Raw genomic sequence first — 144,179 nt, forward strand, 5'->3', positions numbered from 1 at the left:
CTTTTCCCTGGCTCTCAGAATGGCGGGGGGAGTGGGCCTTTCAGCCTCAGCGAGGTTCTCAGGCTGTCTGGGAACTGCTCTCTTGCCTGGGGCAGGGCTGCTGGGCTCCCCTCTCCCCTGATTCTACAGGGTCTCAGGCAGGAGCTCTGACTGTCTTATTTCACTAAAGAAAAAATGATCTGCTTCTTGTGTTAGTTGCCTCTTGCCGCTGCTGGAAACTGGCACTGACTCAATGGCTTACCACCACCCCACTTTTTTTCTCTTGCAGTTCTGGAAGTCAGAAGTCCAAAATCAAGGGGTCAGCGGGTCTGCACTTCTGAAGTATTCAGTGGAGAAAGTGGTTCCTAGCCTTTTCCAGGATCTGGAGGCCAGCCATGTTCCTTGGCTTGTGGCCACTTCCTGACATCACTCCAATCCCTTGCTTCCATTTGCACAGTGCCTTCTGCCCTTCCAGCTTCCATCCTAATAAGGGCCCTATGGTTACACTGAACTTGCTAAAATAATCTTCCCATCTCACGATCCTTAAACTAATCACACCTGCAGACTCACTGCTGCCTCAGGGACATTGCACTTACTTTTCCATTGCCTGGAATACTTATTCCTCAGATAGCCATATGGCCTGTGCCTTCACCTCCTCCAAGGGTCTGCTCAAATGAGACCCCTTACCCACATCCGGGTACTCTCTTGTCCCTCTGATCCTGCTTGACTTTTTTCCATTCCACCCATCACCAACTGGTGTATCAGAGATCCATTTATTTGTTTGTTGTCTGTCTCTTCCAACTAGTATGAAAACTGCACAAAGACTAGGATTTTGTCTACCTTGTTAACTGCTATATCTTCATCACCTACAATAACAGATAAACAAAGGAGTCAACTGAGGTTCAGAGAGGTCATGTGACTTGCCTAAGGTCACATAGCTCATCAGTGGCCTAGCTAGGGATTTGAACCCAGAAGGGTCTGACTCCCTTACCTTAATGGGTTGGCTCAGTGACGCATGTCAGCCTCTTAAAATTTATTTATGTGGGTACCAGGCCTTGAGGCCCTGCCCTTTGCCTTTTCCTGGTTGATGATGCGGTAATCGTGGGCTGCTGGGTGACTCACCCTAGGAAATAACCAAAGGAATAAAAATAGTTTCTGTTGGCCCGGGGCATTCAATTTCACAACAGACTGAGGGCCCCGTGAGAGCAGGGAGCTTGCCTGTTTCCCTTGGCACTGTATAATCAGTGCCAGACAAAGGCCAGGCACATCGTTGGTGTTCATGAAAGCTTGGTTGATGAATGAATGGATGGCTCTTGCCCGATTACATAGTGAAGACTGCTCGGTGTCTATGTGTCTATAGATCTATCCACCCACCCACGTCTCATGTCTGTCTCACCATCTCTTTCTCTGGACTTTGGGTACCACCACCCCCTTTTTCTGCCCTGAAGTCCTGGCCACATTCCCAGCTCCTCAGCATATCCCTTATGCCTCTGCCTCTCTGGGCTTTATGGTGGGGTCCCACCCAGCAGGACCCCACGTGGAGGCCCCTGCCCCACCCCTGGGATACCTGCTCTAAGACGTCAGTGCCCAGGGCAGGGACACTGATGATGTGGTGGGAAAGGCCCCACATTTGCACCCCCAACACTCAGCCTGAACTGTGCTCCCAGGATTGGCTGGAAGGTGAAGGCAGACGTGCTCTCGCACACTCCTGCACCCGCCTTTCTGGATGCACCTCTCCCTTCCCAGCCAGACTTGTCAGGAAAAACAGAGCCCTTGCCTTCTGTATGGCTTCCTTCCTACCAAGCTACCAGAAAAAGAAGTCTATAAATCTCCCGTGTTGGGAGAGTAAAAAAAGGCAATGGGAAGGTATAAACAAGGCATTCACTCGATTCCATACACAAACATTTCCATCAGCCACTAAAGTACTGCGAGGCGAGGCTCTTGGTTAAGGCTACTGACCCCAGGTTTTAAAGGCCTTGCTTGAGAAATACCATCATCCTGGCTGGATGTAATAGAAAAAACTGCCAGTACTGTGTGGCCACTGCGTGTCCAGCATCTGCCACAGACCAGGGCTCTGTGCTTGGCACTGTATCTCCATTTATACTTACATTTCAGTGTTTCTGTGAGGCAAGGTGTGCCTATTCCACAGATGAGAAAACTGAGGCTCAGAGAGGGTAAGTCACTTGCTCAGGGCCCCAGTGCTCTTCGCACTCCTACTTTTGTTCCCTTACAACAGGAATCAGCAAACCATTGCCTGGAGATCCATCTAGCTGCTGGCTGGTTTCATAAAGTCTTGCAGCAACACAGCCATACCTGGTAGCTCACGAAATGCTTCTGGCCGCTTTTGTGCTGTATAACAGCAGAGCTGATGGGTCACAACAGAGGCTGTATGGCCCCCAGAGCAAAAAATATTTACTAGTTGTGAAAGAACAAAATGGCAGCAGACTCAGAGACTCCAAGAATGAATTGGTGGTTACCAAAGGGGAGGGGTGTGGGAGGGCGGGTGGGAAGGGAGGGAGAAGGGGACTGACGGTTATTATGCTTAGTACACATGATGTGGGGGAGCACGGGAGAACTGTGTAGCACAGAGAAGGCACATAGTGGATCTCTGGCAACTTGCTGCACTGATGGACAGTGACTGCATTGGGGTATGGGTGGGGACTTGATAATATGGGTGAATGTAGTAACCACATTGTTTTTTCATGTGAAACCTTCATAAGAGTGTATATCGATCATACCTTAATAAAAAAATATATTTACTAGTTGTAACTACACAAAGAAAAGTTACCAACCCCTACCTGTAATCTATCTCTGCCTGTTCCCCAAAAGGGTCCTTTAAGAAGCTAACTCAAGTCATGATACAATCTGCTTAAAACCTTTTGAAAAAAAATCCAAATTTCTCCCCATAGCCCACTGGGCCACCAGGATTTGGTACCTGCTTACATCTCCCACTCTCACCCCTAACTGACTACATCCCCACACACTGGACATTTTTCCACTTATCCAATGGTCTGGGCTCTTGCTAATCTTAGGATCTTTGCACATGCTCTTCCCGCATCTGGAATGCCTTTCCCCCAGCTTTAAGTCTGAGTTCACTACCATTTCCTCTGAAAGGCCTTCCTTGTTGTTATTCTCCATCCCAATAACCGGTCCATTTCCTTTCTAGCAGTGACAACAGTCTGTCATTGTTTTATCTACAGGTTCGTTTTTAATGTCTCTTTGCACTAGGCTGTAAGCCCCATGAGGGCAGGAACCGTGGCTGTGTGGCTCACTGCCTGGCTGCAGGAGCTGAGCTACGAATATTTGCTGAGTGACGGCAGCATGACCAGATGGTCTCCAGGCTTCCCCTGCCAGGTCCTCACACAGACACTCCTGTCCCCTCTTTCTTCCCATCAGCATTCAGAAAACAATATTCATCAAAGTCTGTACAAGGACTAGGCACCTCCAGAGAGGAGACCCCGAGGGGCCAAGTCCCCTCCCGCCCAGCTCATCCCTTTCCCTCTTCAGAAGTGGCCGCCTGAGAGCAGGCCTCAGAATGAGTCTGAGAGTGACTCTGCTGCCCCACGCTCAGGCCCCACCAGATGTGCCCCGAGAGGCCGTAGGCTTCCCTGGAGATGGTGACACTGCAGGATGGGGCTGTAGGATCAGATCCCAGATGAAATGGGTTACAGGTGGTCGCCAAAAAGGTATGTCCAAGTCCTGACCCCCAGGAACTGTGACTGTGACTGCATTTGGAGGAAAGTCTTCGCAGCTGTAATTAAGGATCTCCAAATGGGATCGTCCTGTATTACTAGGGTCGGTCCTAAATCCAGCAATGAGTGTCCTTTTAAGAGACAGAAGACAAGAAGACGCAGAGACAGAGAAGGCCACGTGCAGACAGAGGCAGGGAGCGGAGTGCCACAGCCACGAGCACCAGGTGGCCTGCGGCCACCGCAGACTGACAGGCAAGGAGGGATCCTCCTTCGAGCCTTCGGAGGGAGCGGGAGCTGCTGACACCTTGGCTGCAGATGTCCAGCCCCAGAACCATGAGAAAGTACATTTCTGTTGCTGTAGGCCACCCAGCGTGTGGTTCATCCGTTATGACAGCCACCAGAAAACTAGCACACCTGGGAAGAGCAGGCTCCCTTCTTGCTTCAGCCCACAAAGGACCTGCTTCTGAGAATCCCCGAATTTTCTGCTCGAAGGGACACCAGGGCCGAGTTGCCTGGTGTTTCCTAAATCCGGGCACCCAGGCTCTCCTCCGACTGCAGTGCCCACTTCCACACCCCACGCTACACTCCTTCTCTTAGCAACGGGCTTCAAACCAAGGCAACCTTTTCTTTCTCGAATGTGTTTCCAGACAACTTTATGAGTAGGGAGGCCCAGCAAGGATCACCTATCATTCATTTGCTTAACCCCTTTATTCGTGTATTCAGTCCAGAAAACCTTTACGAAGCATGGACTATGTATGGGGCACGATTGAGGGCTCTGACAACACAGTGGGGACCACGCAGACACAAAACCTGTCCTGGAGGACCCAGTGGTCTCCTGTGGAGGGGCTGGGGGATAATGGCCCAAGTAAATACAGAGCTGTGAAAAGTAAAAGCATTCCGTGGCATGTCCCTCCAAATTGTCTGTGACCCCCACATGGGGAAGTGCTGCCATCCCCCACCTTCCCCCAGACAGAAGTTTTCAAGGGTGGATGGGGAGCAGGGTTGACAGAGACTAGGGTTTGAATTCAGGGTGGGCCATTCCTGGCTCTGGGCCCTGAGAGCGTATCCTCCCTTCACCAAAGCAGAAGGTGTCTCGGGCCCCTGGTGCCCCGTCTCTAGGAGCCTGCTGTTCTGCGAGCGCGAGGGGCCTCCTCCAGGGACAGGGCCACAGCTGGTCTGTGGGGCCAGGACAGTGGCATGTCCAAGGTGCTGAGCCTTCTGGGCCCAGAGGCAGGCTGAGAGGGCAGGCGAGAGGGCGGTTCTGGGAGAGAAGGTACAGCCTGCCAGAGCTCAGAGCCCGTGCCAACCCCGTCCTCCCACGGGCGACAGGAAGGGATGTCGTGTGACTTGTGGGATCTGCGGGCAAACAAACCGTGAAGCTGGACACTTGCCCGGGGAAGACAGGAAGCCTGCTTCTGAATCCTTTGGCAATGATAAACATCAACCATTCACTATCTACAATTTGCCAAACCCAGATGACCTGTTTTATTCGGTTTCCCAACACGAAAATCATCAAGGTCCATGTCACTCTCCCATTTGACAGCTGAGGAGACTGAGGCTCAACAAGATCACGTGAGTCTAAATGTCAAGCACTGAATTAGAACCCAGGGCTGATCTTAGCCATCCCACTCTACAGCCTGTAGCCCTATTTCTGAGTTAGTAAGGTGTCTGGGATTCTAAGAGACAAGTAATTCAATCTGGCCTAAGCCCATCTCCTTCCATAAAAGAATCTATTGTAGTGTTTAAGGGCCTTTAGGCACAGCCGGATCCAGATGCTCAAACAGTGTTCTCCCAGTTCTGTCTCATCCTTTGGCCTTGTTATCCTCGGTGTCAGCTCTACTTTATGGTACCAGAGGCACAAAGACGGCCGCAGGCTCCAGGCTTCTACGGGGTTTCACAAACTAACTCTCCGGAGACGAGACCTTCTGTTCTAATAGTTCTAGCGCAGGTCCTGCGCATCATTTTCACTGGCCCAGCTTGGGTCACATGGCTGGCTCAGAACCAATCATTTGGTCAAGGGGATGCAGTACCCCATTGGCCAGAAATGGACCCTGAAGTTGGCAGGTAAGGCAACCGACCATCCACAAATCACAGAGCACAGGAACTAGGTGGGCGATTCGCCAAAGGAAAGCTAGGAATTGTGTACTAGCAGAATGAGCACTTGGTAAGCAGAACCAATGGGCATCTACTATACATCTCTGTTTCTCCCTTCAGTCTTGGTCAAGTTAGGAAAATCTCCAACCTCAACCTCACGGAAAGAAGAGGCAAGGCCTTTGCCCACAGCAGCAAGGCAAGATGGCCTCAGGGTGAGAGGCTTCATTGCAGAGGAAGGGGATGGTACAGCCCCCTGCATTAATGGTGCGCTTGGCCACTTGACTGCCTTTGGCTAACAGAACGTGCGTGAGTGTGGTAAGCAGAGGTTTTCAATGTGTTTGCGTTAGTTGGCTCAGTCCCCTGTGCTTCTGCCATTTGCCGTGAGACATCCTCTGGGTAAACCCTGATGCCAGAATAAAGACAGACATGGAACGTACCTGATCACAGAGCCAAAGCCTAAGGCAGAGCTACCCCAGATGACCCACAGACGCAAAGTAAGACATACAAATGGCTGTCGTAAGCGCCTGAGATTTAGGGAGAGCTGTCCTGCGGCATTATTACAGCAAAATCACACTTTTCTGAAATTTAAGAGGTTTTATATTGAGGGAGATCACTATGTTTTGAAGTAAACCGTTTTTCAGGGAGTTAGTACTCTGAGCTGTGGCCAGTCTCTATTCTGCAAAGATGCCCAGCCATCTAGAAAGGCACCATATTTTAACACAACAGCAATTCCCACCAAAGAAAGTCTCTGTGGGCCAGGAGTTCCAACATCTCTGGTGCAGCCCTGAAATTGGCCCCACCCTCCTCCATCCAGAGTCTGCTGGGATCTCTACCAGCTCTCTGACCTTGAGCAAGGCATTTGCCCTCTCTTAGCCTTAGCTTCTTCATCCGCAAAAGGAAATAATACTAATCCTTAGCTATTTAGGGGAACTAATTGAGAAAATAAATATATGAAATGCAGTTACAGAGCTTGGTGCAGTAAAGAAGCTCAGGAAATGTTAGCTTTATATTAATTAATTTTTTTAATTACTGGAGGAGAGTAAGGATGCATTTGAATGTTTAGTCCGTTCCTTTTAGCCTTGGGAACATCATGAAATAAGAGCATGTCTATAATCCCTCAGTAAGGAAGCCCCCAGATGACTGAACCCAGGAGAAAATGAGTCTGGAACATTGACTGGCAAGGCAGGTTTTTCTCTGTTTTGTTTTTTGTTTTAGGAGCTTGAAATCACACAGCCCATTTAATCTATTTTAATTGTTCATCACACAAACAAAAATAAAACAAAAAAACGTGCAAAGAGCAGCAGCATTTGCCACAACTTTACACCATGAGAAAGTGCCATGGCTGGAAGAAAAGCCACAATTCTATTAAGTGGGAAAACGTTGAATTCCCACCCATCATTTCCATTGCAAGTTTCCTAGGAGGTGGGATTTTAAAGCCAACTGACAAATCAGGCCCTGGGTCAAGCCTCCTTCAGGCTTTGCCTTGGGCCTCCTGTCGCCAGCCGTGCAGTGTGGACTGTGGAGTGAACCACTGGTCCTTGTTAAATGACAGTAGCAGAGCCACAGCTACTTCGTGCTTCCCAGGTGCCAGGCACTGTGTTCCAAGCTTGCTGTGCAAAATCTCATTAAGTTCTCGCCACATTTCTGTGAGGCTGCTATACATTTATCCCAGATGAGCAAACTGTGACTCAGATGTTGTGATGTGCCCGCATCCCCCATCTAGCCAGGGGCAGACCCAGGACTTGGACTCAGCTCTGATACCAAAGCATGTGACCCAGATCCTATTTTAGGCTGCACTGCATGGTCCTGGGTACTACCTGGCCCCAGGGCATGCTGGGTATGCCAGAGTCACCTCCGTCTTGTGTAGAACCCCAGGAAGAAGCTCAGCGTCATAGCCTTCATCTCCCAGCCCGTGAATCTGGCCCCATGGCTCCATCCTTCTCTGGGCAAGGATGAATCTGAAGTCACAGCATCTTCAAGCCCATCTCTGGCCATATCTAGGAAGGACACCCTCAGGGCTTGAACCCTCTGCCCTCCTAGCAAACTCCCCACCATGGGCCTGGGGAGCAGGCGGGCTTCTCCACCACAGAGCACACAGGGGCTGCAGGCTCACGCCCACTTCCCAATGGGACCTCTCCCCAGCTGTGTGGCCTCAGGCGCTCACTAATCTCCCTGGACCTCAGGTTCCAGGTGCTTTAAAAGAGTGGTACAGACCTGGTTCCATGGCTTGCGAGGAGTTTAAGGCAAGGATGCCACTATGAAAGCTCACCGTGACCCCACCTGTAGAACCGACAAGAGCAGCTGTTCTAGACCTGAGGCCTGGGTCTCAGACCCCTCAAACTCCACCAGGAGCAGCCAGTACTCTACTCACCTGGCTCATCCCTGAGGCCCCATCCAGCTCAGACACCCTGTGCCCCGCCAAAACACTTTTTCTTCCCAAACATATCAATCAAGACACTTGGGGTACATGGGACAAAAACACAAGTCACAAAGTTAAACAAAAAGGAGGATGTATGAGCAGAGCCCCTAGAATTCCACTTTGGTGTTTGCAAAATTGGCACTCTCTTGCCAAAAGCCTTCTGGAATGCCTTTCCACGGCCTCAGGAAAAATGTGGATGCCTTCCTTTAGCCTATAAGCCACTGTGTGACTTGGCCCTAGTTCTCACTCCAACCTCATTCCAAGCCCTGCTCTCCTTCCTCTGGGCCTTTGCACATGCTGTGCCCTTCACCTGGCGGGTGCTCCCCACCCTCTTCTGTATCTGGCTTATTCTCACCTTTTCTGTCCAACTCAGGTAGGTCCCAATCACCCCAACTCACCTCCCTGGCCTGTTTCCTTATCATAGTCTAGAAAGATCTTAGCTATGTGCTCACATGCTAGTCAATGGTCTCCCAGAGAATGCCCATTGCATAAGGCAGTCTGCTTGCTGTGCTGTTGACTATGGGAAGCCTACTATCTAGCACTCTGCTGGCCGTGTACAAGTGCTCCATAAATACTTGTGGAATGAATTCATAAATGACTGACAGTCACTCTTCATACTTTATCAAGTCTAGACTCTTCCACCTCAAATCAACAAACTCCTGTATACCAGACCCTCGCTTCTCTCAGTGGGAAGCTGTGGCCCCTAGCCAGGTCTGCAAGCCAGTCTGTCCTTGGCACCTTCTTCCCACCTTCCACCAACCCACCCTTCATCTCTCAAAGCCAACCCCTTCTCCCGTCTCTACCACCCCTCCTGGGCCAAGCTCCCGTCTCTCTCCTCGGGGCACCTCCTGCAGCTTCCAGGGGCCCTCTTGGAATCCCCTCCTGCTCCAGTCCGACCTGGTGCCCTTGGTGCTGCTCCAACGGCATCTCCCTCTGCTCAAAAGTTATCAGTTGCATCATCCAGTGTGCTCGGAGGACACTCAGCCACCACCCATGGGCCACAGGCTCTGCACGGTCTGCCCCTTCAAGCCCATCTTGCGCCTCCCTGCCCCTCTCTTTCTGCTCCGGACCCCAGCTCAGCAGAGTACTTACCACAGTTGGTTCTCACACATGTCTGCTGTGGCTCCTGGATCAAGTCTGCCTCCCCTACCTCCCCTTGCGCTTGCCAAGGCGGACACCTTCCCTGGCCTTGCATGCTCAGCCCAGCACCATTCCTGGCTTTTAGTGGTGCTTGATAAATATTGGTAAGTGAATGATGGATACATGCAGTTGAATACCTACTATACACCAGCCATTAAGCTAAAAATGTAAGTATGCTATCACATTTTCTCAGCAATCTTGCAGACTATAGGCACTGTCATGTTTGATTGATGGAACACATGAAGGAATGAAGGAATGAATGAATGAATGAATGAACGAATGAACTTCTAAACAAAGGCAGAGTCACAATCCGAAAGCTTTCAGAGGCCACGAGGGAATGAGCAGTGAGAGGCCCCAGCGTGTGGCACTATGAGAGGATGGGCTGCGGCACGATGAAGCGTCGTGGCACCCGCTACCGGCTGAACTGGGCTGCGTCACGGTGCCTGTGCTGACGTCCGCTTGAACCCCCAGTGCCTCAGAGTGCGACCTTACACGGGGATACGGTCTTTGCAGATGATGAAGCTGAGGTCCCTAGGGTGGGCCCTAATCCAATGTGACCCCTGTCCTTACAATAGGGGAAAATTTGGACACAGAGACAAACACATAGAGGGAAGATGACACAGAGAGACACAGGGAGAAGATGGCCATCCACAAACCCCAAGACAGGCCTGGGACAGGTCCTTCCTTCTGAGCCTCAGAGGAAACCAACCTTGCCCGCACCTTGATCTTGACCTTCTGGCTCTGCTGGTGAGACCATCCACTCTGCTGTTAAGCCCCCAGTCTCTGGTGCTTTGTTAGTGCAGCTCTAGCAGACTGAGACAGCAGCGAAAGGCATTCTCATTCAAAAACATTTTCCAACCCCGGTGGGCCAAGTAAGACTTATCCGGAGGCCGCAATCTGCCCGGGAGGGCGCAGGTGGCAACCCCTTCCGCTTGCTGAGTTTCCAGAGCCTGCTCTGTCCTCCAGGGCTCGGCTCTGGGGGCAGCTGAGGTCAAACAAATCAAATGGGAATTACGGTTTGGAGACGGGTCTGCCAGGTCATGGATGAAATGAGGGCAGGTACTGAAGTCGGGGCCTTACTCTGCCGCCTGGGCCCCCGGTTCCAGAGGCTGTATGGCTCCTTCATGCAGAGCCAAACAAGGCCCAGCCTGCTAGTCCAGGACACAGAACCCAAAGTAGAAAGATGAGGTAGATTGGATCCTTTTAGACATGGCTGCGACTAATACCCCCAGCATATGGTAATCAATGCTCTGTAAAGCAACACTGGATCTGCTGTTTACAAGTATCTGTTAATTGTTAAAATTGAATCTATTTTTTCTTTCCCCTCCATTTAGTTGAGAAATCTCATGTTACACAGAAAGGTTAATTACAAACCGACTTCCAAGAACCCTTTGCTGGAAGCTTCTGTTTCATTTTCTCCAAGATGAAGCCTTGAACTCCATATTTGGGAATGCAGGCTCAGGCTGGCTTAGCAAAATCGTTTCCTCATTCTAGCAGCTCCCAGATGTAGCAGACCTCTCGGAGGGCCCGATGGAGCTGGGATTAACCAACAACCACTTCAAACCATCCAAAACCATCCAAAATGTGGTTTTGTTGCTTTTTCCATTTAGACCAAAGACCACCATCTTTTCAACATGCTGTCCTGGTTGCAAACATAAGAGGGTCTCAAGTTCTGGGACCACAATGAGAGACATAGAATATTCCAGTGGCTACACCAATTAGGTCTGTTTGCTCCTAGCTTTGGGGAAGGTAAATGGTCTATTACTTGGTGGGTAATGCATACCACATGGCATTCCTCAGCCTCAAGTCAGCCCAAGAGGTCTCATTTTCCTAGTGATAATGGGAATGGCACCATCCAGAGCAGGCCCCCAGCACCAGGGCTAAGCTTCTTCCCACCATTAGCTGTGCCAGAGTTTCTCTGCTTGCTGTGGCCACATTGCAGCCTTCCCAGAATTCAGTTCTCTCCAGCCGTGCTTGGAAACGTCTTTGTAGTAGGTAAGGGCAATACTGGGTTCTGTCGGCCTGGCCCCCTTCTGCTTGCTCTAGCCTCTTCAACTCCTGTGTCTCTCTGTAGTCTCACCAGGCTGTCATTATGGTACCTAGCCCTTTGGCATCCTTTTGTTTGGATTGGCAATGGGCACATGACCCAAATGCCCTGTTATTTATAGCTAGTGTATAATGACAGTCATCCTCTTTCTTAAAAGATGTTTTAAAATTCTGTGCTCTAGGGATATATACCCATGCTTCTAGGAACCAACCTTCTTGCATGATGGAATGTTCCTGGTTGCAGCTGGATCACAAAATTAGTAATAAAAAATAATAATAGTTAAATGCTTATGTAGTGTTTACTATGCCAAGCACTATGCTAACACATACATATACTACCTCACTGAATCACCACTACCCTCCTCTGAGGTCAGCACTCTTATCACCATCCCCATTTTATATATACTGGGAAACTGAGGAATAGAAAGGTAACTTATTGAAGGTCGCACAACAAGTAAGATTCAAATCCAGGCAGTCTGGAGTCTTCACTCTTAACTGCCACCACACAGTGAACAAGGGAAGGAGAGAGAGATGACAGCAATTGTGCCCCTGGATCTAGCCATGCCTGAAGCTACCCCTGGATTTCCCAGTAACGTAAGCCAGTCCATTCCCTTTGTTTGCTTAAGCTGCTTTGTTTCGTTGTCTGTCTCTTGAAACCAAAGAGTCCTGCTTAATATATCCCTCCAATACATTCTTCCTGGCTAGAAAGAAGACAGCCAAAAGCAGCTTAGTGTTTCCTATAGTCTATTTAACAGAGCTCTACCTACAAAAATAAAACCCCTTCTTGTGGTTCTATTATTAATATTATTCCACAAACCGTGAAACTGAGGCCTGAAGAGGTTGAGTCACTCATCCAACACTACATGGCTAATAAGTGGCAGGTGTGCCAGACTCCCATCAGGTCTGCCTGAGGCAAATGTCTGACATTCCAACTACCATAGTGTCATTATGCTGATTTGTAATGCACACCCCAGCCACATACAAAGTTAGCACAAAAGGCTGTAATATACATGCAGGCAGCAGGACAGATAAAAAATTAGTATTAACAACAGACTTACTTATATATAATCCACATACCATACAAGTCAACAATTTAAAGTGATTCAATGATGTTTAGTATATTCACAAAGTTGTGCAAGCATCAACCAAATAACTTCAGAACATTTTCATCCACAAGAAACACTGGGCCCTTAACAGTTACTTCCCATTTCTCTCTAATCTCCCCAGCCTTAGGCCACCACTGATCTACTTTCTGTCTCTACAGATTTGCCAGTTCTCGACATTTCTTATCAATGTCGGCTTCTCTCAGAATGTTTTCAAGGGTCATCCATGTTGCAGTGTGTATCAGTACTTTTTGTTTCTTTTTATTGCCACCACTGGAAATGATACGGATATGTTGCAGCTTATTTACCCATTTATGGGTTGATAGATTATGTGGACTGTTTTCACATTTTGCTATTATAAATACTGTTGCTATGAATATTTGTGTATAAGTTTTTGTTTCCATTTCTTTGATGGACACCCAGAAATTGCTGGGTTATATGGTAGTTCTGTATTTAGCCTTTTGAGGAACTGCCAGACTATTTCCCACAGTGGCTGCACCATTTCACATTCTCACCAACAATGTTAAAGGGTTCCAATTTCTCCCCATAATCTCCAGCACTTTCTAGTATCTGCCTTTTTTATTATAGCCATCCTAATGAGTGTATCTCATCAGGGATTTGATTTGTATTTCCCTGATGGCTAATGATGTTGAACATCTTTTCATGTGCTTATTGGCTGTTTGTACATAAATTTTGGAGAAATGTCTATGACATCTTTTGCCCAAGTTTTAGTTGCACTGCCTTTTTGTCTTTGAGTTATAAGATATTCTTTATACACTTTCCTTATTACACATATGATTGGCAAATATTTTCTGCCATTCTGTGGGTTGTCTTTTCACTTTCTTAATGGTGTTCTTTGAATTGCAAAAGGATTTAACTGTTACAAAGTCCAATTTGGCAATGTTTCTTTGGTTGCTTGTGCTTTTGGGTCATATGTAAGAAACCATTGCCTAATCCAAGGTCATGAAAATTTATCCCTATGTTTTCTTCTACAAGTTTTATCATGAGATAAGAATTATAGCTCTTACAAGTAGGTCTTTGATCCTTTTTGAATTAATTGCATATGTTGGGTAAAGTAGGGGGGCCAGTTTCATGCTTCTGCACGTGGATATTCAATTATCAGAGCAGCGTTTGTCAGAAAGACTATTCTTTCCCCCATTGAATGGTTTTGGCACCCTTGTCAAAAATGAATTGACTGGAAATGTGAGGGCTTGTTTCTGGACTTTCAATTCTATTTCACTCATCTATATGACTATCCTTATGCCAGTTCCACATTATTCTGATTATTGTTGCTTTGTAGTTAAGTTTTGAATATATGAAGGGTGACCTTTAATTTTGTTCTTTTTTTAAAGATTGTTTTGGCTATTCTGCGTCCTTTGCATTTCTATTTAGATTTTAGGAACAGCTTGTTAATTTCTGTAAAGAAGCCAAATGGGATTTTGAAAGGAATTGCAGGCCGTCTGCAGATCATCGGGAAGGTGTTGCTAACTTAACAATATTAAATTTCTGATCCATGAACATAGGATGTTTTTCCATTTATTTTGGTCTTCTTTTACCTCTTTCAATACTGTATAGTTTTCAAAGTATAAGTTTTGTACTATTCTTGTAAAACTTACTAAGTATCTTACTCTTTTTTATGCTATTGTAAAGTTGAATTGTTTTCTTAATTTCATTTTCAGATTGTTCACTGTTAGTGTATAGAAATACAATCGGTTTTTATATATTGGTCTTTTATTCTGCAATCTTTCTGAACTTGTTCATTAGCTACAATTGCTTTTTAGATTCCTTAGGAGTTTCTCTATGTAAGATCATGCCATCTACAAATACAGATAATTCTACTTCTTCCTTTCCAATTTGGTTGCCTTTTATCTCATTTTCTTGCCTAACTACCCTAGCTAGAAATTCCAGTACAATGTTGAGTTGAAGTGGTGAGAACAGACATCTCTGCCTTGCTCCTGATCTATTGGGGAAAGAATTTAGCTTTTCACCATGAAACATGATGTAGGTGTTTCATAGATGTTGAGGAAATCCTCTTCCATTCGTAATTTATTTTGTGTTTTTATCATGAAGGTGAAGGTTAGCTTTAAAGAGTACTTGAGACTTTCAGATAAAGACAGACCATTAAACATACATTTCATTTTGTTTCCTTTTAGAACATCATCTAAATTTATTTATTTATTTATTTATTTTTTAGTGAAAAGCCACAGGTCTGGGAGTATGATGAGGAGACAAGAAGAAAATATTTTAAGCCGGAAAATAGGTAGGCAGGGAACCACGGCCTTGAGAAAGCCAAATCTTAAACTAAGCTACAAAAACCAACCACTCACCAAATCCTCCGAAAGGCCAAGTATTTGTTGCTCATGTAATTCTACAAATGGAGGTGAAGGGTTGAGAGGACTGAGGATTGAGGATTGTTTAACAGCCACTACAGAAGTAGAAAGCTTATCAGATTTGCCTGCTGGGCCCACTCCTCACTCCAGGATGCAGGGTGTCTGCCCCTACCCCACTCCACTCTAGTCACAAAATACCAGTGCACTGGGGATACAAAAAGCTTCTTTAAGTGTCCACAGAAGAAAAATCAGTCCCATGCCCAGGATCAGCAACCAGAGGGCTTTAGGCTTCTCATTAGCATCACCAGCTATGTGGAAGAAAAATGACTTTCAATCAGGTTATTGTGCCAGGCAGATGTAAAGGAAGACTAAAGACATCATTAATCTCGAAAGGTCTCAAAGAATAAAGCTCACACACACACACCTCCTCTCTCAGGGTGCAACTGGAGGATGAGCTCCACCAAAATGAAGGAGGAAAGCAAGAAAGAGGAAGATGACATGACAGGAAGTAGGACATCAATACAGAAGAGAAGGAAAGGGGCATGCCAGGATGATGGCCAAGGGAAGCCCCACTGTGTTCAGGAATCCTGATATAGATGCCAGGCTTGAAGGCATGAAGTGTGGGGCAAATGGTGAACATTTGTTAAACGTATGCTTCCTGTGAGTCCTGCCTTGGGGTCATCAGAGGACACCCACTGCCAAGGACCACAGAGATGGGCCGCACTCACACAGAGACCTTCTGGAGCAGAAGCAACTGAATGTGCAACGGCAACCCCATCTCTTCCCTTACCCAAGACTTCAGACCACAAAATTTTCCAACTTCATACATATGCCAGTGGAACAGAAGAGAGAGCCCAGAAATAAACCCATGCCTACAGGGTCAATAAATATGTGACAAGAATATACAATGGGGAAAAGACAGTCTCTTTAATAAATGGTGTGGTGCTGGGAAAACTGGACAGCTACATGTAAAAGAATGAAACTGGACCACTTACACCAAACACAGAAATAAAACTCAAAATGGATTAAAGACCTAAATATAAGACATGAATCCATAAAATTTATAGAAGAAAACATAGGCAGTAAACTCTTGAACATGATGAGCATTAGAACTTTCTTCTGGATACATCTCCCCAGCAAGCGAAACATAAGCAAAAATAAACAAGTGGGACTACATCAAACCAAAAACTTACTGCACATCGAAGGAAACCATCAAAAAAACAAAAAGGCATTCTACTGTATGGGAAAATATATTAGCAAATGATGTATCTGATAAGGGGCTGATACCTAAAATATATAAAGAACCCATACAACTCAATACCCATAAAACACATAGCCTAATTAAAAGATGGGCAGAGAACCTGCATAGACATTTTTCAAAAGAAGACATACAGATGGCCAACAGGCACATGAAAAGATGCTCAACAATATTAATCATTGGGGAAATGCAAGTCAAAACCACAGTGAGATACTACCTTGCACCAGTCACAGTGGCTACTATCAACAAGACAAGAAATAACAAGTGCTGGTAAAGATTTAGAAAAAAAGGAATCTTCATGCACAGCTGGTGGGATTGCAAATTGTTGCAGCCCCGATGGAAAGCACTATGGAGGTTTCTCAAAAAACTAAAAACAGAAATACCATATGATCCACCAAATCTTCTGGAAATTTACCTGAAGAAAAGAAAAATCACTCCTCTAAAAAGATACATGCACTCCTCTGTTTATCACAGCATTATTTACAATAGCCAAAACATGGAAACAAAATACATCTCCACTGATAGGTGAATGGATAAAGAAGATATGATACATATACACAATGGAATATTACTCAGTCATAAAAAAAGAATGAAATTTTGCCATTTGTGACAACATGTGTGAACCCAGACAGTATTACACTAAGTGACATAAGTCAAACAAAGACAAAAACCATATGATCTCACTTATATGTAGAATCTTAAAAAACAAAACAAACAAAACTGAAATTGGCTCATACACAGAGAACCGACAGGCAGCTGCCATAGGGGAGGGGGATCGGGGGATGGGTGAAATTGGTGAAGGAGAAAAACATTTAGTGAGAATGTTTGATATCTTGATCTGGGTGAAGGTTATGTAAGTGTATACACATATCAAAATGCATCAAGCTGTACACTAAGATTTGTTCATTTTATCATACGTACTTCAATACAAATTTTTTTTTTACTTCCCCAACCAACTTCAGTAATATTTCCCAGTTTTCACTAAGAAGAGTCTGAGTAGAAATAAAAACGTGACTGGGAATGTGCAGCTGTATTCATCTTCAGCCTGGCGGTCCTAGAATTCCAAGTGCCTCCTCCTGGTTTTACTTTTCTTCCAATTTCAACAGTGCAGCCAGAAGGAAAAACAGGTTTTTCTGTTCAGAGTCTCTCCTTAGATACTTGGGGGGAAGGAGGAGGTGGGGGAGGGAGGAGTGCAGATGGTGGAATGGAGGAAGGTTAGATTTAGTTCTTTCTAGTTCTTGGTTAATTTTCTGTTTATCTTCTAATATTCCAATAAAATAGTGTGGTAGGCTGCTTAATGCTCGACATATTTGTGCCCCTCCCTGGGGCAGCCATTCTGTGGGGTGATAATACATCCCCTATCCTGTGTGGTCATGTGACTCTTTGGCTAACAGAATGTGAGCAGAAGCAATGTGTGTCATCTATAAGCAGGGGCTTGATGAGCCCAAGCATGGCTTGTTATCCTTTCTTCCTCAAGACTGACAGTCATGTTCCAGGGAGGGGCAACTCCATAAGTCTGGGCTCCACAGTAAAGATGATGTGAGGTAGAGCTATGAGAGACAGGGAGCATGGGTAAGAGGCAGCCATTGGTTGATGTGAGCTTTGGAGATTTGAGGCTATTTGCTACAGCAGCAAAACATAGCCTAAGCTGACTGATTCAGGTGGGGATTTATTTATCCAGTTTGAGGCTGTCCTGTAGTTTTCCTTTAACTCACATGGCCATCACATTCTGTGCATAATACAGATTCTTTTTCAGGGAGGAAGTCATTTAGAGGAAGAGGAGCAAGAGCCACATCAAAATAACCTTGCAATCTTCTTGGCCTGAAATGGCCTTCAGTTTGGGACCATGGAACCATTCTAGAATTCGATGAAAACTCTGAATGCTGTCCCCCATTAAAAATGCACAATTGCCATAAAACACATGTACATTTTTATAAATAATTTTAAAGAATTCACTTCACAAACTCTCTGTGGCCCATTCATGAACCCTTGATTTAAGGTCTAACTTCAGTCTTGCCTTCTTCAAAAATTCCCAACAGCAGAAACTAAGTTATATAGTTGAAACCTGGACATAGCACTTTAAGAAATCTTCCGATAGAGGACAGGGACTCCAGCAGTCTGCTCTGGGTCATTTCAATATTCAGCACAAAGCATGCAATCAAGAAATGTATGTTGGACTAAACACAGCAGCTCTGTGGGGGAAGGCATCGCATTGCACAGGAAAGACCTCAAGGTCATCCAGCAGTGATGGCTGGATCTCCACCCAAGTCTACTGACTTTAACCCGTGGCATTGTCTGTTGGTGCAAGCTACTCAAATCCGGTGGTACAAGAGGCTATAGGAGAAATGTAACATTTTCTGGGGCTTAAGTGGATTTTTTTGTGTGTGTGTGTGTCAGTTAACAGTAAATTCATCTGTATGTAACAGAAGAATTCAAAACAATAGTTGTGATGGTTAATTTTATGGGTCAACTCGATTGGGCTAAGGGATGCCTGGATAGCTGGTAAAATATTATTTCTGAGCATGTCTCTGAGGGTTTTCTGGAAGAGTTTAGCTTTTCAATCAGTAGACTGAGTAAAGAGATCCTCCCCCTCACCACCGTGGATGGGTATCAGCCAATCTGCTGAGGGCCTGAATATAACAAAAAGACAGTGGAAGGCTGGGATATCCATCTTCTTCTGCCCTCTGGCATCCATGCTCCTGGTTCTTGGGATTATGGACTCAGACTAGATTGGCACTTGGATTTTCAGGCCTTCTTTGGACTCAGACTGAGTCAAACCACCAACTTGCCTGGTTCTCCAGTTGGCAGATGGCAGACTTGGCCCCCATAACTATGTGAGCCAATTTCTGTAATAATCTCTATTTTTATATACGTTCTTCTGTTTCTTTTTCTCTGGAGAGTCCTTTGTAATACACAATGGCTTGAATAAAAGAAAAATTTGTGTCTCACCTATAACAGGTCTGGAGCAAGGTAGGGCAGACCTGGGATGGCAGCTCTATGGAGCCATCAGGGGACTAGCATCTATCTTTCAGTTCTTGTTATCTTTACTATGTAACTGTCAACCTTAAGGTGACCTCATAGTCCAAGATGAGTACCAGCCATTGCATTCAAATTCCAAGCCAGAAGCTTGAGGCGTCTGGCAAAGCTAAAGGATGTTTGCATCCTTCCCATCATTAGAGGTCAGTCTCTACTGCATAATTGGGAGATGTTATTGTTGTTATATATAAATACAGTCCTTCTAATCAGGCAGGTCTGGTTTTCAGTCTGACTTTGCACTTTGCAACATGGAGCAAGGGTTGTCAGTGTAAGGGCAGGACTGGTGTGTCTGTGTACAGTCCATGATGGTTGTTTAGTGGGAGGTCAGGTCAGACTCTCATTCCCAGGGGTGCTCCTTGAAGACCAAGACTTAAGTCTGGGCAGAAATGAAGGTAAATATGCTGACATTTGGGAAGTGAAGAGAAACACAGCCAAACCAAGGCATGAAAAACTCAGGAAGTAAAATGTTAAGCCTTTCAATGCAATGGTGGTAGGTTGACCACCGTCTCGGCACCTCCCAAAGGGGCTGCTGCCTCTTGGGAGGTAAGCTCCTAGCCGGACTGGTAGTCCTGGAGCAGAGCCTGTTTTCCAAGAGAATTGTAAGGGGAAGCCAGAACCTTCTGGGTGGGGAGGAGTGGGGGAAGGTGGTGAGTGAGGGCACCGGCTGAGCTGCTGTTTTGAAACTATGTCCTTTTAACATGAAGTGGCAGCAGAGTCAGTGATGGTCTTCGTTGAGGCTTAAGGTGGGGGGAGAGCCAAGCCAGAAACAGAAGGAGGTTACGGGCAGCTTTCACATGATTGATTCCCCTGCTGTGTAGAGGCACTCAGGAGTATGTGGGAGGGAGCGCTGCGGGTTGCATCTGCCAACGGCTGGGCAGAGAAGTGCACATAGCAGTGCCCTGGAACCTGTGCCTTGTCCAAAATATATTTCACCCGCCCCACATACCCTCCACGTGGCTCCCCGTGGGCTGGGGCACAGAAAAGCAGAAGGCTTCCTCAGACTTTTCATCAGAAGCATCCTTCAAGGCAGAAGAGTAAGTGTACCGAGAATGAGAAATTTCTTTCAGATCCCACATTTTATTCTTAAAATACACACTGAAGGGTTGACATCCAAAATATATAAAGAGCTCATGCACCTCAACAAACAAAAAGCAAATAATCCAATTAAAAAAATGGGCAGAGGAGCTGAACAGACAGTTCTCCAAAGAAGAAATTCAGATGGCCAACAGACACATGAAAAGATGCTCCACATCGCTTGTCATCAGAGAAATGCAAATTAAAACCACAATGAGATATCACCTCACACCAGTGAGGATCACCACCATCCAAAAGACAAACAACAACAAATGCTGGTGAGGTTGTAGAGAAAGGGGAACACTTGTACACTGCTGGTGGGAATGTAAATTAGTTCAACCATTGTGGAAAGCAATATGGAGGTTCCTCAAAAAGCTCAAAATAGAAAAACCATTCAACCCAGGAATTTCACTACTAGGAATTTACCCTAAGAATGTAGCAGCCCAGTTTGAAAAAGACAGATGCACCCCTATGTTTACCGCAGCACTATTTACAATAGCCAAGAAATGGAAGCAACCTAAGTGTCCATCAGTAGATGAATGGAGAAAGAAGATGTGGTACATATACACAATGGAATATTATTCAGCCATAAGAAGAAAACAAATCCTACCATTTGCAACAACATGAATGGAGCTAGAGGGTATTATGCTCAGTGAAATAAGCCAGGTGGAGAAAGACAAGTACCAAATGATTTCACTCATATGTGGAGTATAAGAACAAAGAAAAACTGAAGGGACAAAACAGCAGCAGAATCACAGAACCCGAGAATGGACTAACAGTTACCAAAACGAAAGGGACTGGGGATGATGGGTGGGAAGGGAGGGATAAGGGTGGGGAAAAAAGAAAGGGGGCATCACGATTAGCATGTATAATGTGGAGGGGGCGGGCACAGGAAGAGCTGTGCAACACAGAGAAGACAAGTAGTGATTCTACAGCATCTTACTATGCTGATAGACAGTGACTCTAATGGGGTTTGTTGGGGGGACTTGGTGAAGGGGGGAGCCTAGTAAACATACTGTCTTCATGTAATTGTAGATTAATGATACCAAAAAAAAAAAAATACACACTGAAGCCCAGGCTGCTGGTAACAAAGCTGTGTATTTAGCCCTTCCTATGTGCCAGGCAGCATGTCATGTCCCCTCTCCCACTCCACACAGTGTGGCCTTTCCAGGTGGTCACCCGGGGAGCCACCCCACTCAGGCAGAGTGAGTCTCCCGTCTGGCTTCCTGGACCAGCACACCTCCTTCAGGCAGCGGTCTCTATTAAATAAAATCTTCAGATGTCTGGGCTGCGGGGCGGCAGGGATTTTCACAGGCACTGAAGTGGATGGTCATGTCAAGAGGCAGCCAGCGTCTCACCTGCTGTCAAGAAGAAAGGCTTCTGGTGTCCAGGGAGTCAAGAACGACTCACTTAAGCAGGAGTGTGACTTATATCCGAACGGATTCAAGAGCACTGCTGACAGCCAGAGGACCCAGTAAGATCTCCCCAGAGTGACGGATGAGAAACCCACAAGGCGGAGAGCATGCTTCCCGCCCTGGCGCCCAGCCACCAGCTCCCTGTGCACTCATTCCAAGGGTATTTTCCTGGCTGCCTTAGGATGCCAGAACCTGCCCTCTTCTGCCCTGGGGGTTCCACTGTATAGCTCTAAATGGGCCTATGTCTGTTAACTAACTAATAGGTACCTGAAGGCAAAATGAGCTATTCCTTTTTGCAAAGCTACTGGGGTTCCAAATGTGGCCTGTAGGGTAGGAAATGGCAGGCAGGACACCTGAGACAGACACCCTGCCAGGCAGGGAACTGACATTGAGTGAGCATCTACCAAGAGCAGGGAACTCATAAGCTCACTAAACCCTTATGTACGGCTATCTCACCATTCTACAGAGAAACCAATTCAGAGAAGCTCAGTAATTTTCTCAGTGTCACAAAGATGCAATTTGTACCAAGTATGTCTTAACTCCAAGTCTTCACTAGTGTTTCCTGGGAATTGTATCAGTTGGTAGAAGGTAGGTCAAACAAGCTTTACAAACACCACATTAAAGAAAGCTAAATGTTTTTTTTTCCTGCAGGACTTCTCAGAGCCTTTGATATGCTAACGATCACTGTGAAACTCCAAGAGAGCTTGTCTATGTAACAGCATTTACCAAATTTGTTTGGCTACAACTAAGCATCTGGCCTGACTGGTGGTCCAAGGAACATACCTTGGAGCAAGCTGCCTATTCAGCTTCTTGAAAACTAGCAGCTAGGAATCTGGATTAGGCAGCTTTGATTCAAATCCTGATTCCTTCACTTACTAACTGGGTGACCTAGGCCAAGTTCCTTGACTTTTCTGCACTGGGGTTTCCTCATCTGTAAGACAGGCAGCGATTCCTTCATTCCACAGCCGTTGACATAGTGCCAACTCCACCAGTCACACTTCTGGACACTGAGGGTATGTCAGCACTTACCCCACTGAAAGTGACAGATGGGCATATATTCCAGGCACCAGTACCCTTTTTCTATAAGAGGCCGGATTATAAATATTTTAGGCCACACAGTCTGTCACAGCTCCACTCTGCCATTGTAGTGGGAAAGCATCCATACACAATACATGAACAAATGGGCATGGCTGGGTGCCAATAAAACTTTATTTATAGACACTGTAATTTGAATTTCATGTAATTTTCACTTGTCACAAATTAAAAATATATATATTTTCAACCATTTAAAAATGTAAAGACCATTCTTAGCTCCGGAGCTGCACGAGAACAGGCAGCAGGGATGGATTTGGGCCGTGGGCTGTAGTTTGACCACCCCTGATGTATTCGGTAGTATTACTGGGAGGATTAAATGAGTTAACACAGGAAAGGCACCTAAATTTTCCTACGATGATGCCTGTCCATGTTGAGTAGAATGGGTTTACAAAAACTCAATGAAACAAGGAAATGTCACAGGACTGGGAATATAAAAAAAGGCCCTACAGTGGACTGTCACCCCACCACTCACATGTCCACTCCCAGTTCACTCCATCGCCTTTGGGGTCTAAGTCTCCCCTAGAGGTTTACCGGCTTCTGCAAACAGCAGTGAGCCTGGTCAGCCTCTGCTCAGCAGCCCACCAAAGTGGCCCCCGGCTCTTGCTGGCCGCACAGGCCCTGGCCCATCTGTCCCTGACATGATTAACAGCCCCAGTAGCTGCTGACTGTTCTGAGATGAATGGGGTTGCTTGCAATTCTCCCCCTTATTACCCCATTTGTTTGCTACCTTCATCTGCATTGTCAGGATAATCTCTGCACGCAGGAGTCGCCGGGAATTTTACAGTGTAATTTATTAGAGGGTCCTGCCTCTTGGGAATTTCTCAAATTCGCACATTTTCCACTCCGGCAGAATGTTATAATTCCAGCTTGTGAGATACCTCCACAGCAGATGTCTCCAAACGGGTACCAATTCCTTTAAATGTGAAGAGGCAACGAATACAATTTATATATCTCTTTGCTTCCAACCATGGAGCTCTCCTCATTCTGGAGCTGCTGTGATCGCTGAATTGCTAAGGCTGAAAAAGTGGTTCTCATATAGAGTTCACTCTCCATAAGTATATTTGTGGCTGATCTATTGGTTTGTAGCTCCAACTTCTCTATGCTGGGAGCTTGTGACATTTATGCATGGAGAGAAAAATCCCCTTCTCAATTAGTAAGTACCTATGTGTAAATACACATATATATGCACAAGTATGTGTATGTATCCCATTCCTCTAAACTTTTTTCTTTTTTAATAGGAGGGTAATGAACATCAGTTTTATTGATGTTTAATCAATTTTTTGATTAAAAAAATCAAAACTTCAATGAAGAAAAGCCATATTCATTGCAAATCAGTTTGCAGATACAGAAACACCAAGCAGCTGTCAAAAATACCCCTGGACTTCATTTACATGTGTCTTTCAACCAACTGTTCCTTCTACTGGGCTCCGAAAATAAAAAAATGATTATTTTAAATGATCACAAAAGAAAACAAACCCCTCTCTCATCCCCAGTGTTGACATCAGTGAAGCACTACAATGAATGGTTCAGGAAATAGTTTGCTCCCCATCATTCAGATCATGGCCAAACACAGGCCACCACTGGGGCACTGGCCTGTGGCCCCTTGGAGGAGAAAACAGGGTAGGAGAGGGTGAGTTCCAGAGATGACGAAAGGAGCCAGGGAGGCGGACTTGCCCAAGGTCACGCAGTCAGGTGGGGTGGGAGCCCTCCCAGTTCTGACTCCAAAGGGGCATCCTGTTGTTTCCAGGAATCACATCCGTTTGGGGTTCTGCCCTGTTATTTTCGAGTCCTTGAGGTTGGCAGAACCGGTGCAACAGCCTGGGCAGGTCCCGGACTGGCCTGCCTGGTGACACCCATCATAGCTGGCAGGCCTGTGGGTCTGGCATTTAGAGCTCCACGCTCCACACCGGCCTCCTCGTCTGGTCCTGTTCTGAACAGGAAGTTGAGCCTTTTGAAAAGTCAGCGTTGGATATTTAGTTGTCTCTTCTCCTGGACTCCTCCAAGGTGCTCGCCCAGCCTTCCTTCTGGAATTCTGTGGCTCCAGGGAGGGCCCCATGATCGAAGAGTTGGTGGAAAACGGCCTTGCCGGGTTCTGCAATTGCCTTGGGTGGGTTTGGTTCAAGCAGGGATGGCAAATGAGTTTCAGGAACTCACAGGAACGTGGGGCTCTGATGCCTGTAGAGCTGTGCTGAGGTTCTGAATCTGAATTCAACTGAACAAAAGGGCACTGTGACCGATTCATCATGTTTGGCACAAGCACAAAGTGTGCAGAAGAGCTGTGGGTGGTGTCACTCATTTGCCACTTCTGGGTCAGAAGCTCCTGCAGGAAGGGGCCAGTTTCAGTCAGTGCCCTCCTCTCCACACACTCATCCCCATTTGCGGGTTTTGACACAACACTGGACGAGTACCTGGACTGATGGAAGCACCCAGCACTGGACACCTTATGATGAGCCCCAGTCCCAGCCTCGTGGGTAATGTCTGGAGTGAAGGCAGGTTTACCAGGTGAAACCCCACACCTGCCTATCTGCTTTCACTCTGGGATCTCCGTAGACCGGAGCCCCTCCCTGTCCTTCCAGACATGTCCTCTGGTCTCTTCTAGGAAAATCAGAGCTCTCCCCTGCAATATTCAGTCCATTTCTTCTGCAGTTAACGAAGTACAGGCTGCTGGGAAAAAGATGGTACCTTCCTGACAAATGCCATTAAGGGCACCAGATCCGACCCTGGCTTCTTTTGATGAGTAGCAAATAGGACCTTGATCAAGCATTTTTAATCCTAACACAAGGCTGGCTCTGAGTCTTTCTGTACGAGCCTGGGCACTTCCAAGTTTAAGACATCATTTTACCCCTAACCAAGATCAATCCACCGAGAGCTTCTCACAACAGAGTCACATCCTAGCCATGGTGTTCCTCAATGGGGGTCTACATATGCGTCAACACTGGGACTTAGCTGAGACAAAAGAGAGACGCCTTCGCCTTCCTTCTCATCCTCCCAACTGAGAGAATCCGCTCTTTCTAAAAGACACCATTGCACATTCAGTGTAGGGCCAACTGCTTGCTGTACACCTACAGCTATTGTGAGAGGCTGCCTCCATCTTCCCCAAGGGTGATGCCAGGGCCACCAGCAGTGGAGCCTGTCAGAGAAATCCTCAGGTACCAGAGAAAGCTGAAGGGTGGGGTTACAGCTGACCGCCCACCTGCTTTCATAACAGCTGCTGGGAAACATCAGAGACGCCATCGTTTCCCTGACCTTCCACCCCTCCAAATCAGAGATGTCAGAGGAGCCAGACCTGGATTATAACTTGGTACAGGGAAGTAAGGAAAATGGAGAAAGGAGTTTGCTCTTTTTTCTTACCACGACAAACTCATTTCCAAATTAGGGCTTTGCACTATTTATTCTTTCTCCCTTTCCATGCTAGTTCAAGTACAGATGCAGGTCTCTCTATTCTTTGGAAATTTATTGTACCCACTGTGGCCTTGCCAGCGAGCAGTCTCCATAACATGGCACAACACGCCAGCTTTGTGTGGCTTTTAGGGTTTACACTTCATTTCATTTACCTCCAAGTCACAATTTACTGAACTATACAGTTGGCTAGAAATGGTTGTTTTTAGAGGTGTCGAGTCATACACTAAATTAGCAATTGTTAGCTATCTTCACCATTTACTTCTTTAAATCACTGCACCCTATCTCAAAAGTCACACTTTGTGGTATTTTCTTCCAAAATTCAACCACTTTCCTTCAATTATACTTCCTGCTGCAGTTTGAGACATTACTACCCAAATCAACTTCAGCTTCTGATCAATGACTCGAATCTTAGCCTCCTATTCCCACTGGAAATATTCCACAAGTTAAAAAGATACAACTAAGTATCTTTTTTCCTAAGGGCTAAAATCTACACACACAAAAATAAAGATTTCAATGTAAATTTTACTATTTTATTTGTGAAAAAACTACAAGCAGAATTCATAAATAGACATTTCTATTTAAAGCAGGAAAATGATAAAGTGGCTTCTAATAACATAGTCGTGCACATGCCAGTAACAGGAATATATTAACATCTTTTATTTGCTACACAAAGAGCAGTGTCCAATATAAATTTCCCCAAAACATTTAAGACCTGTGAATTTCTGACCAGTTCACAAAACCACCAACTGACACTTTAGCATGAAGAAAAAAAACAAACCTAACAGACTGTCAGCTCTAAAGACATTACAGAGCAGAAACTTCCCAAAGCGTTATACAAGCTGTCTTTCTGGGCAAATGAAAAATATAGCTCGTATAATACATTAACAAAAATTCACAAGATAAGATTATGTTTTGACATACTTAACAAGCATTCTCTATTTGTCTCCAACAAACAAAGCTAAGGAAATAATGTAACCATCTTTACACAGTAAATTAAGGTTACAAGTCATACACAAGAACAGAACTGCTTGCGCATTAAAAACTGTTCAGCTCCATTGTCATACTCTAAATGTTGGCTCTTAAACCATTTTCGGTTACATACAAGCAAAGGTTATTATATATTCAGCAATTAAATTTTCAATAATTTAAGATACGTAGCTTAAAAAAGTAGACTGAGAATGGTCTTGATAAGGCAGGTGAAACACCTTAGTGGAACTAAACTCACAGAAGCTTCTGCCAATGTTTTTAAATATCCAGATTGAAACTGAAAGGTTTTGATTAAAATATTTTCTGGGTGTAGAGATGTCTTTACTTTTTTTTTTTTAACTGCATGACTCAAGCAGAGCCAAGTCAGGTAAAGCTCTGTGTGCACATGCACCAGAGTGAAAGATCGTGTGGTATCAAAACAGATGGAAACTTGCAAGCGTTAACACTGTGCTTTTGTTTTTGTTTTTATAACCTGCTTACTGTGCTGCTGAATACCAAGTATTTCTGGTCCTCTTTTAATATATATCTTCATAATCTACACTAGTGTTTTTCGCGCTGCCTACTAATTTGCAGGGCAAACTGCAAACACCGGAAGTTACAAGAATTCCATTTCCAGAATACATGCCTGAGGGGGTGTCATCAATTTCAGAAATTCAAAGTCTAAAGTACCTACCACCTGGCTACCTCAAGAGAACACACAAAGGCAGCTAGAGGACTAGCCTGGTAACGTCTCATTGCTTAGAGAAGCCCACTGTTGGCTGCAGTTTCTATTGAAACAGCAATTTCATCTCACCTGTTCTAAAGCAATCCTCCCTTCCTTCTCCCCTCCCCATTCTTCAACTTATTTTTATCACGGAGGCAAAACTGAATGAAAAACCACGACACTGGCAATGAATTAATTAGCAGCCTATGAGTAGCTGGCTAATCAGCTTTTTCCCACTAATCTAGGGGTCCAATCACTTTACATGAAACTAATTTTGAAAAAGTACACAGTGTTTTTCTGAACAAAGTGCATACCAATACTTATTGGTTCAAAAGCAGTGCAACCCATGAGTTTGGTGGCATTTAAATTTTTAAAAAAGTTAATTAAAAAACGTAGCAATTCCTTATATCTCTGGAAAATAAATATGGCTGACTAATTTACCCTCCCTGAGACCCTTAATAAAAGGAATATTAAAACTTTAGAAGGAATGTCTTTGCAATATACCACTAATATTAAAATGTGGATTTAAAATTCATAGTCAAATCACTATGTATTATATATTCTGATGCTCACAGAAAGCATCTGATTTCCTTTGGTTCATTAATAAATACTTTAAAAATGTATTTAAAAAGATAAGCATAGCTTGTATCCCAGATACAAGCATTATTTTAAGAAGAGGGGAACATTGTCCATGCATCTGAGAATAGGACCACAGCAACAAATGGCACTGCTTTATCATCTATACCTTTGCAAAGAGAATTTAAATTATGGTACGTTAGTGACTACAGAATAGTTTTAATGTAAATGTGAAAGGAACCTTTCCTGTTGGCTACTCAAATCAAGCTGTTAATTTTTTTTTTTTTACTTGTTGCCTCCACAAACAGGTACTTTTCTTAAGCAGACCAGGTTTTTCACACCAGAACAGGCTGCTTCATTACAAAGTGGCTGCCTTCCCATGAGTCCCTAATGTGTGATCAGATAAAGGAAGGTAACATCAAGTTCCCATGCTTGAAATGACTCTGAAGGCTATGAACTCTGAGGATCTGAGTGCAAGAGCCAGATAGAAGAGACCCTAAGTTCAAACAAAGCAAAACAAAACATTTTTAAAATGAGGAAGGGGAGAATCATACTAGTGGTTTTTTTGTTTTTGGGTTTTTTTGCTTTTCAAGACAATGAAATGAATGAGTGAACAGAAACCTTAGGAGAGAGTTTGCTCAAAACTAAATGTTGAGGAAAAGGATGATCACAGGCTCGCAGGAAATCAGAGCTTTCCCGGCAACTGAAGGCTCATGCTTAAACCGCTCACCACTTGAGTTCGTCCCACAGCAGGGAATTGAGAAACGTCTCTGAACATTGCAAAGCTTGTGTTGGAACTGTGCAGCTGATAACCTTCGTTTAGTGAAACAAACAAGAGTAGATTTTAAGAAAGAAAAAGAATTCTCACAACTGAACTGGCAGGGTATGAGAAAAGGGGGACATGAGGCAAACAAATCTCAATGACAAAACACCGCCCTGCAACGCCGAGCGCAAGTGGAGCACGATTTGCTTCTTGAATAGACCACAAATACAGTTCAGACGGTTTGAATCCTCAAACTAAGAGATGATCGATAGATTCACCTCAGACATGAGTAGAGTCTGGATAAAGGGATGGAATTCGAGTTACAGAACACTGTGTTTTCATGAGTGCTTATGTAGGAACGGCAATGGTAACATGTTAACTGTGATTTACACGAATACTTGGCATTCCAGAGCTAGTTTAGTTATTCTGAATGACCAAAGCCCTCCCAAATAAACCACCTGTGGTTTGTCAGTTATTCTGTTGCAAATGCAGGCTACCTGGAGCAGTCTTTACATTTGAGATCACATTGTTTAAAAAAATTTTTTTTATGTCGTCCAGTACACTTTAGACAGATGAGTCAAGTTCCCACGTGAGTTGGAATATACTTCATGTAAGACTGACTTTAATTTCAGCACTTTCGTAGAAGGGAGTGTCCCAGATCTTTAACTGTTCAATGTTGTATTCACTTCACAGTGTATCAAGCACCAGCGTTGCCATGAATTGGTTTCAAATAACCCTTTATATATAATTTTATATTTATATATATATATAGTTATATCAAAACTGATAGTACATAGTATAACTGGAAGAAAGAACTAAACTTAAAAGGATATGCTGAAAGGATGGAGTTTGTGAACACAATAAATAAAAGTTCCCTCTCCCTCCCGGCCCTCCCCCCTATCCCCAACAAAACAAGAACAAAAACCAGTTGTAATGTACATGGAAAATTGTGCACAGCAGATTTTTTTTTTTTATAAAAAGTAGATTCAGGAGCACATCCAATTATAAATGATTGTTAGGAAAATCATATAAAACAATGGAATACATAAAAGTGTCAAGAGTAATCATCAGGGTGCAAAATTCCTTGGTGGCCAGATGCCCATGGCGAGCAGAATTATCCTGGCAGCATGACTAAGAGGTCGATGTCCGCAGAAGATTCTTCAGGGGTGCAAGCAGCACGGGCAGGTGGAGGATTTGAATTTCATACCCTGATTCATAGTTTCCACAATTCCATGTGCAATTTCAGAAGGATTCATCATTTACTGCTGACATGTCGCCCTTCGGCGTGGAGGAGCGGGAGGAGCCCTTGTCTGTGCTCTCCGAGCCCGAGCTGCTCTGGTTCTGCTGTTCTGACCCTGCACTGGAGGTCACTGTGGATGAGGATGTCGAGGAGGAGCGAGTCTTTTCCTTAAAGTCTGTGATAATGACGGTGACGTTGCCCACAGTTACTGCCAATTGCTGTGCGGTGCTCCTGTCCACATTTTTCAGCCGGGGCCTGAAAGCAACACCGCAGGGGAGAGCCAAGTAAATATGCCATGGGTCTAACACAGCTTCTGCTAGAACGCCATCAGCACACACACGGACTCCACGCCACTGTGGCAGTGACCCTAACTGCCACCGCTCGCATAGAAGGTCACTACAAAATCTGCTACCTGAGCTTAGCAATAACAGAAACTACCATGAGTTAGCAAGCTTTGGACCACTGCAAAATTACTAGCAACTTCTCCTTCTTCTGGTTTGGCCACAGCAATATAGAAGTAGCTCAGACAGACATAGCCACACACACTTGTGTTTTAAGTTAACAGTTCCACCCTCGCTCTTCACTTACCACTTCTTAGCCTAGAAACCCACAAGCACCAACCACCCTGAGTTCTTGATTATGACTAAGTAAATCAGAGCAGCAAATGTAGTGTTTCGTTCTCATTTCAAATACCTTGAGGTGTGATTCGTTTCACTGGTCTTTGTTGTAGCGTTTGCAGACTGTATACTGTTTGCTTCGCTAGGAGGATCTTTCAGAATATCAGACTTTGGTCTAAGAAGGGGAATACAAAAAGCAGCATTTAAAGGTTACTTCTGATTCACCTGCAAAATACTATACTGTACCAAGTTACCCGGGGACTTACTTTGTCTTCTTGTTGGTGTTTTTCTTGGTGACGCTAGGACTAATCTCCTTGTCTTTCTCAGGCTTCTCTTTGTCCTGCTTCTCCACTTTCTCCTTTTTCTCCTTCTTGGGGGGTGGCGGGGTGGCGTACTGCTGCGCCACCTGTTGTGCCACCAGCTGAGAGTTGATCCGAGGCTTTCTAAAAACAGTCAAGAAAAGAAACGTCATTGTTTGCTTTCTAAGTATTTCTTTAATTTTTTTTATTTTGCTCTCATAATTTCTTATGCTATTTCTGGTATCTGGCAACTCAAAACTAAATTACATGGTGTTATTTCTACATAGTATGGAGACTTTCAGATCCACTTTCTGCACCTCTATCCTTCATGACACACATGTGCTCACACGAACATGTATCATCCCTTGTGGTTAAGAAAAAAAAAATCAGCCAATAAAACATGTCACTGTTTCTAAGAGTGCTGAGAACACTGCTTCTTTTGAGCTGTCAAGATTATACTGACAGACAGCTTTCAAATACTGCTGCAGAGCATTAATCTCATTTTATTAAATGGACACTGGTAATCCCTTGAAAAGGGAATGAAATTAGAAGTGTGACATTCACTCCTCAGTCTAATGATTCCAACTTGGTCTGCTCCCCTGCAGGTCTGTGATTGGCATGGACAACACACACAGAACAATAATAAAAGGTAACTTCAGTTCATACTAGCTCCCAAGGGGGTGAAGACTGAAAGTCACTATTAAAAAATCCTAGACAAGTGCTACATTCACTGTGCCATCAGCCATTATGTCTGCGCCAATCTCCGACTGACACTGGCTCTTAACACTATTGTTTACAGTAACACTATTGGTTACAAATTCTAAGTGGTGACAAACACTTTCCACAATGCACGACCATTCAGACCCCAATGAGAGAGGGAGAAGGAAAGCCTATGTATTATTTCTAGGCAATACTAATTTTCAAAGACATTCCCATCTAGATGGACATTTACAGTACAATAAACTCTCCAAGTACAGGGTAGAAACAAATACCCAAATGGGTCATTAGAGAGGTGAAATAACTGGCTGTCACAACGTAAGATCACCGGCAGGCTCTAGTGCTCCCTCTCCACTCCCCACGCTGGAGGAGATAGCCAGAAGAAAGTTACGTGGACAGACTAGGTCTGGCTAATAATTAACGTGAGGGCCAGTAGGAGAAGATTGAAAAAAATTAAGGGTCAACCTAGGAAAAAATAAAACAAAGCTTCCTTCTTAAACAATAGTGCTGTTTTTCACAGAAAACAGAGTTGCTAGACACATGACAGTGACCTCTAAGTTAAACAACATGGTTACTAGAGCACCTGCTGGGAGCAGGTGTGATGTGGCTGAGAAGGCATGTAGGACAAGGAAGGGGCAGAAGCCTACTCCACGACTTCATCAAGGCAAGGCTGAGTGTGGCTGTGCTGGTCGGTTCTGAGGTCTTCGGGACTGGCTCGGGGTGGGCTGGCTTTGCCAGAAACCATACAGGGGGTGCAATCTCACAGCCAGTTCCCTAGCAGCCTCCACAACACAGGCCTTCGTCTCACAGGGCACAGCATGAAATCCAGGCAAGGCACACCTCAGCCTGATCACAAATGGCCTGATCCCTCACTGAGCAAGGCTCAGACACAGATGTGAAGTACCCCCAGGGAAAAGGGAGGGCTTACTCTAACTGAGCCTTGCCCCCAAACATACTCTGGCCTCACGTGAAACTTGTGCTGCACTGGTTCTAACGAAGGTGGCAGCAGCCATGCTAACCGCCCTACTCCCTTCAGAGAGCAGTGAGACGGGTTAGTACAAAGAAGACAATCGCCTCCACAAGACATTTCACAAGCACTCATTGGAGACACAAACAGATCAGCTGTCTACAGGGATTACCAGTTTAACTCAGAGTCAAAACAAACTGCCATACACAAACGATACTCAGGTGTCCAAATGAAAAACTCTGACCATTATTAATACTGTGAATAAACCACTACTTTATGAAAAACTACACCTTGAGGGAGAATTTCCATTAAGCCAGTATGTGTACTTTACTGCACAGACTCTGACGCACGAACAAGCACGCACACCTGGACCACCCAGGTCTACGAGCACCTTAGAGAGAGAGAGGTGCCCCAGGTGCCCAGTCCAGGTCACTCCCAGCCTACCACCAGCCACCCCCCGCCCCCCATCTGAGTCAAAGCTGTCTGTCTCACTCTAGGACACTCTATGAAGTCCTAGAACATCCCTGGCCACACTGCACTGTAACTGCCCATCAACAGTATACTCCTTGACGGCAAGATCACATCTGTGTATCTTCTTTGTTACCACGGCTTTCAGCACAGTGCCAGAAACTCACACTAAGCATTACTGGATGAACAAAGAATAAATGAACACTGCAGAGAAAGACAACGTAGGATGGAGGGCTGAGAAGAGGGCCCGAGCTTTGGTGATCAGGAGGTCACTGCCGACCTCTAGAGCAGGCCATATGGCATCAGGCTGTGAAGATGAAGGGGCTGATGGCCATCAGAGGAGTAAGTCAGGAAACAGGAACCCCTCTTCTAATACATACAGAAGGTAAAATTCAGCTCTAATTCTTAGGATGCAGCAGGTATGTACAACAGTTTGAGAGTCCTTGGTTGCTCCTAAGAAAATGTCTGGCTAGAATGGCGAAGTAAGTATTCCTCTCCTCCAATGGTCAACCGAACCCAAATTTCACAATGAATGAAATGAGAAGGCCTCAAGATTATCTGGGATCTGACTATTACCAAGATATATGCAGTGTCTGCGAAAACCATCTGTGTTGTCTCCAAAGCAGTGCTGGGTTCTAATGTCATCTTCATTTCTTAAAGTAACCACCTGGCTCCTCAGTCATCACTTGTTCCTTCCCCACAAAAAAAACAACAGCAGGTAAGCATTTCTTATTTTAATTAATACCGCTGCTCTTCCAAACCTAACAAGACCCCTTCTGGAGTTAGGGAATGGGGGATGAGGGAGGGAAATACACCTAAATAATTTTCAAAAGATGCACACAATTTCTGAACAAAGTACATACTAACACTTACTGGCTCTGGCTCAAAAAGTACTGTAAACCTTTGGGAAGGGGAAGGTAAACAAAACTAGAAAAGCCACCAGTGTGAGACCTTCCAGGTAAAGGCGCCACGGTGTCAGAACTGTGCAGGTGGCTCTTGCCATCTGTCCCTCCCCTCCTTATTTCTAAGCTAACACACTGCATATCAAAGAATGGGAAGGTCAGATCTGCACTATGAGAGCATACACCCTTTGCTTCCATGGAGCCATGCCAGGCTCTCCAACATTGCAAACTGTGCCTCAAACAGGAGAGGAGAGGTAGGACCATTTCATAGCCATTGCAGAACAGTCACACCAGGATGCTAGACTTAGCACAACATCTTCTAGAGGAAGAACTGTTGTTTCCTCTTTAAGAATCATGAAGACAGAGGAGCAGAAAGATTAAGAAACTTGTCTAAGGTTTTTACAGTTAAGTGCCTGAGCTGGGATTTTCAACCCACATCCATCTGCACTCTTCATGCCCTCCCTCTTAGGAAGGTAACCTTAAATGAGGCTTTCCGCTTTCAAAGAGTCAGACTTATTTTTGTGTGTGTATGTATGTGTGGGGTGGGGAGAGTGATGTGACTTGGGCACACAGTAGTAGGGAGGAAAACCAGGTCAACCTAGGACACAGTTTAGCTGAGCACCTCCCCGAGAATCCAATTACATCATCCCCACTGGCAAGAGGAGGACTATGTGGTGGTCCTTAAGGGGGGAGAAAAAGGTAGAGCAGCTGACAAGAACTTTTCCACAGCCTCTAGAACATTCCCTGTAAGAAATGAACTCTGTGATGTTTTAAGCTGCTCAGTGAGATACAGTTACCTCCCACAGATTTACAGTGCTTAATGATGTCTTCCAGGTGTCATATAACACACTGTAAATAGCTAATTTAATGGGCAGAACTTTCAACATGCTGGAGAAAGTCAGTTCTTCAATATGGAGGTAAGAGTCTGGGCTCTCCAAAACTACCGGTTTCCCAACAAATCTTAAATAAGCAATTAACAGCCTTCACTATACAGTGGAAAACAAGCTTAAAGGATATCATTTATAGGTTTTGGTGTCTAAACCTTAAGTGAAAGCTTATCAACCAACAACAAAAACAAAAGACAAAAAGTCTGTTTGACCAGGAATGCTATATATAGATAGTATAAACAGAGTGCCTGGTTTTCTTTATGAGTAGGTTTAACACCAAAAACAGTTTTTGGTATCCTCTTCTTCAAGACTGAGTAATGCCTGTATTTACCTCTACGGCAGTGCGTAAGTGCTAAGCATCAGAACTTGTCTTTCTCCACAACATGTCCACTGAACACTAATGGCCCCTGGCTTTGACGACAAGTCAGGAAAGAGGCCCTGGAAACAACTGTGCGTTCTACCCACCCGCTCCTCATCCACTGCAGTTTTCTTGAGTCCCGGAGGAGAAATGTTGCCAACAAAATACGCAAGTTAGGACAACACAAATGGCCAAGAGACCTTAAAAGGCGAATCCAAATAATTTTTAAAAATCCAGCAATGTATGGAACGGATTTTAATAGGCTATCTTTATGGCTCATCCCTTGACCTGCCTCCTCCCCCCTTTAAACAACTACTGCCTCATTTTATCCTCGACATTTCTAAAAGGCAAATTAGATAGCAGCCACTAGTATTCCCATTTTGTAAAGAGAGAAGGTTAACAATTAGACCAAAGAGAGTCAGCATCCAGATGATTAGTCTGGTGTTCTTTCAGCTGCGCTACACTAGGCTGAAGCTTCCTTAAGAAAGGGTTTTAATGTCTTACACATTTCTGTACCTTTTCGTGCCTGTTGCAGTGTTATAGTACAGTGTTACTCAGAATCACCAAGCCCAGTGAAGAATGACAGATGAGGAAATACGGCAGATCACCTGGCTCAGAAGTAAGCCCTCAGGGAGTTTCTATGTGGGAACTTTCTCTGTCACTATTCTCAAGGGCTGACTATCTCACCAGGCCCCCGGACAAGTACCGTCTGTGCAGCTATGGGAAGACCACAGAATGGCTCCCATCTGCTTCTTCCCTGATGCAGGAAACCTAAGGCCTTGCTGTATGAATTGGCCCCAGGGCTCAGGGTGTCCCCTGCAGCTGCTGAGACTCAGGCCCATGCCAGCATTTCTCAGACTGAGCTGGCTTTGCTCTGGAAAGGTTAGCCCTCATGGTCTTCCCCAAGCCATTCTTGCCACCATGCCAGGCCATGCTACACCGGAGTACCAAGGAACCTGTTATGACCTTGTGACCATTATTGAAGCTATCATTATATGTATGATTTAGAAAGTCAACTGTCATTTAATTTTGCTAGGATCATACACTGCATGGCATTATTTTCCTCTGCTCCCCAAACAGTGTCTCTTCCTGCTATTCTTTACTCTCCTAAATAGTTCTCGCCCATCTCATGTAAACATTCATCCTTATGAAATTTCTCAAATCCTTTGGCTCATCTTCTAGAACAAGCCAGTGGGTGACCTGAAGGGGTCTTAGTTTACATTCTAGCCCACCAATATGCATCCCTGACTCAGGAAAAACACTCTGCTCTGTACTAGAAAAATAGTATTTCTCTGCAAATCTGACTCCAACAACCAAAATAAAAAATAAAAACAAGCCACCCCCTTTTCGCATGTATCTCCCCTTCTGTCATTGTCATAGGTGCCAGGAAAAGTATGGACTTTGGAGTTAGGCCAGCCTTTGGACTTTATCCAGGCTCTGTGAAAGTTTGGGTAAATTACCCAAAATGGGAATAGGACATCTAATTTAAGAGGGTTGAAGTCAAGATTAGACAAGGTAAAGTTCACCCAGGTCTTATCATAGTACATGTACACAGAACATGTAGATAGTCAACAAAATAATTCCCCTCAAAAATGATGTATACATTTCAGAGGACTACTTTTCCAGCTTAAATGTGCCTACTACCCTTCCCCAGATACTGAGAAGCAAATGGAAAGATTTCCAAATGAAAGAAGTTGGTTAGCCTTGTCTGGGAAGTGGTCCTAGAGATGCAAACCCTTGCACATGTAATGTCCTTGAGCTAGTTATGAAGTTGGGCAGTAGCAGTACTAACGGAGCCTCACAGGTTTGACTGTCAAGTTTTCTGCTTATTTCAGAGACAATTTTGGTTGTAGAGATACTCCTTTTAAAATAGGTGCCTTTCAGGGAGGCCAACGGACTTCAGTTGTACAGTTTACACAGTATGACACAGACTTTCACTAGAGACAACCTGGGTTAGGAACAACTGGCTACAAAAAAGCTAACACAAGCATCCTTGATAAACAGTAGAATCTGAAATGTTCTTCTCTAGACTTAAGATTGTTGTTTTGAATAATCAAATGTCTCTCTTATACCATGAGAACACGCTGACTTTTAGCAAATACTTGAACCCCAGTAAGTGCACACACTATAACTTTTCTGCAACTCAACAACTAGTCAGCAAGTAAAAGGAGCTTTAGATTCTTTAAAACTAAACATCTATTTTATAAAGCAACCTGGCAGCAAAGGACAGGTGTGTTACAGAGGTTCTCCAAGGAGGGCCAGACTCCCAGGAGTGCTCAAGCTGCTTTCAGGAGGGCCTACCCGCCCAAAAACTATTGCCACAGTCATTTTTTCCCCATAATAATTGTTCCTATAATAATTCTAAGACATTACTTGCCTTTTCACTTTCCTGAAACTATGTGACATGTGATATCACTTCTCTGACAGCTAATGACATGTATGTTTGTATATTCTTGTGCTTTAAACATTTCTCAGTTTTAATTTGTGATAAGGAAAATATCTACAGATCCAAGCACCATGAGCAAAAGCTTCTTGGGATCCGGAGGAGTTTTAAAGACTGTAAGAGAGCCTCTGATCAAAAACCTCGAGAACTGCGACGCTAGGGCCATGCCCAATACTTCCCTGTGCAAGTCGGCTTCATCACTGGTAAGTAAGAGACTTTCTTTAGAAGGCAACTTCTAAAGTAGTCAGGCTTACATTCTTTCTCAGCAAAACTTCAAAAAAGAAACATGAAAAGCAGCATCACCTCCAATTGCAGGTTAATAAAATACTTTGAAAATAAAGAAAAATTTTGAACTTAGTAAACACCAGAACAACTTTCAAGAAGTAGGTTTAAAGTATTTCAAGCACAGACTATAATTCTGGCTTCTCTTCACTTCCTCTCCTCTGACTAAAATAACAGAATTTCATTGTGGTCATTCCAATAATTTTAAGAGCATGTCCCATAATAAATTATGCCCTTTAGATCTCCCACAGCAATTTTTTAAAAGCAAGCCTACTGACAAAAAATGTACTAGTTGACACCACATCAAGAAAAATATTCCCTAAGTTGTTTTCAAAATGGACCTGTTTTGAGTATGGCTAACAATTTATTTTTGATACCTCCATTCCATATTTTCAACAGAAATTTTTTCTATAGAGACTTTGGTGTTAGGATTGAAAAGGGTCTTTTGCTTACTGAGGATTTGATCTGAGTAGTGTTTTAGGGTCACTGCCACACTTGACGCAAAGGGATACACAGTAGCTGCTGGTACTGCGGACTACTGGCATCATTTAGAGAAGCAGAGCCCAGGGAGGTATTCAATCCCTACTCTCAGGGCCAGTATCCACCCCCCGATTCCCAAACCCTGTTCAGGCACAGGAGCAGAGATGTGACATTCCTTGCCCCGTTTCACCTTTGTTTGGCATTCTGGCTTATGTTTCCAGACTCATTAAACAGACTTTTTTCCTGGTGCCTAACAGATGTGGAGGAAAGGTGCTGTGCTTTCTGGACATGTTCATTTTCCAAGGAGCTGATGAGATGCACGCATAATTTCAATGGCTCGGTTCTCTGGCTGGGTCCTTTGTGTTTCATGGGATGCTCCCTGGCACATACTGGATCGCAGCACTTAACAGGTGAGATGACTAAGCTTGCCCCTTTTTGCTTTCTGTATTTATTTTGGAATCTAACTTGGTGACCTTGGAGGAGTTACATGTATGCTCTCTAAACTTCAGTTTCCTCACTGGAAGAAGAGATGAGGATAAGTGATTTATTTCTAAGGTTCCTCTAGCTCAGACACTTGTATTCAATATTTACTTATGACAACTAAGTAAGAGTATTTGTTCTTAAGGCATAGGTAAGTTTGCAGTTTATGCTGTTAGTAACTCATTTAACCTTTTTTTAAAAAAACAGGAAAAACACCATGAGATACATTCTTCGAACTACACTGCTGGGTTTAGTGATTTTGGTATGACCTCTCCCCCTCCCACAAGACACACAAAATAACCTTATAAATGTCAATGATTGAACAGGAATCATAGAAACTACAGATCTTTAGGCAAATCATATTTTCAGATGCAAATAACCCTGATGATGAATCAAGTTTCTCTCTCTCCAAGAAACACTATACTAAGGTAATTCAATCTGCTCTGCCAATTACTTTATAGCTGTCAAAAGAGCCCATTTAAAATGCATTAAACCATTTTGAAATTACAGTTCATGTCACAAAACTGGGCACTTGCAAAAACACACAAAAGAATTAGTAATTCTTCAAAGGCAAAGAAAAACTATTAGGTAATTCAAAGGAAATCCAACATCTAACAAATCAGTTATCCTCTACAGGTCTTGAATTCCTCATCTGTAAAATTAAAGGGTTAGACTGAATTAAGGTAATCTTTAAGGATTCCCTTAAATCTAATCCTTAAAACAAAAATGTACATGCTAGAAAATAATGGTTCTAACAAGCCAGTTCATGGTCAAATTATCATGTTATAATGGGTTTCCTAAATCACTGGTAATCAAAACATTCTTAAAGCCCATCACTTTGGAACACAGCCTACTACAAAGTTTCTCAACCTCAGCACTGTTAATATTCCGTATCTCACAATCCTTTGCTGTGGGGTCCGTGCTTATGCACTGCATGATGTTTAGCTGGGACTCTGGCCTCTACCCACTGGATGCCAGCAGCACCCCTATTCCCAAGTTGTGACAGGCAGAAGTCTCTCCAGACATTTCCAAATGCCCCTGCTACCTGATGCCCCTAACATCTGTAATGTGTTAATCATTCTTATTGGTGGGGGTGACCAGAGGGCAGGATTAGGAAGAAAAATGCTGAGAACATCAAATATACTGAAACCATGCTATTCTTTAAATACAGTTAGTTGCATGATCACGATTCTCAAATACTTTGCAATGGTTTTATTAATAAAGCTCTGTACTGCACAGCAATACATAGATTTATCCATCGTAAGATATATCATCAGCAATGATTAAACATGATGTGCTTGGTAATTCTCTATATAGCTAAGCATCACACACTGGGGCAGGAACATATTAACTGCTCAGATCTAAGTAACATTATTTTAAGGTGTAAGCACCTATTTTTCAGGTATGCTGAAATGATGTCAAATGAATGTATTACCATGTGTGTTGTCTGATGTTTTCAGTGCACAGGGGAAAATGTAAAGCAACTTTTGTGCATAATACCACGAGACCAATCCAACTCATCACCAAACAGATGCTTGAGGGAAGACTATTTGATGGTCTCCACACAGTTACAACTCTGCCCAATATCATCTAGATTTGAGGTACTTTAGTTTAATCAAGGTCTTTATTTCCAGTAAGGGAAGGAAAATTTTAAGGTATTTTACTACTTCCAGTGGCTGAAAAATTAGATGTGAATGAAGGTGAAGACTCTGAAAACACGAGTAGGCTGTCTTCTGAGACACTGGCCCAGAGTTTGAGAATTCCTTCAACTCAGTAAGTAATTTTGCTTGGCTGGGACAGTGTGGAGACAGTGTGACACAGGCTGAAGACGGAAATTCACACTCCAATTTAAACAATAATCTTTGAATTAAATGCTAGTCATATTTGTTATACATGTATGAACATTTCTCAGAAGAAGTATAACCAGAAAATAATTATAATTATTTGGGTAATAGAAAGTTTAATAAAGACAAGAGTATATCGGAGATACACTATCAACAGCTGTATTACATCCTAACACATCCAAGCATACAACTGATTATACTGCCTAAGAAATCAGTCATTCAAGTATCAAAGTCCACTTAGCTGAAGAAAACAACTGTTAGCAAACCTTGAGAGCCAATTCTTTCTAGAATGTATCCCTTTGAAATTCTGAAGGACCAAAGAAGTGGTGTTTAGGACAACACATTAACAAACATTTCTATATAAAAAGTGAATCCTGTGTAGCCTCTACCTATGAGTACTTTTCTTACATAAGCAAAATCCTCAAAAGAAGTTCCCAGCAAGTTATGCTGAAATGATGTCAAATGAATGTATTACCATGTGTGTTGTCTGATGTTTTCAGTGTCAAAAGCTTTGTCACTAGTGTCAAACATTTATTATTAGTATATTGAGAACACCTGCCTAAGAATATTCTGGTATATTTCTCCTTTTCCTCATTTTTCACATGCCTCAAGACCTTAGAACTACTACATCAGAAAGACTCAAATCTATCCTATCTCCACTACTGTATCTCCATTGCCTTCCTCAGTTCTAGTTCAAGACGTAGCCACCTTCCACAATTTCCTACCTATCGTCATTTTCAGTCTTCCCTTTATTTATGGTACATGGCATTACTGAGACCAAAGGTCCAAAAAGAAAGTGTAATTGCCTATTTCTCTGCCTAAAACCTCTGCCACTGCCTAAGGCTTACAGTAGCAAATCTTAACTCTCCAGCTTGGTGTATAGGAGGACTCCTCACCATTCCTCCACACTTTCCAGGTCAGGTTGCTCCTGAGTTCTAGCTTAAGCCACACAGGACTTTGTCTTACCTTTTTCAGAAGATACCTTTTACCACTTGCTGTTATTTGCTTATCTGCTGATTCCCCAGCTTCTGAAATGTCCTTCCCCATACTTCATTTGCAAAACTGAGACTTAAGAGCCAGCTCAAATGCTACTGCTTTCCCATTTTCTCCAGGCAAGTAAGTTTGTGGCAAGATTTTCAGGGTTCCCAAACCACCCTCACATACCACTTAATAGTCTACATTATAATATTACCTTATTTATCTGTCTCTTCCTAACACAGTATGAATAACTCTGGGGCAGTACTGACTTTTTAAATTTTATGCTGTACTCCCCAAACCTGCTTCAAAACAATTGTTTCCTGACCATAGCCCAGTTAACAGTGGCTACAAGAATGTCTGTCCTCTGTGTAATGTGGTATAGACAGCAGAATCTTTATCAGCATGAAACAAGTATTAAAATGCTATACTTACCAGTGTCTCTGGGCCTATGAGCTGAGGGACTCTGTAAAGCTCATCTTTCAAATTACAACTCCCCAACAAAAAGCCTTGGGCATAGTAGGCTCTCAATGAATCTAAGTATCTACCCCAAAGACAAAACAGCTCCCAAATTAATAAAAGAGGGGGAAAGAAGAAAGAAAATTAACAGGTAATGAAATGCTTCCTATGTATGAAGTGGCACTGTGTGGAGTGTTCTAAATCTATCATCTCATAATTCTCATAATGTTTCCAAGGTATTGAAGGAACCAAAGCCCAAAGGTCCAAAAGTACATTGAAGGCTACTGCAGGTAGAATTTAACCCATGTTTATGTTCTTTCCACTAACCTACACTGCCCACCCAATGAGCCTTGAGAAGAAGGGAAGTGAACTGAAGCTAGTGAAAATGAGGGGAAAAAAGTAGAATGGTATACCATTAAAAAGAGAGAGTTTCCAGGAAAGAATGGTAATATTACTGTAATAAACTGTAGCAACTGAGGACTGAAAACAAATCTGCGAATCTGGCAATCAAGGAGGCAGCTGTCTAAGGGAACTGTTTCTCTTTAGTTCCTTCACTAGATTACATACGCACTTGCCCCTTAACCCTTCACCTTTTTTCCCACCTCACATAGTCCAACTACTTCAACATACCCCACACCTACACTCACAACCACACAGGCATGAAAAAAGCTTACAATGACATTCTGTATTTTTAGGTATCTAGGGTGTCAAGGAGTTAGCGCAAATTTCTTAGGAAGTCAAACCAAAGTCCTTCAAGAACACTCTTGGTCTTTTCTGTTTCTTTACCAAAATAAAAAAAGATCTATGGGTAGTTAACAACTGACTTCTTGAAGCATGGTACCACTGCTAAATCTGCTGAATCAACCTTATCACAAGAGTAAGTACCATGGCATCAAACGGGATCCTCACACTACCAGCGAGCTCTCCAATTATACAGATACACCTACATTCTTCGCTTATAAAAAGGCATATTTGGATAAACTGGGATGATGGCAGAGTGCATACAGGCCAAGTACCTACATCAGTCCCATACAAGTGGTATTCCACTCCAAATTAACCATCTGTCTTTGGCATCAAATTAAGACATTTGCATGCCCTGTGTTGTTTCCAACAATGTAAGGATTCTCTTATGTTCCAAAAAATGACTGTGAGATATTTTTGTTTAAAAAGGACTTTATTCTAATTTAGCTAAATTGCTGCAAGTGCACTTTCTTTGAATGAAGATTTGCTGAAAATCTGATTCATTAACTTGCAAAGGTAAGAGATTTTTATAAATGCTTTTCTGAAAGTCTGAAAAGAAACTTTAAATGATTCTTTTTCAACTAATTTTAGAGTTGCAAAAACAGTAGAGGTTTCTATATATCCCTCAGCAAGGGTCTCATAATGTTAACAACTTGTATAAACATAGTATATTTATCAAAACCAGAAAATTAACACTGGTACAAGACTGTTACCTAAAGTGGACATTTTTTTGATACTCACAAGTTTTCTCATTAATGTCCTTTTTCTTTTTCAGCATCCTATCTAGGTTTCTCCATTGCATTCAGTTATCAGTTCTCATTTTTGGTCTCCTCCTGTCTATGATAGCTCCTCAGTCTCTTTGTCTTTGATGGCCTTGACATTTTTGAAGAGTACTGGTTGGTTACTTTGTAGAAATGTCCCTCAACCTGAGTTTGCCTGATGTTCTCATGATCAGAATAAGGTTACATATTTTGAAAATAGAACAGCAAAGACATGTGCCCTCCTGAATGCATATCAAGGGGTTCATTATGTTTCCATGTCTCACTACTGTTGATGCTAACCATGACCACTTGGCTAAGGTGGTATCTGTCAAGTTTCTCCACTTTAAATACCTTAGAAGGTATCTTCAGACTACATATGCAAATATACTATTTTTCCTCAAACTTTTTTCACCTGGGAACCTTAGCATCCAAGCATGTGTTTACAAAACTTTTTTTTTTTTTAGTTAGTTTTGTTTTTGCCTAATGGTCATTTTCCAGTTCCCTCTTTCCTGCTACATATACTTATTGATTGGAATTCTTCTGCAGTTAAGAGAATTGATTTCATGGACATTAATTTTATCCAATGGGTTAAAACCCAATACTACCAATTTATTTTGTTGCTCAAGTCCAGCTGTGGCCATCAGGCACTCCTCCAAGTTGAGTTCTTTTGACAAGCCCCCATCCTTTCTTGAGTCTATAAGTTTTAGGATCAACTGTTCTTGAATTATTTCACATTCCCAGCACTGTATTCAAAGAAAACCATTATAATCCAGCTAGAAAAGGAGTAAAATAGTCTAACTTGTCAGTCAGGCAAAGTGATAAATCATTACATCCTATCCCAATCAGCATTATATTCTAGACAGCATGACCATTAACAGAAGCTGGATGGTATCTAAGCAAGTGGGAAGTTCTGGATGTCATAATGTGTATTTTCTCCAAATACACTTGCCAACCTAATGCCTCTACTAGCAGAAAACTGCTGTGCTCTAAAGACTATTTGTTCATCAAACATTTTGTGGCCAGAGGTAAAAATGCCAGAAGGAATGATGGTAGACTCCAGTTAGTTAGACAAAGTGTTTTCTAAAACATAAAATATACTTTTCTGGCATTCTGGGGAAGGAAAGGGAAAAGATTGCAGACTCTGAAAGAAACGGGATATTTTGCCCAGGAATAAGGGTACAAGAGCCAAGTATGAGTGCATGTTCCAAAGAGTAAATCGCCTGTGGTGAAGGAATGCAGCAAAGCAACCGTTCCTTGTGACATGATCTAGCGGTTCCCACAGCCCTAAAGAACTGATGACAGTGGCACCTCCCAAAGTACTCCCTACTTGCTTACAGCTGCATGATCATCTGCCATTCAACCAAAAGGCAGGGTGTTGTGGGGCTAGGGGCTGTGTGGAGGAGTAACAGGCACTGAGGTCTGCTAACCTGGACAATTTTTGCCCAGGAGAAATATTTAAGGAGGTACAATTTACATACAATGAAATGCACCTAATTTTCAGAGTTGAAGTTTTGACAAATGTATACAGCAGTGTAATCACCACCCCCAATCAAGGTTCCCCTGTGTCCTTTTACAGACATTCCCCACTTCCAGCTTCAGGAGGCTAGGGATTTGTTTTTTGTCATTATGAATTACATCTGTCTTTCCTCAAGTTTCACACAAATGGAATTATATGGCATGTATTCTTCATTTTGCACATGGCTACTTTTGTTGGGCATAAATTTGAGATTCCTCCATGTCACTATGTGTTTTGTTTTCCCAGTTTTCTACTAGGTTGCTTCCAGTTTTTAGATACCATGAATAAAGCTGCTATAAACATTCATGTACAACTCTGTGTGGACATGTCTTCATTTCTCCTAGCTAAAATACCTGCGCCAGGTATATATTTAACTTTATGGAAAGTGTATAACTCAACTTCTTAAGAAGCTAAACAACTCTTTTTCAAAGTGATCATGCCATTTTCTATTTTCCTCCTGCAAAGAATGGGTATCCCAACTGCTTTAGATCCTGAACACCACCTGGTGCTGTCAGTCTTAATTTGAGTCATTTAGTGGGTGTAGAGTAGTATCTCAGTGTGGTTTTAACTTGCAATTCTCCAATGACTGAGCCAACTTTTTGCCTAGGATGCACTTTCTTTTTTAATTTTTTATTAAAGTATGATTGATATACACTCTTATGAAGGTTTCACATGAAAAAACAATGTGGTTACATTTACCCATATTATCAAGTCCCCACCCATACCCCAATGCAGTCACTGTCCATCAGTGTAGTAAGATGCAACAGATTGGATAGACTTTCAAACAAGTGCAGTGGATGGCTTAACCAGGAACAGTACACTTTTACAATTATTTGTGAAGTTTGTCAATATGCTGACTGTCTGAGTGATGGGCAGGGAGACTGCTGGCTCTACTTCTGTGTTTAAATTGTGCTCATTATAAAATAAACTAGAAGTCTGTTGAGTTACAGTCCCAGGGAATGTTTTAATGTCTTGATTGAGGTACAAGGACTTAGAAAGAAGAAAATGAAAGATAACTACTTGTCTAATGTAGGCACAGAGAAATGGAATAAAGCATTCCTGACTCTGAGCTAAACAGCTTTTCAAGAACTTACTATCAACTAACTCTTAAAAATTACCCAATTGACCCAGATGAGTAACAGTGTATGTACTATACATGAATGAAGGTTTGTAAAACTCAGTGAATTGGACTTAGACACAGTAGACAGGTGACAAGACTGGAAAGGATAGCTAGAGGGCTATCTACCACTTTAGATGACAAAATGAAAATCTGAAGGGGTTCAGTGAACCCGAATAACAGATCTGAGATCTGATGATAAGATTTAACAGGACAGCAATATTTACGGAGATAATCTGCTTGCTGTATTTCTTAATCTGGACGTAAATGGTCTAGTGGAATTTTAGCCTTGGTTCTTTTATCAATTTGCAGAATGACTTATAACAAAGAACCATAGCCTTCAGCCTCACTTTTCCCAACAGGTAAAAGACAGAAAATATGTGTGCTACATTCCTCTCAAAATGGCTAAGGATAAAATATTTGTTCCAACAAAACACACACATGGAGGAGTGGGGGGAGGAGGAGTATACAAGAGCTATTGATTTTGATTTTCACATTCATACACATAGTTTTTCTATAATATTCATCAATCAAGTTCAAGTGTTAAAAACTTGGTTTTAGTAAAAAGAGGATACTTCTCCAAGTTTCATACCATTATATGTCTCAGAGGGTTGAGGCTACATAAATAATTGAAGAAGAAGAACAAGAAGAAAAAAGCAAGGCTTAATTACCACACTACTTTTATTGGGCACCACCAGTGATTTCTAAGTGAAATTTCTAAAATAAGTAAATACACCCAGGACAAAGAGTTAAAACTTTTTAAAAAAATTGTATTCCATATTCTTTGTATTATTAAACACTACATGGAAGATAATTGAGCCCTCTTCTCAGGTTGGAACTATAGTGAGATTCCCAAGAAGTATGCTGAGCTGCTCCAGCCCTGTGGAGCCCACACCAGTTTTCATGGTGTATAGACAGCAATGGCAGTGTCGTACAGCTGTGTCTAGCAGCTATCCATTGTTCCTGCTGCTAATTTATGAGCATTCCACACCCATGAGTCCTCATTCTGAAAACTGGAATGCACTTAAAATAACCTACTAGACTTAAGTATACAATTGTTTCAGAAGATTACAATGCCTTTCATTTTTAATCATTCATTCAGCATCTTCTGCAAGTGTCCTTTAAATAAGCCATACCATGTTATCTCACTAATGTAGCCACATACAAACTTAATATCTAGTAAGGAAAACTCCAAAAAGACGCAAACACATCAACAGTCACATTCATTCCACAAGCATGAAATAATATCTCATGGGAAGGAGATTACAAATACTGTAAATCAAGACCATCCCCCTCACCCCATCCCTTCAAATAGCAGCCAGGAAATATTTTTTTGATTGGCAGGGATATGGGTGAGGACCTGTCAAGACTAACCATTAAAATCTTAATCACAGAAGAGGTGTTCCTTTCCAAAAAATGGCCCATTTTCTCCTGAATCAACAAATTCAACTCCTGATTTTTAGAAAAGAACAAGACTTTAAATAATATTAATCAATTACTGATTTATTTGTGCACAGTAACATAATTAGCTTCACTTAATATTTTCAACTACTGAAAAATATGATAAACCCTTTGCTGACCATATTTTGGCAAAACTATCCCACAGAGTTAAGAAAAGTGTAAGCATGTTTGAAACAGAAGTGGTAAGGATAGCAGCTGGTTCAGTTAAGAGGAGGTACAGCATTACCTCCAATTCCCCAACTCTAATTTTTTGAGCTGTATTTATCCACAGTCCATCATCCACAGGCTGCAATGACTAGACTGAACAAGGGGACTGACAGTCAAACTAGTTTCACATACATCTAAGCTCCAGAAACTGCCACCTCTCGATCAACAGGGTCTTGCCTGAAGCCGCAATTCTGCCTGTGCGAGGCTGCACCACTGAGAGAGGAAATCAACAGCGCTTAGGAAAAAACCAAAAGCTCGTCTCTCACTTCTGTTCCTTATCAGGGAAGATGGGGGTGAAAGTCTATACTTTCACGTATTTAAGGATCTACTACGTGCAAAATTGGCCCCATACTAGACGTTGTGAGAAAATGAAGGTACAGGGCCCATAATGAGGTACAGTAGGATAAACCCCCAAAAGGTATAAAAATATGCATCAGTTTCATGCAAATCGGAAAATACATCCAGTTGGGGTGGTGAAAAATTATCTTTAAGGAGGAGTAGGAGGTGGTTTTGAAGTGGACTGTAAGAAATAAAGAAGATTTTTTAACTTTTGAAGACATCTAATTTGAACTTGTAGTCAAGTGACTTTATAGAAATGGTGCAAATAATGTAAGAAATATAGCTGAGAGATATTTGTCATGTATGTCATATGTTCACAATAGACAGTAAACATTAAAGACCCAAAGTTCCACTTAAATCTGTACAACTTTGTATTTACCCAATGACTCCACATTTATTTCATCACAGAATCTTTTCTGGTTTTGCTGTTTTCTGTTTACAGTCACTGAACTTCTAACCTTTACAGGGTTTTCTTTCCATGTTCCATTTGTCTCACCATCAAACTGAAGTATGAGGGCTGGAGCTTTTTTTCAGGAGAGTGGAGTAAAGGTAGTGTTCTGTTACTATAAAAAAGTTGTGTTTCATTGTTTTCCTTTTTTCTAGTAATAAAAGTTAACTCCAAAAAGTGCTAGGTGTCTGTGATAAAAGTCTGAGTTAGTAACCAATACAACAGTGAGTTTATACATTTTACACATTCAATTCCCAGGTATCTTACCCTAGCTGCCTGATTATAAATGCTGCCCAGGACTGCTTATACAGAGACAGGAGAATACCCATAGGGGTTGCTGGAATATGCTGGATACTCTCCTTTGCTGAGTTTCAAAGTACAGGTAGTCCCTGGACTTACAATGGCTCACTGACAATTTTTCAACTTAATGATGGCGTGAAAATAATAAGCATTCTGTACTTGTAATTCTAATCTTCCCAGGCTAGCAACATGCGGTACAATCCTCTCTCATGATGCTAGGCAATGGCTGCAGTGAGCCGGAGACCCCAGCCAGCTACCCGCTCAAAGTAAACAAGCAACAGGTACGCTACATCCAGTGTGTACCCATACGACCACTCTGTTTCACTTCCAATACAGTCCTTAAAATATGAAATACTCAGAACTTTGTAACACAGGCTTTGTGTTTGATGATTCTGCCCCGCTGCTGGCTCATGCAAGTGTTCTGAGCATGCTGAAGGCAGGCTAGGCTCTGCTTTTCAGTAGGTCAGGCATATTAATTGCATTTTTTACTTAGGACGCTTTCAAGTCATGATGGGTTTATTGGAATGCAACACCATTGTAAATTGAGGAAGATCTGTAATTGCTTCTTCATCATAATGAAAACTTTTCCTTCATTTTACAGATGAGTGAATTAGTTTAGAGATAACTATTATTCTTCTCAGGAGTCTGGGTTTAATTCCCCTCCATGTAGTAGAAACAGTTAAGTGTCAAAATGCCTATCCCGCCTAAAGCAATCTACAGATTCAATGCAATCCCTATCAAAATACCAACAGCATTCTTCAACAAACTAGAGTGAATAGTTCTAAAATTCACATGGAACCACAAAAGACCCTGAATAGCCAAAGCAATCCTGAGAAGGAAGAATAAAGTGGGGGGGATCTCCCTACTACAAAGCCACTGTAAGCAAGACAATTTGGTACTGGCACAGGAACAGACCCATAGACCAGTGGAACAAACTAGAGAGTCCAGATATAAACCCAAGCATATAGGGGAGCCACGGACATACAATGGGGGAAATGACAGCCTCTTCCAACAACTGGCGTTGGCAAAACTGGACAGCTACATGTAAGAGAATGAAACTGGATCACTGTCTAACCCCATACACAAAAGTAAACTCGAAATGGATCAAAGATCTGAGTGTAAGTCATGAAACCATAAAACTCTTAGTAGACAACATAGGCAAAAATCTCCTGAACATAAACATGAGCAACTTTTTCCTGAACGCATCTCCTCAGGCAAGGGAAACAGGCAGAAATAAACAAATGGACTACATAAAGCTAAAAAGCTTCTGTATAGCAAAGGACACCACCAGCCAAACAAAAAGGCACCCTACAGAATGGGGAAATATATTTGTAAAACAACATATCCGATAAGGGGTTAACAACCAAAATACATAGAGAACTCACATGCCTCAACACCCAAAAAGCAAATAACCCGACTAAAAAATGAGTGGAGGATATGAACAGACAATTCTCCAAAGAAATTCAGATGGCCAACAGGGACATAAGAAGGTGCTCCACATTGCTAATCATCAGGGAAATGCAAATTAAAACCACAATGAGATACCACCTCACACCAGTCAGGATGGTCAGCATTGAAAAGACTAAGAACAACAAATGCTGGTGAGGATGTGGAGAAAGAGGAACCCTCCTACACTGCTGGTGGGAATGTAAAATAGTTCAACCATTGTGGGAAACAATATGGAGGTTCCTCAAAAAACTAAAACTAAAAATAGAAATACCATTTGACCCAGTAATTCCACTCCTAGGAATTTACCCAAAGAGAACAGTACCACAGATTCAAAAAGACATATGCACGCCTGTGTTTACTGCAGCACTATTTACAATAGCCAAGATATGGAAGCAACCTAAGTGTCCATTAGTAGATGAATGGATAAAGAAGATGTGGTACATGTATACAATGGAATACTATTCAGCCTTAAGAAAGAAACAAATCCTACCATCTGCAACAGCATGGGTGGAGCTAGAGGGTATTATGCTCAGTGAAATGAGCCAGGCGGAGAAAGACAAGTACCAAATGATTTCCCTCATTGGTGGAGTCTAACTATGAAGCAAAATTGAAGGAACAAAACAGCAGCAGACACAAACTCCAAGAAGGGACTACAGGTTACCAAATGGGAGGGGTGGGGAAGGGCAGATGGGGAGGGAGGGAGAAGAGGATTGAGGGGTATTATGATTAGTACACATGGTGTGGGGGGAATCATGTGGAAGACAGTGTAGCACAGAGAACACAAGTAGTGAATCTGTGGCATCTTACTACACTGATGGACAGTGACTGCAATGGGGTATGGGGATAGACTCGATAGTATGGGTGAATGTAGCCACAGTTTTTCATGTGAAACCTTCATAAGAGTGTATATCAGTAATACCTTAATAAAAAAAATTGTGAAACAAACAAAAAAAAAACAGTTAAGTGCCTAATGAAGACTACTGAACATTTCTCCCAGTACATAACAGAAGCATTAGTGCATAACTAAATCTCTTATTCATCTACTTCAAGTCCCAAATGATGTCATGTTTCCTTAATCTTACCAGATGTCAAAGGGTAATTTTTACCCTCCCACTTTCTAACACCAACTGAGATGTCAACAATTTTAATGTGTCACCATTTCAGAAAGGTTAAATATGGGAAACTGACATATCAGAACAGGCAAAATGGGGTATGCTTTGATTACTCCTATCGATCACTTAACACCTGCCTAGAGTAGTTACACAATTGCAATAAAGAGATAATAGAATTTAAAAAAAAATGAATTAATTTTAGGACACTGTTTATTCAAGGTATGAAATCAGTCTGGATCCTCTCACCCCTTAACCCAAAACAGCTAGTTTTCATTAATACTTAACCTAAGGCTTCAGGGAGGTGGCTGGTGTACTGTAGGTCTATCATGCACCTAAAAATCTTCAACATGATACAGGAAAGGTCCTCTCCTTAAAATGCTCTTTATTTTATGCAGCTGTTCTGGAGCCCAATGAGAAAGGAGGGAACTATGGGGCATTTACAGTAATAAATTTTCCCAGAAAAATACCACATTTGTGTCCCTGGGACATACTTATTCACTATGCTAAGTGTTGAGGAAACAAAGATAGAGAATACTATCTGTATCTCAAATAAATTCTATAGTACTTCTTAATGTGGGTAGGTGGGTGGGTGGGATATTTCCTGGAAGCTTCTGTGAGCATGATGAAAACTATTAACCTACTCAGGGAAGAAAGTGCACACACATGTAAATTTCTGCATGCAGTTTCATTAGATTTGTAGATCCCATGTTACTTGTAGATCCCTGCAAATACCAGTTTACCTAAAAACAAACAACAAGGATGACAAGCTACGATTCCATCTGGGACTTGCAGACTTTTGGGATATTACACTGTTCAAGCTATCCAATCTCCTCTTATCAACTATGAGAACTGCAAATTCAGCATTTAAGTTGCACCATGCATTAAACAGTATTCAAAAACTTAGCTAAATCAAATGACTGAAAATGACCACACACAAATGTCAACCTACCTTTTTCCTATAGATAATTGCCTACATTATGTCCACTGCAGTGCAATTTAATGTCCACATCTAGGAAGTAGTCTACCTGCCCCTTTCCCCAGTATCACTGCCTTAAGTGTTTATTTTTTGACTGGGCTGTATATTCTTAAGTTGAGTTTTTGCTGGTGTGTTTGATTTACTTAACTAAGTGTTAAGTATTTTGTGATCAGGAATAGTTTTGTTTTCATTTTTTTTAATAGGGGCCTCTGTCATGATGAAGATTGAGAACATCACCAATGTCAAGTATTATGGGATTGAGAGCTATGTTTCTTTTCTTCTGTGAACCCTGAAAAACAGCCCTAAATTCAAAACCTGCACTTTAAAGAGGTTTCAGAATAGAAATGTTTTGGAGTATGTTCCAATATGAGGGAGTAAGTCTTTGTACAAAGACTTATTCAATCGCCCTCATAGTTGAATGCACTGGGCCCAATATGAAATGTGAATTTAACGGTTTGGCAATACCTCAAGCAGATCCTTGAGATGATGGGGCAGACTAAAATGGCGTGGCTTGGGCGAGATGAGTTTCACAGACTTGTGTAGCAAAGCCATCCATATAAAACTCATATATTGTATGTGCATACATACATGTGTATGTGTGTAGTAAAATAATGCCAGTTAAGGGCAAAGGCAGCTCCTAAAAGCAGAGATGTGACGTGGCTTCTTCTGGAGGCCTCCAAATGAAATCTCAACCCACCTCGTAAGAGTGAGAATCCCATAGATCAGCCTTCCTTCCAGAAACAGCACCCTGGTGTCACCATGACTCTACCTCGTCTCAGACCCACAAGCACATACACCTGCAGACAGTCACACGTCCTCCCTAAGCACCTCCAGCAAACCCCGTAAACCCACCCCACACAAGCACATATTCCCCCTCAAATGCACATGCTGTTCAAATACATAAACACACAAATATACTTCACAAATAAACCAGAACTCTTCGCACCCAAAAGATGTATACTCATATATTTTTCTACTGTCACTTAGAAAAGTAACTAACACTTTAATATGCTATATGTAACCCCTTCACACCCCATACAAACAACTCTTCTACACCTCCCAGAGCACACATAACCCATTCCTACCGTTACTACCACTGAAATAGGCTATGGCTTTAAAATCTCTCCAAATTCTTTGATAATTCTTCTTTCAGAAAACCCTAGAGAGTCTAATTTTCTTCTTGGCTATGGGCTACACTTAATGATACACATCTAACAAACAAAAGATGACCCAAGTGACTTCTGACCTTAGAATATAAAGGCACTGTGGCTTCCTCCTTGCTCTCCCTTGGACCACTTGAGGAAGCTGACAGTTCTGTCATGGGGACAAAGCTTTAAGGAGAGGATCCTAAGGTGAGAAACTAAAACGCACTTTGCTTGCCATTAACAAGCAAGGAATTGAGATCTCCAGCAAGTCATCTAAGTCATTCTGAAAAGCAAATCCTCTAGTCCCAGTCAAGCCTTCAGAAGACTGCAACCTTCACATTAGGGACGCTGAGCCAGAACCACCCAACTAAGCCACTCCTAAATTCCTAACTCACACATACTGCCATGTATCAATTATAACTGAATAAAACTGAAAGGAAGGAGTGAGACAATACTTGCTTTAAGCTGCTGTTTTAGGGATAATTTGTTACAGAGCAAAAGATTAATTCATACACAGACATATACCTCCCACATTCCTATATACAGGTTTTTATAATGTAAAGAAAAATGACTAGAAAAAAGGATGCATATTCTAGGTTATGATATATCTACTAGATTCTACAAAACCTTTAAGGTTATATATTCTGATCATACCTACTTTAGAGGGAATAATGGCTATTTGAGTAAGTCGGAGGTGAATCTTAATATAAGTAATCCAGATCTAGCCTCAAAGTCAATGATCTTCAGATATTCAATCACACAGCCAATAATATTTACTGTATTCCTTTAGGCCACGGGTCAGCAAACTTTTTCTATAAAAGGCCAGATAGTAACTATTTTAAGCTTTGTAGGCCAAAAGGCAAAATCAAGAAGATTTTGAGGACACTTGAGCAAGAACCATTTAAAAACATAAAAACCACTGTGGTGGGCCACGGTTTGCCAACTACAGAGTGTAGACTACAAAAGCATATGGTCTCTCATACTAAAGCAATCAGAAGCTCTCAGTACCTGTACTTCTAAGGACTTCTCCACAGGTTGCATATTATGAAAATCTTAGTTCAACAGCTATAGAACTTATAACTAGAATAACTATTTTTTCATATGAGAGCAAAGCTGCCATACAATATCTTGACACCATAGTCCTAAAAACAATACATTAGGGGCAAGAAGGTGGTCATGGTAATGTTCCCAGCAAATAAATTTATCATTAAACAAGGGATTTGAGTAGCAAAATGACATACTGGTTATCTAATACAGCAAGGAATCACACAATTCACCATCAACTACCATCAGATCCTCTGGCTTTAAAATTCCAAGTTACAGGTTTCCTACTTTATTTAAAAAAAAAAAAGCACACAACTCTGTAAACTCAACTTATTTGGACCAATGGATGCTCTCAAAGGGCTTATTAAACTGGCCCTCATAACAGTGTAGCAGTCAGGAGACTTCCAAAGATTAAATATTTATGAATAAAAGCAAATCAATAATAATGAAAGACACAAACAGGAAATTAGGACTACAACAGAAGAATCTACACCACTGTTGCCACAGTTCGTTGAACTCTCAAATTTTGGCTCTGAGTTTCTGAGGTCTTCCAGGCACTTCTGAGAACCAATGGGCCACAGGTTTTGGCCAGAGCCACCTGATCCTTAAGGCAAAAAGTTTAGGGGCAAATGGACTAAATAGTCTCTCTAATCTTCCTTTATATTAGTACTTTTTGGGCCAATTTTTGGGAGAAGCTGAACAGAATCAGTTGGCACAGGAATTTTCTGGTAAGGGCACCCAGATACAGAGGTGAGGGCTGATGCATGACAACTAAGGCACTTACACCAGCCACCCACCCCTTGTGAGGTAACAGCAGAAGCAGTTACAGGCAAAGGCTCAATTTTTTGTTGTTACCTGGAGAGCACACCTCAGCAAATGTACAAGCATTAAACTGACCCCCTGAAGTTCTACATCATAGGCCATGTAAGTTGACCCTCTCTTGGAAAATTTTCAGAAGAGGTGCCCACCAGGATCACAGAAAGGTCTTCAGGATATTGCCATGGATATTCCGGCTTTGCCACTGCCTTCCGGTGAGCTAAACCACTCAACAGGCTTAGGCTTCCTGCAAGGACAGTCATTAGCAAAGAACAATGATAAATCCCTGTGCATTTTATTTCCTGGACAATTAAGAACAGCAATAATTACTTAAAAAAAAAAGTCAACCATGATTATTTTCTTCCTGTGGTTCATAAGGATGTGTTTTCTCTTAAGCTGTGAGGAAAGGCCAGACGAAAAGGAATAGTAGGTAACCATGTTCTGTTGGCTCTCCCCACTTAGAAAATATTTAGTACATTTTACTCTGTTTTACAGATAACAAAAATGAAATGCAGATACTTAGTGATTTATAACAAAGGTTTTACTGTTATTCAGTGTCTTCTACCTTCTGGGTACAGTGGTCTTGTCTTGCTTTTTAAAATTCTATATCACCACCTTCCTCATAAAACTGAAATAAGTATCCTGAAAGCAATATTCAGAGATACATGAAAACGCATTCCTGCATAGTAGAAATTCGTCCTAAGACTCACCTGTTATTGATAAGCAGAGTTAATGAACAATTGGTTTGCCTGCCAATTTTGAACTTAAAAAAACAAAAGCCACCCAGAGAAGTTACAATTCTCTCCCCTCCAAACCCAGAACAAACATTGCAGAGCCCAAAATTGGTCTGCAGGACCCTCCAAGAAGCTATGAGATAAACCATATCCTCCTCTTTTCTCACACCTAGTATTTCCAGTTCCTCCTTACTCTTCCACTCGAGCCTCTGCAGTAATGCCAAATGCATCTTTAAAATACTGCTTTGATCCTTCCTCTAAGACATTCAATATCTTCCAACTATATACAAAGTAAAACCTAAAGCCCACAGTGTAACACCAATATCATGGGCCAGTCTGACCACCATATCTAAATGAGTCTGGCTACTGAACCCCCAGACTCCAAAACTGGCCACCATTTCCCTCCTTCTCTACTTCTTACCTCTGTTTCAAGGCCATCCTTGACTGCTCCTGTCCACATTATCTCCAGCCTCAGAAGTCTTGGTGTTCCTACAGGCTCTCCTATTTATTTGGTTGTACCAGACACATACAGCTATTGGAATTTCCATCCAGTTACCCTGCACTTTCATTTATGCATTCCACATATGCAGATTTCAAGCACTGTGGCAAAAAAAACCATGAGTAAAAAATAGGCCGATTCCTGCTCCTAAAGAGATTGGACTAAATAAGGTGTCAAACCAGCAAAAAATCACACATAAAAACAGAAAATTAAACTGAAGGAAGTGTTCCAAAGGACAGAACATCAGTCAAGGGAATATTCAAAGGAAGTGGCTTTGGGGTGAGGGAGTTATCCAGGAATTGGGGGAAGGGAAGAGTCAAGATCAAGCAGTCTTAGGTAGGGAAAACATGGGAAGTGGCCCTACAGTAGGAAGGAAAATTGTATAATGTAGGTAAATACTAAAAGACCAAGGTAGCTGATTTGCAGCAGCTGGGCACCACGAGATGCCATGGAAAGGCAACCAGACTGGAGCTCTAATTTAGGGATCATGTATTGAGCCACTATAAATTCCTATACTGTCTACTATAGTACTATATAGTCAGGAACTTAAAATACTCACTTGCTGAATGAAAAGTTAGATGCATCAATAGAATTGTCTACCAGGTTGCTTATTTCTTTAGCAACTTGTATGTAGTCATTTTTTATATACCAGCTTGCTTGTTTGCACACACACACAAGTTGCTAAAGAAATAAGCAACCTGGTAAACAATCCTATCAGATTCTATAACTGATTCTTAGCAATGCTTACCTGTAAGATCAGTGATTCTCAAACTGACTGCACATTAGAATAAACTGGGGAGCCTTTAAACAATAATGATGCTCCGACCCACCAACAGTGACACTGATCTAATGGGTCTGAGATGGGGCCCACCCAGGCAAAGGTGTTTTTAAGGAGCTCCCCTGGAGACTCGAATGTTGATTCGTGGGTGGAGAACTATATGTCTTAGGGACAGCTCTCCCAACAAATGTTTCCAATAGCCTAGTGCTGCTTATAACCCTTCCCTCAACACTAGACATTGCCCCCTGGATTCCTCCTAGGTTTAACCTGACTGCTTGGGTCCCAAGCACATCTGGTAGCTAAATTCCTGGAACCACACTCATTCTTTGCACACCCTTCCAAACAAGCAAGCTGGTATATAAAAAATGAAGTGGGGGGTGGGGTGGGGGGTGGACTGAGGTATTGACCTGGAATAATAAAACCACCCCAAAAGCAAGCAACTGTTTAGTCTTGAATACTCTAGTCAAAACTCTAGTTGCAGGAGTAAAGTAAAATACATAAAGTGGCAGACAAGATAAAAAGATGAGATGAGTGACTTCTGTCCCAACAGAGAAGCTTCACCCTCAAGCCCCATCACAAGCAGAAAAGGAAAAACAGAGAAATGGAAATCACTTGATGGTTGATGGTTTATGTTTGCTTGTCCCAGGCAAAAAGCTTTGAGAACCTGACAGTGTTAGACAGAGGTTCCCAAGACACTGGGGGACAGGGGAGCATTCAAAATTGTTTAAGATTGCAGCCATATATCAGTTTTAAGAACCCAAACACAAGTCAAATATTGGTCAACTCTTAAGCTATTCAAATTGCCTGAATTTAAGCAGAGAGACTTCAACTATAGTTTGTGTTTTGTTATATAAGAAAATTGCTAGTCACTGTTATTGATAGTAACAGGATTCTACCTCAATACTGGTTTATACATAAAGGTAATGTTTATGATGATTCAAAATTAAATGCACTTTATTAATTAATCACAGATTTCACTGGCTAATTTGGATTATCTGTGCATGTCTCTTCAGTAGTAGGTTGAGGTTCAAAAGCATAAAGGAGACCTTAACCAATTAAGGTAAGCACTTCTACATATGAAAAAAATCAGGATTAATGATTTTCTAAAACTCATCTCAAAAGCTGCAATTTTTGCCTTCTCTATTTTAAAATTGAACCCACTAAAACAATTAAAAGTGACACAATGAGAAAAATTTGCTCTCTCCAAGAACTTTCCATTCTAGATGAACCTGGGCCAACTGTACATCACACCATACTGGCACCATTATTTGAGGTCATTTTCCATTTACAGTGGAAAATGTCTCTCATATCAGTGGCAGAAGTGTCTTTCATTACCCTTATCACTTTAATGCCCACTCTCTCCTCCAGTTCTACCGACGAGAGTACACAGAGCTGATGTGACAATGGATTAGTGGGCATCTTAATACCTTTACTTAATGTTAGCAGAAGCTTTGACACTTGGCATTGTGTCTGACTGTACAACACATGTGCAACTGTCAGCCTAACATGAAGTGTCTTAAGGAGAGTCTTGAATGAATGAATGAAATGAAATAGTGTCTGCTCAGCAAATGCCTCTTGCCTCCAAACTTTTAAGTTTCAAACATGCATGATATATTATGTTCTCTTTAAATCCAGGAAGAACATTCCATCCCACTTTTTGATGACATAATTTAAAACACATTTCAGTGGGATTTTTATTTCCCTCCCAAAACATGGTTACACTTTGGAAGATGACTTAAAAATGTCATCCAAAAGAAGTCCTTTCTTAATAGTGGCTGCATTCTTGGAAATGTTCTATTCCATCCTTACCATTAGGGCAATAGTATGTCTTTGTGTTTGAATATTAACTTAACATAACCTTTAGGATTGGTAGAAATAATGCACAATTACTTATCATGTATCATGCTTCTTTCATGTGGTATTTAAAAGTTATGTCTATAAACTCAGCAATTTAATATTTCCCAAACTGTTTCCTCTACCTTTTGTATTTTATCCAATTGCTATAGCTTAAAACACACACCAAGCACCAAACTACACTACCACTTCTTCCTAAAACCTTTTTAGAAGTAGTAAGCCTGTTTACACTGGAGTAAGTTCAATGCCAACCAAATGAAACACATTTTTAATTTCCTTTGGATATTATAATCTAAACCTATAAACAACACAAAAATACTCAGGGCGTACCAAGTAAAAAAACAAAATATCTGATGCAAGCTAAATAGTGCAGTCAGTGGACTGGTGAATAAATAGGCAATGGAGTAACAGAAGTATGTTGCAATAAATCATTATGATTTCCTATAGAATCATTGAATACTTCTTGATACTACAGAAATCTACATGACTCATGTCTGAAGGGTTGCTTAGGGAATGGAGCTCACAAACCAATATAAAGCATTTTAGAAATAAATGCAGCTAGAAAGAAGGCTTGCAGTATAAATCTATATGGTCCATAGAAGGTAAAAAAGTGTGAAGATGAGAGAAAAAAATGTGTTCAAGAAAGGGGGCTCTAAAATACACGATGACAGACAGCGTGTACAGTCAAACATGTGAAAAATGAAAACTTTATTTTTATTTCTTCTTTGGGCAATTAATATGGTTGAATTGTTCAAGTGGGAATGTAATAACTAGACAGGGTTCTTAATTTTACTTTCATAAGTATGTAGCTGTTATTTTTCTCCCCCATATCAGAAATTTTTACATTACCACCATTCATTCATCAGCTGATCTTTAAAAATAAGTAAACTCACTTTTTTGCATATTAAAAAAAAGTAAGATTAATATTCAATTAACAGAAAAACTTAAAGGTCTGACTTACTTAAATTGGTAAATAATTCAAACAAAACAAAGTAATGTTTCCAAAGAAATCAAAACCAGCTTCACCTTAGTTCTCCACCAAATTTGTAAACACAAAACCTGAAGAGGGCCACAGTTAAGGGTAATCCTTCACAAAAACACAGCTACCGCCCACAGCCCCCAAAGCCCCACTTTTTACTTAGATATATGATGTGACTCCTTTCTCCGCAACTCGAGCTAGTGTATCATACTTAACTATATATGTAACTTGGAACAGATCTAAGTTCTTAACTTCACATTCCCTTCATTCTCAAGTAGCACTGGTACTTGCAGATGTTCTCTCCAGAGGTACCCTTTGCCTAGACTATTCTTTGCCCTCCAACTCAACTACAGTGTCCTTGTTAATTACATCCTAAAGACTCACTTCTTTTGCTGACTTAAAAGCTTAGTGAACATCCACTACATGCAAGACCTTATGTGCTAATCTCTCTGACAAGAGGATCTAGAAACCCCTCAACAATCCAAACTTGGAAATTGTTCAGTTTTGCTACACTTCACACTTGTATTTTGCTGCTTTCTCACTTTCAACTCACTTGCTCATACATTCTCAAGCAGTTCTCTGAAAACAACAATTTCACAAATGAGAAAACTATGAAAGGCCCAAAGATGGTAATGACCTTTTAAGACCTTCTAGCTACTGACAGTGCAGGCAATCTTACTCACGTCTTCTGGGTCCGTCCGTCCATTCATTCGTCCTTTTTAAATAACCTGCTGGCTTGTTCTCTGCCACTAATTGCAGGCCTCTATTTGAGGTACTACAGTCTTACATCACTTGGGATATGTTTTAATGTCTTTATGCTCCTGTCAGGGGCAGCAGTAGTTACAGGTTCAGCTGGTTTGAGTGTGGTGGTGAGAATGAAGTCAAAGCTGTGTCCTATTTCCATGCAGAGCAAGGTGTTTACCTGTTGTTACTACTGCAAAACCTCACTACACATGCTGCAATTACATACATTAGGTATCAATAAGGCTAACAGTACCCATCCTCTGGGGATGGAAAGGGATAGGGGTGGCAAGACAATTCTGTAAACTATTATTTTTAAATGGAAAAGATGATAGTCATGGGGCCAGGTATTACAAAACAGAATAGAAACTTTGCCCTGGGAGATGAGTAAAGGAAAGTAAGGAGTCTAATTGTGAACCAGGTGAATAAAGGGAACATCCTTACGGGGGAAAAGTGTATGTAAGGAGTGTGGGGGGGGAACTCCCAAATAATTTGGGTACCAAAGTACATTATCACCAGTGACAGAAAGGACTGTAGGTGTTCACTAAATATTTGGGTTACTGAAAACTAAAAGTGTAAGCCAGGTGGTGGGTGATGTTTCAAGTACAAGGAACACTTTTGCTGCCAATTATCTTTTGCATTCATAAATTCATATGGGAACTGGTTATATGCCAGGGTGTTCTTCTAGCTCCACAGCTTTCTCAGCCTGAGCCACAGAACACAAAAAAATGACATCAATGATTATTTTCTCAACTCTCCCAGGGATATATGTAACTAGTATGATTCCACATGCAGGAGAGAAGCTAATTCACCATCTCCAATGAAAGCCTTAGATCAGCAGAGCTTAATTTTTTTCAGAACCAGTTAAGAAAGCCTGTTGGCTCTGAGAACTGTCTTCACAGTTACTGGTAGTGAACACAGCACATTTATGTAACTCAACCTGAGATTTACACTCTTATCTGAAAACAAGTAAGCAATAAGGAATTTCCATTGCTGTTCACGCATGTTGCTTGGGCAGAGGCCACAGTGAGCTCAACATTGTGCAGGCATTCTCCATTTTGGTTCACCACTCATTCTCTTTTCAACCAACATTCCCCCGCTTCCCAAAAAAGGGCTTTATAATGTAGTAAATATTAGCAATTGCAATGATAGGGAAAAAAAGGCTTACTCTATAATGCTTCCCAAACTCAATATTTGTATCACTTGAACATACCTAAGTGCTAAGAACTAAGCTTATCTGGTTATAATTCAATGTCAACTTCTTGAAGTCTGAAAATATTTTTAAGTTTGTTAACTGTATTATTGACTTTGTAGCTAGTCAGTGAGAAAATGATTATTATCAGGACTACTCTGTTATGTGCTAAGCACATCTAACTTATAGATAGCCAATTTTTACTAATTTCTTAAAATAGAAAATTAAAAAGTTAAAAATAGAATACCAAGTTCTCCTTTAAAGTTCCTGTTAAGATATTTTTACAAATTCAACTTCAACATCTTCTGTTTCATCTACACCTTCTCTTTATCAAAAGGAATAAGCAAAGTTTGAATTTACTTGGCTTAAACTTATTTTCTCTGTGCTACAGGTTTTAAGAGTGACTTTATCTTTTGCCATGATCCATTTAGAAATCTTAAGGTATGTTCTAAACTAGATGGACACCTCAGAACACAAATCTAAGTATATTTTATATATAAAGAACATGAGCTATCAAGTTTAGCCCAGATAGCAAATACTAGACAAAAAAATTGCAAAAATTAAGGATGAAGCCAATTTTCAAGTCTGTGATGAGAGGCCATCTCAGTGTTTATCTCTACAAACTAATGTAAAGAGGATCCCCCATGTCCCAGGAAACCATTTCACAGGTAACCTGGGCTACTGATGCACCCTGGCAGCTTTAAAGGCCAAGATCTGCAGGGAGGCAGAGGTTGGTTCACTCTTAATAGCTGCACAAGATTCAGAAGGGTTCCAATCAATCCTTATGTAGCCATACTAACTGCACAACAGAGGACAAATAACCCAACCATTTTTTTTCTATACTGCACCAAATGGGATTCCATTATTTATTAACAGATTTACCTTTTCATACACATTTAATCTAAATGGAGTAGAGAGTAGCCTAGAGATCAGGGCATGTTCTCTACTCAAATGGATATTCATTCCCAAAACAATCGCCTCTCCCCCACAAGACCCTGACAAACAAGTGCATTAGAGAATATTCTTCAGAACAGAAAAGGAAAATCCATCATCACCTCTAAACACTTTAAAACGTCTTAAGTCATATAGTAAAAAAAAAAAAAAAAAAGATATTGACACTGAGAGCAGAACCATCATGCTTGGGAGGAAAGCTAAAGAAAGGAGCTGAAATCAAGTCAGATGTTGGTTACCAATCCACATTTCTTCAACAATCTGCAAAACATGCTCTCTGCTGTAATTAAGGGAAAACATCCAAATCAGCTTGGGGGCCCCTATTCACTCCATTTACTGGACTATGGTTGTTAAGAGCACAGGATCAGACTGCAATATGTATAACTGAACACTGCTTTGCTAACTGTAGTCTAACCAAAAGCTTGTGGTTAACTAAGCAAGACCCATCACCATGGAAGGCCTGAAAACCTTTACTCTGATATCTATTTCTGGCAAGCTCCAGACAGTACATGCTTAAAAAATTATACACAGGATGCTTATTACTAAAACATATCTCCAAATTTTAACTTTTGTGCATCAACTAAGTTGGAAAAATTGTGTTAAATGTCTTACAGAAGCAGGTACTGCCTCCACAAGATGAACCTCTACACAATTGTATACAATGCAAAACTAAGGATAGACTGCTTGCGAAAATGCAGCTGATTCTCTGATGGGAAAGATCCTGTACAAGAGCTTAATTAATGTATCACTTTACCAGTACTCCAGATGCTGCATATACGTTCTTCCTCACAGAATTTTCTCAATTTATGAAGCTATTAAGTGAAGCAACGATTGAATTCCTATTACTTTTTCCCCCATCTTAACCAGCAAGCTTAGATACGTCATTTTATTTCTTAGCAAGAAAAAAGTGTAGCTTTTGCAGGCAGAAATAGGCATACAAATTGGGAGATGTCTACTCCTTGGTTCATACTATTGTGTTCTGAAAGGTGGTCATCTCAAGCCCCTCTGGTTTCTAATCTTTATTATCAGAGTCACTTACATGGCTTGCAGTCCATACATACTTACATACTATCCCAAAGCCAGGACTGTTCTACATAGGTGAGATTCATAAAAGATGACTGATGCAAAGCAGTGCTGTAAGTATATGGAAAAGTACTCAAATATTCTAACTTGTACCCATCCTGAAATCCATCTGAAAAGTTCACTTTCAATTAAGTGTTATCTTTGTACTGACTTTTACATATGAAGATGATGAGTGTTTAAGAAATTCAATCTTAGTACTATTATTAGATGTATAGTTTGCATTTTTATTCTCAGATTTTCTCCTAAATCTGATAAAACAAAATCTGTTCAAGATTTACCTTGCACTTTGATAATTACTAGCAAGCTGACAGAAAACTAAGACAAAATTGAAACATAGGTATGAAAGAGAAAACAAGGATGACAAAAACTTGGTAACTCTCAAGCCAGAATTATACTGCTGTAACTGATCTTCAGATGGCAATTTTTAAACTGTGTGCAACAGTTAAGTCTAAATTAAAAATTTGCAAAGGGAGAAATCAAAGGATCTTTTTATTCTGCTATGAGTTCTAAACAGAATGAAGACAGACAACAGAGCTCAGAGGGACACTGGCTCCTCACTAACTTGCATTTCTAATAATAATCTGATGGCATTTGTCATTAGTTTCAACTTCTTTATTTTTTGCATCTCAACCAAGCTTAATTATTACTTGTCCTCCAAGACAGTGTTCTTAACAGGCAGGATGAAAAAAGCATTGCTTTTTCACCACAAAGTAATGTGACAAAAAACAAAATTTTCAAACAAGAGTGCTAATACACTCAGAAGGTTTAAAGGGAAAAATATAGGTACTACAGCTGTTTTTAATTATTGGGTTAAGAAACTAAAAACCAAGAAAGAATCAACACAGTAACTCTGTATCACTTAGAAACACATTAATAAAGACTCATACTGTATATACGTTATCCTTTCACTGGTAAGACTGCCTTCTTAAAAGGTGTACTTTTTTTTTTTTAAGACATGATATATTTAATTATTTAAATAGCATACCTTAAAAATATTGTATGAAAAGGTGTACTTGTAAGAGAAAGGAAAATGGTTAAGTTGGATTCCATCAAAACTTAAACGTTTGCTCTTCAAAAGATATCGGTAAGAAAAATGAAAAAGCACATATATTTGACAAAAACTAACCCAGAATATGGAGATAACTCTTACAACTTTAAAAAGACAGAAAACCCCATTTTTAAAATGGCCAAAATATCTGAACAGACATTTAATCCAAGAAGATATACAAATGGCTAATTAATACAAGAAAAGATACTCGACATTAGTCATTTGAGAAATGCAAATTAAAACCACAAGGAGGTTCCACAGTATACTCACTAAAAAGGCTAAGAAAAGGATAAATAATACCAAGTGTTGGTGAGGACATGGAGAAACTGGAAACTCATATGTTGTTGGTACAATATAATAAAATAGTTGGTGTAAATACAAAATAAGAAAACTTTGGGAAAAAGTTTGATAGTTTCTTAAGAAGTTAAACTATAAGTCAGCAATCTGCTCCTAGGTTATCTACAAGAAAAACACCGCATGTTCATGCAAATGTGTGTTTATAACAGCTTTACTCATAACAGCCATGAATTGGAAATAATCCTAATCCATTAACTGATGAACACAGAAAATGTGGTTTATCCATGCAAAGAACAGTTCACAGCAATAATGCAACAAGGTGGACAAACTTCAAAAACATTATGCTAAGCCAAAGAAACCAGACACAAAAGAATATACATTGATTCTACTAACATGCAATTTCTACAGAGACAAAAAGTGTATCCATGGTTGCCTGGAGAGTCAGGACAGACGGCAAACAGGCATAAGGGAACTTTTTGAGGTGTTTTAAGGGATCTAAAATCAGTCTATGGTGATGGATACACAACTGTATTAAGTTCACTGGAACTCACTGAATTGTCTGATGGGTGAATTACACCGTAAATTGTAAGTAATAAAGCCGTTAAAAATAAAACCTTTGCCAACCCAATCCTCTAAACATTTTTAATGAAGGGAATTTAATTTTTGAAATATTCTCAGATCTTATTATTTACCAAGAGGCAAAAGATTATATTTTCAGACATAAACTGTATTAGGATTAAAGGAAACTCAAGATATAGCAGTTTCTCATTTAAGGCACATTGTTTAGAAACTTCTAACATAGCACATGTTAAAGTCTTATCTCCAGGATCATAAAAAAAAAAATCAACGTGCTGTCCTTTTAATTGTACTCTTTGCATTTATCCGAAAGAAATAAAAACTCATATTCACATGTTCATAGTCCTAAACTGGAAACCCAAATGTCCTTTAACAAGTGAATGTTAAAACTGTGGTACATCCCTATGTTGGAGCATCACTCAGCAATAGGACGGAGTGAATTTATACACACAACTCAAATGGATCTCAAAAGGAGTTATGATGAGTGAAAAAAGATACAATCTCAAAATGCTACATGTGTATGTTATATATGGGTTTTCATTTACAGAACATTCTTGAAATGACAAAATTATAGAGATGAAAAGATGCAGTTGCCAGAGAGGCTGAGGGTGGTTGAGGAGGTGACTAGCTGTAAAGAAATAGCATGAGGAAGTACTGTGATGGGACTATTCTGTATTATAACTGTGACAGTCACACGAACTACATGTGAAAACATTACATAAAACTAAATATGTGCACATACATGCTCTCACAGCACCACTCATGGGTCCAAGTAAAACTAGAGGAATCTGAATAAAGCTTGTATTATATTTTATTAATGTCAATTTCCTGGATGTGATACTGTACTATCACTGTGCCTGATGTTACCAGTGGGGAAAACAGGGTAAAGGGTATATGAGATTTCTCTGTAGGATTCTTTTATAACTGCATGTAACTCTACCAATATTTCAAGACAGGGATTTTTATTTTTAATTTAAAGAAAAAAATCAATGCACTGTATTTGCACCACTGCTTCTGATGAATACCAACACATCACATATTCTGAGGCTATTAGTATGTTTAAGTCTTCCAATATATTACTGTTTTTTATGGGGTTTATTTTAAACCTTTTTCGGAACATAGACCTAAGAAAAGTCTCTGATCAAAATCAAACCTTAATAACTGATTCCTAAACACCAGAGGAAAAAAGGCAGAAAAGAAATCCAGTAGTTAAAACTTCTACACGAAATCACATAAAACAATCTCTAGAGATGAATTTAAAATTTTCACACAAAACAAGAACAATCTCATCAAGGTATTTACTTGACGAAATGCCTCAAGAAAGTTATATTCTAGTATGATACAAATGGAGCCATGGTTTCAAGACTGTAAGGCAAACAGGCACATCTTTCCTCATGAACTCCAAATATACCAAGCAAGTTCAAACTACTACCTTGATTTCTTAGTACCTTGGCAAGTAACAAAATGCATCTGATGGGATGCCTCACATTCTGGTTACTGGAAAGAAGTATGACAATAAACAGCAATTCTGCTGATTTCATCTTCCTCTTCCTCTGTTATCCCCATGAAAACCTTGCAAAGCTCAGTCCCTCGATCTGGTGACCTAAGGATGGCACCCAGATGGAAAGCTCCCAGGAAAAGGAGAGTTGGGGATGGAGGTGGGGGACCTTTCCTCTTCATTTCAAACACAGAAGCAGCTGTAAAGGAACCACTGAAAATCCCCAACATTATCTGATAGTTGTAAAGAAAAGCAAGACAGGCACATACTGTATAGTCTTTTGTACTCTGAACTAAACAGGTAACAAAAGACAAAGGATACAGAATAGACAATAAAGGAACCAACAGTAAGGAATGCCAAAGTTCAAATTATAACTCGGGGAAGTAGGACGAGGGGATTAAACCCTCTCAATATTCCAACAACAAAGTTAATACAGAAGGATTTCAGATAGCTAACAAACATGAAAAGATATTTAATAACCTTCTTGATAAGGAAAATGTAAATTAAAACAATGAAATAGCACTTCCAAACTATAGATTCCACTCTCCCTTCTCAAATTTAAATCTGAAGCCCATAATGTTGGTATTACAGAGGAAAACTGGAATTCTGCTGTTGGCAAAAACACTTTGGGAACCAATTTAATAATTCTTAACACTGTAGAAGGCTATATCCTATGATCCAGCAATTCCAGATTTCTAACCTAAAGAAATTCCCATACTTATCACAAGGATATATATACTAAGATGCTCACGACAGAGCTATTTGTAATAAAGAAAAGGAGAAAAAACCTATGTAAGAACAGACAAGCAGTATACCCAGTGAAATACTGCACCAGTTATAATGTGCAAGCCAGATTCAATATCAACAAGGTTATATATCAAACAATGCTGCGTGAAAAAAACAAGGTGCACAAGGGTATGTAGAGTGCACCATTTAGGTCATTTTCCAAACAAAGAAAAAGGTTTACATCAATGATGGGTTCATACAAACAGATATTAAAAATATGCATAGGAATTATACATACCTGCTTCAATAAGGGTATTTGGGAAAGGCACTGCGGGGGGAGGTTGGAGAGAAGAGGGTGCTCACCATTTAAATCCTGCTAAATGCTAGCTGTTTAAACATTTCAATTCAAACTATCCAAAGCATATGTGGGAGTAAAACGTTAACATTTATTAATATTAGGTGATGAGTACATATCTTCAGTACTGTATATTTTTGTGTTTTTCTATTGTTTGAAGGATGATTTTTTTTCCTTACATTTTAAAAGTAAGCAGTGTTTAAGTCAAAGGAAAAAAGAAAAGTTCTAACAGGAATGAAAGAAGAGATTACTACAAGTCTTACAGACATTAAAAGGATAGTAAAGGAAAATTATGGAAAAGTTTATGTTAAGGGTGACAGCTTAGAAGAAATGTCTCAAGGATTTATTCTAAACTACCAAAGCTCACTTAAGAAGAAATAGATTAACATGAATGCACCTAACTAAATAAACTGATTCATATATTTTAAAAATATTCAACAATTTAACAAAACCAAAAGAAAACCCATTAGGCTAAAATGACTTCACTGGTGAATTTCTACCAAAAATTTAAGAAAGAATTCTACATAATCTTTTCCAGAAGAAAAAAGAACACTTTTAAACTCAATGTTGCAAGGGCAGCATTACTAAAATGCAAAACTAAACAAAGACAACATAGGAAAACTACACACAAAGTTCTCTCAAGAATATGGACCCAAAACTCCTTAACAGATTACTAGTAAACTGAACCCATTAATACACAACAAGAATAATACATGATGACCAGTAGAATTTATGCCATGAATGCAAGCTGTTTTAGTATGTGAAAAATCAAAATAATTCACCATGTCAACATATTAAAGAAAACTATATAACCATCTCAACAGATACAGTAGAAAATCATTAACAAAATTCAACATCCTTTCATAATAATTTTTAAAAAGCCAGCAAACTAAAGCTTCTAGCCAACACTATACTAGCGTTCCTGGCATATGGAGTAAGAGGGAAAAAAATAACTCTGAAAGAAGCAGATTGGAAAAGACACAATGAAACTGTATTCACAGTTTGTATGATTGTCTATGCAGAAATCCCAAAGAACATACAAAAAATTACTAAAATAAGCGAATACAAAAATCTATTTTATTTGTACATACTATTAATGAACAACTGGAAATTAAAACTAAAGAAAGGTACCACTTACAGTAGACCAAAAAAACATGAAATACTCTACTCAGGGATAAATCTAAAACATATGTCCAAGATCTTATATGCTGGAATCGATAAAACAGTAATGAGTGAATCAAAGATTTAACTATACAGGAGATATACCATGCTTATGGACTCAAAGACTCAATATTGTTACTAAGTCAATTCTCTTTAAAATGATCTATAGCTGCCACTAGTGGTAACTATTTATGTTCAAATTTAAATTAATTAAAACTAAATGAAATTTAAAATTCACCTCCTAAGCCTCACTATCCACATTTCAAGGTGTCAATAATTGCATGTCGTGACCACCATACATTAGACAGTGTAAATACAGAAGATTAATCATTACAGAAAGTTCTATTATAGTGCTTATCTATAGATTCAAAGGAATCCCATCAAAATCCCATCAAGTTTCTTATAAATTGAGAAACTGATTCTGAAATTTACATGGAGTAACAGAGGACCTACCGTAACCTAACCAGTTTTGAAAAAGTACCAAGTTGAAGGACTCTTCCTGATTTCATGATTCATACTGACTACTTACAATGGTTTAAGGACAGTGTGGTACTGGCAAAAGAAGAGATACACAGAATCAGTGGAATAAAACAGTCCAGAAATACACCCATGTGTGTATGGTCATTTGATTTTCAACAAAGACACCAATGAAATTTGACAGAGAACAGTCTTTCAACAAATGGTGTAGGAAAAAATTGGGACATCCTATGCAAAAATTAAGTACCTCAATTCATATTTTTCTCCATACATAATAACTCAAAACGGATCATGCACCTCATTATAAAACCCCAAGATTATAAAACCTCTAAGAAAACAAGAAGAAAAATCTTTATGAACCTGGTTTATACAAAGATTCCTTAGATTAACACATAAAAAGCATTATAAACCATTTAAAAAATGGTATACTGGGTTTCATAAAAATTTTTAAAGGATTCTAAGTACACAAGCTATATGATCCATGAGTTTTCTAGAAATACCACTGAACATCTGGTGGACCAGTTTCAAGGTCCAGGTATGTTTCAAGGCCACCACAGAGGTAGACTTACAAATCAGACTACGGAAGCTTACATTAGTTAAGTTCATATTGAAATAAAAAATGAAATAATGGGGACCTAAATTAAGGTAGCAGAAAAGGAATACAGGAGGAATAAATCAAGACAATTTGCTGTATGATAATAAGATGGTCGTCTAAATTGATGTGTATAGATTGGGTGGCTGTATAGATAATAGTAATACCATTTTCAGAGGAAAGGACTAAACAGAGACAATGGAAAATGCTCTGAAATTGGGGAAAAAAATTAGTGTGCAACTGTGATATATATAATGTCCTATATATAAACTTGGGTTAGGAATGAAAGCTCTAAGCCTCATTTCATTATCTGTAAAATGGGGCTATGTCTGTGTGTCCATCATATCTTGTAAGGATTAAATGAGACAATGCATGAAATGGGCTTAACCGTGCCTGATACAGGTTAAAGGTCCACTAAATGTTGGCCCTTATCAGCATTATTATTGGGTTGGGCACAAATCACTGATGAAGCCTTTGATGAGCTCTTTTCCACTCTTCCTGTTACCTAACATAGCTCCTTCTGGGTCTGGGTCTGTGTTACAGTTAACAGCACCTAACTCATTTAATGAACAGTTGTCCAATAAATGCTCAGCATGAGAAGTGTCCAATGTACACCTGTTCTATTAGCACAAGCTTTGCCTTGGGGCATGATGCAAGTATTAACTATTTCAGCAATAAAAACTTTTCCCCAACTTGGGGTAGGGGAGAGCCTAGTAAACATAATGTTCTTCAAAATAAATAAATGATAGATAGATAGATAGATAGATAGATAGATAGATAGATAGATAGATAGATAGATAGATAGATAGATAAATGAATGAATAAAAACTTTTCCCCAAAAAAGATGCATCAGACGATTCTTTTAATTAACTGATATAACGACTAAGTAAGAATACCCCAAGGGCTGTAGTACACCTGTCTGTACTTAAAAAAAAACACTCATCTGCCACACCAGGTGTTCTAACAGGAAACCCTTAACAGGAGATTAACTGAATCTAGTGTTTTGGTCAGTTCGCAATTAGTGTAATTTCTAGGCCTGGTAAGATCAGGGACAAGGATTTGTTAACCCATAAATGAAGGATTTCAAAATAAAAACATTACCTATAACTTAAATAAGGAAATTGTTCGGCTATGCATAAACTTGACAATGACAAAAAATTTGTTGAAAGATAAAGCTTTCCTATTCAGATATTCTGAAATGTGTAATTATCTACTCATGTATCCTGGGGGTGGGGTAAGACACTATGAATAAACTATTTTCAATATTTTTAGACAGGTAATTTGGTATCAGTACATTTAAGAGACATTTTACTGTTATATTATAAACAGCCAAAACTGACATCAATCACAGTATTTTAGAACTAGAGGAGACAGAAATTATCTAATTCTGTGATTTCAGGGAATTTCAAATATTAATTACAACACAGTTTAAAATCCCAACTTAGCATACACATATGTACATATGTAGTATCTTACGATGTGCTTCTTTTAAGCTTTTATTCACATTATTGCAGTAGCAGAAAGTGTGTACTGTGAAACTTTTAGGGAATCCTAGGCATTGAGATTCCCTCTGCCAGAACAGAAATCTTTGAAACATGAGTACATCAAATTTCATCCCCAAAAGTCAGATCAGGATAACCACAGTCCACAATCCTCACAACAACCCTTCAATTAATAGGAAAACAAAAACAAAAAACCATCACCACCACCCCAAAAAGCAGAATTTCATGTTGTCAATATTCATCAAGATGAGAAATTTGAGTTCTTCATATAGGATTCTGATGAGCTCTTTATGTAGGATTTTTAATTCTCAATCAAGGTAAAGGCTGGGTAGACAGTAAGAAAGGCACTGTCAGGCAAACTATACTGAGCCAAAGTTAAAAAAAATCTGAAAAGGCAGACAGAAAACCAAGAAGTAAAGAATATTCTACCTCCCTATCATCCTCCTATTCAGAGCCCCAACATACAATTCTCATTTTTTGTAAATAAACTTCAGTGATGCCCACCAAAAAGTACCTGTCAAGATGAGCTTATAGTTTACTGTCACACATTTTGTCCCAGAGTACCCAACAACAAATTGGATGACCTGTGACATCTCAATTTTCTTAACTGGAAAAAAAACCAGAAATAAAGCTAGCAGTGCATACAGTGAAAGCAGTATCTGCATACTAGAACACAGAAACTGAACACCTAATGATAGATGCTCCATCTGACTGCCTAGGAGACTGCCTCCCACTGCACCAGGCGGTGGGAGAGCCAATCATTCAAAAACTCGCTGCTCTCACCACTGATTTTAACAGTAGCATGCAATATCCTTTTTCAAAGAATTGTATAATTTTCTGAATAAGCCAAGCAATGAACAGCACTTCAAAGAAATCTGATTTCCAAGCAGTCAGCATATTATTGCATATTCCCAGGCCATTTTTATGGGTATATTTAACACAAAGACAGAATGAGAAACACTCAACTTTACAAAGGGAAACCTCACAACAAGCAGAATAAATCACCTCATCTATTACAGGCTTATGTCAACTTTTTACATCATAGATGACTGATTAGACTAATAATTTCAAAATAATTCTGAGCAAGGTGCTATTCAACTGACAGTCTGTTATCACCCTCTTCTAATTTAAATGGCCCTGGAAGAGAGTGATGTGTTCTCCCCAGAGACAGCAGATGGGAGGAAAAAGTCCAAAGAATGCACTTAAAACACTTTGATACCATACTAGTTTGTCCATTTAGTTAAGTCACCTTTATTACTTCTTCTACTTTACTAAATGGATATGAAATCAAGTAAGTTACTTTACTTTTCTGAGCCTCAGCTTCAACTGTGAGAGATGGAATAACAGTTCTGTCAGGATATTGCTTTGAGTATTACACTGGGAAAACAGACATAAAACTGGCACACAAAGTGAAATGTAAAGTACAGTGTGAATATATAGTATGTAAGGATATCACCTTAACACTTACAGTGTAAAAAAGTGCATGGAGCAATACTTTGCACACAAGTGCTCAAGTATTTGTTCATTCAACTGTAATTTAAGTTAGGGGCCAAAGCTTTAATTCTGGAAAACAAAGATTATTTCATATACTAGTTAAATATACATATATATTGATATGTATGTATGTGTGTATTCACTAGTAATACTTAGAATCCAGTTGTGCTTTTAAAACAATTAGTCATGCAACCCAATACACAACCTACTGGGGTAATGTTCACAGTATGTATCCTGTGCCAAGTCAGCTACAAACAGTCACTACTCATTTAATCCTTCCCATACCCCCATGGAAAAGCTGTTATCCACAACTGAAAAACTAAAGCACAAGTTCAATTAATGTGCCCAAAGTCACAAGCAAAACAAATGACAGAGCTGATGTTACTCCCAACTTAGATCTCACAAAGCCCTGGCTCTCAACTACTGCTACTACTGCTCTCCAGTACAGCAGCCACAAACCCCACGAGGCTATAGTTTACTCCAAGTGTGCCTGGTGTCAAGTAAGTTGTTTTTTAACTGTAAAATATCCACCAGATTTTGAAGACCTAGTATGAAAAGAGAATGTAAAATGCCTCACTGCAATTTTATGTTGATTCCATGTTGAAATGATAGTATTTTGGATATAATGGATTAAATATATTCTTAAAATTAATTTCACCTATTTACTTTCTTGCTGTGGTTACTAGAAAGTTTACAATTACATGGACTTGAAATGCATAGAACATATTGGACAGCACTGGTTTAGAACATCACACAGGATATCTTGTAATACAAAGAAAACAAAAGAATTTTAAATCCACAAACACAACATGTTTTAGAACATACAAATACTTTCCAATCTTAGTAGCTATTTTAATATTAAGGTGGTATAACCAATATAAACAAAACTTTAAAATCCCTCCAAATGCATATAGTTCTGCTTAATTTTCAGTACTTCAAAATTAATTATTTAAATTCCCCATTACAAAAACTGGTCTTTCAAGCTACAAAAGTAATACCAACTCATCCACAGTATAGAAAGAGAAGCATACAGAAAGAATCTATCATCCCACAAATCAGAATTTATGTTCTGACAGTCATTACTTCCAGGTATGTATGTTAAATAAAAAATGGCATAAAATATTAAAGTGGGATAATAGGTTTATCATTTTGTAAACCTACTTTTTTCTAATATATTATGAACATTTTATTACTTATTCTAAAATTTTTAACTTTTTATCTTGAAATAAACTTGTTGTTTTGTTTTTATGTGAAATAACTTATATTGAAATAATTATAAACTTTTTATTTTATTAAAAAAAAAGTTTTTGAAATAATTACAGATTCACAAGAAGTTGCAAAAATACTATGATACAGTATATAACCTTCACCCAGTTTTCCCTAAATGGCTGCCTCTTCTTGATTACAGTACAATGCCAAGCATAGGAAATTGACATTGGTGTAATGTGTGTGTAAATGCTTGTATGCCATCTTGTCACATGCATATAGATTCATTCAAGTAAGCAAAACCATCATCAAAATACAGATCATTCCATCCCCACAAAGACCTCCCTCTCTTGCCACCCCTTTATATAGGGGTGGTGTGCATATATACACCTATCTCCCTCCCTATCCCCAGGCAACCAGTATGTTCTCTCTCTCTAATTTTGTCATTGCAGGAATATTCATGGCAACCTACAGTATGTGACCCTCAGTGGTTGGCTTCTTTCATTCAGCATTATGTCCTTGAGCTCCATGTGAGTTGTACCGTAGTCTGTACCTTTTTAACTGCTGAGTATTATTCCATGGTATGGATGTATAACAACTGCCAAATGTAAGACATTTGGGTTATTTCCAGTTTTGGACTATCAAAAATAAAGCTGCCATGAACATTTGTGAACAGGTGTTGTGTGAATCTAAGTTTTCATTTCTCTGGGATAAATTCCCAGGAGTGCAACTGTTAGGTCATATGGGTAAGTGTATGTTTAGTTTCGTTAAGAAACTGGCACACTATTTTCCAGAGTGGTTGTACCACTTTACGTTCCCACCACGAATGTGTGAGAGATCTCGAAACAGTTTTAAGAGCTTCAAAATATTCATCAGTATTCCATAGTTTTTAACAATTCTGATTTCTATGTAGATAATTTTCGTATTTTGCTAAAATGATGCAATTAATATACTTAGCACAAATTTTTACATGCAGATCACAGAAATTCCTCTAAGTTACATTTTGGGGTACAAATATTTTAAAGGCTTTTGATTCTGTTATATTGGCCTTCAGAAAATTTAAGTCCACCACCAAGGATCTGTGAGAATGTCCATTTTCTGGCCTCACCAGAAACACTTTCATCTTTAAAATTTGCCTTGCCAAAAAAGCATTGTTTTTTATTTATTTAAGAAATGGGATGGTTGTACAGCTCTCATATTTCCTGACTTAATTTGTAGTTATTTTATGAATTACCTGTTCATGTTCTTTGCCAACATTTTACTGGAATGTTGGTTCACTGATTATAAGACCCAATTCCCATTCTCTTTAATATATGTTGCAGAGAAATGTTTTTTAAATACGTCTGAAATCCAATCCAAATGTTAGTAATGCAAAATAGCTGATTTTAGAATTGAAAAAGATGAGTTTAACAGATATGGTCTCCCAATTTATAAGTACTTCTGTACTTCACACAATGCATATATTAATTAAGGAATCACTTCTAATGCCAATTCTACATTAAAAGCATGGTTCCTAGAATGATCTGTACTTCTCTTAAGCTTATTCTGAAATGCCAAGACATAATTTTTCCATAACAAACATCAAAACTATCAGCCTCATTAGGAAGGCTGGCTGACTTCTCTTTCAGTAATTTAAGGTCATCTATACAAGTACTTCTCAAAGTGTGCTCCCCCAAACCAGCAGTATCAACATTACCTTGGAAACGTCTAAGAAATGCAAATTCTCAGAACAGTACCCCAGAAGTACTTACTAAAAATTCTGAGGGTGGGACGCAGTAACATATTTCAACAAGCCTTCTAGGTGATTTTGATGCATGCTGAAGTTTGAAAAACATCAGTCAAAAAAATTTTAGCGTAAGAACATTAAATCTAGGTAGGACTTGAACAAAGTTAATTATTCTACAGGTATTAATTACTTAGTTACATATTTCTGTTCTTCCCTAAATTAAAACAATCCAAAAAAAGCACTGGAAACTGGACTTGAGTACTATTTTCTACAAACAGGAATCTTAACATCATGAAGTTTTCACAAACAAGTTGCCTTAAAGGAACAATCTGAAATGAGCCGCTTAAACCAATAGGTCAGAATTCATATCTTTCAAATCAGAGACTCAATTTCGTTCAATTCACACGCTGCCTGATTTACCCATTCCCACATGGAACTACCACCCATATCATTTTGAAAATTCAATGAGTTATCATATTAAAACACAGCCCCTGGAAAAGTATAGTTACTCAAATATTTGTGGTCCAGTGAACGAAGAATAATTGCTCAATAAATTAGAATAATTCCTGGTGGCCTTTGTGTTCTTCTGTTTTGTCCCCAAATTTTCTGTAATAAGTATTATCTACATTAGTAAAACTAAGGAAAAATAATCAATGACCATATATAATGGTAAAGGCGATTAACCTACAGAACACCAGTATTTTTACAATTAAGCTATGTACACTGATAATGTTTCCCTTATTGATATGATAAAAATTTACAAGGTGCAGGAGTAAGATAAACAGTTTCCCAGATAAACAGAGTTCCAGTCTTCAAGGAGTTTATTATAGTTAGAAATTAGAACTGAACATATCATGAGTATGAGACCAGTAACAAAGCCAGTATTCTCAACTATGGTAGCTATTTCCTATCCACCCAGGTAAGGTTTCCATCTCCCTTCAAGTAACAGACCCCGTACATGTCAGGCTTGGCCAACCACAGAATGACAACCTCCAGGAAACAAGGAAAGTCCAGGAACTGGGTGAGTGACCAAACAACTTTTAGTTTTGTAAAAGAATGAAGAAAACAGTACATGAACTCTATAAACTGACCAACTTTTAGTTTTGTAAAAGAATGAAGAAAACAGTACATAAACTCTATAACCTATGTATGTAATTTGACCTGTTTTAGAAAGCAGTCACCAGGTTTTCTCCCTTTTTAAGTCCCAGTACACTGATGAAATGGCATCTTACATCACCCTTAGTATCTTGTCCCCTGCCCTCCCGAAGGGCTATCAGAGTTTCTTCTTAAATTATATTGCTAATGCTCTTTACCTACAAAGAGACCATGTTTTGAACAAGTTTTAAGTATGCTCTCCACTGGTTTTTCTAACCAAAGGATAATTTAAATACATTTTCTAAATTGGGGAGGGAGTGTCTAATCCCATCTGAAAATAACAATTCCACCTGTTTACCTTATGACTGAAACTATTCATGATCTCTGAATAACAGTAGTTTATTTGCATTGCTTTTACTGAGAATTCACAGTTGACACCACAGTCTATGTCAATCACTGCATGGAAAGGGAAGTGTAGCTAAGTAAATGAATGAAATGAATGAGTGACGCTGTCAACTTAACAGAAATAATTAATCCAAATTAATCAACAAAAGAGTAATGCACACCATGTACAAGGTACAACTATCAAGTTATGGGTATGTTAACATGACAATTTACACAATGGACAGCATTACATTTCCAACACTCAAAATGTTCTGGAGCCATTTTAAACTGCCTTTAGATGCCAGCTTAGAAGCACCTGCATCTAGTTTCTTATCACACCTCAAACTGGTTTGACACAACATGATTGATCTTCTGTTTTATTGCTAGACTTTTCAATACAACTTCTGGATGCTTAAAGCACCAAATGGGCAACCAAAAAGGATTAAAAATCATCACAGTTATTGTTACTTAAGTAAGTATGCTAACATTCCGAACCTCAAAACCACTCCAGCAAGTACTCACAATGCACTGCCTACAGCCTCCAAGACTGCAGCTATATGTTTAATTTCTAGGACACATTTAGAAAGCAAAACCAGAAAGTAACAGGAATACTACTTCTGAGGACACACTTCATAAAGACAATTTGCCCTAATCCAATAACATTACACACTCAAGACACAAGTTCTAATACAAAAGAGTATTTATTAGAACTCTTAATTAGAACCATTTTAAAGGGGACTCAAACTGAAATTCCCACTCTTCATTTATTCTATATACATTTACTGAACCCCTACCATTTAAGAGACTGCAATAGAGACAGAAAAATAAAGTTACAAAAAGAAGGTCCTACCCTCAAAAAAGGTGCAAAAACAGAGGCAATCATATAGACACAGTTCAAGTATTATGACAAGATTTACATGATTGGAAGGTGAGGGACAAAAAGGAGTGTTTCTAGGACAAGGGGTCAGCCAGGACACAGAAGGAAGGAAAAGCATTCTGGAAGAAAATCTGGAGGAAAAGAATGTGTGAAGGTATGGAAATGAGACATCATGGTCCATAACTTGGAAAAAACACCAAGCCATTTGGTATGAAACACACTCAGGCTGTGCACAGAGGGGCAGATGGGGTAGTGGCAGGCTGCTTCCAGAAATTCTAAAGAAAACGGTAAAGGATCAAAGCAGAAGTCCCTTGTGATGCTCAGAATTTGGACTTTATCCTAAAGGCAGTGTGAACTGGGAGCCACTTGTCCAAGTGGAGAGGCCCAAGAACCAACTGGATTTGTCATGTGTATGTGTGTATGGGGGTGGTGATGGGTGGTCAATAAACAGTACCTGGAAATTACCAGCCTGTGGGAAGAAGTGAAAAGGTGTGGATGACATCTGCAGAGAGTGAACAGTTAAAGAGAAGGCAAGCAGGGGACAAAGGACTAACTGACTTCTATCAGCCTATACAACAAACCTTACATCCAATAATCACAAAGGAAACTCCAAATCCAGTGAGGCCTTCACCAATGCTCCTCCACAGGCTGTCTCTAACATCCTCGAAAAAGCACTGACACTCTACACCACGTACTCATTCATCCCATGCCTACCATGAAGTTCACATCACAAGGTACTTTACACCACTGGCACCTTTTTTATGGTCCTATCTTTTCAATAAGTTTGTTAGGTTCCTTGAAAGCAACAATTTTCTGTTTATTGAACCAATGCCTTGAACTTTAAATGTCTGATGACCACAACCACTGATGACAGGCAAAACTTACCTCATTTACGCACCCCACAAAGTTTTACACACCAGGTTTTATTCCTATTACTTAATGATGTGTGGACTTCTGCTACTGCTGGAAGGAGATAACTGTGTTCAAGTATGTAGGTAATGAACAGAAATTAAAGAGAGATCTTATGTCTGGAATGTGTAAGGGTCTAGATAGATGCAAAGAGTTGAGTTTACCCTAAGACAGCTTTAGGGTAGAACAGCACTGGTAAAATAAACATGGATGAACACCACAAACATAAGTGAAAGAAGCCAGACCCAGAAGTGTACCTACTGTATGACTCCACTTACGTAAAGTTCAACAACAAGTGAAACTTATCTCCAATGTTGGAAGTCAGGATAACAGTTGGGGTAGGTGGGGGTGACTGTTAAAGAGTGCATGTGAGACTTCAAGTAATGTTCTGTTTCTGAATCTGGGCACTGATTATACAACTCACTTCAAAGAAGTCCATCAAGCCTCATAATGATTGCACTTCTCTGAATGTATGCTACAGTTCACAAAGTTTTCTTAAAGATAACAGGCAAAAGAGGTGGAGGGGAGCACCAGTGATGGAGCAGATCATGGAAGATGCTGCAAAGAAAAGAGGCCCCAGTGATGGAGCCTAAGAGAAAATCAGAGCCAGAAAGACTGCCGCAGCTTTTAGTTCAAGCTGTAAAGGAGGCATGTAGAGACCCAGTAATACCCATTCTGCTGGTAACCACTTTGGTAAACTACTGCCACTCAAGTAAGTTTTATTAATCTCAGATTTTCTTTAGCCAATTAGAGGCACACAATAAATGTTATACCACACCAATAAATACTACATAACTGAATCCATTCAAAACCTCTCATCCTATTAACTTATAGGATACACTGGCAAGTTTGCAGGCCTGAGTTTAGTTTACAACATCCAACTAGCAAGAACTGAGTAGCCTGTGCAGAAAGCCTCCAAGCCCTGAACTGTCCCCACCCAAGTGAGTTAATTGGCACAGGTAAACCTACAGAACTAATTACTTCCCTGCTCCAAAAGATAGCAGCGTTAGTGTTTCCAAAAAAGGCAAATGTGCATCTCAATACTGTCTACACTGCTCCATCCAGTTATCACACCAGTTCCCCGTCCTGCTCTCATTCCTTACCATCACTTAAACTTTCTCACTCACGACTGGCTGAAATTATCTTATTTTTCTGTTTATTTTCTCTTCTTCTCCACAGTATTTAAGCTCCACTTAAACATGGACCTTGTCTGTCTTTACACCGCTGTACACTTATCAGCCCAGATGGCCATGCACTAAATAAAAACTTGTCAAAGAACCACAACTACCCAGGTAAATTTAAGGTCACCAAGTATACATGAGATGAAGTCAGTACCAATAAATCAGTAAGTCCAAAGTCACAGCAAATACAAAATAAATTATCACTATTTCTGGGTAAGCATGATCTTTGAAACTGTACCAGCTCTTAAGCTGAAGGGTTTGGTAAGGTTTGATGATTTGGAGGACAAGAAATTTTCTGATGTATTTTATGAATATTTTTTATGAAAGACAAACACTACAAAGAAACCAATGTGACCTAAGGAGCAAAATCACTGGGCTGGATGACTCAAAACCCTAAGAGGCCTGGCTCTTGCTCCATGTTAGGTATGCCCTCTACTTTTGGGAGTTTTCCCTATCTGGAAAGTATCACAGGATGATAACCTTTTGAAGCTTCCAGAGAAGATGAAAACTTCCACATTATCACTGATTATGTGTCTTTCTCTAAAATTTCTAAAATGCTTCATGACTACTCCTGAGGTTTTTGAGTTGTTATGTATCTAAACTTAAAGGGAGAAGAAAAAGTCCAAAGCTACAACTGCAAAGAATAAGGGAATTTCTGAAGAAGGAAAATGTTTTACACACAAAAAAACAACTGAGGGCCAACTTCCAATTCAACATCCCAAGTACCAAGTTTTTTTAAGCTACATAATCTTATTACACAGTGAAAAGTGAATTCTTCACTTTTACTTGTCAGTAAAAGCTCTAAAAACACAACACTTCTCAAAGGGATAGAATAGTCAAATGAACTGGAATTGAAGAAAACATATTTTGACTTAACACCATGACAAAATCTGGAGTTGAAGACTAGAAAAGTTCTAAATCTTTGATACAATCATCCAAAGCAAAAATCTTCCAATTTTTTAAGTGTAATTTAAACAGTAGCTGAAGGTCAAAATGGAATATTAATTATTAAGGAACCACTAATCAAAGAGTTGCAGCGAAGTCTTGGTAATTTTTATCTGACAATAAAGATATCATTGCATTCAGAGAAATAAGAAGACCAAAAGTAAAATATATTTCTTGCCAAGTCTATTAAGTTACTCTGCCCAACACTCAATAATCTACTGTTAGGTAAATTTGTGAATTTGTGGGATTTTTGGTCTCTCTCTTAAAAGCTAGTATCCTCTTTCATGGGACTGGCAAAATGGGTTGGGAAATAGTATGTTAGCTATCACCTAGGAAAGGGATAGTGTTTCTTCCCCACCCATCGCCACTTTACTTACACACTCCTTTATTTTCTACCTTGAAAGGCTTACAGTCCATCAGCATGGTGTGGAGGGAACCTTCCCAGCTGCAGGTGACTCCTCCATGCTCTAATGTTAAGGATGTAGAAGTATATCACATAACTGGTATGAGGAAACCATGTGATACAGTAGAAATGTTCTAAAACTGGTTTGTGGTGATGGCTGCACAACTCTTTAAGATTATGGTATGTAAATTATACTTTAATAAGCCAGAGACCCAATATATAATTGATATTACATCCAAAATAAAGATTTCTACTGTCCCCTGACCCTCCAAGTAGCCTGTTAAGTGTCCCCCTCCTTCTTCCTTTCACATGTTCCTAACAGCTTCTGACCTTCCTTTCATTCTGCTTTATGTTGCTCAGAAAATGAAGACCTTTTGAATCATTTTCATGATTCCACCTGCAGAATTAAATATATGTGGTACATACACAACAGTTAACAGTTGAAAAGTTGGCAGGTGATTTTGTAGAAATCAATTTTCTCTGGACAAGGAAAACTGGAGATGGGGGGGAGTCTTCTTTGATTCTCTATCCAGATCGCTCCTACCCCCTATAGCACTTTATTTTACCTCTCTTTTTGGTCATTCCAGCACATGTTCTACCAATCTTTTAACACCCTCCTCTCCTCCCTACTCTTGAGCAGTACCTTTCACATCCTAGTAATTTAACAAAAGTCCTCTGGAGGAATGGCAATACTTTCTCACTGAAAGTGAGGAATATCACTTCTATCCTCAAAGGATAAACACAGTTTTATGTCCCACTGGACTAACACTAACCAAAGCTGACTCCCTTGGTTGACTGGTAAATGGCAACAGTGACACAGATGGAAACTCCAAATCGATTACTGGCTAGCTAACCAGCTAGGCTGCTGTAATACCAAACATGAGCTCTGGGCAATAAAACCCAATTTAAGCCCTTTCATTATTTAAAAATAATTCAAAAGTCACAAATTTTTACTCATTACCCAGCATCTAAAACCTAGCAAGTTTTCTACTGCCATCAATATCAAGTCTGATTAAAACCATGCAAGGCAGAAAGTTCAACCTTTGAGGTACCAAGAAAAAGGCCCAGGGAGAAAGCCCTGCATTAATTAGTATCAACTAGTACCACAGAGAAATCTAACCCAACCGTTACCACACTGGATGGGATACCTTCCCACAGGAAGGCCATTTCTAGCATGAGAAAGCCAAAATGTTACTTGCCTTCCGATTAATAATGACTTCTAAGACAAATCTAAAACAGCAAAGAACTGACAAGAACCAAGACGAAACAATCCTGGCTATTTAAGTGTATCAAGAGGTGACAGGAGCTTAAGTTCTCAGATCTCTGACATCTGTGCAGAAATCCTACTCAACAACAGACATCAAAAAACTACATGAAGACCCTTAAAGATAGCAGTGGGGCATCCTGTTCCTGAACAGACTCTAAAATATTTTCATTAGTAACAATTTATTTGTTTAAAAAACTGAATTTCACTGTTATCATCTGTGACTCTGAAAAAACTTTAAGCATCTATATTGTTTTTAAAGTGAAAACTTTCCAGGTGCTTGCAAAAAGCTGAATAAGTCAGATTTTTTAAAAATACATATAGGAAATTAAATGCATTTCCCTATAAGATAATTATTCCCAGCAATGCATCAGATGTAAACTTCTGAATTTGGTTCAAGTTTCTCTTCACCAGTAAAGTTCTCTCAAGTTTAGGAGTTTCCTAGTCATTTATTTGAACATCATCTACGGTAACACTCAAAGCAAAACCACAATAAAGAGGTTTGGCCTCTGAGGGATTCTACATGTAAAAAAACATTACTCATAAATTAAATACAATCACTATTGCTTTAAATAACAAATACATTTCTAAACTCTCATGCCACTTGATGGAATTCCCTGTTTTAATTTAGATAGCAAAATAAAATCTATTACACTCTTAATGGCGTTTTTTATTTTAACTATTCAATAACAAAAAAATGACACTAATCTACTTTAAACTATGGGGAAATATTTTTAACTCTTTAATACTTTTATTCAAAGGGCACATTATTTAAAGTCGGTGGAATTCACAGAACTGTTCCACCAGTAATTGTACCAATTCATCCCAGTTATATTCTTTAGGTTGCACAATATACTATTTAATCCCAGGTATAAATAACGCAATGAAACCCTAACAGGACACATTCATTTAGTCAAAGAACAATATCCAGTTAGAACTACAGAGCACTACAACAGTCATACTGGAATGTCACCAATTCAAAAACAGGCAGACGTAAAACAAGACTTTTGGCAATCAACTTTAAGTCTTCAAGGATCCAGGAGGAACTCACCCATACTGTGGCTTTTTTTTCACACACACACACACACACACACACCCAATGCCTGCCCATTGAATGACATCAAGAATAGTTTCATTTCAGACTCTAGCATCACTAAAATTCCAGGTACAAGTTAAAATGACAGACTACAAAACCAACTCTTCACATTTTACTCGAGTATATCTTAATGTTAAATCTGGAGTAGTTGAACTCACTTTGATACCAGATGCAGTTTGCTACCTTTGCCAAAATGAAAAGGAATTATTTCAACATTCTTTTCATTACAATAAAGCTTTCAACACAAAGTTCAATAGTCATACTATTCATTTCACCATTTTGCAAAATCGTCCTTATCACTACTCAGCATAAGATAAGGAAAAAACAGAAACAAAACTGACAGCCCAGGCTTATCAAAAAATGCACTTTCTTTATCGAACCCCAAACGTTTATTTTCGAGTGCAAGAAAACAGACATTTGCATCTCAAGACAGGAAAGGCACAACAACCAGGATTACCGAACAAACACCATTAAATTTCTCAAGGAAAAGAAAAATAATTCAAGACAGGCAAATTAAAAACAGCCCCGCACATGGCAAAAATAATAGGTCTAATGTCCTAGAATCCACAGCAAAAGTACTGCTTCCTCTTTTTGAGCCAATACCAAAAAAAACCAATGGATAATGTCAAATAAACTAGTGTCTGAAATAAGACGAAAACCTGGAAAAATTCCCTCCCATAAATCATTCAGTGAACATGAGGCTTTGCACCCAACATGAAATTCACACGACCAAAACCGCAAATCACCCACCCACCCTCCCCAAATGCAGGAAAAGCCGTAATCAACAAGTTGCAAAGAAGGCAGAAAAGTACAGCTTCCTACCCTCACCCCCACCTTTACAAAAAAAAAAAGTCCTTTAACAAAAGCTAACACAGATCTTAGGTACCTGGTGGAGGTGCCTTTCCTCACATCGCAGATGCTGCATTTGAAGGCTTCGGCGCTGTTCCTGAAGGTGCAGACGCTACAATCCCAAAAGCCTTCATCTGCGGCAGGTTTTGCTTGTCTTTTTGGCCTTCGGAGGAGTGGGAGAAAGGGGAGGGAAGAGACAGGGAGCAGGAAAAAGGGGGAGAGACAGCAAAACACAGGCGCTGGTGAGCCGTCGTAATTTCGCAGGAATCCAGCGCTAGAAACTTCGCTCAGGCGACCACCCACCCACCCACCCTCTTCGAGGACTAGAAGACGGGCCAGGGAGGGGAAGGGGCGCCCCCACCGGCACCCTGCAACCTCCGCGCCCGGGCCCTGCTGCCTCTCAGAGCAGGCGGCGGCGGCGGCGGCGGCGCCCGGGAAGGGCCGCGGCGGGCGCAGGAAGCGGGCGGACTTGTGGACTTGAGCGTTGGGGCTGGCGGGGGGTGGGGGGCGGGAGGGGAGCCGCCGGCCGGATCCGGAGGGGGCGCGCAGGGGCAGCCCGAGGCCGGCGGCGGGGAGTGGGCCGGCTCCTTCCCTCTCCCCTCCCATGCTCGCGCCCTCCCTCCCTCCCCACCTGGTTAAACCTCCCTTTGTCTGGGAGGAGTGGCGGCGGCGGCGGCGGCGGCGGCGGCGGGCGGCGGAGAGAGGCTGAGGAGGAGCCGCCATGGCTGCGGCGCGCACGGCCGCCGGCCCCGAGCCGGAGCGACACCGCCTCCCGCCGCCGCCGCCGCCACCGCCCGCCGCCGCCGCCGCCTCCCCCCGCCCCCGGATCTCCATCTTAGCAGCGCCTCCCCCCGCCCCGGGTGGCTCCGGGGCCTAGTCGTCGCCGGCCCCCGCCCGCCGCCCGCCTCCAGCCCTCCCTCCCCTTCCGCCCCCTCAGCTCGGAGCAGGTACCTGGTCGGGCTCTTCTTGTCGCCCATGGTCATGGATGGGCTGTACCCCCGTCCCCCCCAAAGCCGAAACCGGCGCTGCTCGGAGGAGAAACGCCGTCCGGGGAGTCGTCGCGGACTGGCCCCCCTCCCTCCCCCGCGCCCGCCCGCCCTCAACCGCTGGGGCTCGAGCTCCGGCCGCTGCCGCCGCCGCCGCCGCCGCCGCCGCCAGTCTCCGGACGAGACTAGTCCCCGCCAGCACCGCCTCCGCCGAGTGACTGACGAGAGGCGGGGCCGGGCGCCGCGCGTCAGACGCCGTGCAGCCAATAGGAGGGCGGCGGCCGGCGCCGCGAGGGCGGGGGCGGGGCGCGGTAGAGGCGGGGGCTGGGTGGACGTGGGCCGGGCCGTCGGTGTGCGTGCCCGAGAATGTGTGCGCGCTGAGGCGCGCGTGCCTGCCGGTAGCCCCGCCGCCCGGCGCCGCGGAGCGTGCGAGCCCAGTGGGGCGCACGTGGCCGCGCCCTGGTGCCGGCGATGGGCTGCGGGCCCCACGCGGTGAGCCGTCGTGTTGGTGGGCTATCGTCCGGACTCCGGCCCCGAGGCCGCGCCGGGGAAGTAGTTCCGCGCAGTTTGTGCGCGCCGCTGGGGCTTGCTACTGCCGCGCTGCTCGCAACGCCTCGAGACTTGCAGTGCCCCGGGAGCTGGCAGGGCCTCTTTCTTTTGGCCGGGTTCCTCGGCGCCCTTCTGCTCGTCTGCCACGCGGAGCTTTGTATCTGCCACTCCCAAAGTCCCTGTCTCCAACCTTACTCCAGCCCTAAGCCCCTTCCCAGGCCCCTGACGCAGGAAAGAACTGTGCAGAAAGGGTGTGGCGCAAGTAGAGGTTCCCCAAGGCCGACCACTAAGCTGTACGCCTACTCCCACTTGAGATGCCCCTAGAGCGTCAATAGGGCGTTTCCCTAGGGAAGTTGCCGGTCAGATCCTGGCAGCCACATGCCAGGGGTCTAACCTTGTGCCTCCAGCTCCCTGATCTCCAAAATGAGGCAAATAACCCTCTTCCTAGGGTTGTTTGAAAAATTCAGAGACTTAATGCACAAAAGGCACGCAGGTCAGTGCCTGGCACTTAGGAAGGACTAATACAAAGTATGGGGTTAAGAACTGCAGCTGTACCTGGGATGCGCACCATTTCCCCCACTTCAAAAGATTCTTGAAGGTGAGAAACAGGTAGTAGTACCCTTTATGTTCTGCCTAGCTCTAAGAATGCTTGCCTAATTGACTTGAAGGTGACTCAGGCCCCTCAGCCCTCAGGCACTGAGTAGTTGTGGTAGGGGGAGGACTTCAGATAATAAGAGAAAATGGTTGGCTGGGCTGCAGCCCTGTGTACGTAAGGACAGGCAAAGAATTATTCTAGAAGTTGGGGAGCGTGGGGGATAGGGGTGTGGAAGAAAGATAAGACAGGCCCTCAGCACCCACTCGGATAGACCCTTTTATATGCAAACACAAAGTGAGCTGTTACCAGGACAGCTCAGTAGAAGGGAAGCATGAGACCAGCGAAGCCCAGGGAGGCTGAGTACCCAGGGAGCAGGAAGTTCTAGGATCAGTCCAGGGATCAGAAGGGAGAGAATGAAAGAGGGAGGGAATGTGTCAGTGATAAGCTTGATCAGCACATGCTGTCCGCTGTCCCAGGCAGGCACACCCTGGAGGGCCAGGAGGGACAGCACTGTTTAGCAAGTGTCAGCAGCCACCCCTGCCTTCCAAGGAAGGGAGAGAGGAGAGAAGGAAGAGGAGGAGGGAGGCAAGGAGCAGAGGGCCAAAGGACCCAGAGAGAGCCAAGGGGCATGCATACAAGGTGCGGCCCAGCACCTCCAGTCTTGGCCTCTGGTGTCTGCCTGGCGTGCTCCCAGGACTCCACCCCTGGTGCGAAGGTACTGAAAGAAAAGGGGCATTGAGAAACCCCAGCTGGAGGAGTGGTTTCCAGGGAGGGGGAACTGGGTAGCTGCAGCCACAGGTAGTAGAAAAGAGACTGACTATTACTATTTACATACAGTAAACATGCAGATATTTTTACAGCTCTCTGAATTTATATACATGTATCTACGACGCCTTGTATCCACCATCCAGATGAAAATACGGAACATTTTTATCCTCCCAGTAAGTTACTCCACTCCCCTCAGGTGGCCACTTTTCCAAATTCTTTCACCAACGATTAGCTTTGCCAGCTCATGAACGTCATATACGTGGGTGGTATGATATGTACTTGTGTGTCTGGACGACACCTTTTGCTCAACATTTCATTTATGATATTCATCCATTTGGTTGCCTATATCAGTAGCTTATTTTTGTTTATTTGCTTAAGTGTATAGCAGTCATTGAAAATACACTGTAATTTGATTATCCATAGGACATGGATTTTTTTTAGTGTATTTTTTGTCTCTTTTACCTGTTTTACCTTTTCAGAAAGTTTTTAAAATGTTTTTAAGGAAAAAGTTTCAGAATAGAGAACTAATTTCTCTAAACATATTAGAGCCACACATCCCCAGGTGGCTCTAAGTGGAGAGGCTCTGATTTCAGTCCCACGTTGCAAGCAAACATCTATGAAAGTCTCCTTACAGTGACAGGAGCCAGGCAAGACTACTTCTGGAGCTGGAGCAGCGTGCTGTAGAACAGCAGGGCTCTAGGCAGAGCAGCGGACTATGATTCTAGAGCAGTGATTTCCACCTGAGCTCGATGAAGAACAAATCTTCCTCTATGGTGTTTGCCTTGAACCGAAGTGGGGTGCACGGGTGGGTAGGAGATGACAGAGAACTCCTCCCCTGCTCTTCGGTTTCCTACCTTGAAATTCCATTTCATGTTTTATTTGAAAGAAGGGTTCTACTCTACTGCTTTAAAAATTATTTGAAACCCATGGTTTTAGAGTCGATGCTGGGGACAAGCACTCCCCAAGAAATGGCTGGTGTATATGATTCCACAGATACACAGGAGAGATTAAAAGACCACATTTGCCTCCCCTCCTCTGACTGACTCTACTTCAGTCATACTGGCTTCTTTTCTATTCCTGGAACAGTCCTGCTCCTACCTCAGGGCCTTTGGACTTGCGGTTCTGTCTGCCTGGAATGCCTTTTCCCCTACATCACCACATTTTCAACTGCCTCCTTTCCTTCAGGTCTTTTTTTCTCAGTGACGTTTTCCCTGGCCATCTAGTCTAAAAATGTCACACACCAGCCCATAACCTAATGCCTCATGTCCTTAACTGCTTTACTTTTTTCTCCTTAACACTTATCATCATCTAACATAACCTATAGTTTGCTTATCTTGTTTAGCAGATCTTGCCCCAGTAGAATATAAGCTCCAATATGGCAAGGATTTTTTTCTCTTTTTGCTTACCCCCACCCCCACCACTGTTATATGTAAGAACCTAGAACAGTGCCTGGTAAACAGGCATTAAAGAGAATTGTCTTCATTTAACAATAATTCATTGAGCAGCAACTAACTGCCATACCCCATGCCAGCGGCTGGAAGATCAGATTAACAAATAAACTTGATTCCTAAACTTAGGGAGTTTACATTCTAGCTGAGAAGCCAGACCTTATTCAAATAATTAACTATAGTTATGATGATCATATAAGGTGAGAGGGTAATGAGAGAGGGAGGGGGTTGATGTAGCTGGTGGGGGCGGGGGTTGTCTCTGAAAAGGTTAAGATTGCCTGAAAGAGAAGGGAAGAGATTAAGGGATATGGTACTTTGGAGATGAAGGCAAGCAGCTGTGGCTGGAGCCCTGTGGGTGATTAGGGATGAGGCAGGGTAACTTAGTTGGGATGGGGCCTTTACCCTGAGTTCCATGGGAGATGCTGATCCATTTCCCAAGAATACTCATCTACCCGAAACTATCCTTGGTCAGTCTTAATGAATGAGATGCCAGGAGAAGGCAGATGCCTTGGAGGGGTCAATAGTGGAAGGGCAGCTGAGTGAGCTTTCCCTCCTTTCTTTTGCCCAGAAAGACACAAAAACTACTAGCGCCCACCAAAGGAAGGGTCTAGAATGTTACCAACTCAGCTTCCCCCTGCCTTTAAATCTGCAAATGATTTTCCCAGACAGACAACCTAAATACTAAGACTAGGACTTTGAACCTTAGGAATACCTAATAAATGGATTATAAGTAAATGAGAGGAAAAAAACTTTCCTCTACATTCCTCAGGCTTTACCCCACCCCACCCATGTCACGACTTTTTATGGTCTGAGTCGCAAATGGTGGTTTAGGGGGAGGTTTCCACCAGTCCGCAGCAAAATGAGAAAACTAAGGAGTAAATGCATGAATACTTTCCTACTTCCAAGGAAATTACCAACAGTTGGTTCTCTGGAGAGACTTTTTTATTCTTAGACGATGTCCTTCCAATTTTTGTCTTTTCTTGGAGGGTTGGATAATTTAAATGCCCTTTGTTTAATGGAGTGATGGCAACACTAGATAGTAGTTGCCTTTCTTAAAAGGTCCTCAATTGACCGAATCACAAGTTGACAATTCTTGTTGGCTTCCTAACCCTCTTTCTTCACCAGTTTTATTCCTGACATTTAACATATCCCAAGACCTAAGTGATTGTAATGAAACATTCAGAACTCGTGTTACTGAGGGAAAGAGGAGAAAACAAGATCACCTGGTGACTGAAAAAGTCACCCAAGAAGGGCAGAAGCTAAGAGAGTTAAGATTTCTATCTAATTGCTAAGATTTAATGCCCTGCTTTGCACAGAAGATTCCTTCAGTGGTTTAAGAGAGAACATGGTTTCCTGAAGCAACTCACTACCTGGAGTGCTTAGGAATTGGGGAGAAACTAGCTCATTTCACTAAAGGACTCAGGCTTGGGCCGGTATCACTGAACATCTGCAGAGCAATAATGAAGATAGAATTAACTTCTCAAAAAGCAGCCCTGGAGTCAGAGAGAGGCGGAGCTTCCCGGGTCATCTGTGTTTGAACCTTAACCAGGTTTTGCAACCAGCTACAATGTCATCTGTGCGCGTGCTTATCAGAGATAAGAAACTGTATTGATCTGCTGCTTGCACAGGAGGAAAAATCACAAGTCAAAACTATCCTGGTTTATACCTTACACCACTTTCAAAAATTAACTCAAAAGAGATCATAGACCTATGTGTTAAACTGAAAATTATAATATTTCCAGAAGAAAATATAAGAGAAACCTTTGGGCCCTTGGGTAAACAAAGATTTCTTAGGACATAAAAAACAGGATCCATAAAAGAAAAAGTTGATGCCTTGGACTTCATCAAAATTAGAAACTTCTGCTCTTTGAAAGACACTATTAAGAAAACAAAAAGACAAGTCAAAGAGCGGGAGGAAATATTTGCACCACATAACATAAATCTGAACAAGGAATCATGTCCAAAATAAACATTTTTTAAAAACTTTTACTATACACTAAAAAGATAGCAACTAACTGAAACATGAGCAACAGATTTGAAATGACATTTTACCAAAAAAGATGAATGGTTAATAAGCTGATTAAAAGATGCTCAACATCATTATTTGTTAGAGAAATACAAATTAAAACCACAGTGAGATACCGCTGCACATTGGAATCATTTAAACCAAAACACTCCTGACAATCCTAAATGCTGGGGAGGATGTGGGGTGACCCCATACAATGCTGGGGGAGTACAGTATGGTACAGTTCGTCTGGAAAAATGGCGTGGTGTTTTCTTTTTTTTTTTTTTGCGTGGTGTTTTCTTACACAGTTAAGCACATACTTACCATATGAGCCAGCAATCTAGAAGTTTATGAAGAGAAATAAAGACATATGTTCCCACAAAAACCTGTACTCAGATATTCAAAGCAGCTTTATTTGTAATCACCAAAATTTAGAAATGACCCAAATGCCCTTCAACTGGTAAATGATAGTGATCCATCCCTACCATGGCATACTGCTCAGCAAGGAAAAGGAGCACACACTACTGACATACAACAGAAATGAATCTCAAGTTCATTAATTGAATTCATTAGTTGATATATATAAAGTGCAAGAAGCCACACACTGTGTTCTTCGATTGATGTGACATTCTGGAAAAGGCAAAACTACAGGGATGGAGAACAGATCAGTGGTTGCCAGGGTTAGGGGTGGATGGAAGGTCTCACTACAAAGGGAGGAGCAGCAAAAGGGAATTTGGGAGGCGAGGGAAGTAATTTACATCTTGATTGTGGAGTTGGTTACAAGATAAAAATGCATTTGTCAAAACTAAGACTGGTACACCAGAGAGAGTATATTTTACTGTATATAAATTTCATTTCAATAAATCTGACTTCTGATCATTGTAGACTGAAAAGTTCCTCAAGCCTCTGCATTCCATATGTCTGCTCCCTTAACAGTAATAACCACAAAAACTAACATTTTGTCATTTAGCCGTGTGCCAGCCCTGTGGGTAATCCTGCACTTTCCTGAAGGTTCTTTTCAGTAATTCACTCAATTATTCAGGCCCTCATTCTTGGAGTCATCCCTGGCTCCTATCTTTCCCTTACACCTTACATCTAATCCATCAGCAAATCTTTTGCACTTGACCTTTAATATGTGTCCTAAATCTGACCACTTGTCATTATCTGTTTCTATCACTCCAATCTAAGCGGGGATCACCTTTCAGCCACCTAACTGGCCTCTCTGCTTCTCCTCATGCGCCCTCAACGCGTCAGGATGTGTGAGGTCATACAAGGATTACAACTCCCAAGTCTTCATGATTTATCCCAACAAAAGTTGATTTCTCAGTGAAGCAATGCAGGCCAGCTGCAGTTCTGTGCCCCATCTCCTCCCCTAGAAGCCAGGCTGATGGAGAAGCCTCCACTTTGAATACTCTTGGACACTGAGACTGAGGGGGAAGGGGCCCTGGAGGGCCTCACACTGGCAATTAACTGCTTGGCCTGGAAGTGGCACTTGTGACTTCTGCTCACAGCCCATTGGTCAGACTCCCACGACCTCCCTCAATGACAGGAAGTCTGGCCCACCATGTGCCTGGGAGGTGGAGGGCAGGAAATATTTGGCGATCAGCTTTGTGATAACCATGATTCTTTAAAGTCTCTTCTCCACACAGCAGTCAGGATCCCTTTAGTTATAGATGACACAGTCACTCTGCTGTCTGAAATCCTCTAATGGTTTCTCATGACCCTCAGATTAAAATCCAGAATCATCACCCTGGACTTCAAGGCCTCCTGACTTCATTTCCAACTCAGCTCCAAGTATACTGGCCTCCTGCAGTTTCCTGCCACGACCAGCCACTTCTTCTGATCTTTCTACCTGTTCTCCACCAGGTATTCCCAGGGCTCACTCTCCTTGTCCAAGTGTCTGCTAAATGCTCCCCCTTCAGAGACCACCTCTCTGACCAGGAGATCTTATATGGCATGGCCCCCAGTCAGTGCCATCCTGTTAGCCTGCTTTATTTTTCTCTATATCCTTATCATGGCCTGGCATTACATGATCTACTACCATTTTTGCCCGACTCTTCCATTAGAATTTAATTTTGATCAGGACAGTGACGTCCCTAGTGCCTAAGAAGCATTCCTATGCACAGGAGGAAGTCGGAAATTATTTGTGGGATGAATGTAGCACTTTTACATGTTACGCCATTGTTACCCAATCTGTTGCATCGAACCCCAAATGACCCAGTGAGATAAGAGCTATTATTCCTCTATTTGACAGATGAAGAAACTGAGTCAGTGAAAGTGATGTGCCCAAGACTTCCCAGCTCCATTCCTTAATCTCTGTGTTATGTTGCTTCCAAACAACTTCCGTTGCCAAAGAACCAGCTGGTTCTAGGGGGGGCCTGAGGGAGGTGGGCAGACAGGGAAGTTCAAGTAGTCCTTCACAACAGAGGATCCCAGGGTCCTCTTAAAGAGAGGGAGGTGTTCTGGTCCTGGCACACCTAATTTATGGGCCCATGTTACCACGAGTTCTATGCCAGAACACAGGAAACAAATGATGCACTCCCGCGCTGCTCCAGTTGGGGCCTTGGAAATATCTAGAGTGGGGGGTTTTCTAAGGTGGTGTGATTTCCTTCACTGATTCGACAATATCTGTTGATGCCATAGGCCCCAAAATTGCTTCCCCAGAAGCTTGTGCTTCATACTTGCATTTCTACTCTTCAGAAATCAGAGTCATAGAATTTTGAGAATGGAAAAGAGAGTCAAGCCAATCCAGCCAGTTCTCTCTTTTTAGCTCAGAGGCAAAAACCCAGGGATGTGCAGATTATGGAGGGCTTTCACACACACTGTGCCCTTGATCTTTACAGCCACCCTCCATGTGAGTTACCATTATCCTCCACAAGGTAAAGACATGCAGAGGCTCAGGCAGGGCACATGACTCGCCTAAGGCCATAGACCCATGAGCAGGTTTTAAATCCAAACTTCACAACCTGCTCTTCTGATGGCAGATTCTGTCTACTATGCCACAAGTGGAATCCTTAGAACCCAAATATCCTGGGATTTATTAATCAAGAATTAGATTAAGAAAGAGGCTCACCTGCTGGAACACCTAATGTTGGAGTCTGTTTACATGTTGTCACGGACAGAACTGTGTCCCCCCCTCAAATTCAAATGTTACGTCCTAACCCCCAGGCCCACAGAATAGGACTGCATTTGGAGATAGGGCCTTTAAAGCAGTCATGACATTACCCAGTTTAATCTGATTGCTGTCCTCATAAGAAGAGTCATTGGCGGGGGGAGGTGTGCACAAAGGGAAGGCCATTTGAGGACACAGCAAAAAGGCAGCCACGTGCAAGTGAGGGAGCAAGGCCTCAGAGAAACCCACCCGGCTGACACCCTAATCTTGGACTTCCAGCCTCCACGTCTGTGAGAAAATAACTTTCTCCTGCCCGGTCCATAGCATTTGGTTACGGCAGCCCAGCAGTCTAATACACATGTCATGAGTTTGTGGGTTGCTGAAAAGAGACCGCCCGTGGAATAATAATATCTAACGTACACGGAACGTTTACTCAGGTGAGGTCTTAAACACTTGAGGTGTTTTAACTCAATGAATACTGCAAATCCCCCTGAAATTATTGTTAGTTATTGTGAAGGAGGTTCTGTGAGGTGCTCCTTTTATAAATAAGGCAACAGAGACAGAAGAAAGTCACCTGTTCCGGGTTACACATTTGGAAAGTGGCAGGGCTGGAATTTGATGCCAGGCAGCCAGGGTCCCCGATCCCATGCTCTGCAGGATCCAGGTAAATTGCCGGCTTCATTCCAGTCTTCCAGATGAAGCAACAGAGACTCAGACCCTTGCCCAACATCCCACAGCCAGGGCGTGGCAGAACCAGAATGCTGAGTTCTTTGTACTCCATCACAAACTGAACCCTTGGGACTTGAAAATCTTTAAAGTCATTAGCTGGAGGAGGGGAAGGGATCTGCCTGGAGGAGAAAGAGTAAAAACCTGTGTGTCTAAATTGAGTTTTCAGGGGAAGAGACATCTGATACAGAAGTGGAGGCCCGTGAGGGGGGAGGGGAGAGGTAAAATAGAGCCAGGGTCTGGGAAGGTTAGGGTCAGGGGACCGTACGAAGGACAGAGCTGTGAGGAGCATAGGGTCACTCTGCCCCTCACCTCCTCTTTGGATCCTCTCTAGCCTGTTGCTACTGTTGGTGGACCAAGAGGTGAAGTCCCTGGCCCCTGACTACACAATTTGGAGGCAGTTGGCAGGATTTATTCAGGTCTCCTCAACTCCAAAGTGCATGCTCTCCTTACTTTTATTTTTGATTTTGACAACTATTTTCAAGGCACCTACTATGTGCCAGATGCCAGGTACTGACAACACTTGGGTAAAGGACATGGCAGGCTCAGCCACTGCAACATGCTGTCTGGGAGACATGGGCACCTAAGCAGAGAATGACGGCTGGGTGGTGAACGCTGATGTGGCCAGGGGTGTCCTCATTCCTCTGTGGTCTTTGTCTCCTGGTATTTTCCCCTCTCTCACGCAGTTTAGGGGGCCTGCGTTCTTGTCTTAGGAAGAAACGACATGACAAAGTAGAAGCAACAAGGCCTATCAGTTCTCCGCCTCTTGTGCACCATATTGCGGAACTCCCCAAGCCCCCACAGGGGAGCTTAGAGGGATAGGGGATACACAAATGTTCCAGAGAAGGAAGCAGAGGGAGTTCTTGCTCCAGAAAAGGAGAGCCTTGTCTGAGGCGGGGTCAGAAGACAAGGAGCTGACAGATGGAGAGGGCTGAGCACCAGAGAGCAGGGGCTCGGTGCACACACTGTGCCCTCAAAGCCGGAGTGCTACAGCGGGTGGGGGGCATTCATGCAGACAAAGCCAAGGCCGCCTTGCAGAGATCCCGGGACCCAGCATGGAGGGGGCATTGCCAAGGTGGCCCCTGGGCTTAACAGGGCAACGAAAACCAGGGACATCTTTACAGCAGCCTGTGATGAACAGATGCCCTGAGGCCCGTCAGACACCCCCCCAAGCACCCTGATAGTAGGACTTAGGGGAAGGAATCTAGGACTTAGGGGAAGCGTCAAACCAACTGAGATTAAGTCGAGATGGGGGTTCAGAATAAAAATGAAGGGGAGAGAGATGACAATAAGGAAAGCTATTTCTGACATATCTGAACGCCTGCTACACTGCACAAGATGTAAACCACGGTGCATGAGAACCCGGTGGCCAGCCGGGATCATCCCGGGAGGGCATCCCAGGTCCAAGGAGTGAGTGACACGTGCAGTGACACTAAGGAGCAGTGGCTCGTGGACTGCAAGGAAAATCAGTGTGCTGGAATGGAAGGTACATGTGGAGTAGTGGGGGTTGGAGGTGAGTCCCACGAGGTGGGCCCTGTCTTCAAGCAGCTTATAAACCATGCAAACTGGTAGGATAATATCTTGAAGACAAGGGAAGACTACCAACACATTTGAATTAAGGAAGTTGCAGGATGAGTACTGAGTTTTTAAAATCTCTTGCAGAGTAACGTAGATGGTGGTGGCTTGGATTAGAGTGAGAAAGGGGTCGGAAGACCAGTAAAAATAGCAAAGAACTAAAAAAAAAAATTAAAAAAATTAAAACAAAACAAGGAAAGGGTTAATAGAAAGAAAGAACAAGAGGTTTTCAACAGTAGAATCTCCTGAATTTATGATTGGACTTTGGGGATGAGGCAGAGGGAGGAGTCAAGGATGATGCCCACGTTTCTGACTTGGATGAATGAGTCAATGGGTGATATTAATAGAGACAGAGTCATAGGAGGGGAGGTTCTTTGTGGGAGAAGATACTGAATTGAATTGTGGCTCTGATGAGCTTGATATTCCCCAAGGATGCTTTTTGGCTGCAAGTAACAACAGCAAAATAAAAGCCCCTACATTGAGGAAAACACATTACTTAATATGATTGGAAGCCTCTGTCCCAGTTAAGATACAATCAGGGACCCAGTTTTTATTTTCCTTCTCTTATTGGAGTCCACCTGCCTCTCATGGCTGCAGATGGCTGTTCCCATTCCGGGATCACAAGGCACAACATCTAGAGAAGGAAATGAACCATCTTTCATGTATCTTTTTAAGAGAGAGAAAAATGTTTCCTAGACATTCCCAGCAATCTCCTCTGTCACGTCTCACTGGCAGAATTGGGTCACATGCCTACTCCTTTAGCAATCGTGGGCTTTGGCCAATTATGGGGCTATTGGGAGTCCATCATCACCACCTCTGCAAGGTGACTGTGGTGCACAGAGATGCAGATAGCTTAGGAACAGTTGGAAAAGAGGATCCGAGGACGGATTTTGGCTGAAGATACCATAGACACGCCATGAGAAGAAGACTGTGAATGAACTCCTGCAGGGACAGGGGCAGAGAGAACAAAAACAGGCCAAAGACAGAACTCTGGAGAATACCTCTATTTCAGGGGCTACCCGAGGAAGAGAAATTAATACAATAGGTAAGAACTTGGCTCTGGATTCAAACACACCTAAATGGGAATTCCAGTTCTGCTCATGATTAACTATGCTACCTGGGGGGAGGACCCCTTCACCACTCAGCCTCACTTTTCTTGTCCATAGAATGGAAACACTAAGACCTACCTTCGAGGGCTGCTGTGAAGCACTGATAAGAAAATGCATGCAAAGAAACCTCGCATGACCTCAGTCCACAGCAGCCGCTCAGAGCTGTTGGTGACAAAAAGAAGCGCCTGCAGAGGGTGAGAAAGAGTGACAGGGGAGAGCTGGGGAGTAACCAGAACCGGGATGGTGTCACTGAAGGCACCGAGGGAGAGGATGTCAAGGAGGAAAGAGCGGGCAATTATGTCATCTGCTGAAGAGAGGTCGGGTCAGAAGTGGACTGAAAAATCCCCTTCAGATTCAGCAATGAGAAGGTCACTGGTACCCTTGACAAGAGCACTTTGAATGGAGTGCGGGGGATGGAAGCCAGGAAGCGGGGGGTCAGCAGTCAAGACTGGAATTCAAGTTGCCTGGCTGCCAACCAACGGGAGCATTCCCTTTCACAATGCCAGGAGCTGCTTTGCTTTGAAAATTCTGTTTTAAGTCATGCCTCAAAAATACTCATTTGGCGAGCAGTTAACGTTAGGATGCCATGGTCTATGAATGAAATGGCCCCTCTTCATCATTCTTTACTTTTCTGTGGATAAAGCCAAGGTGGCTGTTTCTTTTCACCAGAAATATGTTACATTCTTCTGGAGGGTTCGTGTTTACATTACCGTTTTATTGCTACATGGTTCTTTCTTACAGAACATATTTTACAACATAAAAACAAACAAACAAAACAAACAAAACCCAAACAACATATGTGCTTTGCATTACATTCAAAAAGTTCAAACCCCTCACGCTGTGCACGTTTTTGAGGCAAACTGTGGGACTAGGAAAACCCTGAGAGAACCGTGCAACTTGACAACCCTTCCTTTAATAAATGATAGCAGTTGCTTTTGAGACCAGTTTGGTCATCCGGATCACGTTTGTCAGGGCTGTCATTAAAAGCCTCATATTTTCCCCCTTGCAGAATGCCTCCACCTAATTCAAACGTGGGCAGCGGCTAAGCACCGTCAATTTCACGACCTCCTTCCTGCTACCCCCCTCCCCCTCCTGGCTACCTCAAGTCCCCTGCGGATGATCCCTTATCCCTAGCAACAACTGCAGCTGCTACTGTTTCTTGACTCTGGTGAAGGAAGTGGGCTTGTAGCCAAGTCTACTGTCCAGGGCTCCCCGTGGAAGATGCTAGAAGAGCCCCACACACTCTCTCACTGTCAGTGACCCAAGTTCATCACCTCTGCCAAACATCTGGATTGCAACACACTGAGTTCAAAGGTCCAGTGTGTGTGTCTGCACCTGGCCTAGCTGTTTAAACAGAGCTGACCTCAAACCAAACATTGGGCCTCTATGCTGTTATTTATATGGAGGGTTGGGTGCCAAATATAAATAATTAACTTCAGCATCTTTTTCCTATAGGGCTTTGTGACTGGAGAATGCATATTAACTATCTACTGAGCATAAAAAGCTATCCAACTCTTCTCTGAGTACTGAACTCTTCTCCCAAGCAGGCTGGTCTTCCTGACAACTGTTCAGAACATCTGTTTACTTCAGTAACACCAAGGCTGCTTTCCACCATGAAACCCACTGCAGCCTCTGGCATTTCAAGCCATCAGGTGGCGGGCATGCTGCAGAGGTGGTATTTCCTGTCCCTGGGAGAGGCTTGGAGCAAGCACAGTATGTTACCAAGACCTCTCGGAATTCATTGCCAGAGCTGGGAGCACAGTCAAGGAAGGGCGAGGCAAAATGGGGCCAGGAGCTGGAAGTGGGTTCTCAGAGCTCAGCAGCTCTGAGCCATTCCTCCTCTTTGAAGTCAGCTAAGGAAGATGGATGAGTGGGTGGTGGGTGTGGCCCAGAGTAGCCACGGGCAGAACAGGTGTAGCAGTTTAAGGAAAAGGTAGCTTCTGAGATTCCTGGGCACAGGAATGGTCCTACTTTTTCTGTTTCTGGAAGGAAGCCTGAGGATAGAGCATGGTTTTATTTCCACATACATTTATTAACAACTGACTGCAATGCTTATCCAAGGTAATAAGTGCTGGAGGACAGGGGTGTGTGCAAAGACACTATGGGGTAAAGAAAAGACTCTAACCTTGGCTAGGATTCTTAATAAAGGTTTCACAGTGAAGGAAGAGTTTAATGGGGTCATGCAATCATTCCTTCATTCAGCAAATATTTATTGAGCCTTATCATGTGCCTGTGGGACACCCTGCCTCCATTTTGTGTCCTCCATTTTGAATAACTATGTCCCCTTCATAACCCCCTGCCTCCATTTTGTGTCCCCCATCTTGAATAACTATGTGCCTCCATTTTGTGTCCTCCATCTTGAATAACTTAGCTTGACCCCCTGCCTCCATTTTGTTCTGTGTCCTCCATCTTGAGTAAGAAGTTTCCGGCTCAAGCCACGCCCATTCCCGTGGAAACCATGCCCAGCAACCTGTGTAACAAGACCCTGACCCTCCTCAGCCAATCAGCTAAGGTCACCAATAAACCACCCCGCCCCCCTTGGAAAGCCCCTAACTGCTCCAAAACTATAAAAGCAAAAAGGGAACTTTGTTCAGGGTCGCAGATTGTGACCTGTGTTCTGACGGGCTGCTGAGACCCTAGTCTGGACTACCAATGAAGACTTGTTTTGTTTTTGCATCTCGCGACTGAGCTTGGTGGCTGTGACTCCTCGCGGGGACTCAAGGAAATGGGGCACAACAGTGCCAGCACCATACTGGCTACTAGGCAGATGACAAAGTCATTCCATCAGTGAGCTCACTCTTTCATGAAGCTAGACTGCACACCTACTGGGTGCCAGGCCCTGGGAGAGTCCCTCTTGGGGATAACAGTAAACTGATGAGATAATCAGACAAGTCACTTTAAAAATGTGCCATGAGTAGTACAATCAGAGAAGAACAGTAAACTATGGGTTGATAAGTAGAGACCATGGTCTAGTTGAATGGCTCTCAACTGGGGGGAGTGGACACTTCTGTTCCTGGGGAACACTCCGCAGTATTAGGACACATTCTTTGTTGTCACACTTGGCAGGGAGGGTGCTACCGGGATCTAGTAGATAGAGGCCAAGGGTATTGCTAAATATCCCATAATGCCCAGAGCAGCCCCACAACAAAAGAATCATCTACCCTTAAATGTGAATAGAGCTGAGGTTGAGAAACTCTGGTCTAGTTCTAGGCTCACGGAAAGCTTTAGGGATGAAGTGCAGTTAGGCGTTGAGAATCCTGGGGACGGGCCCAGCATCTCATCAGAGGGGACAACAGACGGAAAGAGGAATCCCTAGGAGCTCAGGCTGAGGATGCAAGGGGAGATGGCAGCCAGTGAAGCAAAGTGCAGTCTGTTTCCAGAGTGACTAGAGGATCTTCTGTGCCGTGTTGTAAAGCGTGGACTTTATTTGGGCATGATGGCTAATACAATCTTCCTCTCTCACCCTGTCCCCCTCACACACACATCTACTACCTTGGGAAATTTTAAATCCAGTGATGTGTCTCAGTTTGTTTTTAGAAAATCCACTCTAACAGCAATGCGGGTGACGAGAGGGGAGAGATTGGAAGCACGAGAGAGGCCTTTGCAATACAGAAATGATGAACGGGGGCCGCAGCAGTGAACATGGGGAAGCTGCGGCCGACTCCTGAGAATAGAGAAGTTTTTACACTTGATGATGAATTGGATGTTGGAAGAGAAGGAATTGCTTAGGGTGACTCTGAAGTTTCCAGCTGAGGGGTAGAGAGAGTGGTGAGGTATATTATAGAGGAAAAGTAATTTGTAGGGAACATACCTCAGCTTAGAAATACAGTGTTGATGGTCCTTTGAGGGCATCCAAGTGCATATATCCTGTTCACAGAGTGGAAGAAGGGGCTCGTGCTGAGGAAAGATCTACACGGGGCACGTGGATGTGGGCATCACTGAGGCCCACGGGTGGGAACCGAAGTGTCGGAAGTGGTGAAAGCATTCAGGGAAAGCACCTTGTGAGAGATGAAAAGGCAAAGGGCAGAATGTTGGGGTTCATATGTAGTTGAGAGGCAGAAAGGGAAGGTTTCACAGAGGGGGAGCCAGAGAATTAGAAAGAACAGTGACACCTGCCAAGGGAGGGGCTCACTTTAGCATAAGAAAGTGGTCAAGCTGTCCAGTGGAGCAGATGTTAAGCAGGATGTGAAATTACATGAAATGTTTGGACATGTCACTCAAGAAGTCATTGGTGACCTTTTCAAGAGCACTATAATGGTGAGTGTGGAATTTATTTAAAGACACTTGATTACCCAGATGTAGAGGGAAAAAATGGGAACTGAACGTCTTTATATCTGGGCAGGATTTGAATAGCAGTCATTTTCCAGGCTTGGCAAACAGAAAAGGAGTGTATCAATTAAGCAGCAGAAAACTCAGTTAACAATAGGCCAAATCATAAGAACAGTTACTGTATGCTAAAAAAAGGAGTTTGGAGACAGGCAGGCTCAGAGTCGATTTGGCAGCTCAGCAATGTCATTAAGAATCTGTACTCACTATTGTTCTGCTCTGCCATCCTCTTGCTTGGAACCACATGGTCACAAAATGGCAGCTGCAGATCCAAACATCACAGCCTCACATGACAGTAACGAAAGTGGGGAGGAGGATAGCGGGGACCAAAATGAGGTTCATCTCAGACTTTCCCCTCCTTTTGCTGGGAGACTTAAATGTCATTGGCCAAACTTGATCACATGCCCTGTCTTAGGCCAGTTAAGATAAAAGGAAACAGGACTGACATGAATGGCTTGCACCAGTCACGATTCATCCCCTGGGGCTAGGCACACCGTTGCTGGAACAGAACTGGTATTCTGTTCACAAGGACGAAGGAGGACTGACAGTTGGGGTGACAGCCAAAAGTGTCTGCCCTTACAAACCATCCTTTTGTAGGGTGAGGATGACCCCCCAGGGGGGTAAACCAGAGACCTTACAGAATGAGACAAGCCCTTGGAAAGCTTTGCAAAGAATGATTGACTTTTTTTTGCTGATATTCCCAACAGAGACATTATAATATTCAGCACTTAATGATGACCAACTTTGGGCAGAAGGCTGACTGCTTTGCAGATCTTCTATCCTTAGCAACATCAAGATGCAGGTAATAATTACAATGATGGTACAGGCAATAAAGTATACTTATTGAGTGCACTCTGTGTGCCAGGCACTTTATGTTTGTTCTCTCAATCAATCCTCAAAGCACAGGTGGAGACAGAAACTATTAATATTTCCATCTTACGGAGGGAACAACTGAGGTGTGTGGAGGTTCCATTACTTTCCTGAAGTCCCCCAGCAAGTAGCAGTACCCCAGGGCTGCCTCATCCCAAAGTCAGTGCACACAGTGACTACATTCTACTACCTCCTTGGATAAAAAGAGGCCACTGGGAAATTCTGCTGTAACCGAGACACAAGAGAAATCATATATAAGCCTAGAAAATGTTCTGCTGTGTGAGAATTCTCTCTTCGGCAGTGCCCTGAGTTTTCAGCGTTTCATTTTTCCACACAGCTTTGCAATGAAAGCCTATCCAATGGACAGTTCGTTCTTTCCAGCTCTGCACCCTTATCAACGAGCTCAGCGGTCTTACACTGCACCGCTGGAGCTGGAGCCTGAGATGATTAGGAGTGCTCCCCGGCTAAGTGCTGTCCTGGTGACCAGAAGTCCCTTCAGGTGGGAGCAGCCACACAGATGAGGTTTGGGGACTAGGGTCGAATTCTGAGAGGCATTCACATGAAATAAAGAGGCCCTCTGAGAAAAGATGGCAAAAACTGTCCTGGGTGTTCAACAAGTTCTCAGCTGGAATTTAGGTGCATGTCTGAGAGCCAAGTAGAAGGACTGGCACTTAGGGATGCTAACTATGTTCTCTGCTCTGTGGTCAATCTCACTGAACATTGCAATGAGCTCATGGGGAAGGGATTTTATTATCTGTGTGTTACAGATGAGGAAAATGAGACTTACAGTGTTTAAGCAATTTTGCTTAAGGTTATGCAGCTAGTGAGTGGTAGAGATGAGAAATGAACCCACACACATCAGTCTCCCCAGACTGATCGTTTTGAACCATTAGGCTTTACTGCCTAGCTACTCTCTAGGAATGGCCAGCAGAAATACCTCCAGGTATTAAATGAATCTGGGACAGGGGCAGGAGAAAGGGGATCTTGAAATTCACAATCTGTTTCTTTTAAATCCTATTACTGTTCCAAATATATCCCATTGTGTACATATCTCAGGATGAGCACACATGCATAATTTAAATCATGGCAGCATGCTGGAAAGGCATTTTAACAGTACCTACAAATAAAGGAGACCATAAATAACTACATATCTCCTTAGGGATGCCCCAGGTGTCCTGGGGGTTCAATGGTGGAGCTTTTTGTTTCCTCAGAAAGAGCTGTAAGGGCAAGCCAGCCTTTTCGGAGTTAATACAGGCCTGCTCTAGGTTGGGTCTTCACCGAATGGTTTTGCTCACGGAGAGCCAGTTTCTTTCCCCACCATTCCCAAGACTGCTAAGACTGGCCCCTGTGGCTTAGATCAGCGGCTGTGCGTAGTGAGGTGGGAGACAGCTGGGAAATGGCAAGGAGAAGACCCGGCCCTCCCAGCAACAGATGGAATGCAGCTCCAGGCACAAGGTCAACTGCTCTCTCCCTTGGGACCGACTAACAGAATTTGAAGTCCTCTTGCCTGTATAGAGATTAGAGGTATTATCCAGAAATGGTATTATTGCAAGTGATAATCAAAACCTAAGGCAGGGGCTTTCTGAAGCAATGTTACATCCATCCAAGGCTCCCTAGCCCAGAGTGCACCCATAGGGTGCCCTAGGATGTGAATGATCAAGTGGCACCTATTCCTCTGGGCGATACAGTCTGGTGCCAGGGCACATGTGCAAAGCACAGTAAAAAAAAATGGCAGCCCTGGCCCAGATCTTGTCTCGGATTCCCAGGACGCTTTCCAGTGGATAAAAGCAGAAAGCTGGGCACATTCTTACCCAGCTTAAAGAGAAAGGAAGGAAGTTCTGAGAACTCTTTTCTTGTTGTAGAATTACTTAAATCCTATAGCTCAGCCGGGAAAGACTCAATTAAGAGGAGTTGTAGGAAAACCTCAGAACCATGAAAGGCCCAAGGCCATGTTCAAAAAGCTTTAAAAAACTGTTAGCACAGAACAATTTTGTTTAGTTCATAAAATTGGCATTGACCCAGCCAACACCTCTCATCTTAGCCTCATCTCTCAGCCTCATTCACCATTCCTCGTGGCACAGGAGGAGAGAAAATACAGTGCTTAAGAGGACTGGGCTATACATTAAGGTTTAGGATTGGCCACAGCACTTTGGAGCTGTGTGACCTTGGGCAAGTGACTTAATGTCTCTGAACTCCATTTTCCTCACAGGGTTATCGCAGTGGATAAATGGGATAATAATGTATAAAGCGCTTTATGTTGTGCTCACCTCTTGGAAAGTGGACAATACAGAAAAGTTATTAACCCAAGCAGTGCTGGAAGAAAGAACTCAGGAGTAATCAGCTCATTTGGCCTTCCTTTTCTATACCAATATCCAGATGGGTCATAACCAGCATAATAAGAACTATTAGAGTATGTATGAGTAGAAGTGGACATGACCATCCTTCTTTTTTTATTTGTTGAGCATCTATGTAGAAGACGTTGAGCTGAAGTATGGTGGTGAAGGTAAAGATGAAAAAAGTCCTCTACCCTCAGACTGCTAAGAAAAAAGTAGCAAAGAAACATCTGCTATTACCAATCCAGAAAAGATTGTGGAGGCCTCTAGCATTTCCTCCCTGCTCCACCTACCACCTAGAGGAGCCGGCCCTTTATGTCTTGTGACCCCTGACTCACCCTGGCTGAGTGCACCAGAGCGAGACACCTGACATGCCAAGCCAATCACATTCTCCTCTGGGAATTTTAGTGGAGTGGATTAGAATTCAGACTCCAGAAGAAGTTAGTCGTGACAGTGGGCACAGAACTAAAAGTGATATCAACTCAAGGCGGATGGAAATCCCAGCCTTGAGGACATTGATTAGTAAGGACAGAATTCCAAAGGAAAGCACAACGGAGAGGCCAGGTAGCTCCAGAAAGAGATGGAAGAGATGGAGGGAATAGCCTTTGGTTTCCTAATGGCTTTTCGGTTCCTATGAGGCTCAGCTCTCCCTTCTTCAGTGAGATTTCATGAGTCTTCTCTTCTGAGATTTGTACTTGAGCAGTCAACACCCCCTGGTTCCACAGAAGGGCTGAATGTGTGGAACCCACTGATTGGATATAAGAAACTGCCAAAGGTCATTCAGACATGCCTTTAATCAAAACAACTGACTCCTGAACAACAGATTAGATTAACTGTTTGGTTTTAATAGAAAGTAGTGTTTGGTCATTGATCCCATTTGAGCCAGATCCAGGAAAACACCTCAGTATTATGCCCTTTTACTCAGAGCACCGTAGTGGTATGTAGTGGTAAACCATTATGAAGAGTTCCCTGAAAAATACATATGTCTGGGGAAATAAAATTCCAAAAGCTGTCAATAAAATGAACTGCAGTGGAAGTTCTCTGAGGCTTGCGTTGGTTTCTAGGCTAAGGCCACCTGCTTGCCTTTAGGTGGTGGACTTCTAGGCATGTACTTATTTGCAGGGCTAACATAAAGGACACTTTAGGCTAGCACCACCCACTTTGTAGAAAACAGGGGCATCTGGTCAACAATCTAAACACAGTGTTCACCCAAAAGATCTGTGTAAAAAGCATCTGTGTAAAAAAACAATCACTTTCATCCAAGCATCCTTTCTGAATATTCTAGGCTTGCTGGTACTTAGCAACATCATTTTGCCATCACCAAAGCCTCTAAAATTTAATTCAGGGAAGTCTATGAAAGGAGTATTGCATTTGAGGAATATGTATATGGCCTGTGCATTAATTGGCATCTTGGGACTGCTCTGGGGCACAGAGGTCAAAGTTTAGTGATGCATGGAGTTGTCGTCCTAATGGTAAGTATTGATTAGTAGCATAAAAAACAACCAGCAGGCAGAGACCCGACGCCAGACTCCTGAAGAAGGAGTATCTTTTCCATACAGCCTTGAAAAACAATTCATGGAACACTCAAGCTCACAATACAGAAAGGCACTGAGATAGTGAATGATTACTTCAGCAAAATAAGTGGAAAATGATAAATAACATCGTGCAGTATCTGCATAACTATGATACTTAGTAGGAAAGTACTGAAAACCAATAAATATTATATACATATAAATATATTAGTTATCTATTACTGCTATAACAAATTACTCCAAACTTAGTGACTGAAAGCAACACAAATTTATTATCCTGCACTTCTGTAGATCCAAAATCCCTTGGCTGGACTGGTTTCTCTGCTCTGGGTTTCGTGAGGCTAAAATCCAGTGGTCAGCAGAGCTGAGTTCCTTTCTGGAGACTTCTGGGATGACTCTCTTCCATGCTCATTTCGGTTATTGGCTGAATTCAGTTCCTTACAGAGGTAGGACCGAGGTCTTTGAGAGACGGAGCAGAGGGCAACAGAGAACAAGCATACCCACAAAGAGTGAGAGAGCCTGAGATGGAAGCCACAGTGTTTTTTAAAAAACTATCTTCACCATTTTTAAGTGTACAGTTCAGTAGTGGTAAGTATATTCTCAGTGTTGTACATCAGATCTCCAGAACTTTTTCACCTTGCATGGAACAACACCTCATCCCCCCTCCAATCAGCTCCTGGCTACCACTTTCTACTTTCTGTCTCTATGAATTTGATTGCTCTAGGGACCTCGTATGAGTGGAACCATATGGTATTTGTCTTTTTGTGCCTGGATTACTTCACTTAGTATAATGGCTAAGTTCATCCATGTTGCAATAAGATTTCCTTCTTTTAAAAGGCTGAATAATATTCCACTGCATTGACCATGGTGGGTTTTTTTGTTTGTTTGTTTTACCCATTCACCTGTCAATCAACATTTGGGTTACTTCCACCCTTTGGCTGCTCTGGGCATTTCATACAAATGTGAATAGTGCTGTTGTGAATATGGATGTGCAATTATCTCTTCAAGATCCTGCTTTCACTTCTTCTGGATATGAACCCAGATGTGGGATCTCTGAATCAGACAGTAACTTTATTTTTAATTTTTGAGGACTCTCCATACTGTTTTCCATACCATCTGCACCATTATACATTTCCAGCAGCAGTGAGTATATTTTGCCCATTTCTCCACATCCTCACCATTACATGTTATTTGCTGTTTTCTTTCTTCTCTTATAGTGGCCATCCTAATGAGTGTGCTGATATTTCATTGTGGTTTTGATTTGCATTTCTCTAATGATTAGTGATGTAGAGCATCTTTTCATTTGCTCATGGTCATTTGTGTATCTTCTTTGAATGGAAGCCACAATTTTTTCCTTTTAAAAACCTGATATTGGAACTGATAACCCTCACTTTGGTTTTATTCTATTCATTGGAAGTGAGTCAATAAACCCAGTCCACATTCAAGAGGAGCAGAATACCAAGAAGCAGGGATCATGGGGGTTATCTAAGAGGCTGCTGACCATGCACGGAGTCTCAGGGGTCCATGCAGGATGGCCCAATTCTTTCATGTACCTTTCCTAAACTTCCCTTTTGATAAGAATCACTTGGGGAGTTTATCAAAAAACACTTCTTAGGTTTCTCCCCTGGAGGTGCTAAATCATTAGATCTTGGGTAGGACCAGGGAATCTGCTATTTTAAGCAAGTACTCGGGATTTTTTTTTTTTGTTAAGATGTAATTCACATGCCATAAAATTTGCCCTTTTCAAATGTACAACTCAGTGGTTTTTAATATATTCACAAAGTTGTGCAACCATCACCACTTTTGGAGAACACTTCATCATCCCATTAAAAAAACCCTACCCATTAGTAGTCACTCTGCCTTCCTTTCTCCCTCCAAACCCCTGACAACCACTGATTGACTTTCTGTCTCTAAGGATTTGTGTATTCTGGGCACTTCATACAAATGGAATTGTGTGATATGTGGCCTTTCATGTCTGGCTTCTTTCACTAAGTATGTTTTCAAGGTTCAGCCTTGGGGTAGCAAGTGTCAGTACTTTATTACTTTTTAAGGCTCAATAATATTCCATTGTCTGGCTATAGCACATTTTATTGGTCAATTCATTCACTGATGGACCCAGGAGATTCTTACCATATAGGAAGTTTGAGAAAGGCTGAAAACTAAATTTTACAGGGAGATGAAAAGCAGATCATGTGCCTCAGGTGCTTGTAAGAAATATAGGTTTCTAGGTCCAACACAAATCTCCTGAATTAGACTTAGGGGAAGGCCCAGAAATCTGTATTTTAAACAAGCTTCCCCAAGAGACTGTTTTTCACACTGACACTCAGCTTTGGTGCAGAAATGAGGTAAGGTGGGCTGCAGGAAAAATGATTATTCTGTCTAAGAACATGATTCCCAAAGGGCACTCTTTCAATGGTTTTTAAAGGTAACGTGATGAGATGGCATTTTAACATTTAGCAATATGACTATGATAAAAAGACCCGAACAGAAGCCACATGAACAGAAAATCTTGAGGCACATAGAGGAGGTAGTCAGAAATTGTGCTATTACTGTTTTTTCTGTTTACTCCTTCTGTAGGCCCTGCCCCCTGGCCAGGCACAGCTCAAGATCAGCTTTGGATGTAAGAATTTAACTAAGTAGTTCTGATGCCACAGGTTCTTACTAAAGAGGTAACACCCTTAGACTCTGTTTATCTTGTCCAGTGGCTCCCAAACGCAGCTAGTTGACCCTACAATCAATTATCTTCCAGGATTCTTTGTAAAATCCTGCTTTCCAATACTCATTCCAGCCCCCACACCAAAGGTTTACATAGGATAGCTCTGGGACCTTGGGTCGGGTCGCTCTGCAAAGCTCTCCACGTAAATCTGATTGTTAGCCAGATTCAATAGCCACTGGCCCAACACCCTCATTTTTAGGAGCAGAAAACTGATACAACATCAGACAGCTCCACGCGAGAACACTGCCTAGAACTTAGGTCTCCTAAATCTTCATCAATATTTTTCAAGCCTGTGTTGTCAAAATGTCTAATCATCGGAGTAAAAACCCAATGGAATTTGAGAATTCGGTTGTTGTACAAGCCTATACACAACTTTACTGTCAGGATTTAGGTCAGTTCTTGGTGGTGTGAATGTTAGTTGGCCAATATTACATTGTGAAAGAATGAACGTCGTGGAAATTATCGTTACCGAGTTAATACCATTGGGAATCGGCAGCTATTACTATTGTAATTTGGGCCGTATCTCCTGGTTTGATTACCATTAAGATTTAGAAATTAGAAAATTTTGACTTTAGCCATATCACAAATATGGATAAAATTCTAACTCACATATATTTACCATCAACCTGGAAATCAAACCTTTCCAGCTCAGTGGTTCACCCATCTCACTGTGTATTAGAATCACCAGGGGAGTGTTTAAAAATACACCCTTGCCCAGCCCTGACCCTCAAGACCTCAAAAAATAGAATCTAGGGCCAGAGCCTGGGCTTATGTATTTTTCTTTTATGGTAATTTAAAGTTTATTCAGAAATTTAAATTACAAAGCTTATGTAGCCCTCTTTTAATGAGAAGAGTTTCTGCCAGCAATTTAAGATTCTTGAGTTGATAAAAAATTCAAATAGTGTAGGGCAAGCTTAAATGAGTGGTAGTGCATTTGTCACAGAAGTAGCTCTACATATAAAATACGAAAATATAATCTCAATATAGTACTCACAAGACTATCCCAGAATTTATTCAATTCGTAATTATTAAAACTCACCAATATTTTCCTTAGAATTGAAAAGCATACAATGCTGGTATAGCATAAACACATTTATTTACTAACAAAAGGGATGATCTTAAGTAAACCAACACTTCGAAATAGTTGTAAAATGTTTGTGATAAAGATAATTGAACACAATAAGGAAAAAAAGAAGCAGTATGAAGATTTGCCCATTGAACTGAGCTTGTTCATCCTTGCAGCTAATTCCTGTCCAAAAAAATAATCACGGAATTTTTACTCTACTTTTTCATAGGCCCAAGTACAGGTGACATTGTTCATGATGCTTTCCACCACTAATGTTCCATCTCGCAGTTTTCTTGTTATCGTGCGTTCCTTTCCATCCCACTCCTGATGTTGAACCAACGCGCCATTTGCAAAGTTGCAGACAGTCTGAGTTTTTCTGCCATCAGCTGTAGTTTCTTCAAACTTCTCTCCCAGGTTACAAGAAAACTGTGATGTTTTCAAAGTGCTTTCAGTTTTTATGGTGAGGTTTTTGCCATCAGAAGAGATGATACAATCTGGTTTGGCCATTCCCACTCCTACTTCCTTCATGTATTCGTCGAAGCCTTTGCTCTCCACTAAGAGCCATCTTCCTACGAACTCCTGAATGGTGGCCATGGTGGGCGTGCGAGCGGCGAGCGAGCCGAGGAGAGTCGCGCCGAGAGCTTGACTTTGGGCTTATATATTTTTAAACAAAGCTTCCCAAGTTATTCTGATGCATAGCCAGGGTTGGTAACACTATTCTAGCTCCTTAGATATCTAATAAAATGAGAGTAATCAGAAAACTCTCAGTTTCAAATCATACTCCTGAGAAACATTCTCACCCCAAATGCGCTCATGAAGGATTTCATTCTGTATTCCTACAGCCTAGAATTATAATCAGTAACATTTGTGCACCACTTTATAATTTAGTAAGTGCTTTTACATACATCTCACCACCCAGTTATGATGATTTATTACGTGTCTATCGTACCTTTTTTGCTACAAGTTCAAGGTAGTGGATTCCCCTGCCCATTCTAAAAAGGATGCCCTAAATGAGGCTTTTCTTAGAATTTTAAGTAAGGCAAAGGAAAAAAAATGTCAGGAAACAGGGCAGAAATCTTTTCCACTGGAAAACCCGAGCTGTATGTATGGACACTAGGGAATATGCCCTTGAGATTGTACTAAATTCAGCCTCAGATCACAGACCCTTGGGGTCGAATAAATGAGAAAGGAACAGCGGGGGCGGGGGGACGGGGGGGGGCGGTAGGCGGGGTTCTAGACCAGTGCTTTTCAAATTCTAAAGTATAGATGAATCAACTGGGGATCTTGTTAAAATGCAGATTCTGTTTCACTAGGTGTCTGGTTGGATTTGAGATTCTACGCTTTTAACAAGCTCCCAGGTGACACCAGCACTGCTGGTCTACAGATCACATTTTGAGTAGAAAGATTCTAGAATTAGGGAGGACAGGCGGTTGGAGAGAGGTCAGGAGATCTGTACCCCAACTCCACCCCCAGAACCTGCCACCAAATTACCAGGAGACTTTGAAGAAGTCACTTCACCCCTCAAAAATCTTACATTTCTCATCCGTAAAATGGGGTCGGGGATTAGTCTAGATCAGAGATGACAAATACTTAACTCTTGTGGTTCCTGAATGCTGGGAGACAGAAAGACAAGATCCTAGAGGCAGAATGGGCATGATTTCTAGTCCTAGTGTCCAGAAAATGCAGGTGGTATCTTCAGGAAGCACCCTGGCTAATTCTAAGTTGTTGCCTGTTGCACACTGACCTGGTAACTCTTATATGGATCTGACTGTCAAAGCAATTAGGTTTAGAGAGCTGGACTCTACATTTAAGTTCTGATGGGGAAAGAAGTTGCCACAGTGAAGCCTGGAGCACCCAGAGCCTCTTTGACAAGAATGATGCCAAAAGGAAGCAAAGGAGTCGAGCAGACTGGCAGGGGGCAGGGGACCACAGGGGACACACTTCACCCACTTCCCAATGTCCTGGTCCTGGATTACCATCTGAACCTTGGTCTTCGCAGGATTTCAGATTCAGCGCCCAAACCTGGACTCCGACTAGAGAAGGAACCTCTCCGGCTCAACCCAGGCAGAAGAAAGGACACCTCTGTAGGGAGAGCCTGCCTACATTCTCCCTAAGGGCACAGGCATCCTTCTCAGCCCTGATTCGCCAGACTGGAGCTAGGCGTGTGCTCCTGGGACGTCCAGGGGTCCCCTTGGCCTCTGCCTATAGTTGCGCTTAGTATCATCTGTTCTCATGAGGAGATGGTTCTCTGTCAGTGAATGGGTATGCTGTTCAGTGAAAGGCCATCCGTAGGCAGAATTTATCAATGCATTCCTCCTGCAAAAGCCTTGGAGGCTGTGTGCCTGTCACTGCCTTCAGATTTTCAAAGTTAAAGGAGATAGCCCAGGTAGGAAAATTACATATTTTTAGGCACAGCCAATGTGCCAAGGCACTGCGCTAGTAACTCTCACTTTTTTCTCATTTAAGCAGCACAATACTGCAAATTTATGTTCCTCGTTCCATTTCACAGATGAGGAAACTGAGACCCAGAGAGGTCCAAAAACTCCTGCAACTCACTCAGCTTAAATGTCGATGACTGGCAGTTGATTCCCAGTTCATCTGACTCCAAGTCTAGTGCTTATAACATGGGCCCAGACTGCCTCCTACACCCTATATTTGGAGGGCGGACTCTTCAGAAGCTGCGACTGAGGAAATGTCAATTTTATTCCCTCTCTCTATGTCAGGACAAACCAGGCACACAACACAGTAGAACACTTCTTGTAGGTCTTGGAAGAAGAGATGTGAACCTGGTTCTTCAGTCTCCCGGTGGTGGAAACCTGACTGGGCATCCCAAGTTATAGGCAGATGTCATTGGGAAGGTGCCTGGGAGTCTGACTATCCCCTTAAATGGGGTCTAGTTCTTTCTAGACACAGATCGTGAATGCCCTTAGCAACTATCCTGTGTATAGCCCCAGACCCTGCAGTCCAAACATGATTAGAGCACTGCAACCTGCCAGACAGACAGTGAGGCAGGTGCCGGAAGGTGGCTGCAGGTGAGCAAGGTGGATGCGGCCCCCGCTCTCGGGCTGAGCATCTGGTCAGGGAGGTGCAGGGGAGACACTCACAAAGAGACATTTCATGTGTAAGGAAAATGACAAAAGGGAGCCATGGAGAGCCCTGGGAGGACACAAGGACCCAAACTCTCAGCCAATAGCTTTGAGGGCCAAATGGCTTGAATTCAACTTAACCTTCCCCTGCTTAAGAGGAACCTGAATAAACCAGGTGAGCTACACCTGCATCCGAGCCACACTGCCCTGTCTCCTCTTTGAAGAAACCCTCTTTACTAAGGTTGTAATAAATTCTCTGCCAACTTAGCTCACTGCCAATGTGCCAAGGCTCTCTTGGTCTGGGCAGAGAAGCACCAGGTATGCGCACATGGGTGGGCACATGCGTACATGCACACACACACAGACATACACACAGACACACACACACACACAGACACACACACACACACACACACACACACACACACACACACACACACACTCTGACCTCATGTTTCCATCAGTTTGCCCTGAAGATGCAGTTAATGTGCTTTAAAATCGTGCCCTTTGTTCTTTGGGGAATACACTCTGATATTAACAGTAGGAGATCTGGGTAGTAGAATTATAGGAGAATGTCTTTTCTTTCGTCCTTCCCTTTTAAAAAATTATTTTATTTTGTAGGTTTTCCATAGTGAGCATGCGTCATCTGTGTAATTAAAAAAAGAGAGAGAGATGAGATCTCTTTTGCTCTACTACAACTGCTTCCTATTCATAGATAAGGAGGCATGTGGTGTCTGGCTTGGTAGCAGCTGTGTGGTATGATGGCAAGGCCACCGAGCAAGGAACCACAACATATGAGTTCAGTTCCCAGGCTTCTAGAACTTTCTAACTTTGGGATATTGGGCAAGTCACTTAACTTCTCTGAACCTTCATTTTCTCATTTGCAGCATAGTGCAGTAATCTTCCCCAGAAGATGAAACTGATGCAAAAATGTCAAGTGGGATTATCATTATAATTATTCATGCAACCAAAAATTGGCCAATTTCACAGTTGTGTAGAAAGAAGGAAAAAGGGGTTCTGGGAATTGTAACAACCTCAAGCTACTAACCACCCAGCCAAGTCACCCCCTATTTCCTGACCCACAGAAACTATGTGAGAGAATAAAAGTTACTTTAAGCTACTAAATTAGGGCCTATCTGTTAAACCGCAGTGGATAATCACCCAGACAACTGACAGCCACCTAGGAAGGTTAGGGACCCCCATGGCTTTAGGTAGAGCAATTCATTCCAAGCCAGTTTAAGTCTCTGTTGGTCCTGGGGGTGGTAGCCAGCCACGGATGGCCCCCAGAGATTCTCATCTGGTAATCATGCTCTCAGTTCTCTCCCCCAGTGAGTGGGGCTCACCTGTGCATCCAGTAGAACATTGTAGAAAGAGAACATATGATTTTGGAGGGTGCATAACAAAAGACATTATGACTGCCTCACACTCTCTTGGGTCCCTCGCTCTAAGGGGGAGAGGAAAGCTAGCTGCCATGCCATGGGGACACTCAGGTGAGGTGCTTGGAGCGGGGAACCAAAGCCTCCTGCCAACTGCCAGCACAACCTGCCAGCCACATGCTTGAGCCACCTTGGAAGCAGATCCTCCAACCCAAACCTTCAGGTGACTGCAGCCAGGGTCACAACGTGAGCATGCCTCTTGAGCAACCTCAAGCTACTAACCACCCAGCCAAGTCACCTCCTATTTCCTGACCCACAGAAACTGTGTGAGAGAATAAAAGTTACTTTACGCTATTAAATTAGGGCATATCTGTTAAACCGCAGTGGATAATCACCCAGACAACTGACAGCCACCTAGGAAGGTTAGGGACCCGCATGGCTTCAGGTAGAGCAATTCATTCCAAGCCAATTTAATTTGCTTTCATGATGAAGTGACTGGGCTTGTGAATGGGGGAGGCATCGGGAGCCATAAGCGTATCTCTCCAACCTCAGGAGGGCTTTTAATTTGATACCACATGCTGCTCTCATCAATGAGCAGGGAGAGAGGGGCTTAGTGGTGGTTCTTACATTTGGCCCCAGGAGAATGGATGCCAGGGGTAATCCAGGACTTGAAGGAGGGGAGGATCATGGATACCAACACCAAAACCACTACCACGAGTAATAGTAATCCTCTTCACTCCTACTCATATTAACACTGCTAGTACTCATCACCTAGATGCCTCCCCGTTGGAGAGCCCCAAGTTCTTTGGAATTTAGTAATCACCCTTTCTTTTAATAAACAAGGAAAATGGTTTTCACCTCCACTGTAGTGCTTTGACACGTCTCTTTCAAACACTCCACTGATTTCCAGAAAGATCTACCTTCTTTAGTCAGTGGAGGCTGCAGGTTTGATCACTAGTGCCCCTGGTGTAACCACCACCCTCTGCTCTTGAGGTTGCCGCCCCTGTCCCTCTCATCCCCCCACCACATTACCGCTGGACCAGCTCGCTGCCTCCATGTCCCAAAGTGCCATGAACACAAGGCCAGTCCCTGAAAGCTCATAGATAATGGGAAGGGTGTTATGGTCCAACTCAGCCCACCAGCGACAGCAGATTCTATGGCAGCTTGGCCCTTGAATTCCTGGCTGTTGCTTCTACAGGAGTTTCTCTGGCTCTGTGTAAGCCCTTGCTGAACACTGCTGCCTGGAGCTCTCTCCCTTTTTCTCTGGACTCTCTCCTCTCAGTGTCTCCTTTCCTCCCATTCCCAGCTCCCTGCTGCCCACCTTCTCACAGGCTAGCCACCCCCAACCGCAAACTCCTGTCACCTTTCTTGCAGACAGGCTACCTCTGTGTGTCACCTTGTCCCACCAAGTGGCACAGACATGGTTGATCACATTGGTTCTGATGCTGAAGGAGACAGCTCCTGTTTACCCAGCTCCACATTTTCTCTTCATATCCTTCCTGCCTCTATTTTACTGTTAATTAAACTGACTTCCAGGGGGATTAGATTTTGTGCAAGGACCCAGATGGAGTAGGAAAGATCTGATACAACTCCCAGGCTTCTTCCAGGCAGAAGGGGAACTAGGCTGGAGATGGATCCCTGGTTGAGGGCACCTGCAGAAGCTAAATCGAGAATGCCCGAAGCTGAGGAGGAGGAAATGCATGGAGAGTTAGCGCCTAGAGGGCTTATGAAGAAGGGCTCGTTGGCTCAAGGGTCCTGAGAAATCCCAGGGCAGACCGCCAGAGGTGAGGGAAGGGGGCAGGGCCACATGTCCTCCTGAGGTCATTTCTAGCTTGATGATTCATGAGGCAAAATCCCAGCGTAGGCTCAGCCCTCTTGAATGTACTTTCATTTTGCATTATGATTTGCCAGTTGAGCTGATGTGGACCCGAATTGATGTCATTTCCCTCCTCATAAGTTCTTGACCAGAAAACATCTATTTCTCTGTCTAACTGGGATTTTTTTTTTTTACCCAGTTCCTGCAAAATCATGATGCAGTTGGCCTCGATATTTTCCTTCTCTTTTGAAGACAGCATTTGTCAGGGCTTCTCATCTGGTCATTAAAGTAATATACATGCTCATTGTAAAAGAATCTGGAAAGCATACAAAGCTGAAAGAAGGAAATAAAAATTATACATGATGTCACACCCATAGGCAAACATTAAAAATTGTAGTATGTTTTCTTTCTGTCTTTTCCCCATGTATATGATAATCTTTTACCATAATTAGATCGAATGTCTTTTTTTTTAGAGACTTCTATTTAAGAGGGAAGGATTATACATTCTAGCTTTAGTGAAAAACGAGTTTTAATAATAGCTTATACTTATCAACTACTGACAACATTCCAGGCACTTTACATGCATTGCCTTCGTGCACAGAAGTATTTCATCTGTATTGCCTAATTGAAGCCTCACAGCAACCCACTGAGGAAGATGCTCAGACCGTGTCCATTTTACAGGTGAGGAAACAGCCTCCAAGAATTAAAGTTAACATGCCCAAGGACAGCTATTTCATAGCCCCACTGGGATGGATTTGAGTGAAATCCTCCACAGGCTGGGCTATTAACCTTTACATAGTGCACACAGAGTTTTCCTCTTTTTAGCACTAACTGTCACAACTGGAAATGCCATAATGGAAATACTGGTATGCTTCTTGTCTGACTGGGAATATTTGAAGAGAACCACAGTATGTTCATGGAATAAAGATCATGCTCCATTCTGACCTTTTGTAACACTTCTAAAAAACACAGGGAGAAAGGATATCTGAGGAAAAGGTCAGAAGTTTATTTACTAGTGCTGCCACAAGTTTGCATACACATTCCTATAGCTGTTGCTATTTTAGTGCTTGATGGCCATCTAATGGGTCCCCAGGCTCAGAGGTGGCTCACAGATGCCAGGGGTCAATGCAGCAGCTATAAAGAGACTACTCATCCCTTTTACAGCCATTCATTTAGCACCTATGGGATTTCTCTCCTGGCACAGTGCTAGGCATGGACTTCAAATGTAATCTATATGGAACGACCACCCATAGGTTCAGCCTAAGTGGTAAAGTGGTATTACAGTTCACACACACACACATGCACACACATACATACACATGCATACAGTCAGGAAATGAAACATTATTTCAAAATAATAGCTCAAAATGTTATATTGACTAAATAGTGTAATCTGTTAGGGTGCTTTGATTGCAAGCAACAAAAACTGACTCTAGCTGTTCTAAGCAAAAAAGAGAATTTCTTGGAAGGATATTGTAAAGTACACTGGAGCAAAGGGAAGGCTAAAGACACAGGCTTGCAGCCATCAGGCACCCAGCATCTCCAAAAGGTTCTTGGCAGCAGAAAATGCTAAAAAATCTCACCCAGCTGCCTTGGCTGGAAAGAGAACACTCCAACTGTTCTCTGTGTCAGGCCTGAATCCATGATTCAGATTGCAAAGCAGGATCCCTCACTGGCCTCACCGTCAGTTCCATACTGGGGAGGGGTGGGTACCTGGCTAACCATTCCATCCGACAATACTGGGCAGCTATTAGCAGAAGAAGATGGACTAGAGGCTGAGCAGCTGACAAAGAATGTTCTTGCATTTCTTGAGAATGATGACAGCCAAGTACAGAGGCTATGACAACACTTACTTTATGAAAAAGCCTTTTCTTTCCTCTTCTATTCATTTCTTTCATACGCTGAAACTGCTCCAGAGAATTTCTCTCTCCACTTATGTACAAACCTCCCTGATATCCAGTCTTTTAGACTTGCTGTGCAAAATGTGCTCTGAACACTAACAGTATCTACATCACCTGGGAACTTGTTAAAAATGGAGAGTTTCTGACCTCATCCCAGACCTACTGAATCAGAGTCTGTATTTATCAAGATTCCCTGGTGGTTCTGATGCAGGTTAAGTTTGAGAATCACTCACTAATACACTTTCCTCTCCCCTCTGTCCATTTTTTTATTATACAGATCAGCCTAATCTCTCACCAGCCTGAAAGAACCCATCCTCTTCAGCAAGACGGAGATGGGCTCTCAACTACAAGCTTGCCTCTGGTGGCTGAGAGATGAGAAACGAGAACATCCACATGCTAATAACTTTTGTCCTGTAAACAAGGACCAAGCAGACATAGTCTGACCTTGAAGAGCTCATGTGCTAGAGGGGGGAGCTGGCCGACTAGTCCAAATGGATATTGAGGGCTTCCAAGGGCCATGGCACGGTTTGCAGGTGGAGCTGGCTCTGGCACAGCCTGGTCTGGGGAGGATCCCAGGGACAAAGAGACGGAATGGGAAATTAAGTTTTATTGGGCATAAATACACGTGGAGGGCCACGGTACACTGAATGCCCTCCCAAATGCCACGCTGAGGTATAAAACAATGCCAGTTCCTCATGGCTGGTCTCTGACTCAAAGGGAGCTGGTCCCAGATAACTGCACAGAGAGCCCAGGAACCTATAAAACGTAGTTTTGAAAGCTGGTCTTGGTGACATCCAAAGCAAGCAGGCACGAGATTTCCCTCAAAGTTATCAGTCTCCTGTGAGTCATTTCTCAGGAACTTGGTGGCAGCCACTTGGCTGGAGGCAGCTGTGAGCAGGAATGTCCAGGCGGGGTGGCTGCAGCCATGGGTGCGGCTGTAGGCGTGGCTGCAGCCCGGGGCAAGCTGTGGGCGTGGCCTCAGCCCTGGGCGAGGATGTGGCCAGAGCAGTGGGAGGGAGGCTGTGGGCGTGGCGGTCGGCCTCACGGTGGAAACGGGAGGAGCAGCTGCCCGGCCTCAGCGCAGTGACCACGTGGCAGGACTCAAAGAATTGTGGCCTTGGTCCCTCCCCGCCCCGCACCCCGCACAGGTAGAACGTTAGGCAGATTCAGGAGAGAAGCTGAGTAAGGCCAGGGACAGGCTCTTTGGGGTCCGGGAAAGGATCAGGCCGCCTGCCCTCTGGCTTGGAGCAGTATTCTCCTTAAAACGGCCCTAACTACCCCTCAGCATTCAGACCTCTTCCTCGTCGTCTTTCTCGGGCCTTGAAGTCCATGGAATAAGCCTCCCTTCCACCAGCCGGAAATACGCAAAGCCCCAGAGCTCACCAGCCCTGTAGGCTCTCACCCACCCAACCCTTCCAACCAGCAAAGCTCAGATTTCAGCTTACGCTCATCTAGAACACTAGTGGTGTCCAATGAGTTAATGGTTTCAAAAGCTCTTAGGAAAAGACAGCCTCTCTCGAGCTCTTAGTGAGTATGATCTACATTTCTTTGACATTCTCCAGTTTCAAAAGGCACTTGCAAATGCCAGTGCTTTTGAGTTTTATTTCTGATGCTTATACCTATAAAGAAAGGCACCACCTCTCATAGAAACAAAAATTTTTAAGCCCTTTAAACCATGACACTTCAAGAAGGAAGAGCAGAAGATGCAGAAAATAATGATGAAATAAATAAACAAGCAAATCGGTATGTGAAGTAGCCCAGCCACACATCCACACCTTTCTAGGACCTCCTCATCAGCACTGATGACTACAGTTTGCCAAGCATTTACTTGGTGCCAGGTACCCTTCTAAGCTCTTCACCTATATTATCTCAGGTGATAGTTACAGTAACGAATCCAGGGCTTCTCAACCAAGGGTTATTCTCTCCATCCCTTCCCCTCAAATTTGGCAATGTTTGGAGACATTTTTGTATGCCTCAACATCGTGGTGGGGGGATAGTGTTAGTGGCATCTAGTGGGTCCTACATCCCCCAGTGATCAGGATAGCCCCTCAACAATGTTATCTGGCCCCAAATGTTAGTAGGGCTGAGACTGAAAAGCCCTGCTCTAAGAGATAGGGATTTTCATTTGGCCCATTTTACATGAGGAAAGATAATTACAGAGAGGTCTTTCCAGATACTTAAGTTTATGGTCAAATATAATCAGCAAAAATGAGTGCAAATGAGACTGAGAAAAGTTTGCCAGTATTTGAAATCAACTAAGAGTAGGAAGAAAAGTGAAAGCATTAGCTTTATGTCTGTCTGTAATTTTCTGCTTTAGGATAATATGAATCCATGGATTCTCCTGAAAGAGTTGGAATGTAGATCCACGGATCCTATGTGGAAATAGCTCACATGCAGGCTGAACTGTCCAGACACTTTTAATGGGGGGTAGTAACACTGCTTTCTGAGCTCAGTGCCTGCCTCTCCTACTGCTCAGTTTTCCAATTTCACAGCCAAACTTTTCATTCTCTTTTCAATTTGTAGCCTGTTCTTCTACCTTGTTTGATTCATTTGTGATCGCTCAGTCTGGTGGTGATGGAGGGAGGCATCTGCCCTCCTGACCCAGTGCTTTCTCGCACTCGACAGCCTGCATCTGTCTGGGGTTGGGGTGAATGGGGTAGGGCCCAGCTGTCTCCAGGTTTCTCCTGGGTAAAACCTCAGAAACACTGCAAATGTTAGCCGACAGTCCGTACAGGGAATGAGGCCAAAAGGAATTAGAAAGAGGATAAGACTCCTTCCATATGGACTATGATGAAAAAATGCACATGCTTTTTGGAGTGAAAACTCCAAGTGCAAAATTGAATGTACATTGATGACAACTTTTTAAAAATTTTGCACTTCTGGATGCTCCATTTTTTAAATGAACATACATGTCTTTTATCAGAAATAATAATTTCTTTAACAAGAATTAAAAAAAAATCTTTATATAACAAGAGATATGAGTGATGTCCACAGAAAGGCATGAACAAAAATGCTCAGCAGCTTTTTTGCATGTAATGACTAAAATGGAAAGGATCCAAATGAAGTGTAGAAAGGCTAAATAAACTGGGGTGTTTTGCTGTAATGGAATACTACATAGCAATGAAAAATAAAACAGGCTCCCTCAGCTACATGGCAACCTGTCAGAGACATCCTGTTAAGCAGAGGAAGTCAGACAGAACATAGAGTACATGCTATAGTCTTTCACTTATACGAAGTTCAAAAAAAGGCAAAATTCATCTATGGTGATGAGTCTTGACTGGGATGGGGTTCCCACAAGCTCCAGGAAAAGAGGTAGCTGGAAAGAAATGTCCTATTCCTTTCCCTTCATCACCCACAGGGCTGGTCCTATATTTGCATAAACCACTCAGCCAAAATAAAGCCCTGGAGGGAACAGCAGTGTGCCCTTTTAAAGGGCATTTTCACCATAGTTTACTGAAATTCACGTTTGCTGCTACCTTGGGGTTTCACCCAACCCTGAACCTACAGTCCGCCCTCTGGTGCCAGAGGGGTTCCCATCATTAGGGCATTAGGAATCCTATTTCACCAACGTTTAGCCTGTGTATTTTGGCTTCCTACTTGGAACTATTTTCTTGCTGCTTCCCAGCTGTAGGGCTGAGCCAGGAGGCTCACTGCCCCAGGGAAGGAGAGTGATGGGGCGATAAAGAAGCACCAGTCAGTTGGCCTTAGGCTCCTGGAGGCTCCGCTTCTCCACTTCTGCAGAGACCAGGCCTTGAAAGCAAGGCCTTAGGAGGGGAATGGTCCTTCCCGACTACCCAGCCCCGCTCTGGCAAAATCAGGTGAAGGCTCCAAGGAGGGCTTCCCAACCGAAGCACCCCCAAGCACCCCAGGGGACTCGGTCCCTCTGCTTTAGGGGCGGTCTGGCAGGACCTGGGGACCCTCTGGAGCTCCAGATGCCCTCTAGGGGGCCCAGGGGACACTACCCATACTGTTTTCTATGTGAGGTGCCACCAGGAAAGGTGAAGAAGTATCACCCCAGGTCACTGAGTGCTGTCATTCCCAGGAATGCCCCAAATCTATTCATCCTACTTTGCAAGGTTAGCCAGAGGAAAGGAAAACCCAAGGCCATTGATAAGATCAGATGTCTCTAGGGAGAGGAGTTTTAGAAACACCCAGAAAATGCTGGGAGCAGTGTAAGAATATTAGGGTAAGTGGATGGCAGCCCAGGGCAGAGCACAAGAAGTCTGCCTAACAGCAGGTGTCTTTGGGCCCAGGAGCAGTGGCATGTAGGTGGCAGTGGAAGGAACGTGGAGTCAGGTGGCTGCAGTCCCTGGCTCTCTGTGGCATGTACAGGGCACGCAGGGGACTCAGGATTGCCCATGCGCCTGGTGTGGGACCAGGGAGGTGCCAAAAGAAATTGGAACCAGCTCTGGCCTGTGATCAGGACCAACAAGCTGCCACAGGCAAAGAACGCAAAGCCAGGAGCAAATAACCTGGACTCTGGGTGCTGGCCAGGGTCTGTACCGGCCATAGAACATGTGGCACTAATTAGAAAAAGCTTCATTTTTTTGGACTCACAGCCCCAAGAGTCCTTGCTAAAGAAAAACTTTTCCCTCTTGCTACATTTCTGGGGAGGTGTTTGCACCTCTTACAGATAGGGTGACTGATTTTTGTAGTTTCCCCTAGAACTGTCCTGGGTTTTGCTAATTCCCAGGGTCATTATTAATAGTATTCCCCCTTCCCTTTCAGAAGAGTCTCAGTATAAACGATAAATTATGTGGTCACTTATTAACACAGACACAACAGATGTCAGGCCTGGCTGAACTGTCCTTCCTTCTAGCTCTGGGTTATGCCACCTAAGAAGGACAGGTGTGGTGATCAGGCTTAGCGGAAGGGAGATCCCTCTGGGCTGGAAATCCAGGCAGGAGGAAGCATAGGATTTGAGCCTTGAGGGAGAGTGAATTTGAAGATGAATGGAGTGAGCCTTCTAGACAAAAGGGTGAATGAATGTATTCATTCCCTATTGCTGCATAACAAATCATTGTAAAAATTAGTAGCTTAAAATAAAAATAAATCTCATCTCACACCATTTCTGTTAGTCAGGAATTTGAGAGTGGCTTAGCTGGGTGGTTCTGGTTCAGGGTGTCGTCCAGATAAGGCTGGGGCTGTCTCATCTGAAGGCTTGTCTGAGGCTGAGAGATCTGCTTCCACAGTGGGTCACTACATACCCGCTGGCAGGAGTTTCTCACCACATGGACCTCTCCATGGGGCTGCTTGAGTGTCCACACAACATGGCACCTGACCTCCCCCAGAGCAAGCCATCTGAGAGAGCAAAAGAGAAACTGCAATGACTTTTATGACTTAGCTTTGGAAGCCTCACTCCATCATTTCTGCGATACCCTATCAATTCTATAAGGTAGCCCTAAACAAATGTGACTACCCAGAGGTGGGGGCCTGGGGGCCACCTTGGAGGCTGGCAACTGTACTGACTGTGCTCTAAGGCACAGAGCAGAAATAGTGTGTGCTCAAAAAACTAGCAACTGGGCAGTTGTCTGGAATGTTTACTGATGTCCCACTATACTCAACACCAAACAGTCCTGTCCAGACCAAGTCTGGCCATCCAATACTGGAGAGTATTGATCTACTGAACCTGGTTGGAGAAATGGGGGTTTACAAGCCCTGATTCGTAGCTGAGCTCTAGAGCAAGGCCCTAAGAAACATCTGGTTTTTGCTAACACGAGAAATGCACCATATATATAGCACAGTGTTGCCTTATATAGGAGTGGAAGATTACCACTTTTTAAGAGTACACTCTAAGAGGGGGAAAAAAAAAAGAAACATTAAAAAACAGTATTTGAGCATTTTTCTTTTGACTTATGGGTATTTTTCTCATTTAAAAAAATGATGTACTGTTTGTGTAATTTTTAAAAGATTAAAAAGCATTAAAAAATACAATCTATACAGAGTTGTTATCATTCTCTTCCAATACCTGACTCTTCTGAAATGAGAGAGAGTTATTTCTAGGAGTCTGTGCTGAAGAATGAAATGCAGCTCAGCTGAGCCACAGGGGAATCCGTGTGGTTACTGGCTGCCCGGCTTCCAGCGAGGTTAGCATTTGAAGCAGGTTAAGGTAAGGCCTGCGCACTTGGGTTTTGGAATCACAACTGATCTTTGTTTTACTCTGTGATCCTAGTAATACTAGCCCTTTTCTAGATTTTTCTCCATTCTTAGCTAATGTGTTATGTGCCTTATATCTTTGTTTTAAAGTATTTTAAAGGGTTACTGTTTGCAACTGGCTTGGGTGTCCTTTTTGAGAATAGTCCTTTCCTGCTCAACAATTCTTTCTTTAACAATAATTCGTTGATACTTCCCTAAAGATGCCATGATGCACATGTTAGACACAGCCCTGCCCATATGGACCTTCCATTCGGGTGGGCAAAGGAAGGGAATACCGCCTTGAAATTTCATTTACAGAGCATCGGCATGAAAGGAAAGCCCCTTATCTCTATGTCTCATAGGCAGCTTTAGAATTAACTTGAAAGAAGTCTGGATCATGATATTAGAGTAACATATGCACACCATGGAAGCATACCAGCAGTCAAAGAATCACCGGAATCATTTATGTTCTCCATGATTTCCCTCTCTTTTTCTTTTCTCTGTTTCTGTAACAAATACATGATGCCAACTATTTGAGCTCTTAAGAATACATTATTTGCTATGTTAAAAAACCCACATATGTACTAAGAACTCACTAGGTGCCAGGTACAGGGCTGATGGACTCACTTATATTATCTCCATTAAATCACACAACAGCCCTACCTGTGAGGTAGGTTTTCTTTTTATTTCCATTTCACAGATGAGGAAACAGCAGCTCTGAGAGGTCAGGGCCCACGTTCAAGGTCACCCAGTCAGTGAACAGCAGAACAGGGACTCAAATCACCGCGAGCCTGGAACTCTTCGCCACCCGTGTGTTGGTGCGGAAAAGTTCTACCTTTCGGCTCTCTGTTGCCTGGGGAGTCTATTTTGACATTAGCCAGAACTGAAATTTAGTTGTAGCTTCCATGAACCAAAACGGCAAACTGAAAAAGAGGAAAGAAAACAGCTTGAAACCTGTTTCATACCCTGCATGAGGCAAGGAGCGGAGTCAGTGGAAATGAGAAGCCAGCTGGATTCGGCGAGTCCTCGAGTCAGGGGAGCCGTGAGAACCAACTTAATTGGATGATTATTTCAATTATCTAATTAAGAAAGATTATAGCTGAACAAAGACTGAGAGGGCCTCCAAGGTGATAAAAAAAAAATTGATTGTCTGGGTTGGGCCTTGGCGGCACTGGGAGGTGGAAGGACGTCCGTTGGAGGCCCCAGCCCTGGGGACGATGATTGGCAGTGGAGCCGCTCCTCTCTCTCCGGTGGAAAGTTGTCTTCTACCCCACTTACTGCTCAAGGCTGGAGTGGTCAAGTACCCAGTTTTCTCCTCCTTCCCTCCTTCCCTTCTTTTGTCCTTCCTTCCGTTTTTTTTTTTTTTTTTTTTGCTTCCTGTTTTTGGACTAGTTTAGTGAACAAAAAAGAGCACAGCTTTCCCTCTACAATTTAGGACAGAGGTTATAATCTGGTGACCACCAGCATCCTCTGTCCCCACACCCAGCCTATAACAGCTGAAAAAGTATATTCACCGATATTTAAAAGGCAAGGATTTCACATAAAATCCTCAACCTCTGGCTTTATTTGAAAAAATCAGATCTGACAACACTGGGTCCACCTGCTCAGAGGTCAGATCCAAAATACTAAACACTGTGTATGGCGCACGGCCAGCCAGTCAGGGCAGATGCCAGGCGTGGACCACCGGGCCGCTGTGTCCGGCACACAGGCAGGTGGGTGGGGCCTCTGCCCCTCCAGACTGACTGCCTTGTGCTCTCCAGCTCCCCGGGACTCCATCTGTCCTTTAGTCTCTTTGACACTGAGGTGAAGGTCATCTGCTGAAGGCAAATTCTGGTGCGCTAAGACCCCCACCTCTTAAGACCCAATCACCACCAGCCAGATGGTCACCCACCCCTTAAGATCCAATCAATCACCAACGACCAGATGGTCGCCCACCCCTTAAGATCCAATCACCAACGCAGAACACACCCTACCCCTACTCCTTAAAAACGCACTTCCTCGCCCACGAGCTGCTGCTCCCTCTCTCCCTCTGGGGACAGCCATTTTCTCTTTCAGATAATAAAATCTCTTGCGTGGGCCCGTGTCTCCTGAGTCGTTCTAGGGTAAGGAGGGTCATGGCGAGATACCCTTTCATTTGCTATTTATCATCACACTTGTTTGACCCACTTGCAGTGAAGAGGGAAAAGACTGTGTCCTCAGCTTGGCCTTTGGCTCTCAGTTACAAGAACTGCCTGGCCCAAGTTGGCTTTGATCTCATGATCCTTGTTTCAGGGAACCCAGGACCTTTATTCTTTGATTTAACAGATATTGGTTGAGAGACTTCATGATCCAACATGGTGTTGCAGAGTTATTGAGAACCAGGCTGTGGAGTCAACAGTTCCAGGTTCAAGTCCTGCCTCAATCACTTACTACTTGTGTGACCTTGCTCCGTTTCCTGATTTCTAAATGAGGAACTTTAGAAATTGTCTGAACACCTAAACTGTCAAAATTCCCATTTCTCTTACATAGTTACAAGCTTTATTGTAAGGATTCAATGAAAAAAAAAATGGGAAAAGTCCTAGCACCATACCTGGTATATGATAAGCACTCAATAAATGGCAATCTGTTTAGGGGAAGAGTACTAGCCCTTATCATTGGGCATCTATGATATAATAGGCTAGGCACCCATGTTCCGTCTAGTCCCCATGAGAACCCTGGAAGTGAATAGCTTTATCCCCATTTCTCAGAAGAGGATGCTGACATCAGACATTGCATTCTTTCCTTAAGGATCCAAGTGTAGTGGGAGAGATAAGACATGCAGACAGAAACATATGAGAGGGTTAGAAGATTTTGAAGTACTCTACTGAGTGGGGGTGGTACGAACACAGGACACGGGAAGAAGAGATTACTTTTTGCTGGGAAACAAATTATAATAGAACAGTACTTCTCAAATTTTGTGTGTGTACAGATTACTTGGAGATGCTGTGAAAATATGGACTCCATTTCAAGGAGTCTAGAGAGGGGCCAAGACTTGTCATTGCAAACAAGGTCCAAGGTGAGGTTCTACTGCTGGTCCATGGACCATACTTTGAAAAACAGGTTAGTCATGGCCAAGGTACCGGTAGTGAGTCGCGGTACCCCATTCCCCCAGCACTGTGACGGGTTTGGGCACAGGCCTAGGAACCAAACTTGGCCAGTTAGAGTCTCCCCTGGACTTATACATGAATGTTGGGGGTGAAAAGTCCTGTTTCCTTCAGGGCCATTCAGTGGGAAGTAAGAAACCCTTAATTGCCTCTAGTCAGGTCAACCCATATAGAGAAAATGTTTCTGTAACTGGAGAGAATGAAGCCAGTAGAGAGAAGCCACTAAAGAGAAACCAAAAGAGAAATGAAGGGAAGAATCCTGATGATATTATTTGAGTAATTGGCATCCCCGAATCTAGCTGGGTCTCTGGTCTTCTGGAGCACAGGAGAAATAATTTCTTTTTTTCACCAGTTGTACTGGATTTTTTTCCCTTCCAACTCAAGAAGTCTTGAAAAAATATCACTGTTACATTAAATATTAATATTAGTTATTTTAGTGTATTAGTTACCTCACACTGCTTAACAATTACCCCCAAACTTAGTAGCTTAACAATAAACACATATTACCTCCCACAGTGTCTGTGAGTCAGGAATTCGAAGGTGGCTTAGCTATTCGTTTCTGGCCCAGGGTCTCTCATGAGGTTGAAGTCAAGATGTCAGCAGGGGCTGCCATCATCTGAAGGCTTGAATGGAACTAGAAAATCAGCTTGCAAGGTGGATCAATCATATAGATGGCAGGCTGGTGCTAACTGTTGGTGAGAGGCGTCATTTCACCCTTCCACTAGGCCTCCCCAAAACGTCATGTCCCTGAAACAGGACAGGTGAATTCAGAGAGCCAGGAAAAACTGTGTTCTTCTTATGACCGGATCTAAGAAGTTGCACAAGTTACACACTGTCACTTCCTCACATTCTATTTATTAGAAGCGAGTCACCAACTATAGCCCATATTGAAGACAAAGGGAATTACACTGCCTTTTGAGGGGAGGAAGGTCAAAGAATTTATGGACGTGTTTGCAGACATATTTTAAACCACCATACCTAGCATATCACAAGGCTGGTTTTTGGAGAACCAGGATCTGGATTTTTGTCCTGGCTTTGCCAGCCATCGACTATGAGGCCCGGGGCAGGTCAGTCCATATCTCATAGTCTTGGTTCCCTCATCTGCCAGATGAGGAGGTTGGATCTGACCCATTTAGGCTTAAAAGCCTACAACTGTTTATACCAAACACACAGAAAGCCATGTACATTGATGTCCTTATAGAAGCCTAATTATCTCTGCCTTCTGCTGGGCCTCCTATCTTCTGACAAGTGACTCTTGTACATGAGGAACCAACATAGTTTTTTTTTAAAATTTTTTTATTGAAGGGTAGTTGACACACAGTATTATATTAGTTTCAGGTGTACAACACAGTGATTTAACATTTATATACATGATAATTCTAGGTACCAGCTATCACCATACCAAGTTGTTACAATATTTTGACTATATTCCTTATGCTATACATTACATCCTGGTTACTTATTTATTTTACACTTGGAAGTGTGTACTTTTTTTTTTTTTTTTTTTGTGAGGGCATCTCTCATATTTATTGATGAAATGGTTGTTAACCACAATAAAATTCTATATAGGGGGGGTCAATGCTCAATGCACAATCATTAATCCACCCCAAGCCTAATTTTCGTCAGTCTCCAATCTTCCGAAGCATAACGAACAAGTTCTTACATGGAGAACAAATTCTTACATAGTGAATAAGTTACATGGTGAACATTACAAGGGCAGTCATCACAGAGGCTTTTGGTTTTGATCACGCATTATGACCTATAAACAGTCAGTTCAAATATGAATATTCATTTGATTTTTATACTTGATTTATATGTGGATACCACATTTCTCTCTTTATTATTATTATTTTTAATAAAATGCTGAAGTACTAGGTAGATACAAGATAAAGGTAGAAAACATAGTTTAGTGTTGTAAGAGAGCAAATGTAGATGATCAGGTGTGTGCCTGTAGACTGTGTTAATCCAAGCTAGACAAGGGCAATAAAACATCCACGTATGCAGAAGATTTCTCTCAGAACAGGGGGGGGAGGTTCTAAGCCTCACCTCTGTTGATCCCCATTTTCTCACCTGATGGCCCCCCACAACATAGTTTTCAACTGTGAATATAACTTGTCTCCTATTGCAAACTGCTCCCCACCCCCCGACTCCCCAACTTCATCAAGCAGGACTTGATTCAACTAGTCACCTTATTAAACAAATTTGACCATGTATGAATCCAGAGGAACATGTGTTTTAACCAGGGCCATTGGGGAATAATCACCCTCACACTGTGGCTTAATGAAATCAAGATTCAAATGGTAGAGATTTCAGGATGCAATGGAGGGTGAGCAGCCGCATGTCAACCCAGTTGGTGAAATAGTTGGAGGGGAGGCCGACTCTTAACACTGTCAGCAATAATAATGGTAATGGTAATGCCTTTAACTGAGTGCTTATGGTTTTCAGGTACGGGGTTAAACATGCATTTATCTCTTTTCACCCCGTAACCACCTCCTGAAGAAGGAAATATTAGCACCATTGTATTGGTGGGGAAATAGAAGTTAAGAAGAGTAGATTAGATCATATACATTCACATAGCTAATAAAAGGTGGAAATGGGATTACACATGGGCCCACTGGGTTTCTAAGACTGTGTCCTCTGTCTCCATACTAAACTGCCAATTTCTTTTAAGCGGTCAAACAGACTCTCAAAATCCAAATAAAAGTCGTAAGAACAGATCTGATTTTATTGCATTTTCGGTTTCCTTTTTTGTCATTAACTTTGGTCTTCTACAATTTAAAGAATGATTAAAATTTGAGAGCTACTCATCATTATAAAACAGTCATGAGGTTCCCCACAGTGTGATCCTGTATTTGACAAAGATCATTAAGTAGACTCAGCATCAAAGGCATCTACTTAAAGCACTCAGTCAAGGGAAGCCCAAGGTGGTGCTGTGAATTGGGGAGGTGATGTCAAGGTAGTAAGTGGCTCAGGAAGGCAAAGGAGAATTAATCAGAAAAGTCAAGGCCAGATGGGTATCCAGGACAGGAGACACATGAAGGGCCAGGGTTGGCAAATATCAGGTCCTGGATTAAGGCTCAGCTAGAGAGTCAAGAGCTGAGTACATAGCTGGCACCCTATTTTACCCAAGTCAGATGGTACAGGCAACCCAGTAGAGGTCAGGAGATAATCAAGTATCAGGGGTCAGGGCAAGCAGAAATAGGGCTGATGGCTAGAAGTCAGAAGGGTCACAAAATCAAGAACAGGACAAAGCGATCAGAAGGCAGAGGCAAGCAGACAATAGACTCACAGACAGGAAAAAGCTAGTGGAGTGGTGAGGACCCTGGAGATACAGTTTAGGCCATAGCAGAGAACTTGATGACCGGACAAAGAAGCACTTCCATTTCTGTAATGGCACGTCAGGTTATTTAGATCAACCCTCCTTTGGTAAACATCTGAACTTGCTAGATAAATCGAGCATCTTACAAGCACTTAAGAGTTAATTTTAGAGTAAGACATTACCAGGTCAAAATTGAAGGGAAAACAGGAGCCCAAAGAGATAAGCAGAGCACAGAAGACTTTGGAACCAAGGGCATTAGCGATTTCAGCAATCTGAATTTGTGTTTGGTGGCCTTGTGGTTATTGATAAGAGAGGCAGAAATCCGAAGACCCTCTCCATAATGAGCATAATAGAAACCCTGAAGTCCTACACACTCAGGGAAAAAGTGAACCTAAAGTAACCTAGGCCTTGTGTATTGGATTGTAGCCAGGATTCACAGTGTTTGATGGTCCAGGCATCCTCAAACCTTTTAGGGGGTCCTTAACCACCTAGGAAATACAGATATACATCCTCTCTGGAGGAAGGTACCTGTATCCTAGACCTCAAATTTCTCCTACAAATTATTTTTCAGGTATAATGAATACCATACAATCAAAGATAACCAAGGATAAAAAGAAGTAAGGTACCAATCACAATACAGATAGGTCACGGGGAAGGCAGTACAGCCTGGAGAAGACAACTAATGACTCTATAGCATCTTACTGCGCTGATGGACAGTGACTGCCTTGGGGGTGGTGAGGACTTGATAACATGGGTGAATGTTGAAACCACAATGTTGTTCATGTGAAACCTTCAAAAGATTGTGTATCAATGATACTTTAATTTTTTAAAAATCAATTATTTAAAAAAAAAAAGAAAGAAGGTACCATGAATAAGAAAAAGCAGAAATAGCAGCCAGCAGAAAAAGACCTGCTGAGACATTAGGTACTAGAATTACCAGGCACAGATTATAAACTAACCATGCTTAATATGTTTATATAAATAAAATACAAGGCCAAGGATATTTACATGGGACAGGAAACTATCATGCTACCTAGTAGATTTTTAAAAGAATCACATAGAATTTCTGGTAATAAAAAATAAAAACCCAAACATCAAAGAAAAATTTATTTTAGAGACAAAATTATATTTCACCAAGTAAACTTGTTGGAAACATTTCTAAGACAGTAATAGTATGATTTTTGGCACAAGTAAGAAAGAAAGTATCCAACTAAATGTGGCTTAACTGATAAAGACTATTTACTATCTTACAGACCAAGAAATCTAGTAGGTGGGCTGTTCCAGTTATTTCTGTGGTGAAATGGTATCATCTAGGACCCTGCCTTTCTGCATCTTTCCATGCCACAATCCTTAGTGTGTTGGCTTTTTTCTTAGACTTGTCCCTCATGATTGCAAGACGGCTGCAGCAGCTCCAGCTTTTATGTCTTTATATTACCACAAAGGCAAAAATAAAGGAGGCTTTCCCTGTGCATCCTCTCTTTTATTGAGGAGAAAAGGCTTTCCCAGAAGCAATCCTACCTGAGCGCCCTTCATGTCTAGTTGGTCAGGCACATGTCACACACTCTAACTACAAGCAAACTGGGAAAGTGACTTGCATTTTCAGCTCTAAAGTGGGAGGTGGAATGTGCAGCCACAGAGAACAGGGAGGAAATGCCTGCAGGCTCGGTTGCCTTGACTCTATGTAGGGACACTTGGAAGGGAAATACAGTGACAGAGAAAGAGGAGGAAGATTCTACGATTGAAGCAGTCTGTCTTCAGGAGCACTGGACTCCCCTTTCTATATCATTTTCCCTCTTCTGGAGCCATTGCCATATGTCACTGCCTTCTCTAATCCATTCTCCTAAGACACTAGAAGCCCTCTCTTCTCTGACAAAAGAGAGTCTTAAAAGCAACTCATCCAGGGGGAGAGATAAGAACTTGGGGGTGGTGAAGTAGGGAGACACCACCCAGTAACTGGGGAATCATACACATAGGTAGCCTGTGAGTTAGCCCATTAGCCGGATGGAACACTGACACACCACGGTGGCCCTGGATCGAGGAGGCCAGGCCTGACTTAGAAGCTGGATGGCTTGAGGGAAGGCACTGCCTCCCCTGGCCCCATTTTATTCACCTAGAAAACAATCAAAAGGGACTCAACCACCTTTAAAGTCCCCTTTTGCCTTAAAACAGTAACGAAACCCAAACCAAAATCAAAAAGTGATAATGGTTGCAAAAGAGAATTCAAAAGAAACTTAAACAATGCTGTTGGGATTCCCTCCCTGTCTTTTTCCAGATCTGCTTCTCTGGATGCACTGGCTTTATTTTCACCCCATATGGAGAGGGTGCAAGGAGGGGGCGTGGAGGGAATGGAGGAGCCGTGGGGGAGGAAGGATGTGGGGAGCGAGGTATTGCTACCCAGAGCTCCAGACTATTATCATTTCATGTCAGCAAAGGAAAGAGAGGTGGTTTCTCTTTCAGCATTTGTATATAAAACCTTCAGAAAGGATCCTGCCTGTTTCACATGCCCATGCGTGTGGCTGGTACTGGCTCTTACTGTGATGGGCACCTCCACCAGAACTACCTGAAATGGGAGATGCTATTACCAGAAAATGTAATTGTTCTGGGCAGACCAAAAAAAAGGAAAAAAGAAGTCTGCATAGTAAAATTGGCCCCATTTATAAAGAAATCAGGACCAGAGAAGTTTGGCAACTTGCCCAAAACACACAGCAAGTAACTACCACAGCCAGGCTCAGTCTCAGGTCTTTCTGCCTCCGAGGCCCAGGCCCCTTGCTTGCAATCACAGAACCATTTTTGCTTTATTTTAAATGACAATTTTCTGTCATCATTATCTTCTGAACTAGATCAGGAGATAACTTTTATTCATTTGTAGGTCACTTCCCATTCCTGGAAAACTCTACCAGGTGAACCAGGAACATGCTCAACACAGCTCAACAAAGCAACAGGGCAGGGTGTGCCCAGACGTGGCGGGCCCTGAGCAGGTACCACCAACAAAGTCACTCCATACCATGTTTTTGTGGAGAGACAGGACAGAGAGGGAAATGGGGGCGGTGGGGACAGTCCAGCAGTCCTACTGGTCTTAGGGTTCCCTAGGGCACTCCAGTTACCCAGGAAGTTGAGGAGTGTGACAATGTTGAGGAGTGTGGGTTTTTAATGAAGATACTCCCAAACCTGTAGATGATTAAAAGGGTGTGCAGTGGGGGGTGGGGGTACTTAAGGGTAATGAGTAGAAAGTCTCTAATTATGCTGAAGATACAAACTTTCTGCCATCATAAAAGATGTCAGAAGCAGAAGGTATGTCCTGTGACTCTTTGTAATAACTGATCATAAATAAGCACCCACCTCCCCCTATTATTACTAATCACCTACTGAATGCACACCATCTCCCATCCTGAAACTTCTGCCCTGCTTATGTGCCATGTCCCTGAGCCCAGTCAGGGTCTCTTGCCTTTACCAACAAAGTCCACCTCAGAATCGGGCCTTTCTGGTGACAGGTGGGAAAATTCAAGCAAGGAGGACACAGTGATGGTAGAACAGGACTGGTCCCTGTTCTGGAAGTGGAAAGAAAATAGTCTAGCTTTAGCCCACAGTGTCCTTTAGTTTGTCTACATTTATTTGAAAAAAAAAGTGGGGGATTTGAAGGGTCCTATTACCCATATTGATCCTGTAGCTCTGAGGGGACGTGGGAAATTTTATCATGTCTTAACCAGGAGTGGGAGAACAAAGCTCAAACAGCCCTAGAATTGCTGGTGCAAACATGTGCGTGTGCATGTGTGTGTATGTGTGGGTGGTAGCATGATGGAGACAGAGGTGGGCTAGACTTGATTTTTTCAATAATAATTAGTTACTAATTACTAAGCACTTACCCTAGCCAGATACTCCACAGAGAGTTTCTTTATTAATCTTGTCTTAGTTTGCATTTCCCCCAAAAGTAAAGTCTAAGAAAAGCACCTGGGTGCTGGAAGTTTCTTTGGGAGGTAATCTCAGGAAGCCAGAGGAGGGGGAGCACAGAAAAAGCCAGGAAAAGGGAGAAATGTCAATCGATATAAGGTGAATGACTGAGGTCACTGCTCTGGGCAATGGATGGTTAGATTTCTCCCAGACCTGCTGAGGAGATGTGAATCCCTTCTAGAACTGTCTGCCCCAGTGATGGGGCTGCTGGGGCATTAGCCATCAGTTCCTGCTGCCTTTGGTGGAAAGAAATGGAGGCCTTGAGAAAGGGATCTGTCCTACTGGTAAGTGGCAAAGTCAGAATAGGAATCCAAGTCCAGAGGCCCCGGATGGATCTCGAAGAGGAACATTTCTTGAGCTCCTGTGATATGTCAGACAATGCACCCTCCTTGCCCTCGATGACCCACACTTTGATTGTCAGCAGGCCTGAGAGGACCCCAGTGTGACCCCAAAGTCAGCCTGGCCCCTCAAGGTCTCTTAACTTGAGGGTGGAGAACTTCCCATCATCACCCTTCACCCCAAAAGGCTCCTTTCCCAGTGTCATTCAAAGTCAAGTAAAAAATTCCAGGGCTGTCACAGAAAACCAGCACAAAGCACCCAGAGCCTGAAGGGACAAACCCAGCTGCCAGGTCTGATGACATTCTCCTTGTCATCCACCTCTGGGTGATCCTGTCCACATCCCTGCCCTTTGAGCAGCCAGCCTTGGCTTGCACACTTCCCTTAATGAGGAGCTCACTACCTCACTTAGCCTCATCTATTTCCAGACAACTGTAGCTGTATTTTCCTAAAGGGTTTTCTGTGCCAAACTAATCCCCAAAGATGCCCTGAGAGCAATAAATGATTGGTGGACAAATACATTTGGAAAAAGCTATTTGTGATATTATCTGCTTAAAGATTTATACCCGGATAGTCTATTCCAGGCTCCAAGAAATACAGCCACTGAGAAACGTATTTAATTTTGCTTAACTGAGAATTTCTCAAATTTATTTGACTACAGAACACTTTCTTCAAGAATAAAATATCAGCCTCTCACAGAATCCTACAGATCTTGGAAGTGCTGGCTCGGTAAGTGTTTGCCGGGGCTGGCATCTCTCTCTGCAGGTTCCACCTGCTGGCTGACTGCTAAGCTCTGAGGCGTAAAGAACAAGCCTGGCCCCTCCACACATTGCAGTAACAGGGGTCTAACTCATGGAGAACTCAGGCAGAGCCAAGCACTGTGCCAAGAGCTTTTTACAAGCTACCCTTTCCTTGTTTAACAGATGAAGAAACTGAGGCTCAAAGAGGCTAAGTCATGTCACATAGCTAGATAGTGACAGAGCAGGAAAGCAAACCCAGAACTAAATATACTTAGAAAAACACATGCGGTGTTTTGGCACATGGTAAGTATTCAATCAATATTATCTGTGTCGTGTTATTCTTGTTACTGTTATTGTCATGATTTGACTTAAGAATAACTGCTCTTAACCACTCCTTGTGCCTCGCTGGAATCTTCTGTTCTCTGGATTAAACATTTTAAACGTTTTCCCATGCTCATTGGATGGCTGTTTCCTACCCATTTCTCCACACAAACTAGCAAAAAGGACTGAGCACCAAGGATGTCTAGACTTTCCTAGGTGAAAGCTACCTTCCATTTGCTGTTTTCACAGAAGACTATTCTCACTCTGTCAAATCCTCTGACATACAATGGAAATAAATCTTTCAGAAAGACCACTGACTAAGAGCAGGGTGAGCTGGTGAGAAGCCATCAGGAGAATGACCATTTCCTAGATCAGGGGTCCGCACCACAAGCCAAATCTGGCCAGGCCACTGATCTTTGTAAACGAGGTTTCATTGGAACACAGCTACGCTTATTAACATATGAATTATCTATGACTGCTTTTTGCACTGTAACAACAGTGTTGAGTAGTTTTGAAAGAGACCTAAAATATTTACCAGGTAGCCCTTTATGGAAAAAGTTTGCCAACTCCTTCCCTAGATTGGGTAGGCTGGAGGGGTTTTTGATGAGCCACATGTGTCTGCCTTTTCTTGTTTTCTGAATGCTCTTGGAAAAGTAGCTAGGAGTTGCTGAGGCCTTCTAAGTAAGAAAAATGTAGCTCTCCACTGAAATTAAGCTTTGAATCTATCCATGATGGATTAGAGCCAAGATATACAAAGCTCTCTGAAGGCCACTGTATCAGCTCTTAGGCTGGCTGTGTGTGGCTGTCAGTAGATCAAGGTATTGTCCTATCTGAAGAGAGACTAGCCAACCAAATGGCATTTGCTCAGCCTTGTTCACTTAGAAAAACGAGAGAGATTAATGTTGGCAGGACTCCATTGGGCGCCACTCCAGGCGAGGGAAGACCTCCGAGGGATGGAGTATCTCAAGCGGCAAGGCCATTTCCACAATGCCGAAGGCATTCTCAGCTAATACCCTTAAATGTTCAGTCCACTTAAATAACACCCTTGTCTCAACTCCAAGACCCCAAAACAACCTCCTGGGTATGACTTGGCTGCTTCCCATGTAATCCTGACAACAGAGGGGGAGATTTGGCACTCTATATCCCCAGATGGGTTTCAGGGTGACTGAGAATCCCCTGAAATTGTGTGCACGATATTGTGTGGGTGCTCATTGTTCTGAGGACAGGGACTTCTTTATCATGAGGATCTCAAAGGGCTCCAGGAAACAGAAGGGACCTGGTGTGTGTCTGAGTGAACGTTTTGATTAGGGTTTCCTCCCTCCCCTCAGACAAATGACGGGAACCCTACTGGTTCCAATACTATTGATCCTCCAGCGCTCAGCCCCATGCCCGGCTCATAGGACATGCTGAGTCCTTGTCAGAGCAGGAATGGATGGAAGGAGAGAGGAGAGGCTAGGAAAATGGAGCAGGGAGGGAGGAAGGTTGGAGGTGGGCATGCAAACATAAGTGTCTTGGTCCTTGTGATAGTTAGAATTTTCATTGTTAATTAATTAACCGACCTGGTTTTATGAAAGAACCTCAGGAGTGCGGTTAATAGATTTTTCCCTGGGGCACAGCCCACTCCTAGTGTGTATTATTGCTCTGTAAGGACTCCTAGTGTGCTACCTGCAAAGGTCACAGCCAGAACCTGGACCTGGGTGAATTTACCAAGTCACCCCACAGGCTCCTTGGAGACAGACTGCTGACTTTTTCCCCAAATCAAAGAGTAGAGGTTTGGCTTTCCTCTAACAGCGTTACTACTACAGCAATGGCATCTGCATTCTTCCCACAGGGCTGAGGACATTTAAAGGCTCTTTTCCTGTGCCTCGCCCAGAGCAGGCACCCAGTGGGTGTTTATCAAACAAATGGATGTTGTATTGTCTTGAGTAACTGAAAAAAATGTAGATTGCATCATTTTCTGTCAAATCTCAAAACATGACTGAAGAACGCACAGGTACTTGGTATAGTCTGCAGCTACAGACTTTCTACAGTGATAAGGCTAATAGGAATGTAAATGAACAATCATTGCAAGTTGTGTATCACAGGGCCCATTAATATACACAAGAGCCCAATACAGCCCCAACCTGCTATTTCAACCCCTTCCCTTGATCCCAGGGCTTCCTGGGCTTGGCTCGACATAGTCTAAGTAGCAGCAGTTTACAGTGTGGTAAGCAGCAGCCTCCTGTCTTAAAAAAGAATGATTTCAAGTTGAGAATTTCTAGGTGGTTAGTGAAATTTCAGAAAACTAAATTATTGCTCTGTAAGGACTAAAAGATGGTCATATCTCCCTTGCGTGAATTAGGTGCATCTATAGCTTATTGTCACTCTCTTTTCAAGGCACACACACACTTTATTCCTTTTGGAAAGAAAAAGTAATATATATATATATATATATATATATATATATATATGTATGTATGTATATATATGTATATGTATGTATATATATGTATACATATATATGATATATATATATATGGTGATACATTACTTACCAATTGCTGCATTCAAAGATTACCCCAAAGCTTTAGCAATCTAAAGCAACATTTATTATGACCCTCCTAAGGGTCAGGAGTCCAGGAGCAGCTGAGCAGGTCTCAGAGGGTCTCCTGAGGGCGCAAGCTGTCAGCTGGGACTTCGGTGTTAGGAAGGCTCAGCCAGCATCAGAGGATCTGATTGCAGCCCATTCCTGTGGCTGTTGGCTGGCCTCAGTTCCTTGCTGGCTGCTAGCTGGCAGCTCTAGTTCCCTGCAACAGAGACTTTCTAATGCTGCTCATAACATCATTGCTTGCTTCTCCTAGAACAAGGAAGGTGTAGGGAAAGAGTGAGAGAGAGGTTGCAGGCTTTTTATAACCTAATTTTGGGAGTGACATATCATCACCTCTCTATAGACCATTGGTCACACAGCACAACTGAGATACAGTATAGAAGGGAAATACACACAAGGATATGAATATCAGGTGGTAAGGATCATTGGGGGGCCATCTCGAAGCTGGCTACCACAGGAAACTTCAAAATATATCCACAAATCTTTTGATATCTCTGCTTCAAAAGGTAGACACTAATTTTTCTCCCTTTGAATAAGAGCTGAACTTAGTGACTTGTCACAAACAGAATGGGGGAGACTGGTGGTGTGTGACCTCACATAGGCAAGGTCGTAAAAAGCATTGTGACATCTACCTTTCTCTCATGGATCACTCTCTCTGGGAGAAGACAGCCTCCATGCTGTGAGAACACTCAAGCAGCCCTATGGAGAGGCCTGCATAAGAGGAACCGAGGCATCCTGCTAACAGGCAGCACTAACTAGCTAGCTGTTAGGATAAGTCATCTTGCACGTGGATCCTCCACCCCAGCCCAGCATTTGGAAAATGGGGGAAATAATAAATGTTTATGAGTGTATTAAGCCACTGAGTTTGGGGGTTATTTGTTACACAGTAATAGGTAATTAATGCAACATGCTTTCTGAGTTTCTGGGTTCTCCATTGCAAACAACAGAATCCACCCTAGCTGGCTTAGGCAGAAAAGGAATGTACTCAGGGAACTAGGTAGTTTGCTGAATTCCTGGAAGGACTAAAGGATGATATTTAATTCTACAAAGTCATGACACCTCCTGTGGAGATCCGTCAGCTGCCGTTGCTGGCCCAGACCCCATATACCCTAGGAACTGATGCCACTTGCTGCTGCAAACTGGATGCCTTCACCACCACCCCTCCTGAAGAATGGATTACACATGTTCTTGCTTCCAAACTAAAGCCTTCTAGAAGGATTAGGTTATATGTCTATACCCTGTTGTGATGGTTAATTTCATGTCAACCTGACTGGGACACAATGCCCAGATACTTAGTCAACCATTACTCTGGATGTTTCTGTGAGGGTATTTTGGATGAGATTAATATTTAAATCAGTGGTGTTTCCATTAAAACATCACCCTCTATAATGTGGGTGGGCCTCATCCAATCAGTTGAAGGCCTGAATAGCCCAAAAGACTTGAAGCAAGAAGGAATTCTGCCAGCAGATGCAACATTGCTTCCTCCCTGGGTATCCATAATTGTGTGAGCCAGTTCCTTAAAATTAACCAACCCCCTTCTCCATCCCCACCTCTCTCTCCTTCTCTCTCTCTTTCTATATATATATATATATAATACATATACACACACATAATATATCTTGTTGTTGATTCTGTTTCTCTGGAGAACTCTGATTAATATGCCTAGTTACAAGAGGCTTGGAATGCAAGTTTCTGGCTTAGGCATATTCAGATCTGTAAGATGAAAATTTTAATTCTATAAATGCAGGAAGGTGTTCTAGTTGCTGGGTGGTCAAAGAGCCTAACCAACATTCACTATATTTATTATTTAAATAACTAAACATAAGCAGGCTTGCAAATCAGGTTAAACTTCTCCCTCAATTACCACTTCTCTCCAGTGCATAGATGATAGTGTGGTATATATACCTTGGGCTATTTTTTTTCCCAAGTTGTAGACTTTAAATTAATGTGTTTGGGGCATACATCTGGTGAGATTCCAGGGAATTCACTTACATTTAAGCCTTTGCTTTAGAGATGCTACATTCTTTCTTGTATATACCTTCTTCCTTTAATTATGTACATTTGTAAATAATGAATGACATTTCTCTCAAGAGATTTTCTAATTTTATCTGTTGATCCAAATTAAAGTCTGACCATAATACCTTCTCTAGGGAACGATATTGTATGCCTATAAACACAGTTATAAGCATAACAGACCCATGGGAGGAAGGCAGTGGTTCTTTCTTGACAGGAAAAATCCCATGAAATCTCATCAATTCAGATTCCTTAAAGTTGGAATCTGCGATCATTCAACCTTCTCTAGGTTGGAGTTTGCCTTTTCATTTTCTCTGGGCAAAGTGATTAAATAAGGAAGCCGAACTGCAAGAGGAATGTTTCAGTAGCTACAGCTTTACGAGGTTTTAGCACACAATTCATTTGGGTGCAAATGGAATCTGCTGCATGAAAAGTAATTATTTTTCTCCTAAGTTGAAAGGCACATGATGAAAATGGATTCTCTCATAGACCCTTCCAGAATTTTCTGACAAGATTGCCATTTCAAAAAAAGCATTTTGCCCCTTGCTTTAAACGACGGCTAACTTGCAATCTGTGGGACTTCAGCCTCTTCTGAGGAATGGAGAACATAGACTGGTCTTCACCTAGGATTATGATTCGGGAACAATCCATCATCGAATAGAAGTATCTAAGAGAAAGAAGATCCCCAAACGTTTGCCAAAGTTGTCTTCTAAAAAGAAACCTATCAAATGGAGTGCAAGGAACATTCAGGCAGAATAAAATGTACAATTGTGAGTTCTATGGATATTTTTAAATTAACATAAACACCAGTAATAAAGCTAGTCAAGTTTCTGAACTTCAAGATAGATATAATTCCCTTGGCATGAAGGAGAAGTAGTTAGGATTTCTGCCTTTTCAGTAGAAAGAGCCTCTCTCCTACAACTGTGGCTGCAGTTGCTCAGTAACTTGGTTTCACGTAAAGAAACCAATCCCCTCAGCTTATGGGACAGCTAGGCAGGGTCTGGGGCCAACAGAGCTCCCAGGAAAAATATTCTGGTTTCCTGTGGCTTTGTTTCTTTATCCTGGTGAGCCATACAGACATTAGCATCTTTCAGTTGTCCTTACGTGAAAAATGTTGAGTAGCTCTGCTGGAAAATGAGCAAGGGGGCCCCTCCTTTGTACCACTGTCTTAGCAGCTATTTTTGATGAGTAGCCCTCTGACACCGTGTGTCTGCTATTGGCAGGTTACCCAGCCACTACCTTTCCGCGGGCTTCTCACCCCACGTCCTTCCAGATCAGTAGTTCATTACATTTTAAAAGTGATTCATGCTTGTTTTTAAATGCAAACAT

At 42.4% G+C, this 144,179-nt stretch overlaps 1 protein-coding gene and 1 pseudogene across 2 annotated transcripts; both read right to left on the reverse strand.

The window, feature by feature from the left end:
- Positions 1-26,599: 26,599 nt before the first annotated feature.
- RYBP (RING1 and YY1 binding protein) lies at positions 26,600-87,539 on the reverse strand. Of its 2 annotated transcripts, none has more exons than XM_037019320.2 (5): positions 87,386-87,539; positions 86,472-86,597; positions 31,236-31,412; positions 31,046-31,144; positions 26,600-30,607 (listed from the first exon to the last, which is right to left on the reverse strand). In XM_037019320.2, the coding sequence occupies exons 1-5, from the start codon at positions 87,415-87,417 to the stop codon at positions 30,355-30,357; spliced, it is 687 nt and encodes a 228-aa protein (XP_036875215.1). In that variant the 5' UTR covers positions 87,418-87,539; the 3' UTR covers positions 26,600-30,354. The 2 variants fall into 2 exon arrangements, with proteins under 2 accessions (XP_036875215.1, XP_073087013.1); XM_073230912.1 differs by lacking the exon at positions 87,386-87,539 and adding an exon at positions 87,066-87,211.
- Positions 87,540-111,949: 24,410 nt separating this feature from the next.
- On the reverse strand, positions 111,950-112,812 carry LOC108390952 (fatty acid-binding protein 5 pseudogene; annotated as a pseudogene).
- Positions 112,813-144,179: the final 31,367 nt, after the last annotated feature.

Source organism: Manis javanica, chromosome 3 (assembly GCF_040802235.1).
Source record: "Manis javanica isolate MJ-LG chromosome 3, MJ_LKY, whole genome shotgun sequence".
Taxonomy (NCBI): Eukaryota; Metazoa; Chordata; class Mammalia; order Pholidota; family Manidae; genus Manis; species Manis javanica.

What these genes read in the sequence shown, in the direction of transcription:
- RYBP (XM_073230912.1), bottom strand. Translation starts at nt 87,157, where the DNA reads ATGGCGGCTCCTCCTCAGCCTCTCTCCGCCGCCCGCCGCCGCCGCCGC. An exon ending in AGGAAAGGCACCTCCACCAG is followed by an intron (nt 31,413 to 86,471) that starts GTACCTAAGATC and finishes GACTGTTTTTAG; the next exon opens with AAAGCCTCGGATCAACTCTC. An exon ending in AACACCAACAAGAAGACAAA is followed by an intron (nt 31,145 to 31,235) that starts GTAAGTCCCCGG and finishes TCCCCTTCTTAG; the next exon opens with ACCAAAGTCTGATATTCTGA.